Source organism: Gobio gobio, assembly GCF_949357685.1.
Source record: "Gobio gobio genome assembly, chromosome: 7".
In the NCBI taxonomy this organism is placed as follows: Eukaryota; Metazoa; Chordata; class Actinopteri; order Cypriniformes; family Gobionidae; genus Gobio; species Gobio gobio.
In genome coordinates, this window is record NC_137103.1 from 4621661 (window position 1) to 4765839 (window position 144179).

The window sequence follows — 144179 nt, forward strand, 5'->3', positions numbered from 1 at the left end:
TACCTTGAAAGCGATAACAATGTTTCTTTTGATATTTGACGATAATGGCTCTCTGCTCTCGGTTACGTTCTTCATGAAGTAGTAGCGGTGTAGATTCAGTGTAGCTCACAGCACCATCTGCTGGTTAAAATAATCACTACACGATTGCTCCTATAACCTGCAGCTGTTGTATGTTGGGCTTTTTTGCAATGTATATGCGGGTTGTTTTGAACGAGCTGTAAAATGGGGACATTTCCGGGGACAACTCCAGTCGTGGACAGAACACCAAAAACCAGGACTGTCCCCGGAAAACGGCAACGTCTGGTCACTCTACTGTATGATCTTAGGTGGGGATACAAATCCTTACACTATAAAACCATATTTTGATCCATTTGACCCCTGGATTGGCAGAAACACACGCAAGGTCCCAAATGTGTTAAACACAGAGGGGCAAAAGGAGGAAAGACTCAGTGATGAATTAATGAATCTAAAGGTATTTTACACCTTTCCATTTCTGTAGTCTTTTACATTTTGCCATGGATCCATTTTACATTTCTAGTGTTCACAGAAGCAGAAGTCATAAAAGTGGTGTAAACCTTCATAGAAGTGAATGTCAGGTGATAGCAAATATATCTATTTTTGTAATTTTAATAGCAAAAGAAATAAAGTGATTAGTTTCCACTATTTTTTAAAAGACAGAGAAAATATAGACATTGATTTGAAAAAATGACTGTAATAGCAACATTGATAACTGGAAAGGCATGATCACATATGTGAAAATAATAATTGTTAAGATCATTGTAAGACAAAATCACAGGAAACCAATCATGACCATACAGGTTTAAAGTAGTTGTCACCTTCAAATCGTACCTAGAACTAACATACAGTTAAAAGTGGCAATGATAATTGTAATAGTAGAATCAAACATCATTGTGATCTAACAATGGGTTGCAGGTATTTGAAAACTCTGCAAGGCCTGTGGGATAGGCACTCAAGGATCAGAGGAGAGAAGCAAAAGATATACAAGATATTTCAGAAGATTTGGGGAGCATCAGGTACTTGTTGTGCTCTGGGAGTTTATATGTACATTCTCAAAGTTATTGAGTGTCATTTACTAAATAAACTAATCTTTTCAGGAGAATGGGCAGTCATTTTATGCCCGTGTGGTGTGGTTTACAGTGTGAAATGCCTCCTTTGTGCTGATAATCCTAGAGAGTTTTCTGACATCTCATGGAAACACATGCCAAACATCTGTATTTATGATTTTGCCAGAGGTCTGGCCACCCATGCTAACAATTTCTTATTTTTTATATGGCTATGCACATTTCAAGTCTTTTTGCATTTACTGTGTCTTTAGATACAGAGAGCAGGGCTCCTGAAATTACCAGACTACACATGATAAAACCTACTAAAGCGTGCTGGGGCAAGCCACTGACTCAATCACAGCATAAACTGGTAATATAGCAATACAATTGCAACAGTGTACAACTGCAGTCCTCAATTATGATTACATGTTTTTTATTTGTATTTACATTTATATGACACTCTCATCCTAAGCAACTTACAATAGAGAAACACAAGCAATTTGTTACAGTTCATTATGTGCAATGGCAGATCTATTAGAAAGATTAGGACTAAGAATACGTTGCTTGACCTATACTTGGCCAAGACGGAGAGTTCTCTCTAGAAGTAGTGGATCAGACACTTAAGGCACCCACACACTACAAGATAATCATGGCCTAATTCTCCCCTTCCAACAATCCTAGGTAAAGTCCCGATTATCTTGACGATTCTACAGATGTTTCTGTGATTTGAGATGTGTTGAGAAGGATTGAATCTGCTTGGAAGAATGTAGGGACAGCACGGATCTCAAATCGTAAATGTCCAACATGTTGAAGAAATCATGTTGCATGAGGGGAAGCCCGAGAACAAACGTGCACACACACTATTGATAACCCATCGCACTGTTAGAGAGTCATTCACATAGAATTTATACACATAGAATCATCTGAGTTTTAAAATCAAACATTGTTAGGCTTATGGACTTGTTTTGGCCACCAGAGACCCTCATTGTGAAAAAACATACAGAATATTTTGTTCTGGGGGGTATTCCAGAAAGCAGGTTATGTGACATAGCTGGGTGTGTTTAAGAGTAAGTTAGTGGATATCCTCAACTTTCAGTTCCAAAAATTCACTCTCTGGACATAACCTGCTCCAGAGCAGCTCATGATCCAGGGTTAGTTTACTTCAGAGGTGTTCAGATGTGTGTTATATAATTAATATAGTTATTAATATAACCAAATTTGTTTCTTTTATGTAATATACAATATGATATATTCATTTTAAAGAATTAGAATGTAAAAAATAAATTCAAAATAAGTTTAAATGTTAATTCAATTCAAATCAAATATATTCACACATGGATCTGCATTCAAATAATTAGCATCAAACAAACAATATAATCCTTATTCTCAGTGAATAAAGATTACTTATTAAACAAAAACATTGAAATAAAATTATTGCATAACCACCAAATAGGTGGCGATGTGCATTAAGTAGGTTATGTAAATCACCATTAAACAGAAGAAGAAGAGGAAGTAGAACGGTGCAATTTTCTTAGCGTCTGTTTCCATGGTGAATAATCGAAGAATAGTGTGAAAACCGGTTTCCCTGTTATATCTGAATTTATAGACAAAACAGGTTATATATATATATATGTTTTTAAGGGCTTTTATTTTGTAATTCTCCATCAGACAGTCCTGACATTGTGTGAGTGATTTCTACTATCACTGAACTTTCATTCTGAAGTCAAATTGATGTGTGGAAACAGTATTTATTATATCAGCTTCAAGCTCATCTCTTACTCAACCACAGCGGCTCTAACAGAAGCTCAGCTATAGTATTAATGTCATGAAGAGAAAGACTCTAGAACATCTCAGTGTTTATGATTTATCATGAGCTCAAAGCATTATGGGTAGAATCTCTCTACAGTCTATTCTGATTCATCAACACAGTTTAACTGATGATCCAAAACCAACCCCAAACCCAGGATAGAGTGTGTGTGTGAATGTGGTCTGGACTGTGTGTATGAGGCTCATTGTGTCAGAGACGCTGTAGAAGGACAGAGTTCCTGCACTGTGATCCACATACACTCCTATTCTACCACTGATGGGCTTTACAGGGAGTTTAGTCTTTATGTTATTGTGTCTGAATGAGTAACTGGAGGAAGAGCAGCTCAAACTCCAGGACTGATCATTAGATCCAAACACACACTCAAAACCCGATCCCTTCCTGCTGATGCTCTTATATGACACTGATAGATACACATCACCACTGCACTCAATCTCCCAGTAACAGCGTCCACACACACTCTCTCCACACACACTCTCTCCACACACACTCTCTCTACACAACACCTGAAGATAATAATCAAATCTGTCTGGATGATCAGGATACGGCTGAAGCTCTGGGTAAGTGACAGTAATCTCTCTGTTCCTCTCAGACAGACGGAGGCGTTCATTCGCTGTGTTCATATCCAGAGTCAGCGGACGGGAATCTGACGGAGATAAAACAGAATCAGGGATGATGAATCTGTCTGATCTTTTAATGGAGCTGAACTCTTCATGTTCAATATATCAGCAGTGTCTCAGTACAGTTTACCAGAGATCAGGGCTTAAAAACGGAAAAAAATATCAATCGCTCCACTCCGAGCAGAATCGATATTATAGCGTTTCCGTTTTTGCATTCCTCATTAAACATGACTGTTCCGAAAACGGTTTGATTTAAAAAAATACCGGTTAATAACGTTATTTTAATTTAGCCTATACTTTAAACAAATATGTATAAATAAAGACTTATTTTCACTCAATAATAATATAACGCATGATAATTAAACTTGAATATTTATTTCATAAAATTTTTAAAACCACAACAGAAATACATGCATTAATTACAAAGCATAAACAGCGGGACAAATATTGACCTGTTTTAATGGAGCGGAAAGTGGCCTCTATATGCCTAATTCTTTTCAGAAGAGTGATAAAATTCTTTGTACACAACTTTTTTTCAACACGACTTGTTTTAAAAATTGCATGAATAAAGAATAAATAAACTGGATAACCATTGCTCTTTTAATGCACCGTCAACTGGTACTTTCAAAGCAAACACTGCGCAACACGTCCTTGCATCACATAATCAAATTCAGTCAGCTAATAAAGCTTGATCATTTAATGCAATATAACACACCATTTAATACGAAGCATCAACCGTCTATATAGAAAACACTGACCTGTCCTGTATTGGCAATCTGAAAGACTATAGGAAAAATGTTTGATAGATGCTAGTAACCTACTTGGATAGGCTTAAACGAAATCCACAAACTAGCCTAAATCAGACTATTTGAGTTTAAAGTCCGTACTGCTTATTTAAATGTTCGAAAAGAATGTCCTCCAATACCTGCGCTTTCATTGTAGACCTCAGCGGGGAAAGAAATGTACTTGAGGCATGAAAATGCGTGCTCTGCACTGACTTGCGTTACCGGTAGATTCATAGATGACATTTCACTCACGCTTGATCCGTCAACGTCACACGTTGTACTACTCTATTCATGATTGGTCACTGCGAAATTAAAATATTAAAGAGAACGATAAAATAACGTTATTAACCGGTTAATGGTTTCTGTTCAGAACGATTCAAATTGATTTTGATTTCGTTTTTGTTCCTCTTAAAATTTTGTTCGTTTCCGGTTTTCGTTTTCGTTCCTTGAACCGGTTCGGAGCCCTGCCAGAGATCACATGATCAACTCTAAAACTCTTCTGTCATGTTTTCTTTCTCCTTCTCCAGGAAGAACATGAACACACTCAGTGAGTTTTTCTGCTTGTTTTCTCAGTGACTTACATTGTAGGAAGTCGTTCCTGGTCCTGGGAACAGTGACTGTGGAAATCAACAGACATGAAGAGTGTGATTATCATGTCAAGAGAAAATGATCCCTGCATCCGTTCCTAAGACATTTCTAATATGATCTTCTACATGATATGAGATGATGGAGGATGATTTCTGAGAGCAGATGAATCTCCAGGACTTTACCTCTGTCAGAGATCTTCTTCTTCTTCAGCTCCTCTTTGCAGAAATCCTCCAGTTTGTCTCTCAGCTGACGGACAGATTCTCTCACGCCATCAAAAGAGGAGAGAGAACTGAAGGGATTGTCATTGACGTCTGTAGATTCAGGAGGAGCTGAGAGAGACTGGAAACTCTACAGAAAACAGAAATCAAAGCTCATCACCTCCACACTTCAGCCAATAACCTGCACTACTGTCAGATTTGAGCGGCTCTTGTTGATCTTTAGTGACTCTCCTCAATCCAGCACTTTCACAGCATCAGCTTCATTCTTCTCATATTCATTATATCTCATTAGAGCTACAAGTGCTAGCGTTTGACACTTACACTATATGTGACGTTTCTAATCAAACATCTGCCAATAACAGATCAAGGTTGACATTCAGGGCCGTTTCTAGGCACAGGTGAACCAGGCGCTTGTCTAGGGTCCCACCAGCTGGAGGAGACGCCAATGAGCCAACGCCCGTTACCACGGTAACAATCACACCCTTTAGCAAACATTCACACATGCTAAGCACATTTAAGCTCAATATTAGCTTAAGAAATACATGATTTTTATCAGAAATACAGTGATCATAAATCTAAATGTTTAGTGTTTTTAAATTATAAATTAAGAAAAATGACTGCAACAGTGAAATAAAGGAAATTTAAAAAGAAATGTCCAGAAAACATGAAAGGAGGTCAATAATATACCAACATCTATCTCACATAATCATATCATTATCCTGATCAAGTGCCTCAGTCTCCATCTCAGCTGTGTTATATTGAGTAAACTGAACTCTAAAACAGTTCAAAACACTGGGGATGTCATTAAAGTCTTTGTTTTATTCACAGAATTATAGGGCAACGTTTGATCAATTCATATTTGTGTGAGGAAAAGGCATTAATATGTGATATCCCTGTACGTTAATTTAATTTACTATGAATGTGAAGTATATCCAAATTGCCCAGAACCAGTGAATGCACAATGAAATGCATTTCGATTCCGCTTATCGGTTACTGTGTGCACATTTTATTGTAATTTTTAACCATTTTAATGAAAAAAGACACGTGTGTTGTGTTCTGTGCTACACACACACACACGCACACACACACACGTGAATGGACAAATGCACACAAAAATGTCAAAATACTCTCGTAAACACAGTCGGTTATGTCATTGACGGCAGATTTTCATGATGTTAATGATAATGTTAATCAAACAACAAAAGACTTGCTTTTCTAGACAGAAGAACTTTTAACTATATTTGTAATGTGCAGTTTTTATATTTATAACACATGATCAGTGTTGCCACAGTTACTTTGAAAAAGTAACTTAGTTACTTTACAGATTACTTGATTTTAAAAGTAACTAAGTTACTTTACAGATTACTTGATTTTAAAAGTAACTAAGTTAGATTACAAGTTACTTTATTAGTTACATTCATCAGTTGCCGACAACACCTCTGCAGCCTCAACATAAAAATGACAACCGTTTTTGCAAACACTAAACATAAAACATGTTACACTACACTAAACATAAAACACTAAACATAAAACCCTAAACATGTTAATGAAAAGGTACAAATTACTTTGTGTTTTTATTAAATACATTTATGAAAAACAAGTTATATTTAATTTTTAATTTATATTTATATATGAATGTAAATAATTATATGGGCCTACACAAATAATATACAATTACAAGATTTTATTGTAAACGTAATGTGCAGCTCTGTAAAGGGACAACAAATATATGATCGATCCGTGAGAACAATATATTTTTTAATAATCTTTAAGTGCACAAAACTATGAAAATATATGAAACGCTTCAAAACAGAGCGACAACAAAGCGCTTATGCGCATCCCGGGTGCAGAATGATGCGCTTAAAGCAACATGGAATCAGAGTGTGCAGTGCAGCGCGAGTGCACATTGAAAAGTCCACGGCATAAAGAGAAGATGAGCGTCGAGCCCACAAATTCTAGTCTACTATGTAGCCTATATCGGTCCAAACATTCACTGATTATTTGTTTCTTCACAGTTTTTAATTCTGGTTATTGTGCGTGTGATGCTAATTAATAGTCCTTGTGTTGTCACCTGAGTAGCGAGCACAACATCTTTCAGAAACCGCAAGATAAACTCCAGGAAGATAAATTATTTTATCAACATATCAAGTATTATACCGGGAATATATCATATGGAGTGAGCTTTACCGCTGACTGGAACCGAACCTCGCGCAGCTTGAATGCTGAACGGAGAATGATTGAGCTACAGCGGAGGAAAGACATTCAGCTATGGAATGGCTTTAGATGACTTTGTAGGCTACTAGCAAATAATAATATACTAATAATGATTGCTGAAGGATAATGTGACAATATATATTTCTGATGATTATTTAATTATCACGACATGCCTAATCTGAGCAAGTGACTGCCTGTCTTGAGTTTTGTCGACAGACGGAGGCGGCAAGAAATTTGACGGAGTGGCCGCCTCGTAATTCTCTATGCAGGAAAACCCCTGCTGAGACTAAACAAGAAAGCAAAAATATATATTTTTACTAAGGAAAATGACAAAAAAAAGTAACTCACTGTGACTTGGATAAGTTACTTTAATCTGATTACTGGTTTGGAAATAGTAACGCGTTAGATTACTCGTTACTGGAAAAAGTGGTCAAATTAGAGTAACGCGTTACTAAGTAACGCGTTACTGGCATCACTGCACATGATACAGTTAAGCATCATCACTATTTCAGCAGGGAAAATATTTCCAAGATCACATCAGAACCATAACGATAAAACATCTCATAACATTATTTTAATGTGATGTAATTTTTCTGTGTAAATTATTTAATTTGATTGGTAACAGCCCTATAGTGTTTTATTCTAGTTTAATTTATTGATCAAATTTAAGAATATAAAATTAAAGCTGAAGCATAGCCTTTATTAATAAGATTAGGGAAAAAATGATTTTTATAAAAGTTAAAAATATCGCAGATATGCAGATTCTTAGGTACAGTTTCTGTACCTAAATTTTTTTATTTTAATCCTATCCTTGTTCAATTGTATTTATTTGTGCAATTGCTAATTTCTTTATTTGTTCTTTTTTAATTAGTGTTTACTTATCTTTAATAATGCTTGACATTTATATTAGGCTTTTTTTTTTAAACCATAGGCAAAAGTTGCTAGCCTGTTGATTTTTGTTCATGGTATTGTGACAAGTCTCCCGAGCTCCCGTCAGCGTCGCCCTGGCAACAAACAACGATCACCTGCCAGCACTCAGCACGGGCCGGATTGGCACAGCTGCAGGCGATCACCACACCACATAAAGCACCGCACATGGGAACACCAGTCTGAGCACGAACACTCCATGAAGCAGCGCACTAACCTTTCTCTCTCTCTCAGACAGCAGCCTGTGACACTCCGGCCACCCAGACCCTCTGACGTCACCGCGAGTCACCACTGCACCACCGGGAAGAAGGAAGCACCGCGCACCAAAGACTTCACCTCACTGTTTGTTCACCTGCTCACAATAAACCCACCCTCCGGGGGCTTTTCAGCTAGCACTGTGTTGCGTGATTCTTCACCCTGCCACAGTGGTGGAGAATGCGGGCAAGAGCGTGAAGAATCACCAACCATCCCCGGACTTTTACTTTGTTTTTTTTTTCCTGTTTCCCCAGTCACTCACGAAAACCCGGAAGTAGGGCGGCGTTCCTCCCCATCATGGAAGACCTGCTCAAATGCTTAACGGAAGTGAGTGCACGTCAGCAACAGATCGCTGAACACCTGGCAGCCCGTCAAGCATCGATAGAAGAAGAGTTCGCCGCCCTCCGCCTCTCCGCTGCCCAACGCGTTCCGCTTCCTGATCCGCGAGTCCGAGCAACCCAGCTGCTACCAAAACTAACGTCTCAAGATGATGTTGAATTATATCTGCAGATGTTCGAGACCACGGCGGTTCGAGAGAGCTGGGAACGAAGCGAGTGGGCGCGGGTCCTGGGACCCCTATTGTCTGGTAAAGCTCAAAGAGCATACTTTTCTCTTCCCGCTGAGTCGGCTGATAATTATGATGAACTTAAGAAGGAAATCCTCGGATGTCTTGGGCTATCCGCCATCTCCGCAGCCCAGCTGTTCCATGAGTGGGAGTTCAAGCCTCGACGCCCAGCCCGCGCCCAAGCCGCAGAACTGTCGCGGCTCACACGTCACTGGTTGCTCGAGGGACACCCACCGCGGGTCAGGTTGCGGAGCGCGTCACCGTGGACCGGATGCTCCGAGCTCTCCCACCGCCCACCCGGCGGGCGGTGGGAATGACAAATCCGGCAACCATCGCCGAGCTCGTTGAAGCCATTGAGTTGGCGGAGGCGGCGATGCACCGTGAGCCTGGGGAGCGAGCGCCGTCCTTCCCTCGGAGGGTGGTCCAGGAGCGACGCACGCCGGAAGGTACCCCGCGACCAGTACACAGGCCAGCGGCTCCCGGCCCCGTGGACGAACCGATGCCCACGGAGGAACCGGCCCCGCCAGCACGCGCATGGTTGGCTGGTTGCAGCCTGCATCAGGACCCACCCCGCGGGGCTCCACGAGCGGAGGTAAAAGTGAATGGACGGTCGGTCCTGGCCCTCTTGGATTCCGGGAGCTCGGTCAGTCTCGTCCAAGCCACCGTCCTCCCACCGCAGAAGGCCGTCAAAGCACAGCTCCCGATTACCTGCGTTCACGGCGACACTCGTCATGTTCCGGCCCGCCGAGTGACAATGTCAGCGGGCCCTGGCGCCTGGCCAGTGGAGGTTGGCGTGTTGAAAGATCTTCCGGTTCCTGTGCTTCTTGGGCGGGACTGGCCGGGGTTCGAGGAGCTTCTTCGGGCCACCACGCAGCCAGCCAGCCGGGCCGGGAGCCGCCCCCATAGTCGTCGCCGCCGGAAGAGGAGCCACAACACCGCCCTGCTGGCGACAGACAGCGGGAGAGATGGTGAGTCCCCCTCCCCGGTTACTGACGTGTTCTTTGATGTCTTCCAACAGGTCCAGGGAGGGGGCTCGTTCGCGAAGGCCCAGCTGGAAGATGACCGGCTCAAGCATTGCTGGTCGCAGGTCCGGACAGTGGATGGCCACGAGCACCAACCAGCACCCCATCCTCTCCCGCACTTCGTCGTCAGGAACGGCCTGTTGTACTGTGTCGCCCAGCGAAGGGGGGAGGTAAAAGAACTGCTCGTGGTTCCCAAACCAAATGTGGAAATGGTCATGGAGCTAGCCCATAGCCATCCGATGGCCGGCCACCTGGGAACCGCCAACACCATCCAGCGCATCCGGGACCGTTTCCACTGGCCAGGCTTGGATGGAGAAGTGAAGCGGTTCTGCCAAGCCTGTCCCACCTGCCAGAGGACCGCGCCACGAGCACCTCCCCCCAGTCCGCTCATACCGCTGCCCATCATCGGGGTACCTTTCGAGCGAATTGGAATGGACCTGGTGGGGCCGTTGCCGAAGTCTGCCCGTGGACATGAACACATCCTGGTGATTGTCGACTACGCCACCAGGTATCCAGAGGCACTTCCCCTACGGAAAGCCACGGCCAAAAACATCGCCAAGGAACTCTTCCTCCTCTGCACCCGAGTCGGCATCCCAGCGGAGATACTGACGGACCAAGGAACTCCCTTCATGTCCCGGCTAATGGCTGACCTCTGCCGGCTGCTGAAGGTGAAGCAGATCCGGACCACAGTATACCATCCGCAGACAGACGGCTTAGTAGAGCGCTTCAATCAAACCCTCAAGCAGATGCTCCGGCGAGTGGCCGCCGAAGATAAGCGAGACTGGGACCTGATGCTTCCATACGTCCTCTTCGGAGTCCGCGAAGTTCCCCAAGCCTCCTTGGGTTTCACCCCCTTCGAACTACTCTTCGGCCGCCAGCCACGGGGGCTCCTGGATGTGGCCCGGGAAGCCTGGGAACAGCAGCAGCCGGCACCTCTCCGCTCCGCCATCGAACACGTGAGTGAAATGCGTGAGCGGATCGAGAGGGTCATGCCATTAGTCCGGGAACACCTGACGAAGGCCCAGCTGAGCCAATGGCAGCTGTACGACCGGGCGGCTCAACCCCGCGAGTTCCAGCCCGGCGACAGGGTCATGGTGTTGGTCCCCACCTCCGCCTGCAAGTTTCTGGCGACCTGGCAGGGTCCGTTCACGGTCATAGAGCGAGTGGGTCCTGTCAACTACCGGCTGCGCCAGCCAGGCCGGAGGCGTGAAGAGCAGCTATATCATATTAACCTGTTGAAGAGGTGGGTGGGGACCAGAGACCAACTCAGCGCACTGGCCTCTGTCGAGCCCCCGTTCGTGGACGTGGGAACACAGCTGTCGGCCCCCCAGAAGACGGAGCTGGATCATCTGGTCCGTCAGTTCTCTGATGTGTTCTCCACACGTCCCGGGCAGACCAAAGTCATCCAGCACGACATCCGCACACCACCTGGCGTCATTGTGCGGCAGCGGCCCTACCGGGTCCCAGAGACTCGGAGACAGGCCATCGAGGACGAGATCGGTGAGATGCTGAAGTCGGGGGTAATCGAGCCATCACGCAGCGCCTGGTCCAGCCCCATCGTCATGGTCCCGAAGCCGGATGGCACCCTCCGCTTCTGTAATGACTTTCGCCGGCTCAACGAGGTCTCGGAGTTCGATGGCTACCCGATGCCCCGAGTGGACGAGCTGCTGGAGCGCCTGGGGAGGGCTCGGTATATTTCGACGCTCGACCTAACGAAAGGTTACTGGCAAGTTCCCCTCACTGACTCCGCCAAGGAGAAGACGGCGTTCTCATCAACCAGTGGGCACTGGCAATACCGAGTCCTCCCCTTCGGCCTGCACGGGGCCCCCGCTACGTTCCAGAGGATGATGGACATTCTTCTACGTCCCCACCAAGCGTACGCGGCAGCATACCTCGACGACGTAGTCATCCACTCCGAGACCTGGCAGGACCACCTGGAGCGGTTGCGGAGGGTGCTCCTGGAACTCCGGTGGGCTGGGCTAACCGCCAACCCCCGGAAATGCCATCTCGCCCTCGCCGAGGCTCAGTACCTGGGTTTCCGGGTGGGTAGAGGACTGATCCAGCCCCAGCAGAAGAAGATAGACGCCATCCTGTCGACGCCCCGCCCGGAGACCAAAACCCAGGTACGAGCCTTTTTGGGGTTGGCGGGGTACTATCGCTGTTTTATCCCCGACTTCTCCACCCTAGCATCTCCCCTGACAGACCTGACCAGGAAGGGGCAGCCGGAGAAGGTGCAGTGGGACAGCAGCCTGGACAGGACCTTCCGGAGGATCAAGACCGCCCTGACCACGGAGCCGGTCTTGTGGGCGCTCGACTTCAACTGCCCCTTCCTGCTGCAGACGGATGCCTCGGACACGGGCCTGGGGGCGGTCCTTTCCCAGGTCCGCGAAGGTGAAGAGCATCCGGTCACGTACATCAGCCGTAAGCTGACCCCAGCCGAAACCAGGTATGCGGCGGTGGAGAAGGAAGCCCTGGCCATAAAGTGGGCAGTCCTGGAGCTCCGCTACTACCTGCTGGGACGCCACTTCACCCTGATGACCGACCACGCCCCACTGCAGTGGATGGCCCGAGCCAAGGACACCAACGCCAGGGTGACGCGGTGGTTCCTGGCGCTCCAGGACTTCCACTTTACGGTGGTACATCGGGCCGGGACGGCCAACTCCAACGCGGACGGACTCTCCAGGCTGTGGTCAGCTTACGCAGGTCTGTCAGGGCGCACTCCCCGCCCACCCCTATGTTCCCCAATGTGTGTGTCTAACTATCGTTACAGGACCAGAGCAAGCTTAGGGGGGGGGAGTGTGACAAGTCTCCCGAGCTCTCGTCAGCGTCGCCCTGGCAACAAACAACGATCACCTGCCAGCACTCAGCACGGGCCGGATTGGCACAGCTGCAGGCGATCACCACACCACATAAAGCACAGCACATGGGAACACCAGTCTGAGCACGAACACTCCATGAAGCAGCGCACTAACCTTTCTCTCTCTCAGACAGCAGCCTGTGACACTCCGGCCACCCAGACCCTCTGACGTCACCGCGAGTCACCACTGCACCACCGGGAAGAAGGAAGCACCGCGCACCAAAGACTTCACCTCACTGTTTGTTCACCTGCTCACAATAAACCCACCCTCCGGGGGCTTTTCACCTAGCACTGTTGCGTGATTCTTCACCCTGCCACAGTATTCAGCCACAATGAAATGTTTTGCAATAAAAGCCTAATAATAAATCAAGCGCCAGCGTTAGTTCTGGCAGGCCACGTAGTCAAGCTCTGCTATCAGCTGATTGGGAAATTCTAACTCCTCCCCTCTTTCAGCTGATCTGTTTCAGCTGATCCTATGCTCTCAATTGGCTTCTCTCAAACAGGGCGCCTTACTTAAGCATAGCTTCGCTTCAATCTGTCTGCTTAATTCAAGAGGGAGAAGAAAGGAAGATTGTGTTCTTTCAAGACTAAGGTTGGGACATACAGGGCTGAGTTCAACATTGAACATAATAGGGAAGCATCCAACAGGACTTTGTGATTGGTGTGGAGTTAGAGAAACTGTAGAACATGTACTTATTCAGTGTAATAGATATATGGAGGAGAGAAGTTAATCAATGAACTTCAAAAAAATTGTGAGCAGCAAGTAACGTTAAAAGAGATTTTGAATCCAGTAAGAGGTGATAGTCTATTAATACAATTTTTAAATAGAACTCAGTTAATTCATAGAATATAGATTATTATTAAGGTTATTACTATTTATCTGGGCTTAGAGGGACTTCGGCTGTAGATAGAGGAGCTGAACACGCAGCAACATCGAAAGCTTGAGTTCTGATAAGACTGGGTAAAGGGAATTCAAGTCTCTGATTCATTGCTTCAGTAGATGGCGGTAATGCTCAATTTGTGATTGCGAGTCACATAATAGTGTGACTGTAATTACGGATTAATATTTGCACAGGAGTTCATGAAGTGCCCTGTCTTAGAGCTTTTTACTGTGTGTAAAAAAAAACCACTTATGTTCACTGCTGGAAAAAGTTGGCTTAGTTGGTTATTATTGCTCTATATACTTTCAAATGGTTCTAAAGCAGAGAGAAGAGAAACGAAACATTTCTCATTCAAAGCACTGAAAGCAGTGATTTATGTTTTCTTTTTCAGGTTTGAAAATGCCATATCCAATACGCTGTACCATTCAATTTTATTTAATGACATTTATGTCAAAGATACAGGAGAGTGATAATACACACATAGCAGCCAATACAATCTGTTGTTCAATATCTGACTGCTTGTATTGCCTCATGACTGATTAAAAATTTGCCTTGTGTGCAGTAGAATTTTGATAATCGAAATTGTAATCTAATCGAATTGTGAGGGCAGTGCCAATGCACACCCCTATTCTTAGGTACAGTTTCTGTACCTAAAAATGTTTATTTTAATCCTATCCTTGTTCAATTGTATTTATTTGTGCAATTGCTAATTTCTTTATGTAGCAAGTGGCGGATTTGTAATGACTACGCCACCCCGAAAACGGGGAAATTATCAAAAAGAACACGCAAATAAGCTCCACTTGGAAAGGGCAAGAGGCGTGAGTTTCCGTTTAAACAGATATCTTTATTAAAGTTAAAAAGATTTTACAAAATTTAAGATCCTCACAGCATTTAATTGTTGTAGTCAAATGAAAAAGAAAACAAAATCAATCAATGCAAAGGGAGGCTGAGGCTTCCTTTATGAGAAGCGGGCTAGTATGGTACACCCAGTGCACAAAAGAAATCTCACCAATCAAAATCACATCCACAAAGAATCACTGCAAATAATGACCAGAAATAGTGACACAGCAATAAATGACAACCCGTACTAAAGTGAAGCCTGTGTAACGCAACACCAGCCCGCTCCCAAGGAACACTCAGCTCCTGCAAAACACACAAAGAAAAGAATTACATTAAAAAACAAACAAACCAGAATCAAAATACTGAACAAATATAAACAAGACGTACAATACTCAAATTAGAAAAAAAACGTAAAAGTATTAATTAAAGAAGGCAGTGTATACTGTCACAGCAGCAAAGATCAAACTCAGAACTGATCACGGCTTAAGATTGCAATATCACCGAGATCATTGATACCGCATAGCGGTAATCACTTCAATTAATAGTGACCGTTAACAAAACAGTCAAAATCACAAAAGGAACTGAGAGTTGGTGACAGTAATACAAAATAACTCAATACAAATAACAAAACAAATTAAACCAACCAAAATAACGATCACAACAAAAGGAAACAAATATCCAGCCCCTTAGCCACTGGACTAGAAGTGTCTGATGACCCAAAGCAGCAGCGCGGCCCAGAGCGCGGATTGGAGAGAGAGAGGAGGGGAGAGAAGGCGCAATGCCTTAACGAGGACCCTTATAATTAGACGATGGGACACTCACAACCACACACACAGTCATACTGTAGCTCCTTTAGTTGGTGGGTGAACAGCTGGTGCACCGACCTGTCTACTGTGCTGCCCGGACGCGCAGGTGGGCACCCTGTAAACACACCGCGCTAAAACGCATAACTATAGGAAACTCAAACTTCTCACAACACAGAATGTACCACATTAAAACGTACCAGAGGGTAAGCAGTACACCACGCACACACAAAGCTCTGGCGGACCAACATCACACTAAAGTAAAGATCGCATGATATCACTACATAGCATTCAACTCTTAACAACAAAGCTACATTGCTACAAACACATACCTGCGATCCACAACAGTGCAAGGAAAAGGGGCGGGCCTTCGATCAAATGCACTCCAGGGGGCATGAACAACAAACTTATATGCAAAAGCGGAGAGGCACCCAATTGGCCACGTACTTAATGATGGTGACGTTTCAAACACGTCACAAGCATCACTACATTTTACCCCGCATTTTTGTGTCGTCGCCCCGACGATAAATCATACATAATCTACCCTCCAAGGCCGAAACAGATGTACTACCCACTATACTAAAAACTGTACCTGCCCCCAATGATCGTGGGAGGAGATGTACCTTAGAGTGCCGCCCAGCGGTACTCCTACCAGTTCTCCTGACCACAGCAGCATTGGAAGTAAGATTCCTCATGCCACCTGGGAATATGACATGGACAACGACCTCAGCCTAACAAGACTCGTGAAGACTGGTCACTCACTCAATAAAAAACTTCCTCATGCCACCTGGGAATATGACATAGACAACGACCTCAGCCTAACATGACTCGTGAAGACTGGTCACTCACTCAATAAAAGACTTCCTCATGCCACCTGGAAATATGACATGGACAACGACCTCAGCCCAACATGACTCGAAGACTGGTCACTCACTCAATAAAAGACTTCCTCATGCCACTTGGAAATATGACATGGACAACGACCTCAGCCCAACATGACTCGAAGACTGGTCACTCACTCAATAAGACACGTCCTCATGCCACCTGGGAATATGACATGGACAACGACCTCAGCCCAACATGACTCGAAGACTGGTCACTCACTCAATAAAAGACTTCCTCATGCCACCTGGGAATATGACATGGACAACGACCTCAGCCCAACATGACTCGAAGACTGGTCACTCACTCAATAAAAGACTTCCTCATGCCACTTGGAAATATGACATGGACAACGACCTCAGCCCAACATGACTCGAAGACTGGTCACTCACTCAATAAAAGACTTCCTCATGCCACCTGGGAATATGACATGGACAACGACCTCAGCCCAACATGACTCGAAGACTGGTCACTCACTCAATAAGACACGTCCTCATGCCACCTGGGAATATGACATGGACAACGACCTCAGCCCAACATGACTCGAAGACTGGTCACTCACTCAATAAAAGACTTCCTCATGCCACCTGGGAATATGACATGGACAACGACCTCAGCCCAACATGACTCGAAGACTGGTCACTCACTCAATAAGACACGCCCTCATGCCACCTGGGAATATGACATGGACAACGACCTCAGCCCAACATGACTCGAAGACTGGTCACTCACTCAATAAAAGACTTCCTCATGCCACCCTTCGAATATGACATGGACAACGACCTCAGCCTAGCAAGACTCGTGAAGACTGGTCACTCACTCAATAAAAGACGTCCTCATGCCACCTGGGAATATGACATGGACAATGACCTGACGTCCACGCATTTTAACTGCCCCCCCCCGATCAGAGACTGACTGGACCTGTCGAAAAGCTTCGCTCCACACCTCTAACAAAGTGGAATTTGGTTGTCGGCGCACCAGCTGTTTAAGCTCCCGTCTCAAAATACTATTGCCAACGTATTCAACAACTTGATCACGTAACACGATTTCAGTGTTTACCATAGCATTTGAGGACTGTTGCTTAACCTTCTCCAGGAGACTCATCAAGGCGAGGGAAAACTCCAAGAGTGTTTCCCCGTCTTGCTGCCTCCAGAAGAAGAAAGCTTCCTGTAAAGCTACGCATGACAGTGGACATCCATACCACTCACGCAGTGCTCTAATAATTTTCTCAGGATCCCCACGCTCCTCATCTGAACGATATCGTATCTCTTCTCGTGCCTTCCCCTCCAAATGATCGAAAAGGAAGAAGGCTTGATCCGCAGGGGACAAATAACGGGTTCTCATACATGCTTTAGCTTCTTCAACCCATTCATTAATATCCACCCCAGACTTCCCACTAAATTTTGGGCACCTTCTATCTCTAGGTACAAATACGAACTTGTCAGTTACTGGAGTATTAGTACCAGTCAGTGATGGTAATATAGGGGCGGTAGCTGCGGCAGAAGTACTAGGTCCCGCAACACTTTGCGGTTCAGATACCCTCTCCTGTCGCAATCTCTCATTGTCAGCTCTAAGTTGAGCCACAAGCTCTTTAAGTTCCTGTAATTCTCCCTCCATCATCAAAACACGTACCTACTTCATTTTGTAGCACTCAGCCCCACAATGAGCGGCACCTGAAGAAGTCGAACCAGAAACTGCAATCTCCAGAGCACACGCTGCTGCTTTGTTCCTACAAAAAAAGACAAGAACAACAAAACCACAACTTCCTACAAAAATACACAGAAATATACGGTCCCACGCCTCTGCCAGATATTCTGTGGACCCTGCCGACTGCGCCACATGTAGCAAGTGGCCGATTTGTAATGACTACGCCACCCCGAAAACGGGGAAATTATCAAAAAGAACACGCAAATAAGCTCCACTTGGAAAGGGCAAGAGGCGTGATTTTCCGTTTAAACAGATATCTTTATTAAAGTTAAAAAGATTTTACAAAATTTAAGATCCTCACAGCATTTAATTGTTGTAGTCAAATGAAAAAGAAAACAAAATCAATCAATGCAAAGGGAGGCTGAGGCTTCCTTTATGAGAAGCGGGCTAGTATGGTACACCCAGTGCACAAAAGAAATCTCACCAATCAAAATCACATCCACAAAGAATCACTGCAAATAATGACCAGAAATAGTGACACAGCAATAAATGACAACCCGTACTAAAGTGAAGCCTGTGTAACGCAACACCAGCCCGCTCCCAAGGAACACTCAGCTCCTGCAAAACACACAAAGAAAAGAATTACATAAAAAAACAAACAAACCAGAATCAATATACTGAACAAATATAAACAAGACGTACAATACTCGAATTAGAAAAAAAACGTAAAAGTATTAATTAAAGAAGGCAGTGTATACTGTCACAGCAGCAAAGATCAAACTCAGAACTGATCACGGCTCAAGATTGCAATATCACCGAGATCATTGATACCGCATAGCGGTAATCACTTCAGTTAATAGTGACCGTTAACAAAACAGTCAAAATCACAAAAGGAACTGAGAGTTGGTGACAGTAATACAAAATAACTCAATACAAATAACAAAACAAATTAAACCAACCAAAATAACGACCACAACAAAAGGAAACAAATATCCAGCGACTTAGCCACTGGACTAGAAGTGTCTGATGACCCAAAGCAGCAGCGTGGCCCAGAGCGCGGATTGGAGAGAGAGAGGAGGGGAGAGAAGGCGCAATGCCTTAACGAGGACCCTTATAATTAGACGATGGGACACTCACAACCACACACACAGTCATACTGTAGCTCCTTTAGTTGGTGGGTGAACAGCTGGTGCACCGACCTGTCTACTGTGCTGCCCGGACGCGCAGGTGGGCACCCTGTAAACACACCGCGCTAAAACGCATAACTATAGGAAACTCAAACTTCTCACAACACCGAATGTACCACATTAAAACGTACCTGAGGGTAAGCAGTACACCACGCACACACAAAGCTCTGGCGGACCAACATCACACTAAAGTGAAGATCGCATGATATCACTACATAGCATTCAACTCTAACAACAAAGCTACATTGCTACAAACACATACCTGCGATCCACAACAGTGCGAGGAAAAGGGGCGGGCCTTCGATCAAATGCACTCCAGGGGGCATGAACAACAAACTTATATGCAAAAGCGGAGATGCACCCAATTGGCCACGTACTTAATGATGGTGACGTTTCAAACACGTCACAAGCATCACTACATTTATTTGTTCTTTTTTAATTAGTGTTTACTTATCTTTAATAATGCTTGACATTTATATTAGGCTTTTATTTTTAAACCATAGGCAAAAGTTGCTAGCCTGTTGATTTTTGTTCATGGTATTCAGCCACAATGAAATGTTTTGCAATAAAAGCCTAATAATAAATGTTTTTTTTTACCCTATTGCAATCCAAATTAGGAATCGGATTCGATAACATTAAAATGATACCCAACCCTAGTGATCGGGCAGCGAGTCTGACTGCTGATTATATAATAACCCAACACACAGATCAACGGCTCATTCTGCTCTCATGAAATGTTTCTCTGTGAGTCTCTTGTTCTTCTAGATCTCTGTTACCTGCAGGAAATGGACGTGATCCTGTGTTTGTGAAAGCTGCTCCAGCTCAGCGTCTCTCCTCCTCAGATCATTGATCTCCTGCTCCAGTCGCTCCAGTCGTCCTTCAGCTCGACTCACTGCAGTCTTTTCCTGATCTCTGATCCGCTGTGTGGCCTCAGAGCGGCTTCTCTCAATGGAGCGGATGAGCTCAGTGAAGATCCTCTCACTGTCCTCCACTGCTGTCTGTGCAGAGCGCTGTTAGGACACACATCACAATCACACAGTGGCTTCAGTGAGTCCTGACTGACACTTCTCAAACTTCTCTTCTTCTCCAGACTCACCTTATGAGCCTCCACAGCCTCTCTCAGCTGCTGAAGATCTTTCTCTCTCTGCTGGATTCTCTGCTGGAACGACCTCTGCGTCTCCTTCAGCCGCTTCTGCAGCACAAACCAATGAGAGACGCCACTTTATACTGCGCACACTAGAGCATCATGGGAGCTTTTGTTTGGGAACACTTTCTATGAAGCCTGTGTTTATAATCCATTATAAGGATATTCTTAGTGCATTATAACACATGCATAATGCCTTATAAACAACCTTATAATGTGTTGCGTCATCTCATGAATAATCAGAACAACAGTAATAATACCAGTGTTGGGGAGTAGTTAACAACAAGTAGCGACGCTACTAACTTAACTACATTTTTCAGTAGCTCAGTTACTTTTAAAACAATGTAGCTTTTCCAGAAGCTAACTACTTTTTCCAGCAAGTAGCGGTGCAGAGCGACCAAAAGCTACATGTGGTTTTGTGTTTTGACGAGCCTGCAATGCATTGAAGCAGCACAGTGTTCCCTTTCAAGAGAACTGGAGCTGCGTCACCGCTGTGGGAACGGCTCTGCGTGATTGCGTCCTGAAGCACGTGTGTAACCAGTCCAATAGCAAGACCGAATGTCATAGGCGGGTGACGTCATAGACCCGGAAACTATAAGGAGCCCGTGAACACAAACAGAAACTGGCTTCTGTGCCTTCAGAGCACTCTGTGTAAATCGTTGTCCGTCAGTTCTGGTGTTTTTGTCCCTCTGTATTTCAAGGAATTTCCACCTCACACACAAAAAACATTATACTGACAAAGCAGACACATTTAAGTTAAAATGGCGAGAGAACAACCACAAACCTCTCTTTTCACTAAATGTGTTCATCCCTGCCCACACTTCATCACGGGTGGGGATACACATCAGATGTGTGCTGTTTACATGGACAACAATACTCCGATATTAATCTGATTAAGACCATACTCTGATTAAGAAACTACCATGTAAACAAAGATTTCTAATTACCTTAATCCAGTTAAAGTCATACTCGAATTAAACAAAAATCTAATTAAGACATGTACGCCTATTTTAGTCGCATTATCAAAGTGCATTGTAGACATGTACACACCTTAATCTAACTATTATCGTTGTGTAGGAGTTTTCACCGCATTTTGTGACAGGACACACACACACACACACACACACACACACACACACACACACACACACACACACACACACACACACACACACACACACACACACACACACACACACACACTAGGCCAGTGCAGAGGGGAGGGCTTTGGGGTTTGAGCCCCTGCCCTTTTTAAAAATGTATCAAAAGTGCCCCTCTCAACAATCATCGATAATATTGTGGCAAATAAAACAGAATTTTAATTATAATTAATATAACAGCGTGTACAAAACAGTAACAAAGCGCTCAAATGTCCCATTTATCTTTTACATATCTGTCAGTCAGAGATGTCGTTGCCATGACGCGTTGCTATGGGGCGTGTCTTGCTTGACTCATTCTGACACTGCCTCCACTTTATTTTTTCTTTGTGTTGTAATAATTCTGCTCATTGTAAAAGTAAAATACAATATGTTTGTATCTGTAATCCCAGATTCATCATTGTCTGCCTACAACAGCGGTCGGGAACCTCTAGGCTCGCGAGCCAAAAACCCGCCATTCAGTGAACACCTGAGGCTCGACGGCAGGAAAAAACAATCCAAACAATCACAATTTGGAAACCTTTTTCATCATTAATCAAAGCTATTATTCGAAATGTAGGCTGTCAAGAAGGAGGCAAAAGGGGCAGTGTCTTTTAAACAAAAAACTGAAAGAGACAATATATAATATTACAAAAATAAAACAACGTATATATATATATATATATATATATATATATATATATATATATATATATATATATATATATATATATATATATATATATATATATATATATATATATATATATATATATATATATATATATATATGTATATATATATATATGTATATATATATATATGTATATATATATATATGTATATATATATGTATATATATATATATATGTATATATATATATATGTATATATATATATGTATATATATATATATATGTATATATATATATATATGTATATATATATATATGTATATATATATATATGTATATATATATATATATATATATATATATATATATATGTATATATATATATATATATATATATATATATGTATATATATATATATACATATATACATATATGTATATATGTATATATGTATATATATATATATATATATATATATATATATATATATATATATATATATATATATATATATGTATATATATATATATATATATATATATATATATATATATATATATATATATATATATATATATACAGTGTTACTTTATAAAAACGAGTGATTATTGTACTTTTTGATGCAATTTTATATATATATATATATATATATATATATATATATATATATATATATATATATATATATATATATATATATATATATAAAATTGCATTAAAAAGTATAATAATCACTCGTTTTTATAAAGTAACACTGTCCAACAGCGACACCCACAGGTAAAGTTACAGCGGGTTGCCTGAGCCCATTGAATATTAACAGACCCGCCAAAGTTGCGCTATAGAGACAGAGCGACACGCGTCATAATCTGAAGACCATGCCCACCGGGGGGAAAACAATCAAATCATCTCCTTGTCATTTCGGACTTATAACAAAAAACTGAACAATGTATAAAAGCTGATATGTGACAAAGTGTACAGCAAACAAGCTAAACAAAACCCAGAACCAAAAATTCAGAAGTTTTTATAAACCCAAAAAACGAGCGTTTAAGGACAAAAAAGTGGATTCAGGCCATTGAGCGCGACGGGTCATATTACACTGAGATCTACACACACTACAGGGGAACGTAATCATTGACAGGAAAAACTGACATTTGGATATTTGACTTAACAGTGACTAATGTTTACTGCACACATAGACATATTGAGGCATAGGCTACTGAGTGTCAGGATCCCAAAATTTACCCATTCTTCCTGCTGAAGCTTCACTTCGTATTGCCTGTATCCAGTTTTATCTTCTTAAATGCTCGTTTTTTTGGATCGACAGCTTATAAAAACGTATTTCTGTGTTTTTTAGCTTGTTTGCTGTACACCTTGTCACATATCAGCTTTTAGACATTGTTCTGTTTTTTGTTATAAGTCCGAAATGACAAGGAGGCAGCCTCACGCAATGCAAAGTCAATGGAGAGCGTTGGATTGTTCCCCCCCCCGGTGTGGGCGTGGCCTAAATACGCTCTGTCTCTATGATTGGACGTCGTCGGACAGCTTAGTGTGATGACGTGCCATTAATCGATCTATGTTCTATAACATGTAAAAGGGGAACATGAACGGAATATTCTAAAAGCAACTCATGTAAACACCTTAATCTGGATATTGTCTTATTCAGAATAAGGTAAATAATTAGATTGCTGCTGTCCATGTAAACGTAGTCAGTGAGAACGCTGCGCTCCCGCCGGGCACTCTTTGAGGAGGGCGCTTCGGCTTGCGTTCCCCGCGGCTCCGGTCCCGCTGCTGCCGAGGCAGAGCGGCGATCACAATCGGGGGGTTCGCAAATGGATCTGACAGCGTTGTTAGAGACGGGCTCTGCCTTATCGCTGCCCTTACCTGTCAGATCTAGTGCCTCTATTCAGGGTTTGGAAGCCCGCGCTCATGAACGTCCATCTATAAAAAGTAGATTAGATGAACCGCGGTGTTGAGGTCGGGAAAGAACGGTAAGCCCCGACATGGAGGCTGAGCAGAGTGCTCGGGAAGAAAGCATTCATCTAATCTGACGAAGCATCCGATATCGTCCAGAATTTTCAGTCCGCAAACGTCTACATACAGTGATATTATGGGTCTGCGAAAACATGGTTATGGACCGATGCCGAGGGTGGAGGAGACGCTTGCGAGACGCATCAGCGCTGGTGGCGGCAGCGGGTCAGGCTGCGGCATGCTTGCACACAATGACTATAGTGCAAGCATCGTAACCAATAAACAGGCAGCGGCGCTTCAGCAGTTCCTTCCCCGTAAACCCCAGATTCAGGAACAGCAGAAACCGAGTACCAGCTCTTCAAGGGTTAGTTCACCCAAAAATGGAAATTCTGTCATTAATTACTCACCCTCATGTCGTTCGACACCCGTAAGACCTCCGTTCATATTCGGAACACAAATGAAGATATTTTAGTTGAAAGCTGATGGCTGAGAAAGGCTTCAGATAGGCCTCCATTGGCATTCAGTACATTTACACTCCCAAGACCCATAAAAGGCACTTAAAACGTCGTTACAAAGTCCATCTCACCACAGTGACTCTACAATAATTTTATGATGCGACGACTATTTTTTGTGCGCAAAAAAAAATCTAAATAACACCTTTATCAAACTTGTTCTTGTCTTCTGTGTGTGTCTCCACGACGCATGCGCGAGAATATGACGTAGCGCCAGCGTTCGAGAATCCATGAAATGCACACTTTAGCCCGATTTTGAGAACTATGCCGAGACCTAAAGCACGATCAATGTAGAATTCAACAGCTTATATACGCGCGTCTTCCTCTGCTCGTAAACAAATCGCTTCTGGGTCATGTGTCCGAACGCCGGATCTGCGTCATATTCTCGTGCATGCGTCGTGCATTTTCTAGCTTATTAAGCTCAACCAATCAGACCTCCGGTACCGCGCAAAATGATGCATTAACCAATAAAAAAAGAGACAAATACATTTTTTTAAAGTCAGGGTGATCATCGTTCTCATGATCGATGATCGCTGTCACGTTCGAGTACTCGATTACTCGACCACTGTTGTCCATCCCTACTTGGGACTTGGCTATTGTTTTACAGTGCTTGTCTTTGGCCCAGTTTGAGCCAATTGAAGAGGTCCCTGAGAAGTTTCTCACCTTAAAAGCATTATTTTTGCTCGCTATCTCGTCTCTTTGAAGAATTGGAGACAAGCTTTGTTTGTGGCAGCCTCGTGCTTGGAATTTGCGCCCGGCATGGTTAAGGCTTTCTTATTTCCCAGACCGGGTTATATTCCCAAGGTCCCTACTAATGTTGTGGGACCTGTGATACTGCAGGCCTTTTGTCCTCCTCCCTTTCTGACGTCATACCAGGAAACACTCAATCTGCTCTGCTCGGTTCGGGTGTTAGATGCTTATGTCCACAGAGCTGCCCTGTGGAGGAAAACTGATCAACTGTTCGTGTGGTTTGGGCCACCCTCGAGAGAAGTGGGTGGTCGAGGCCATCACACTTGCTTATGAGGCGTCCAGTCAGCCTTCACCTTTGGCTGTACGGGCACTCTACTAGGAGTATGGCGGCTTCTAAAGCATTGTTATCAGGGGCATCCCTGCAAGAAGTTTGTGATGCGGCGGGGTGGTCCTTTGTGAGGTTCTATGAACTTGACCTCAACGCCACCCCTGGAGCTAGGGTGCTTGTTGCGCAGCCAGAATGACGGACGGGCATCTGGCTCGTATGGGGGAATGGGTATTGTTGTTCCCACAGCGGTGACGCAGTTACGTATGTAAGCTTAGTTCCCTGAATAGGGAACGAGACGCTGCGTCACCCTGCCATACTCCCTGCATGCATGTGAGCTCTTACATCAGGCTTTTCAGAAGCTAGTTTCTGTTTGTGTTCACGGGCTCCTTATAGTTTCCGGGTCTATTACGTCACCCGCCTATGACGTTCCGTCTTGCTATTAGACTGGTTACACACGTGCTTCAGGACGCAGTCATTGTTGTGTTTTGTGTGAAGTTTTTTCTTTTGTAAAGGTTTGTTATTTCTGATTTACATATTTAATTAAATGTTTATCTTAACCCAGAGCTACCAATGTTGCAAGTAACACTTTATCAGCCCAAATAGTGTAGTGCCTCTTTAAGAGAGGAGTGTGCTGTGAGCACATGTGACCGGTGTTTACTACGTGAAAAGGAAGCGGAAGATTCATTCAGTTTGTAATCACTTTCAACCCGGTGTGCAGCCACTTGGTAAGCTCTCTTAATCTCAAATGTTTTCTTGTATACTTTAATGATGTATGCTTTATGTTGTCTGCTGTCGCCATGCTATGTTGTTGTGCTGTGTTTATGTCCGTTGCACATGAAAGATAACGCTATTCCGCTATTCTCCGGTAGATCAAAGCAGATTAGTTTACTGATAGAGATAACGCTATGCGCTGTATAAGATATAAATTGACGAGGGGCGAAGCCGTGGGATTAACATTTAGATTCATAACATCACTATATTATACGTGTTCATTTGTATTTATTTTATTTAGTTTAATAATGTTTGATGAAGTAGGAATCGCAGACTTCCTGGTTTGCCGCGGGGCATTTTGGGAGCTGTAGTTTCCTGCTTACTGAAACGATTGCATGCATTTTGCATGGGTTTGTGGTAGGATTTAAGTATGATGCATAATGTTTGAAGTGTGAATTGTGTACGTTTAAATTATGCAATTATTATTATTATTATTATTATTATTATAGTATATTAATATTATTATATATTTGTATTTTTTGATTAATGTTATTTATTGTTATTGGGCTATTGAGGTAAAGAACTGGGGCTGGTTGTAGTATGTATATGGTAATTGAAACGTTGCATTTCTTGTTATTTCAGGTTTATTACCTGGTTACCATTTGTGAAAAAATAAACAAACAAATGTGGAAGACCGAGTAATATCCTTTTTGTACACTGGGTTGCCCTTTCCGTGGGAAGAAAACGGAACAGTCATGCAGAGGCATTCCCACAGCGGTGACGCAGCGTATCATTCCCTATTCAGGGAACTAAGGTTACATACGTAACCGAGACGTTTTCTTCGTATTTGATCCCATACTAAAACCGCACGTTACCGCCATCTATTGTTTCATCATGCATCTCGTGGCTTTACGGTTCACAGAGAAGAGATCGTCTGATGCTTATGTAAAGGATGTATGTATATATATATATATACACTCACCTAAGGATTATTAGGAACACCATACTAATACTATGTCTGACCCCCTTTCGCCTTCAGAACTGCCTTAATTCTACGTGGCATTGATTCAACAAGGAGCTGAAAGCATTCTTTAGAAATGTTGGCCCATATTGATAGGATAGTATCTTGCAGTTGATGGAGATTTGTGGGATGCACATCCAGGGCACGAAGCTCCCGTTCCACCACATCCCAAAGATGCTTAGTACAGTGAACTCATTGTCATGTTCAAGAAACCAATTTGAAATGATTGGAGCTTTGTGACGGTGCATTATCCTGCTGGAAGTAGCCATCAGAGGATGGGTAGATGGTGGTCATAAAGGGATGGACATGGTCAGAAACAATGCTCAGGTAGGCTGTGGCATTTAAACAATTCCCAATTGGCACTAAGGGACCTAAAGTGTGCCAAGAAAACATCCCCCACACCATTACACCACCACCACCAGCCTGCACAGTGGTAACAAGGCATGATGGATCCATGTTCTCATTCTGTTAATGCCAAACTCTGACTCTACCATCTGAATGTCTCAACAGAAATCGAGACTCATCAGACCAGGCAATATTTTTCCAGTCTTCAACTGTCCAATTTTGGTGAGCTTGTGCAAATTGTAGCCTCTTATTCCTATTTGTTGTGGAGATGTAGTGGTACCCGGTGGGGTCTTCTGCTGTTGTAGCTCATCCGCCTCAAGGTTGTGTGTGTTGTGGCTTCACAAATGCTTTGCTGCATACCTCGGTTGTAACGAGTGGTTATTTCAGTCAAAGTTGCTCTTCTATCAGCTTGAATCAGTCGGCCCATTCTCCTCTGACCTCTAGCATCAACAAGGCATTTTCTCCAACAGGACTGCCGCACACTGGATGTTTTTCCCTTTTCACACCATTCTTTGTAAACCCTAGAAATGGTTGTGCATGAAAATCCCAGTAACTGAGCAGATTGTGAAATACTTAGACCGGCCCGTCTGGCACCAAAACCATGTCACGCTCAAAATTGCTTAAATCACCTTTCTTTCCCATTCCGACATTCAGTATGGAGTTCAGGAGATTGTCTTGACCAGGACCACACCCCTAAATGCATTGAAGCAACTGCCATGTGATTGGTTGATAAGATAATTGCATTAATGAGAAATTGAACAGGTGTTCCTAATAATCCTTCAGGTGAGTGTGTGTGATTATATATATATATATGTATATATATATATATATATATATATATATATATATATATATATATATATATATATATATATATATATATATATATATATATACATATAATCTATCCCACCAGTTTTATAAAGAACCTGAAAGATCACTGATGTGGTGTTTACGTCATTGCACTGGCAAAACATCTGTCAATTGAACAGAAAATAATATTGCTTTGGGGAAAACTTAATGAGCGCCGCTGATCGACTGGATCTCACAACTCATCAGATCAAAATTTCAAATAGGCGCTCTCTTTATAAATAAACCATAGATTGGAGCTTTAAACAACTACATTCTCACCTGAAAAAGCCTTAACTACATTTCATGACACAATAACAGTAGTGGGTTTTCTCATCCGCTATTGATGCTTGTTGGTTAGTGTGAGATGCATTCTGGGATATCGGTCTGTCTGAAGCCCACACAAGTCTCTTCTCGATGCATTCTTGATAAAACGGGCGGATCAAGCACACATCCGGGGATTTGAACTGTGCTTGGCTAGATGTGAACTCTGAATTGGAACAGTGACTGATGACGTTTCACAAGTCCATAACGGCTTGTTTCCAGCTCGAGCGCACCTTTAATCGGAAGACCCTGCTGCTGTTTTGTTAATCATAACAACAGAAATAATATTTACATATTTGTGGTTATAACTATTAAGATTATGATAATTTATAACACACATTGAAGATGATTTTATCCACTTAAGTTATAATGGATATTATATCCCATATTTTCAAACTACATCTTATGAGTCTTTTACTGCTTAAAGTGACACAAACAAAGTCTTCTCTTAACATCTGTACGCTCAGCGGTGAAAGTCCACTTCCAGCTCCTGTTGACTTCTGCTGACGTCTGCAGTGTGAATGATGTTTCCTGATCATATGGTGCCAGTATAAATAGTTTCAGCATTATTTGATCAGTGTGTGATTTCATACCTGTTTCTCTGTCCTCTGGGCTGCGGCTGATACAGTGTTGTGGTTTTTATGTTCGTCCATCAAACACAGCACACATATAAACTTCTGGTCAGTGCGGCAGAAAACCTCCAGGAGTTTATCATGTGTTTGGCAGATCATCTCCTGCAGTCGTCCAGTGGCATTGGTCACTTTATGTGGCTTACGGGAGTGAAATTCCTCATGACGGTCAAAATGAGTTTGACAGTAAGACTCCAGACACACCAGACAGGACTTGACGGCTTTGTGTTTTCTTCCAGTACAGACGTCACACTGCACATCTCCAGCTCCAGCGTAAGAGTCAGCAGGAAGTTTAGTCTTCTTCAGTTTCTCCACCAGTTCAGCCATCATGGTGTTTTTAGCTAAAGCAGGTCTTGGACTGAAGGTCTGTCTGCACTGAGGGCAGCTGTAGACTCTCATCTGATCCTCCTGATCCCAGAAGCCTGTAATACAGCTCTTACAGTAACTGTGTCCACACGAGATGGTCACTGGATCCTTCAGGAGATCCAGACACACTGAACACATCAACTCATCCTGAGAAAATCTGGCTTCTGCCATTTTACTGAATGAACACAGAGACACAAACACACACCAGCTCGACTACACTTCAGTTTCTCGTTCCCTGAAGTCATGTGATTTCTGCTTCCTGGTTCTGTGTTTGAGTGACGTGAGCAGGTTTATCTGCAAGTCTATAAAGTGTCATAAAGCCTCATTCCTGCTGAGTTCAGATTCTACAATAGTAAACGGATAACCTTTATTAGTGGATTGAGGTGTGTTCAGTTACAGCTGGAACTAAACTCTGTTGAACAAACCTCATGGCTCTTGCAGAAGCTTCAATGCTGCATCGGTTCATTTATCTTATTTGAGAACTCTTAATTAGGGGTGTTTGATTCCAGGTTTATTGGAGGCGACTCAGATTCCTGACTCCCACTGATGTTACTTTACATCAAAACAGGGTCAGAAATAAGACAAAATTGCAGTTGTTACACACTTATTTTTTTTTTTTAAATATTTACTTTTATTAACAAAGTCTTAAAATCCCCTAATTAAAACCACACGCTTTTATTGTGACCGTCCAAATGAGTGATGACCTGATTAGTGGCTATCAAAGTTTCTACCTAGCCATTGCCGATACCTAATTTTACAGAGGAAAAAGTCACAAAAACTGTGGAGTGATAGCGCTAAACACACATGATCATTGTCTTAAAAGGTGAGTTACAGATACTAAATACTAAAATACATACAATAATGTACACTTATTGAAGTGTTTATTTTTTATGTGAGGCTATGATTATAAACACAAGATTAACCATGGAAAACCAAATCTATATTTATTGCATTAATATACCAATTAAATCATATAATATAATCAATTAAGCTAAAGTTGGCATGGGGTATGTATAAATATAGCTGCAAGCAGCCATTATCGGGGTCAAGCGCAAAGAAGAAGACAAGACATGCCAAAATGGCTGACAGTGTCAGATCAGCTGCAGCAATGAGCAATTAAAGACCTATTACGGTGATTTTAGGCAAAATAGCTGTAAAATGATAAATACAGTCAATAATAATGATTTAATGATTTATCACTTTAAACCAATAGGTGGCACAGTTACGAAATTGATATGGTGTGGTCAGAATAAGGGAACAATGACACATGTTTGGTGTCAATATAGTGTCAATATGTCATTGCAGAGATACAGGGCTCCAGACTGTGACCAAATGGTCGCATTTTGCGACTAAAATTTGAGAGTGTGTGACTGAATTTTACATCCAGTTGCACATGTGCGACCAGTAAATTTGCCATCTGTCGGTACTGGAGAAATTAAGAAAATACACTTACTATTTATAATTGATAGACGTTATATCTGGCAAATTCTATCTTTCCCAGCCGTTTCTATATGAGATAATATTAAACCATTTTTCTGTGATGCATTTTTGCTATTCGTAATCCAGAAGAGAGAGAAAGCGAGCGAGCTACAGCGAACACAACAACTACAGTCAGCTTGAGTGACGATGGCTAAGAGAACTACACACAAGTTTAGTCTGCTTAAAACTTTAGGGATGTGCTGTGATATTAATCAAATTTTATTTTCGATTTCGGCTTCCAAGAATTATAAAAAGATGATAGTAAGGTAAAGTGAGGTAAAATTATTCCTATAGCCGTGTTTGCCATCCTTCCCTTCATTTCTCCCTAAACCTAAACTTAACGTCAGAAGTGATTGTTGTAAACTGCAGTCTCTACTGTTGCTAAACTGCAGGATGTGTTTGATAATAAAGAGCTATTAAATGCACAATAATCCACGCAAGAGACGCTGTTTCCAACTTCAACGCGGCTTATGTGTGTGTGCTGCGAAATGGACGACTTGCACTTTATATTTTAGGCTTCGTGTGCGCGTCTAAACCATCAAATAAACAACAGTTCCCTTTCGAAAGGGAACTCTCGCTGCGTCTAGCTGACGCTATGGGGAACGCCCTCGGCGTGACTGGTGTCTGAAGCTACTATCGAATCACGGCAAAGTCTTTGACCGACGTCAGCCCATGATGTCATCATCGTGCGACCCGGAAGTATAAAAGGGCGCCGTGCCAACACATACACATCTTTTTCGTCTTCAGGGACTGTTTGTTTGAAGCGGTATCTACGGATCTGGTAAGGTAATTACTTTAAGGAAAAAGATGAAACGCACAGAGAAGAAGCAGAGCTTTAGGAAGTGTGCCGACCCGTGTCAGAGGTTTCTGGCACCGGGAGACACACATTCTCTGTGCGTTTATTGCCTGGGCGAAGAGCATGCACAGGCAGTTCTCGAGGGAGCTGCCTGTGCAAACTGTGAGCAGTTCCCCGTGAGAACGCTCCGTTCTCGTCTGGCCCTCTTCTCGAGGGAAGAGGGCACAACATCTGGGGCTGCCGATGTGAGTCCCGCTCTCGCTGAGGCGGAGCGGCGGCGCACGTCGTGGGGCTCCCAGATGGAGCTCGCTGATCGTCTGGAGAGAGGTGTGGTACTCTCGGACGATCTAACGGCTGACGAGAGCGATCTGCAGGTCGACGTGGAGAGCGACCATTCTCCGCCGAGATCTGCAGCGGGTGCTCTTCGGGACGGTCAGGAGATGGCTGAGGAGGATGGTGATAGCGACCAGGACCAGCCTGGACCCCCTCAGCCACCCTGTCCCGCGTACGCCGAGCTGCTGGATGCTATGGGGCGCGCCACGGACAGGCTGAGGCTGCCCTGGCGGCGCGCTGGGGGAGAAGTCGCTCGTGGACGGCTCGACGATCGATTTCTCCCCGGTCATGCACCAGCACCTCAGATGAGCCTTCCATTCCTCCCGGACCTGCATACTGAGGTCCAGGCGGCATGGAAGAACCCGTTCTCTGCCCGCATTCACCGACATCAGCGGGCAAGCTTCGCTGATGTCGAGGGAGTGGGTAAGCACGGGTATGTGTCGATGCCTCCCATAGACGAGACGTTTGCGAACTATCTCGTCTCTGGGCAGGTGTCGACGCTGAGAGCTCCATCTCTGCCATCCAAACCGCTGAAAACTACCTCGCGGTTGAATGGCAGGGCATTCGCGGCAGCAGGTCAGGCTGGTGCGACCCTGCACACGATGGCGGTGTTGCAGGCGTACCAGGCGGACCTGCTGGAGGATCTCGACCAGGGGGCCGGGCTGTCCCCTGAGGCGGTGGCTGAGCTGCGCCGCACCACAGATCTTTCTCTCCGGGCCACCAAGCAGACTGCTTCTGCTATCGGCCGCTCTATGGCGGCTATGGTGGTTACGGAGAGGCATCTGTGGTTGAGCCTGGCTGATATCGGGGAGAAAGAAAAGGGTTTTCTCCTCGATTCACCGGTTTCGCCTACTGAACTTTTCGGCACCTCCGTGGAGGCGGTGGTTGGAAAGTTCAGGGAGGCGAAGGCGCGCTCAGCGGCATTCAAGACATGCATACCGCTGAGATCCGCGCCCCCACCCAGGCAGGCGGGACCTGGTCCTTCACGGTCTGAGGACCGTAGACAGGACCAGAGGGCTAGCGTCTCCTCTCGTGCCCCTCCTCCATGGAGGAGCAAGGCACAGAGGAGACGGGATTCCCGCGGGAAAAAGGATCTGAGGGAGGTGATCCAGGACAAACGTTCTCAACGAAGGCGTTGGTGATGGATCACTTCCCTTGAGGGCGGTTACATCATAGCCCTCTCCTTTTTCCTTTTTAATATCTTTTTATGATTTTTACCCAGGCGCTTCTTACATCAGGCCTGAGGCGGGCCCATGATGAGTTGAACTATGTTCTGATGGCCCGCCCGGACTTGCTCAGTGAGAACGCCCCTTTCAGGCATTCAAGGGCGGTAGAACATGGTGGTGAGAACTGCACTATGAGTCTTCGCTCAACATGCCGCAGGTGAGAGTGGTCATTTTTGTGTATTACACTAAAAATATGTATTTCTTACAGACCCCAGGTTTCCTGTATAGAGTTGGGTAGTCATCAGAGAGAACTGTCTTTCCACTGCTTAGTTAGGCTTAGCACAGCACCAGACTCTGGGCTGTGTAGGGAGCGTGTGTTGGCTTTCCTTGGTTGGTCAAGATGGCGCCAGTTAGGCCACCGCGCATGGTTATCAGAAGATGGGCCTCCTCTCATATTGAGAGTTGTGTTTAGGCCGCCGCTCTTTTCTTTGAAATGTTTGCGGATTACTAGGCGGTAGCACACTTTCTGATAGAATGGAGTGTTTGCTACCGCTTAGGGTTAATATGTGTCTTCGGTTCCCTAAGCCACTGCAGGTTGGATTAGTTTCTCTGTTACGACTGAACGCTGAGGCGTCAGTTGGGATGTGGATGAAGGAGGCGCGTTGCTGAGGCACCGCCACCTTTGGTAATTTGTACCACTTAGATCGGAGGCCTCCTCTCTATGAGAGTCGTTGGTTTAAGTAGCAGTCAGTTTGTTTGTCTGGCAGTTATTTCTCGTCTCTGCAAAACTCGTACAGCTTGTAGGCTTTACAAGCCTCCCTGGAACGGGTCCCCATCGTAATGGGGAGCTATCATGTGTTAGGCCTCAGCAGGCCTCCATGAAGACGAGCCGTAGGGTCTAATATTACTACTTCCCACAATTTGCATTATGTCTGTCCCAGTCAATTGTAGGCCTCAGTAGGCCTCTTGAACAAGGCGTGTTTTCAGTTGGAAGGCCTCAACCAGGCCTCACTGGATGTATGTACCGATGTGCGCATCGGGACAGCTAGCCTGGCGGCTATCAGGTTGTAGGCCTCATCAGGCCTCCCTGAAGGCCCGCTGTTAGTGGTAAGGCCTTATTAGGCCTCCCTGAGGGTGAGCTCTCAGGTTGTGATCACTACCAGAGGCAGGTTGTAGGCCTCATCAGGCCTCCCTGAAGGCCTGCTGTTAACTCTAAGACCTTACTAGGCCTTTCTGAGGGTGAGCTCCCAGATTGTGGTCACTCCCAGAGGCAGGTTGTAGGCCTCATCAGGCCTCCCTGAAGGCCCGCTGTTAGTGGTAAGGCCTTATTAGGCCTCCCTGAGGGTGAGCTCTCAGGTTGTGATCACTACCAGAGGCAGGTTGTAGGCCTCATCAGGCCTCCCTGAAGGCCTGCTGTTCAATTCTAAGGTAGTAGGCCCCATCAGGCCTCCCTAAGGTATTCCTGGGATCCAGTCATCTAAAACAGTTAAGCACGAATTGCAAACCGGTAGCAGGCCTCTCCAGGCCTCCCTAAAGGCTGATTATCAGGTAGTAGGCCTCAATAGGCCTCCCTTGAGAGCGAGTTCCTTAATCAGGATGCTCGGATAGCCTGCGTGGCTTGACTGTCGACTAGTAGGCCTCAATAGGCCTCCCTGAGGGTGAGCTCCCAGGTTGTGGTCACTCGAACGAGGTAGTAGGCCCCATCAGGCCTCCCTAAGGCGTTCCTGGGATCCAGTCATTTGATGCAGTTAGCACGAATTACAAACAGGTAGCAGGCCTCTCCAGGCCTCCCTAAAGGCTGGTTATCAGGTAGTAGGCCTTAATAGGCCTCCCTTGAGTGCGAGTTCCTTAATCAGGTGCTCGACTAGCCTGCGTAGCTGGACTGTCAAGTAGTAGGCCTCCATTAGGCCTCCTTGAGAAAATAAGAGTAACCTCAGCAAGGGACTATGCTCCGCTAAAGGCAGGTAGTAAGCCTCACGAGGCCTCCCTGAGGATGGAGTCCCGGGCCAGGATGCTTGGGTTGCCAGCATGGCTTGCTGTTAGGTAGTAGGCCTCTATAGGCCTCCCTGGAAAACCCGCTATCAAGTAGTAGGCCCACAGGGCCTCCTTGAAGGTGAAGTTCCTGAGCTAGGCACTTCTTGATTACCAGTTCTCTGTGGAGAACTTGTGGTAGTTGGGCCTACAGCTGGAGGTTACCCGCCAGGCAGGTTCAGCTACTCCCCTCAATAAGGGTCGTCTATGAGCACTCAGCCGCCTGAGCCTGGTCAGACGGTCGTAGGCCTCTCATGAGGCCTCCCTGTTAGATCAGTCCTTAGGCCCTTTCGGCCTCCCTACTGCTTTGAAACACAAGCACCTGGTAGATCCTTGATTTGAGCAGGCAGATTCCCCTCGCTAGCAAGGGTTCTAAAGCGCTACGCTGAGTATTGCTCTCTTGGATAACCCGTCTCTGAGTTCCGGGCTAAGTAGGACTGCCATTTGTTTCAGTCCCTTAGTTTGGATGCCCCCTGGGCACCATCCAGAGGCTCTGTTTTTGAACAGACAGGGTTGGCTAAACCGAAGTGTCCATAACACTTAGGGCACCAGGTCAGGCCTCCCTGGTGGCACTCGGGAGAACTGGTTTCCCGAGTAGTGACTGGCTGGGGTTCCTTCGGGTCCCCTAGCCACATTCCCTTAAAGGGACCCCTTCTTTGGAAGTAGTGGTCCCGGGCCTTCGAGCTGTCTAGATGGAACCCCGCGCAGTGCGCTAGGGTTCCGTTTAGTTGCATAGCTTGGGCTATGACCGTAGGGAGTGCTGTCACTGTCAGCCCAGTGTGACCTGAGGGGGAGTCGCTCAGGTTTTTCAGTGGAATTACTTGTGTTGACAGTTGTCACTGCCAAGAGGCAGACACTCCCCTCAGCATGGCGGCGTTGGTATATCGTTCCCCATAGCGTCAGCTAGACGCAGCGAGAGTTCCCTTTCGAAAGGGAACGTCTAAGGTTACGTATGTAACCTCTGTTCCCTGAGAACAGGGAACGAGCGCTGCGTCGCGTTGCCATGCTTCAGGGCCTTTCTGCCATACAGTCCCTTCAGACGAGAAGATGTGTATGTGTTGGCACGGCGCCCTTTTATACTTCCGGGTCGCACGATGATGACGTCATGGGCTGACGTCGGTCAAAGACTTTGCCGTGATTCGATAGTAGCTTCAGACACCAGTCACGCCGAGGGCGTTCCCCATAGCGTCAGCTAGACGCAGCGCTCGTTCCCTGTTCTCAGGGAACAGAGGTTACATACGTAACCTTAGACGATAGCCTGTGTCAAAATGACCGGATTGGAGAGTAGTTATTTTAACAGTTTATATCTTAAATGGGCGTAAATAGTTTGGAGAAATAGGAGAATATGATATTATTAGTTCTGCATTCGGTCTTAAAGGGGCAGCGTCTAATAAACCTGCTGACGATTGAGCCATTCATTCGAATCGAACAAAAGGCAAATAGAAAATATTCACATCTCTTGAATGAATAACTTTAGCTTTTATAAGCATTAATCTATCAATTTATACAGTGAAAACTATGCAGTGTTATTTTACATTTCATTACTTTATTAGATTTCTTTGTAGGTTTGTTCTTTCTAAGTAATATTAATGTTAGCAGACCTTCTGAATGCCTGCACACTGGTCCATTTACAAATAGATGTTTTATATTTTTGTTCAAACATTGCTGTTTCTTTTGCTATAGATACTTTACTTTTCAGATTATAAAGCCATGTTAATTATGTTCTTAATTATGTTTTTTTTTTTCATAAAAAACAAAATATACAGTTATAATAAAAAGAAACGATAAGAATACCGTTAAAGTACCGGATCAATAAGCAGTATTGGTAATAGTAATACTGTTAAAACCTTAACGATACCCATCCCTATACAGTGGAAATTAGTAGATTTGGTTAGCGTGTTGATTTACGGTGTGCGCCCCTGAATTTTCTGGTTGTGCCCCTAAAATTTTCAGTTTGGGGCCACTGTGCTCCTGGTGAAAAAAGTTAGTCTGGCGCCCTGGAGATATAGCCAAGAGGCCAGTAAGTAGCTTAAAGGCATGGTGCTGATGACACATACCAAGTTTCGTAATGATACACCAATTCATTTGTAAAGTATAGCATTTTAAATCATAATACTGCATTGTAGTCAATGGGAATTTCATGTTTTGTTCTATTATAGCGCCACCAAGAGGCAAAATCCTACCATTTTTTTATGTGTCCTCGGAATGAGTCCATACGTGTGTGTCAATTTTGGTGAAAATATATCATTTCGTTTTGGAGTTATAGACATTTATATGAAAAAAAATCTCTTTACATGTATCAATTTTTAAACAATGCCTCAGACACCAATTACTGTATTCGTAACATTTTACAATAAGTATAGCAATAAAGTACTTACAAATAATTTTCAAACTTAGTTTATTAGTGTTGTAGTACTCGAGACCGGTCTTAAGAACATTTTTTGGTCTTGATCTTATCTTGGTCTCAACCCCTCAAAGTCTTGGTTTCCCACTCCGCACAATCTCCAGAGCTCCAGCAAAGCTGCAGAATTCAGATTCCCGCTTGTTAGTCCATGCTAGCAGCTGCTGCTGTCCGGTTTCCATTCTCCGCTGAAGCTCAGCGCAAGCTTTTTTCCTGACTTTCCACAAATGCAAATTGATCCGTCTGTTCGGGCTGGAATGAACAGTAATTGTTGTCTTTTTTTTTTCTTTTTGCCGTCTTGCTCTCCTTAATAATGATTTAATTTAGATAGCTAGTGTAAGACCGCATGAATTCGCTCCAATGATCGGTAGCGAACCGCGGTGAAGGCCTTACGCGTTCAGTGTCTCAGCTGGAAGAATGGATTTGATTATAATATTCTTTATCTGACTCCATTTATCATAGTTGTCGCATTTAGAAGAGAATCCCAACCGGTTGTTTGGTCATCTATATTTGATAGCCAATCATACATTTAATCGTTCCGTTTTAACCCTTTGTTGCAATTATACCGTTCCACATTGGAGATAGTTAATAATTACAGATTAATTCAGAAAGGATCAAAATGTAACAATTTATTAACAATCAAGTAAATGTAAAATGTCAATTACATCATATACATAAATCTCTTCTAAAAGGAAACACAAATACTGGTTATGGTTACACTTAAAATAGTTTCAAATAAATGTAAAACATAAACCCTTAATTATGCTCTGTAGGCCTCTGCCTAGAATGTTACCTGTGAGAGAGAGAGAGAGAGAGAAAGAGAGAGAGAGAGAGAGAGAGAGAGAAAGGGAGAGAGCTAAAGAACAGCTCTCTCCAGAGAAAGCCAGAGAAACCAAAGAGAGCGAGCTACAGATGAAATCCTCTTTTATCCTCTTCCCTGAAGTCACCAAATTCAAACCTGACTCTTGTAAAACTGACCAATCAGACCAAACCGTGAGACATTTGAAAATAACCAATCAGACCAAACCTTCCCCCATTGTATCACTGTTGCGAAAACCTTTTGACCAGCCAGCCTTTTGTTCTTCAAACCCCAACTGGCCCCTCTGATGGCGTTAAGGGGGAGGGGGTTGAGTCAATTTCAATATCTTGATCACGACGATGGCAGTTAACAGCAAAGCAGATGATTTTGTCATATTTCAAATATCTTTGATTATTTTCCACCTTACAGTTCCCCGTTTGGCACCATTGGCCACAACCATTGAGTCCAAAGGTGGCATTGTCCACAAAGATATGCTTTCTGCTGTGTGTAGGTGTTATTCTTCAGACTTTTCGTCCAGACTTGTTGCAAAAGCAGCTGATCAGTTTTCAGTTGTCCTTGTAGCCCTGCATGAGAACTTCATCATTGATATGCAAAAATGTCCATTGAAAACTTCACACCTCAAGAACAGTCGCTCTTTTGAGGCAGGACACAGGAGCGAACTTTTGCTGCAGGTATTCTGTGGTTAAAAGATCATTTAGCACAACAAAGAACAAAAGCATACATGGTATTTTTCAGTGGTCAGAAGTCTGATGTGGTCATAGCAAAATGGTCTCCGGCACTAAGCCCTTAAATCGAAATACTTAATAAAGTGGTCAGGGTTTGAGAATAAAAAGAAGATTCCACAAGCTCGTACATTGTTTCTGGGAACATTGAAATAAAATGCATTATAACAAAACAAATCATTGTTGATTTTAAGTCCCCCTTTTCATGAGGAGTATTAGCAAAATATTCAGTGTAACCAAGACTCGGAAATCAAACTCAAAGTTCATCTAACTTTCCACTATTTTGGTGGAAGTGGAATTTGAGCATTTTGGTCTGAATTTCTCGAAGGAAATGTAGCAAAAGTCAGTGCAATTGATACATTAAAAAAGATGGTACACATCAATAAACCATAAAAGAAAAACAACAAATCAATCACATTTATGAAAACATATATATATATATAATAACCACTGTGTTTGTTCAGGAATCTTCCAATGTAATTAATGAAGATCTAAATATGATCAGTCATACAATAATGGGTATTCCTGGTAACAGTGTGTGTGTGTGTGTGTGTGTGTGTGTGTGTGTGTGTGTGTGTGTGTGTGTGTGTGTGTGTGTGTGTGTGTGTGTGTGTGTGAGAGAGTGTGAGTGTGTGTAGCTATCTGGATCTGTTAGTGTGAAAAGATGAACAATAGATCTTTAGTGAAGTAACACTTTTAGACTCTATGTCATCTTTGTCGTTTATGATGTGTAGTGTTCAGCCTGAATAGATTTGGTCTATTCCAGGTGATGTTGTCGTGAGTGTAGGGTGTGTTCTGTGTTAATGTTTTGGAGATGGGTGGAATCTAATCAATATTAATCTGTGTTGCATAATTTAATTCCAGTTTTTTCACTGGGAGGTCATGTAGACATATTGTGAGGTGTGATTGACCCCATCAAATATATATAAAGATATTCGCACCCATCTCTCACATCTCAAGTTTTGAGATGCAGGGGGAGGGGGCCTTTTGACCGTCCGTCCTCCAAGGAATTGCAATTGTCATCCTGAGATAGAAACAAATTACAAATTTAAAGGGAAACAAATTTAGAGAGAAACACAGTTAATTGCTGCTGTTGTTTCTGTGTATTAACACTTAAGACTGTTCTGGCAGTCGAGCCTTCACAATCTGAGTGAAGGATGAATTGGTTATGAATTGGTTTTCTATTGTCTGTGCCACATTTAACTATGAATTGGTTTTCTATTATCTGTGCCACATTTAACAGCACAATTCCCCTCCTTTTTGGCACTGGGAATTGAATCAATGAAAAGTATTATAACTTGCTCAAATTAGAAATAGCAAAGGTCAGAGTTATTGAGTCCTGTTGCGATGAAGACATTTTCATGGTTAATGCAATTGTAATTCACAATGTAGCCAGATGGCAATTCTATGTTCCTGTTTATGGTTTACTGCAGCTATATGGGAAATAGCAGAGCTTGCATTATAGGAGACAAACAAATTCAACATTGACACATGCAACTTGAAATTGCTGTACAATTCCAGTATTAAAGTTATTCCAATTTACACATGATACATGGCCTAGAATGCGCAGCATCTACGGCCTTTATCCTAAGTGTTTCATCACTTACAGTAAAGCAATCATGTGTTTTAAAGAATAAACTTGACTAGTCTATGTGTATCTTGTAACACAAACAAATATTATGTGTAATCAATGCGCACAATGTGTTATACAATTACAAATTTGAAAATACAAACAGGATCATTGCAATCTGGATGTTTTACTATTAAACTCCTTGCTAAGAGGCTGCTAGCCCGCTCGCAAGTGACGTCAATAGCTGAAGGCCTTGCATGAACACTGCAGTTAGCTCACTGAGAGTTTTACCTGCAAATGAGCGCTGTTCTTTGCCTTTAGAAAGTAATTTCCTATTTTTCTGAAAATATGGCGGAGGTCGCCCGTTACCCAGTGACCAGCATTTTCCCTCGACATGCCCGATTTTCTGACAGGATCTGCAAAACCTGTTCTCTTCGCATTAGTCATAGTTTTAAGCACGGCGACCTTAACAGATTTCTTCGCTGTGTCGTTAGCTTTTGTGCGAGTCTTTATCAGGTTTCGTTGTTTTGGATGTTCAGGCATTAACACAGGAGCTCGGTTACGAGTTTCTCTCTGTGGCCTGTATCCTAACGCAGCATCATTGTCATCATTATCATTTGGCTTTGCTGGTTCAGAAATTTCATCCAGTGCTGCTTGTTTTACTGCGGCCACTGGAAATCCTGCATTATCACAACAATCTTCGAGAGCAGATATGTAATTATTGCCGGTTTGAAGTTTTCCTTGTAACTGATCAATTTTTGTTGCCATATTTTCACGCTGCCTAGCCCACTCAAGTTGCTCGTATGAGACTGATTCGACTTTTGATCTTAACTTTTGTAATTCGTCGGATCGCAATCTTTCAATTTCTTTGATATTTGCTATCGTTCGTTCGTTCTTGACCATTGTCTTGAGATCGTTACGACGAAGCAAATAAACAATTGCAGCGGGGATTTTCTTGTATTTTGATTCAGATTTGAGCTGTGCGCCCTTAGCAGAATACCAGGATATAATTTCGGTGTTACTCCATTTCAGGTTCAATCCTTTATCGCTTAATCGAACGAGGAGATCTTGTAATTGTACGCCTAAAATTGCCATAATTTCCTCATCTACACTGCTGCTGTTATTTCCCTGAAAAGTCATGTTTCACGTCTAATTCTTACACAATATCGGATTTCTACGGTTCCGATCGATAGTGGGCATACCGACCCGTTCTAGAAATGTGTCTATATGTGTGAGTTGCAAATAAAACTTTCCCTCAACAATTCTAAAAGGCAAAGAAGGTTTACTTACTCATTCTGGTCGGAGGGTCCGCTTTAATCCATTCACAAGATCAACAGAACAGCTGAGGAAAGAGAAGCTCAAATCTCTTGTTGATTTTAAATCCAATACTTCGCTGAAAACACGTTGCTCGTCTGCTCGCAACATCACGTATTCGGGGTCACCAACTGTAAGACCGCATGAATTCGCTTCAATGATCGGTAGCGAACCGCGGTGAAGGCCTTACGCGTTCAGTGTCTCAGCTGGAAGAATGGATTTGATTATAATATTCTTTATCTGACTCCATTTATCATAGTTGTCGCATTTAGAAGAGAATCCCAACCGGTTGTTTGGTCATCTATATTTGATAGCCAATCATACATTTAATCGTTCCGTTTTAACCCTTTGTTGCAATTATACCGTTCCACATTGGAGATAGTTAATAATTACAGATTAATTCAGAAAGGATCAAAATGTAACAATTTATTAACAATCAAGTAAATGTAAAATGTCAATTACATCATATACATAAATCTCTTCTAAAAGGAAACACAAATACTGGTTATGGTTACACTTAAAATAGTTTCAAATAAATGTAAAACATAAACCCTTAATTATGCTCTGTAGGCCTCTGCCTAGAATGTTACCTGTGAGAGAGAGAGAGAGAGAGAGAGAGAGAGAGAAAGAGAGAGAGAGAGAGAGAGAGAGAGAAAGGGAGAGAGCTAAAGAACAGCTCTCTCCAGAGAAAGCCAGAGAAACCAAAGAGAGCGAGCTACAGATGAAATTCTCTTTTATCCTCTTTCCTGATGTCACCAAATTCAAACCTGACTCTTGTAAAACTGACCAATCAGACCAAACCGTGAGACATTTGAAAATAACCAATCAGACCAAACCTTCCCCCATTGTATCACAGGTGCGAAAACCTTTTGACCAGCCAGCCTTTTGTTCTTCAAACCCCAACTGGCCCCTCTGATGGCGTTAAGGGGGAGGGGGTTGAGTCAATTTCAATATCTTGATCACGACGATGGCAGTTAACAGCAAAGCAGATGATTTTGTCATATTTCAAATATCTTTGATTATTTTCCACCTTACACTAGGTAGTTGTTAAACTTGTTCTGGACATGATGCAGACCTAACCACGTCGTCCAATTCAAATTCAGCTCTCTGAAAGGCTACAGGCCAAACGCCAGTCAAACATATTGAGCTGCGAGTCTCTTAACTAAATATTTTTAAAGGTCCCATGGCATGGCATTTTTCTATTATTTTATAATGTTTCCTGAGGTGTACTTATATTGTTAGTATGATTTTTACATCATAAAATATCATAATTTAGAAATAAAAGGCATTTTTTCTATACTGTGGTTTGCCCTGTGGCTGAAGGCCCTGTTTCAAGAGGCGTGTCTGCTGTGAGACTTCAGTAAAAACGCCCACTGTTGTGATTGGCTGACATCTTTGCATTTGAAATGAGCGGAGGGGGCGTGGTTTAACGAGGTCTACGACGCACAAGCTGCTGCCAGAGAGACGGATGGACCTGAGTTCACTTCACATCAGTTCTGTCAGTCTCAGTTCAGTGAACTGTTTTACTTACAGCATATACTTCAGGTTATTAGTCTATTTCTAGTCGGAGGGGCTGTCACTCATGTCAGAAAGTTAGTAACTTTAGTAAATTATGGATCAGCGCTGACTGGAGACGCGAACCGTTTAGAACGATTCAGTCCGATTTGGTGAACTGATTCGGTTCACTAAAAAGAACCGGTTCAAAAGAAAGATCGTTCGCGAACCGGACATCACTAATGTACCAGAAACTGAGCTCAGTGATTGCTAACAAAGTTATTTATAGTAACTACTGAGTTATGAGAGCGCTGTCAGTCAGCGCGAGTTTCTTGTGTTTGTATTTGAGAGTTCTGAATAAACACGAGTCCCAGTCACACCGAGTCCGTCTTCATCATTATTACCATCTTTGCATCCAGGAGGTGCTGAAGGAATTTTTATGGCAGCTCTTGCCTAAACCTTAGGAATGAGTTTGGTGGTTAAAGTCAACTTTTATACCAATGAGAGTCCTCTCCTTGGTGGTGGGTGCAGAAGGTCCCCCTTCCTGCCCAGTAAGAGGTGTCTGGCAGTTGTCTTGGCATATTATCTGATGTTGCTGAACATTTGTTTATTATTCAAGTATTTTTATTGAGTTTTCAATTGTAAACACTTATAAAACAATTAACAAGTCCCCATACAGTAACCCCAACATACACAATAGTAAATGACAACAACCAAAATAAAATAGTAAAAAAAAAATAAAAAAAATAATAATAATAATAAAAAATAAAAAATAAATAAATAAAAATGACACGTTACAGAGTTACAGAGCCTGTGAATCAATTATGTTTCAGTGTTTCCAGCAGGAAATTGTAAGTTAAAATAATCCAGAAATGGCTGCCAGACCGTATAAAATCTCTGGGTTGATCCCCTGACCGTGTGTTTCAACTTCTCAAGTTTCAGGTGTGCCATTACATCCTCAACCCAGCGCCTGTGTGTGGGAGGCATATTTGACTTCCAATTGCGCAAAATAAGACGTCTGGCCAATAGAGATGAAAACGCAATGGCGTCTGATTGTGCACCAGATATCGCCATCCCAGCAGGGGTCACACCAAATATTGCGATTTCAGGAGCAGGGCTTATCTCTGTGTCACAAATGTAAGAAAAAGTGTCAGAAATTAAAGACCAAAACTGTATTAGCTTTGGGCAAGCCCAGAACATATGACAGAGGGTAGCCGGAGCCTGACGGCATCGGGAGCAAATCGGGTCGACATCTGGATATATCCTGGCAAGCTTACTTCTAGATAGATGAAGCCTGTGGAGCACCTTAAACTGCAGCAAACCATGTCTGATACAGATCGAAGTTGAATGTATTCTTTTAATTGCGCTTTGCCAGGAAACGTCCGACAGTCCAAATCCTAGTTCCCCCTCCCATCCTGCCCTAATATGACTAAGTGACGGCGAGGAGATCATCTGAATATCCTCATATAATCTGCTCACACCTCCTCTTTGATTTAGATCCCCCTCCAACCACTCCTCTATCCAGTTATTTGACGAGAGTAATGGAAAGGAAGGGAAATGTTTCCGAACAAAGACACGCACCTGCTGATACCTGAAATAATGCGAACTGGGGATATTATACTCATTTACCAGCTGCTCAAATGACATGAACACACCATCCTTAAAAAGATCTTTCACCCGTTTCAGACCACTCCTGAACCATGACTTAAATGCTGTATCCATGAGTGAGGGTGGAAAGAGTGCGTTGGCCGAGATTGGGAGAGAGGACATAGCCTGTCTATGTTTGAAGTGGGTCCTGAATTGGGACCATATTCGAAGCGAGCCGCTAACAATAAGATTATTTGTAAGGCGCTGCTTACTGAGTGGCAATGGCGCACATACTAAAGAAGGTAGGGACACCGGATGAGCAGAATGTTGTTCCATTTCGACCCACACAGGCCCACCCCCCTCGTAAGACGCAGAAACCCAGTATATTAGTTTAAAAATATTAGCTGCCCAGTAATATTGTAAAAAATTTGGTAGTGCTAAGCCTCCCGCCTCTTTCTGTTTCTCTAGATGTGACCTCCTTATTCGTGGGATGGTCTTGTTCCAGATAAAGGTAGATATAGATTTATCTAGCTCTTTGAAAAAAGACTTTGGGATAAAAACAGGTATTGTATGAAACAGAAATAAGAACCTGGGCATAATTATCATCTTGACAGAATTAACCCTGCCGGCAAGCGATATAGGCAGCGCTGACCAACGGGAAAGGTCCTGTTTGGCCCTTTCCAGGGCTGGTTTGAAGTTATACTTAAATAAATCCCTGTATTTGCTGGTTACTGAAACGCCAAGATAAGTAAAAGTGTTGCGGGTTTCTTTTAGTTGATATGCCTCAAAAGACATCTGCCGAGCCTGGTCATTAATAGGGAAGAGCAAACTCTTAGTAAGGTTGATTTTGTAGCCTGAAATCTCTCCAAAATTAGAGATAATTCCTAATGCCTTAGGAATAGAGGTGCAAGGATTGGACAAGTACAGTATCAGGTCGTCCGCATATAGAGACAGTTTATGATTTTGCCCCCCCCCTAACAACACCCGTGAGCTCCTCGGCGCTCCTAAGTGCAACCGCTAGTGGTTCAATGGCGAGGTCAAACAGAAGTGGGCTCAATGGACAGCCCTGTCTTGTCCCCCTACCTATAGGAAAATAGTTGGAGATTATTTTATTAGTACGGACGGAGGCCTGCGGGGTAGCATACAGGATCCTTATCCACAAACAAAAAGCCGGTCCAAAACCAAACCTCCCCAGAGTTGCAAAAAGATACTCGTACTCAATCCGGTCAAATGCTTTGTGAGCATCGAGGGAGAGCAAAACCTCTGCTGTAGCTGGAGTTTCCGTGGAGTAAATAATATTAAAAAGCCTTCGTATGTTGCCAAAAAGCTGCCGCCCAGTAATAAAACCAGTCTGATCTGGATGTATCACTGTATGCATAACAGACTCCAATCTACTAGCCAAAACCTTGGTCAAGATCTTGTAATCGCAACAGAGTAGACTCACAGGCCGAAATGACTCACATTTCAGAGGGTCCTTCCCTTTCTTAAGAAGGACTGAGATAGTGGCCTGGGTCAATGTAGGAGGGAGAGTCTTGCGCTCTAATGCCTCGGTATACACTTTTTTTAAAGGAGGGGTTAGTTTAAATGAGAATTTTTAAAAAAATTCAATAGGGAAGCCATCCGGCCCCGGAGCTTTACCGCTCTTCATTTTTTTAATTGCCCGATCAATTTCGGCTGCTGAAATGTTACTATCAAGATCTGCCCTGTCCTGTCGGCCTACGGTTGGAATCTCGAGACCACCGAAAAACTGAGCTAACTTAGTGCTATCACAATTTTCAGTGGTATAGAGGTCTAAATTGTTTATTTATGCTTTTTTGATCTGTGGTTATCCCTTCTGGAGTGTTAATCTCTGCTATAAATCCAGCCTCTGCGGATTGCCTTAACTGATGGCTTAGTAGTTTGCTGGCTCGTTCCCCATGCTCATAAAATTCTTGACGAGATTTAAGATAAAGCACCTCAGCTACTCCAGATGAGAGAGTATCGAATTCTGTTAGCAAACCTATTCTCTCTTTACAAAAAGCCGCAGATGGAGCTTCAGAATTTTTATGATCAACGTCCTTTATCAATGAAATCAACTCATTAAGGCGGGCTGACCGTCTTCTATTCATGCTTACATTATAAGATATGATCTGACCACGTAAATACGCTTTCATTGCCTCCCACAGGTTCGAATGGCTCGTGTCTGGTGATTGGTTTGTTTCTAGAAAGAAGTCAATTTGGGCGGATAGGAAGTTAACAAAATCTTCATCAGACAAAAGACGTGGGTTAAGTCTCCAGTTGCGTTGTGGAGGCTCGTTATCTGGAAAGCAAAGCACCATTGTTACTGGGCTATGGTCAGAGATAACGATACTATCATATTCGCTAGTCCTCAGCAGGGGGAGGAGTTTCCTGTCCAGCAAAAAATAGTCTATCCTGGAATACGAATTATGGGCTGGAGAAAAAAAAGAATACTGTCTAGAAACCGGATTTCTATATCTCCATGCATCAATCACCCCATACGCTTGGAGAAAAGCATTAATAGTCTCAGCTGATTTACTAAGTGTTCTCGGTACAGCGCTAGAACGGTCCATGGTGGGATCCAGAACACAGTTTAAATCTCCCCCGAGGACCAATTGATGACTGTTTAATTCTGGAAGAAGTGAGAAAAAGTTTGCATTATCCCAGTTTGGAGCATAGACGCAGGCCAGGACTACTGGTAAATTAAATAAATGTTCTTGAACAATAATAAACCGACCATCTTTATCTTGAATCGTTTTTGTCTGTACAAATTGCACTTCCCTGTGGATGAGAATGGCCGCACCACGGCATTTAGCGTTAAATTTGGAGTGAAAAATCTGTGAAAAGCCCCCTCTCTTTAGTCTGGAGTGATCCTTATCCAGCAGGTGTGTCTCGGTTAAGAATGCTATGTCTGTTTGCAGCTTTGATAAATGAGAAAACACCTTACTACGTTTTACTGGGTGGTTAAGCCCTTTAATATTCCAGTTCGTAAATTTAGTGTTTGCCCGCCCCGAACCACTAAATTTAGGGGTCGCCATATTCTAGTATCTGAAATGACCTAACAGCAGCCTGCCTAGAAACAACCTGATCGTAAAGCCTATTCACAAGTGACAGATCTCTGTTTAGACATTGTGCAATTAAAACCAATAAATAAAAATAAAAAAACATGAAAACAACAGAAAAAACAAAAACACAAAATCGAACACATTATTCACAGAACCCCATTGCTGGCCTCTCCCCAAACGAAAGGCTGCATACTCCCCCAGTCGTACATTAACGCACAACATGACAAAGCTTACCTCGTGAGATCGAGTCCCACCGAAACTATATTAATGACAGAATAACCTGTTGCAGCTAATCTTAACTGTAATCAAATTAATACACACTCAGTACATGTCCAATCTAGTACCTTGTTTATATTCCACTTTATATGAATAACCTTAACCAACATAAACAAAATCTCCGAGCCAACCAGTCAGTTAGCAGGGCCCAACAGTTCAAAAACAAAACCAATACCAAATTAAATGTCTACTGATGTATACTGGACGCAATAGAGCACCATAAACTTTCGATGGAATTTCCAAACAGTCCAGTCATGCCAACAAGGCCATTGGCCAAAAATGAACAGTAAAGCTCTAAATTAGGTTTAAGGAAGTGTAACGTTACATGTTAAATCAACCCATTGTGTTATCAAGGCCAAATCAGCCCAAAACAGAAAGTTTGTCGAAAATGTGCACCTTTGCTGACGGTCTTTAGCTGGTGATTGGATATATTAAAATCCCCCTTGCTTAAATAAAGTCTTTATCGAGATGGTAGTCCAGATAACGTTGATCAAACATACCTCTCTATACAGGATGTAAAAAACCACGGAAAGTACGTCACTCTGCGCTGTCACATCTTTAGGTTGCGCGCTTCAGGTTTTCAATTATGAAATCCTTGGCCTGTTTTGGGTCTTTAAAGCTTGTGCGCACACCGTCTGACGTCGTTATCCTCAGCTCCGCTGGGTACCACAGGCCGTAGCGGATTCCCTCACAACTCCTTAACAGGCCCCGTACTTCATTGAACTCTGCCCGCTGCTTTGACACTGCTTGTGTGTAGTCTGGTTGGATGCGGATCTTATCACCGTCCCCCGTAGTCAGTTGTTTCATCTGCCCAGCTTTCCTTAGTATTTCCTCCTTCTCCTGGTAATAATGGCATCTGATAACGAAGCCTCTCGGCGGGTCATTGTTAACAGGTCTCACGCGCAGCGTACGGTGTGCCCGATCCAGTAAAGGAGGCTTATCGAGACCAAGCGTCTCATTCAGGCAATGAGATATAAAGTCTGTCGCGCGCTTCCCGTCCTCCCGTCCTTCCTTTATCCCGGTAATACGCAGGTTGTTGCGACGCGACCGTGCCTCCAAGTCCTCATTTCGTGCTTTCTGGGTCGCGAGCTCCCTCCGCACGTTAGCCATATCCTGCTCCAGAGCAGCAATCAGATCGGAGTGGCTGTCAGCTGCCGACTCGAGGGCGACTACCCGTTTATCTAGGGCTTCACTCTTGGCGTTAGCATTATCATTGGCTAATTTAATTTCTGCTCTTAGCTGGTCAACCTGATTCCGAATTTCAGCGGATTGTGCCTCTGCTTTGGTGAGCAATTCAGTCCTCAGCTCGGCGATTGCTAGGAGGATGGCCTCGTGTCCGGGTCCGCGGTCAAGTGCGGCGTTAGGTAACGTTACACCATCCTGTGCAGCGTTAGCCTCTGGGCTAGCCTTGGAGCTAACCCTTGTATCAGGCGCTTTTCGGGGGTTTTTAGACATTTTCAACGAGCGTTTGTTCAAATTGTCAAGCCTGTTATGACGTATTGGCTTCAATAATGAGCGTGACTAAAGGTTTAAAAATTAAATTGCTGCTTCTGTATTTCTTAATAGTGTTGGCGAGGAGCTCAATAAAAACACGTCCTCACATGGCACCGCTCAGACCGGAAGCCGAACATTTGTTTATGTTCATTCACCAAGGGTCCAATCACAGTGTGGCACATCTTCCTCCACACTGGTAGTTAGAGGGGCCTTGCCATAAACTGGTCTCTGGAATGCCATCGTAACTGATGTTCACCACAGTGATTAATAGGAAATTCATTTTGTTTTAGATGAAAAGCTAAAGTTAGTTTTTGATTGATTTATTTCTGTTGTAAAAACTGATTAGTTATTTAATTTGGTGCCATGTAAACAACACCGTCCTCAACTAAAGCAGAAAACCCCCAATGCATTCCGCACCCCATCCGCACCACAACAGCACCTGGTGGCCGGAGAACCAAACCATGAAATAGGTTTGAAATAGTTTTGAAACTATACCATCATCATCCCCGTGAAAACGGCGACGGCATGTACGCAAGCGCATTTGACTACGCATGTGTGCATGTGTTTTATCTGTACAGAGGAGAAGGAAAGGGAAGGCCTTCACAGGGGAGAGTCTTGTTGACGGTCTCTGCAGACACTTTTTGTCAGTTTTACAGATGCTAGAAACGTGTCTTTCAAATGAGAGATTGGTATCAGAGCTCACCCAGGTTCCTCACTGACCACGAGGACTTGACAGAGCAGCCATCAAGTGTTAGACAGTATTCTAGGTTACTACGTGCAGAGTTTTTTTTTTTTTTTTTTTAGAATTAAGTTACATACAATTTTTTTTATATCAGCTATGCATTCTGTTAATCTTGTGAATTGGTAAATTTCATCAGGGCGTGAAGAAATATAGAGCTGAGTATCGTCAGCATAACAATGAAAACTAACGCCATGTTTTCTAATGATATCTCCCAGTGGTAGCATGTACAGGGTGACATTCTCACATCACTCTAGGCAACAACACCCATTAGTCAAAAGTCTTGTGGACACATCTATTGTGACTTACATTTTTAGTTTTTTCAAAAACCATGTATAAATGTTATTCTCTCAAAAATACAAGCATGTACATACATGTTGCTCAGATATTATGGTAGCCCAGTTTGTGCTGAATACAGTGCAATTACACTTTTGCCATTAATGTGTTTATAAGCAACTGAAAAAAGCACAAAATTTAGAGCATGTCAAAACTTCTAAAGGGCCCCGAAACTGCCTCTGACCCCTAGGGGTTAAGCACAGCAGATTTGGTGTCCTCACCCTCAAAGTCAATTATATTCTGAACCAATAGTATCTTATAGTTCATCTTGATACATCTGTCCTTCTCTGATGTGTTGATGACAAACATATCTATTGACAGTTCCTTAAACTGGGAGACCGCTCCTGTGAATCCCTGTGGAACAGGTGTGCAGCATTTTACATTTTTAAGGGTTTTCCAGTTGTTTTTTTTATCTTTTAAACGTGTTGAATCAAGTTCTGAAATTCTGCATATAACTTGCTGCAGTGGTGAGCTAGGTTTTCTAACCATTCTTTTATTTTTTGTAGTTTTCAAAAGTAAAAACCCTGATATTAAATCTAAGTGTCCATGCACCTTCACATCAACACTGAGATGAGTCAGACCATGTATGTTGTATAGTAAAAACCCTGACCATAGAGTTCCCCAAAGTGCTTAACAAATTATCTAAGTAGTGTGTTTGCAAAGTCATTTAACGGCAAACAACATGTTGGACTTGGCAAGATGTAAATGCTCACAGACAACAACATAACATTTAGGTAAGCCTCAGTGGTCATCCCTCAAAACTACTGGACCAGTGTAAAGTAAGAACTGCCTGAGTTCTGCTCAAGTGCCCTTGGTCTCCTAGCAAATTCTGAGGGTATGAGCAGTTTTCCTGAAATGAAAGACACTTGTCTGGATGAAATACAGTAATTCAACTTGCCTCAAGTTCCTATCCACAAATCAAGCAGACGCCGCACCACACCTAAGCACACTAAATGCATGTAGTCATGATGAAATCCACTAACCATAGGTACAGATGTCTCACAAAATGGGGAATGTTGTACATGGTGGTCTTCATCCTCCGCATTTGAAAAAGATACATCAGTTCTTACTCTAGCATTAAGTTCTGGGAATGTCATGCGATTATTAATGTAAATGCCAGACTGTACACATTTATCACAGCCACTGTATCCATTGTGTGATTTAATACTCTTAATAAAAGCTCTTGCAGGAGCATCACAGATTACTGAGCACAAAGAAGAAGGTCTTTCCATTAACAACAAAACCAGTGCTCAAGGATTTCCACTCACAGACCAGATCCTTCAGATATTCTGACAATGACGGCGGCTTTGAGTTCCCACAGTAAAGAGCAAACAGCACAGGTTTCTACTGTAATCCTGGAGCATTCCTAAAATTGGCCAGAACTATAGTTCGTTGAGTTTAATTATCGACATGTTTAATGTGATAGTTTCATCCTAACATACTACTACATTCAACTACTAAAATACCAGATTCTTCACATCAGTGACTAAATACATATATTTGCGTGTAACGTTCATGTTCAGTGTAACAGTGTCATTCATTATAACGGGACTTTTGGCAAGTGTTCAGATAAACTCTCACTGTTTGATTGACAGCTCTGAACATTATAAAGAGAGTGTTCTCTGATCGCTCTCTGTAGTCTAATCACACTTTAAATAACAGATGTGTTTCATGCTACTAAGAGAAACGATGTGAAGTTTGGTCACAGGCTTGATTCACGGATACATAAACAGTATTAAACGATTTAGGAAGAAAATGAACTTGAATAATTACACATCAGAAATCACTGATCCCAGATCAGGCATTAATGAACACTGTTACTCACTGTTTGTGGCGGTGCTGTCGAATCCATATGGTAAAGTCTGTTTGTAAAGCCTGTGCTGACATTGCGACTGAATTAGCAAATAATCTACAGAGAAATGTAAAAATAAACTGAATCTAGTTTATGCAAAGATGTTTTTCCACAGCCAGGAACGTCTTTGTGGCATCGCGATCTTTTAAAGAACTACTTTAGACCCACTCGCTGCTCATCGACTGAGCGGATGATGTAAAAGTAGGCGTTGTTGACAGTGTTGCCAACTATTTTCAAAGGAAAGTAGCTAAAGCCTTGCCAAAAAGTCGCTAAATGTCGCTAGATGACGTCATGCGTAAATTAGCATATTCGTGACGTCATCACGTCGTACTAGATTGCGTACTTTCTTGCGTTCTGCCTGCCTGCCTAATGTGCTTTCTCAACAAATTTGCGCTAACATAGCCTATTGTACTGTATTTTAATATGATATTGCTGACTGGCCCAATAAAGCTGTTCTCATTTCTCATCTCAATGTAAGTGATAAGCACATGAGAAGAATGGAAATCAAACTAAATTCTTTAAATATAAAGCTAAAGAGAAGCAGATAACCGTTTGGTCCGTGGCAACACTGTGCTCATTTGTAGCTCGCTCATTCATTCACGTCTGTGTTGCCAAGTCAACTCCTCAGTAAGGAAAATAGCTATTGGCTGTCCTCTAAGGCTAAATGACACCATCGCCTCATTTGCATATTGACCATGTGCATTGTGCATGTCCTTTTGATGGACGCTGTAGGAGAGAGAGGAATAAAATCGCTGGAGAGACAAAAGGTGAGTAAAACACACCCTAAATATGTGAAGAACCACAAATTAACTTTCTTCTGTCGATTCTTTTTTTTGTTTTTGTTTTTTTACATCACAAGTCCAACCCTCCTCCTTTATCTGGGCTTGGGACCGGCAAAAGTGACCTAAAAGAGACACTCTGGCGGAGTTACTTTTGTTTATTATTATTATTATTATTATTATTTTGTTTTTAATTTTTTTAGTTTGGGGCTCCCAACCACGTTCCTGGAGGCCCACCAACAGTGCACATTTTGCATGTCTCCTCAATCAAACACACCTGATTCAGGTCATTAGCTCATTAGTAATGACTCCAAAACCTGATGTGGGTGTGTCAGACAAAGGAGACATGCAATATGTGCACTGTTGGTGGGTTTAAACTTATGGTCCATTTAGGAGCCTACAACAAGTCACAGTAAAGCATTACATTTTTAACCATATTTTTTTTTTTTTTTGCGTACAATATTTTTTCTTTTTTTTTCTTAAGTTTAGTTTTTAACCTTATGGTGCACTTAGGAGCCTACAACAAGTCACAGTAAAGCATTACATTTTTAACCATAACATTATAATTTTTTTTATTTTTGTGTACAATATTTTTTTCTTTTTTTCTCCTTAAGTTTAGTTTTTAACCTTATGGTGCACTTAGGAGCCTACAACAAGTCACAGAAAAACATGAACATTTTTAACCATAACATTTAACAAACCATTTTTATATCATCTAGATTAAAAATCCAAATGGACCAAAAAGAGATAATAGAAAAAAAACTGTCAATGGGAATCTGAGAAAATGGTAACTGGCCCTAATTCAGGTTAATTGTATTTTTTTTTTCCAGATCCCCCTTCACATACACACAGGCTGTGCTGGCTCACAGAAATAGTGGGTCATCGTCATTTTGGTCAAGGCTCTCTATAGCAGGTTCAGCAAGTGAGGGAGCTGACTTAAATGAGTAAGCAGCTGATGTGCCAAAAAGCTGCAAAACATTATCAGGCAGCTGGTGCTCATAGCAAGCCTCACCAGACAGCTTCAGTCCATATCGGATGTACAGGATGGAGTTAAGGGTCTGCAAGGACATCCGATTTCTGAGCTTGCTTTTGACCACACTCATCTGGCTGAATACTCTCTCGACTTCAGCATTCGAGTGTGGTAAGGACAACACAGACACAGCAGCCATGGCAAGTTCTTGAAACGGGTTGATATTAGAAACCCAGTGAATTTCTTGTCTCATTCCATTTACTAAGATGGACGGCACGTCATTGCTGGACAATCTTGTCTTTTTCTTCAGGGGAGTAGCCGAGGAGCTTGGCTATTTTTTCTATTTCTCCAGGGCTCTTATTGTGCTTCAAAGTTTCCTCCACATTAAAAACGGACATGTACTGCAATGCTTCAATGTTGTCCGGCAGTCTCACCCTCAACTCATCAGTGAGAGAGATGGCGAAGGCTACACACTGCTTACGGACATTGTTTAAATCCTCAGGCACAACATGGAGCTCAGCTGCCTTTGACTCAAAAAGGTAACCAAGGTATGGTTTGGGACTGATGTATCCATCTATTGGCCCTTTGAGCACATCAACATTTGCCAGTGGATTCACCACCCTGCTGCTCACAGACTTGATCAGGCTAAACAAGCTGTCAAGTAGCTTAAGAGGATCTACTTGCTCTCCCTCAAAAGCCTTGATGGCCAACTGTACCTCACCCAGCGCTGACTTCAAAAAAGTCAGATACAAAATGTTTTGAGGATCACTATACATGGAATATAAAACCTCAGCCATGTAGCAGTGTTCACTGGACTTGGTGACTGAGAAATGCAGCCTAAGCTCCTCCCACTGGTCCAAAATGCGTGAAACTGCAGGTTCAATGGAGAGCCAACGTGTGGCACACACCTTAGTTATCTGTAAAGGTTTTCCCCCACACAGGGTTCCCACTCTTTCATGAACACCAGATTCAAGGACTTTCAAGGACTTTTTAAAGCACCTTTTATTTTAAATCAAGCACAATAAATACGATAAAGGTGGGTGTGTTACTGCCAATATATCAAATACCTACTGTACCTGTGTCTATCATTAATGCAGTAACGCTAAGGCATATACTGACAACTACAATACAAAATCCAATGAGGAAAGAGGCTGGTGTACAAGATGCAGTTTGCAGCTCTCTTATTCCTGCTTTTAACATTTATTTCACAGTAGTTTTAGTTTTCTTTTTTATAAATCATTACTTAATTAAAACGATAGATAATATTGTATACTTGAATTTTCCAGTTAAATGAAAAGATATGGAAAAGTTAATTGTTAGGCATAAAAAATATGCAAAATTATTTATCAAATAACCTGTACATGGTACCTTTTTAAAAATCAATTTGAAAGCTTTTAAGAACTGCACATATATTATATTTAACATATATAATTGCTGCCATAATAACGTCCCAATTCAAATGTTTACGTGCTTTTCTTCTTTTTTATTTTTGAGCGGTGATGAAACATTGCTCTTGTAAATACTTGCCAGCATTTCAGTAATGAAAGTAATGATCTTTAAAATGCATCCAAATTACAGTAAAGCGCAACCGTACGGTGGCCTTCAGTGGTCAAAAAGGATAAAAACAGTGAATATTGAAGTGATATATTCTAGAAAACTCAGAGATGTGGATTCAGACGGCAATTAAATCACCACACAAACTTGGTGTTTAAAAATAGGAGGTAATTCGGCCGGGGATTTTTACACGTGTGGTGGGAGAAAAACACTGACATTCTGGATTCAGGCGGCAATAAAATCACATACTAGCCCCTGACAATGATGAAAATACCTTATGACCCCACCAGAAACAATTACTGTCCGAAAAGGGCTTTTGACAGTAGATGGCGCTTATGGAACAGCAGAAATATATTGAAATAGCTTCCTCCTATAATGCTGTTTTGTTCTGGCTTTGGCAGCGCATGAAGTCCAATTTTTGTAATGGCACATGCTACTCTAACAAAATGTAGTTCATGCTTAATTCAAGCACTTTCAAGGACCTATTTTTATTTTCAAGTACTTTCCAGGCCTTCAATCCATGTGTCTGAAATTCAAGAACTTTCAAGAAGACTGGGAACCCTGCCCAAGAGTTGATGGTCTCATATATGGCCTTGTAGGCCTCCCTGCGCTTTGGAGACACTGAAAACCAGTTATAAGTCTCTCTTACTAAGTCCTCCAGACTAAGGGGGGTGGTGTCATTGGAAGCATGACTTACAGCACAGCGAATAAGAACCAGATCTTTGAGGCCATACACTTCCTTCAGCACTTTATGGACCCCATTGTTAATCCCTGTCATAACAGAGGCATTGTCAGTTCCTATCCCCAGGAGTTTCTCTTTTTTAAGACCACACTTCTCGAGGAAAGCCACAACAGCACAGGCTATAGATCTGGCATCTCCTCCCTCCAATTCAACAAGCCCCAGAAATGTTGAGACATTTGTCTGCTTGGTGTCACTAAAGTACCTTATCACAACCCCCAGGTATTTAGAAACACTTACATCGTGGACTCATCGAGGAGGAGGCTAAAACGCTGGTCACCCACATCTGTGACCAACTTTTTTCAGAAAGTATGGTGCTAGAACACCATTAATCATTTCTGTGCACTTTGTCCTGTGCATTTTGAAATGTGTAGCAGCAGTGGAGTCTGAGAAAGCAGCTCTACATCCGTCTCCAATGCGATCACATGCCAGGAACATAGACATCATCATTCGGACGGGGTATACGGTACATGTCCAATAACATCTTGGGAGAAGGTTTTCACACGGACCGCTGTCATTGCAAGATATAGCAACTCTGTTTGTCCGAGTTAGCAACAGTAACTAAGGGGGGCGGGGCTTACCGATAGGTCAGTTGAAGAGGCTGCACGCTGGGGTTTAAACAGTCACAGTCGGACAATCAACAATCGCTTCTGGTTAAAAATTCCCAAAACAGTTTACATTACTATTAAATGAAATAAATGACATTAAAATTCAAAGTAGTCACCTAAAATACTTTTCGGATGTAACTGTAATTTGATTACCATCTATTTAAGATGAGTGAATATATATTTACATACACTGTAATAAATGATATGATCAATAGGTCATGACCACATATGTTTTACATTGTGCTAATTCATCAAAGTAAGTTAAGAATTGTTCAACTTTAAGTCAGTTTAATATAATTTAAGTTTAAAATGACTTACACAGCCAAGCTGCCTGGAAGCAAGTGAACGTAAGGCTTTTTCCTTTTGTATTTACAGTGTGTCTGTCCACAAACATTAAAGTTTTGTCTTTTAGAAATCATTTCACATTCTTTTATTAGTAGTTCTTAACATTTTCAGCACATCAATGGATGAGGAAATTCACCAAGAACTAAAGTCTGAATTCCTCTGACATCTATTTTACTATTTGTATCTACATTTTTGTGCACTTTTGTGATTTTAGACACAGAGTGAACAGGACTTTTATTTTGCTCTGGCGATGACATCATCAATCTGCGCCGCGCTTCTCTGTTGTGATTCGGCTGAAGAAAGGTTCGTTTTACACATTTAAAGTGTCTAATTCGATACGAACTGTTCTGTGTATTTTATAGTGTTTACAATGACTGTAAAGTTAATAAGCTGTTATTGGATGTAAGATTGTAATGCGTTGTCTATCATTAATCAGCGGTATTTAGTGAGTAAAGCTTGAGTAACAGAAAAGTTGCGTCTCATTTCGCTCCATATGTCGTGAATCAGTTCATCATAAACACGAATTCAGTCTCTCTCTGACAGTAATAATGGGAGAAACGGGTATTTCTGAATCAAACAGTTGAACCGATGCTTCGCCAAATGATTCAGTGTTTGAATCGCTCGATTCATTGATCAATGCAACAGTGACTGTAAGGAGAACACAAACACGAATAATGACAACTTTAACAAACCAAGAACATTATTATATTAATTAATTTGTACAATTAGTTTTGAGTTGTTGTTTTTTGTCTAATCAGGCCATTAACTGTCAATCTGACTGACTCTTTCCAGTTCTCTGACTACTAAAGTTTGGATTATTTTTCTGAATTATTCTCCTCTTAAACATGATTTTGTCCAAACACACAGGATAACTCCTGGAGAAGCCTCTGAGATCCACGTGACACTGTTATAAAGATGGCGTTTATTAAACAGGAGAGTGAAGACATAAAGATTGAAGAAGTGTTCAGTGTGAGACATGAAGAAACTGAGGAGCAAACAGGTTAGTGTCATTCTCAAAGCTCAACTCATGATCCTCACAGCACTAGGGATGAAACGGTATCGAAATTTAACATCACGATTATAGTGACCCAAATTATCACGGTTATCAATATTATCACGGTTTTGTTCAAACAAGATGAAAGTGTTCAAAAAGAACAGATGCACACACTTAAAACATTTCAACAAGTTTTATATTTGAAAATCAACAAATAACTAAAGCAGCTCTATGCACTTTTTTAAGCTAGATTCTGTGGGATTTCCTTCCTTATAATGGCCGTCGTCAATAGCAACACATAAATAATAATAATTTGTCATAAATATAATCTCTAATATTATCTCTGTAAATGGGTCGTTGACGGATAAGACTTTTTAATAGGCCAATTTTAAAATACCAAAAATATGGATATGTTTGGCCATTTTCTAAACATTTGGAATGTAGTGTACACATGCCTTTATAAAGAAAAGTAAAAAAAAATACATTTTAGTGTTTTTACACTTAAGTTAATAATACATAGCCTTAAAAAAGTCATCTGGGGCAATCGTAATTTATCTCAAAATTCACATTTTTATGTATCATTAAGACTAGTTGAACTCATATCAGTAAGTAGATAAACTGATGAAGAAAGATAAACTTTAGTGCCCTTTCATTTTATGAAAACCATTATTTCACAAGTTTATTCTATAATATCAGTCTCCCACATAATCCAGTTACAATACTGATTTTTACTTTAAAAGCAAAAAAACTGAATTAGCATTTATACAGATATTACACATTCAACAATAGCATACCACTGATTAATATTTGAGGCTAAACTGATGGATATTTGGTTATGAATTTATTAATTTATTCATTCATTTGTTGGTTACCCCACATGACATATGGTCGCCCCAAATGATAAGAAAACCACAGGTATAAAAATGTCAGTTAAAATGTACACAAAAGAGTTCAAGACGAAAGAAAATGTAACTCTTTTTATTCAAATAACATTTCAACATTTAAATATAACAAATCAGAAGGACATTAACATTTAAAATTATATAATTTTTATTGCAACACACATTAAATGCTTCAAGAACTTAAGAAGCTGAGTAAAGAATCTCTTTTTTGGAACCTTTTTGGGAACACTACTTGCATCTCAATTAACCTTTCAACATTCAAATATCACAAATAATAAGTTTCTTTTTCTGGACCCATTTAGCCACATAAGGCAGTGATGAACACAACTTGTATTTATCTAAGCTGAGGTATTTCTGAACTTCACCCAATCTTGGAGAGTCAGCTTTGAGAAGCGTGATGTTGCTGGCTCAGGCTCTGAGATCACAGCATGCACATCTTTTCTGTAGTAGAAAATTAAATCTACAGTTTGTGGCCACATGAAGAGGTTTTTGTCACCAGATTGTAGCATACAATTGACCTGCACTTCTTCTCCCACAACCTCAAGCACTTGCCAACATAAGGCTTTTCATCATAAATGACAATAACAAACCTGCCACAAAGATCTAGATTTTCTTGTTCCCTAGGTGGTTGAGGAGGAGAGCTTGGGGGATTCTCAGTGTTGCACACAGTGCGTCTCACTCTCAGGTCTACTATTACGGGCTTGTAACAAGGGCATGGACTCCTCTCTGTTTTCCTACAGAAGCATGACACAGTCCTGTGAGTGATCTGTGAAGGCTGGGTAGACCAAACCTGGTGTATTTTAAAGGTGCCCTTCACAGCCTCCAAGTTGTCAGGAATTAGCTCATCACACTTTTCAATGCTTTCTCTGTTTACCCAATAGTGTGTGATGCTTGAGCCTAATCTTGTGTTCAGCATCTCATAGAGTTGCTGTGGTGTCTGAAGTTCACCACCTCTTTGGACAAAGCGATCTGCTTCTCTTTTTATTGCCCCACCAATCCCATCTGGGGGCCCTTTCCCATGAGACTTTTCTGAATAATTCCAGGTCACCTTAGTGAACCCAGAAAGGAAAGGGACAGTACTGATGAGGTAGAAGTTGTTTTTATTCCGGTACTGTGTAACCGGCCCATCACTCTGAATGTGGAGGGTTGTGATCTGCGGGAAGGTTTCACGAAGCTCTCCTAAGATGGGCTCTAGATGTGCCCACACCGCCCGCTCGTCATGGCGCAGGCTGTCAGAGAGTGTTGCATAGGACTTTGTTCCATGCACAGTGTACAGGACCGCTGTATGGATAGTCGCTTGCTGTCTGCTACCTCCAAAGTGAAATGCCTGAACCTCTGTGTTCAGCTTACATGCATAATTCTCTGAGAAGTCAACATGCAGAACAGCTTCACACCCTGTGATGTTTTGTTTAAGGTAGCGGAACTGCTCTGCCTGGTGCAGCCAGTTAAACTGATGTATCGCCAAGGACTCTAACTTCTGAGAGAAAAGCTCCATCAAGTCCTTGATGGTTCCACTATAGATCTGTTTCACCATGTTGCCAAACATTCTCTCTCCATTTGTGGAAGTTACCCTCTTCCACTGCTCCCAGGTGACTTCTGAGCTGCTCTCTGTCTCAGGGAATTCTACCTCCTCAAAGCAGCACTTGGCACAAACACGGTCCATACAGTCCTTATTTTTTGGATCACACACTATCATAACCAGCAGCTCGGAAATGCTTTTTGTGTTCAACAACCCTCTGCTGTAGAGCTTGTTGGCCAGCAGGTGGACATTTTCGTGGTCCATGCATGCACATGTGTCCCGATCCTTGGCGTTTGGCTCAGTGACATAGAAGGGGCGTCTTCTAGCAAACTGCCTGTAAGATAGGTGGAGGCTCTTCTTCATTTCACTATTGTACAGCCCATGGAGCTCTGTGAGTGGCTTTGTGAGAATTCTTCGCTGTTCTTTTATTTTGTTTTTTGTGATGGTATCTTTTTTCCCTGGTAAAAGTCGACTATTCTCATCTCTAGTCAGAAAACTAACAACAGCCAGCTTTCTCTCTTTTGCCAGTTTCTTCCCCCCTTTTGGCTTGAGCCTCTTACTGTGGCTTAACCGTTCTTTTGCCCTCGTCTCACCTTTTCTGGCCCTTTCCTTTTCTTTTCTCATCTTTGCAAGTTGTCTCCTCAGATTTATGTTTAGCTTTCTTAATTCATGCTTCTCAGCCTGCAGTCGTTTACAACGTTTCTCAGCTTTCTTTTCTCTAGATTAGATTAGATTAGATTCAACTTTATTGTCATTACACAAGTACAAGTACAAGGCAACGAAATGCAGTTTAGGTCTAACCAGAAGTGCAATAGCAGCAAGTGCAGGATATATACAATGGTTGCGTAAGTGCAGGACATAAAAATGTTCTGAATATATATAAATATGTATAAGTAGAGAGATGGTTATTACTATAAGTAGAACTGAATTTACAGATGAATATATACAGTGAATAAATATACAGATGGCTATTACTATAAACAGAATTTACAGGTGAATATGTACTATGAATAAATATACAGATGGCTATTACTATAAACAGAATTTACAGGTGACTATGTACTATGAATAAATATACAGACGGTTATTACTTGAACAGAATTTTACAGTTAGAGGTATACAGTAATATGTTAGGCTAATATGAGGAATATAGCAGTGGATTAAGTTAGTACAATAAATTATGGACAGAGCTATCCGAAAGAAAGTGTAAAAGTGCAGTGGAAAGTGGTTGCATATTCCAGTTAGAAGTACGGTGCAAAATGCAAATGTAAACATTGTTACTGTAAATACAGTCGGCAGTGCAGATGAGCATAATCCAGTTACGGTATGGTGGTGCAGAATGCATAAGTAAACAGTTGTTACTGTAATAAACAGTCAGTAGTGCAAATAACAAAGTGAAGGCAGATGTGAGGTAGGAGAGTTATCAGTTTATGAGGGAAGTGGATCAACGGGGGTTTGAGTTCAGTAAAGAGACAGCTCTGGGGAAAAAACTGTTCTTTAGTCTGCTGGTCCTGGTCCGGAGGATCCTGAAACGCCTGCCGGAGGGCAGGAGAGAAAACAGTCTGTGGGCTGGGTGAGAGGAGTCCTTGAGGATGCTGCGAGCTCGATGCAGGCAGCGTTTCCTCTGGATGTGCTCGATGGCAGGCAGTGGAGTCCCTGTGATGCGCTGGGCAGTTTTCACCACCCGCTGCAGTGCCTTGCGCTCCGCAACAGAGCAGCTCCCATACCACACTGCCACACAGTTGGTCAGGATGCTTTCTATTGCGCAGCGGTAGAAGTTCACCAGGATGGCCGAGGAGAGCTGATTCTTCCTCAGTGTCCTCAGGAAGAAGAGGCGCTGGTGAGCCTTCTTGACCAGGCTGGAGGTGTTGGTCGTCCACGACATGTCCGCCGAGATGTGGATCCCCAGGAACTTGAAACTGGAGACACGCTCAACAGCCATTCCATTGATGTGGATGGTGTCGTGTGTGCCTCTTGACTCCTTCCTGAAGTCCACGATGAGCTCCTTCGTTTTGGTGGTGTTGAGGAGCAGGTTATTATCAGCGCACCATGTGGCCAGGTGCTGGATCTCTTCCCTGTAGGCAGTCTCATCGTTGTTGCTGATGAGACCAATCACCGTAGTGTCGTCCGCAAACTTGACGATGGAATTAGTTCCATACACAGGCTTGCAGTCGGAGGTGAAGAGGGAGTAGAGAAATGGACTTAGCACACAGCCCTCTATCTTTTCTCTCTGGTGTGGAGGACATTTGTGGATGGAAATCCTCACATTTTGAGGTGGAGCATCCACCACCACACCCCCCCCCCCCCTGGACTCTCTTGCTGCCCCTCCACTCCTTCTACACCTGCTGGATCTGGCAGAGTGTTCTCTATGGATTGAGGTGTAAGGTCCAACATTGCCTTCTCCATCTTTCTTCTCTCCCTGTATCCTCTAGATGCAGCCTTCCACTTGTTTCTCAGATTATTCCTCTCCCTCTCTGATAACTCATCTGACTTCACATATGGAATCTTCCCCTCATGCTTTCTTTTTTGGTAGCTGAAACAATAGTGTACAGAGTTGTTCATCAACAACAACATAAACATTCTACACCTGTGCTCTTTCCTCCTTATCCTGAACCTACTCTCTTTAGAGAACAGCTGTTTCGGTGACCAATGTTTAATAGCTCATTGTAGCATACAGTCTAAACTGTTTATTTGATCTACCCTGGTCTCCTACCTTCTGTAGCTCTAGTGACTCTAGCTCACTGCTACAGAAGCTCTTTTTTCTTTACCTCTCTCTTTTCCTTGCAAGATACTCTGCTCTTGCTGCAGGGTCGGAGTTGACTTTCTGTCCATGACGAGCAGTCTTCTCTTTGCTTGTTAATCGTGCCATCTAGGAAATAGGTAAAATAGGTTAACTTGTTTTAAATGACTAATACATGTATAGTCACATAAATAGAATGTCATTGTGTAGTTTAATTTTTTTTGTTTTTTTTTTTTAATACATTTTTCCTGTAGGATTGTACTACAAAAAAAAAAATGTTTATCCCTATAAAAGGAATGGAAAATGGCTGAATTTAAAAAAAAAAAGATAAAATATACAAATAATTATGCTTAAACAATTAACTCTATGTATATAATTGATGTATAGAATATGAAAACTCCAAATATAGGACATATATCTATCATTTAAAACACTCAGCAGTGGTCGCCCCACATGATACTCGGTCGCCCCATATGATGTTTTCAAGTTCACTGAAGTTTAACAGGCTAACAGTTAGCCTCAGAAACCAAACTAGCTTCTTCTAGTGACAAAGCACTATCAAATTTATCATCAAAATATAGATTTGTGGGGAAAAAATTATAATTCACAGTTTTGGGGTGGTCGCCCCACATGATGACCAAAAGTGACTACGACATTACAGCAGTTAAAAAACAGCTTTTTCTTACTATATGAGAGAGACTGATTTACCTTACAGTTGTTTCCAGGGGGTCTTCACTTGTGTCTGGCTGATGCAATATCCCATCCTTGAGATATTTTTCAAAATAAAGGTCCCAAAATTGTGGTTTGTTGATGGTCGCCCCGGATGATATGGATAGAATCAACTTAATTCGGACAACATTCGTTTGTATATCATGATAGAAATATATGTGCAAATGCTTTATAGTTTTGTCAATGGATGTAAAACATGTTTGTAATTATGCCAACTAGGAAAAGGGATATATTTAAGATGATTTAAACTGTTTTTAAACCAGTTGTCCTAACAAAAGTCAAGGCTGGACGGTCGCCCCATATGATGTTTTGTCACCTCGGATAGCAGAAAAATGATGAAAAACTTAAAAATTTGGAGAAGTTAGAGTGGTTTAGTAGGTGAAGAAGGTATAACAAGTAGATGAGAAATTTTTATGTATTTTTTAGTTTTTTCTGCAAAATAAAATTAACCCGGACAGAAAAAGGGGGCGTCACGTCATTGACCCAAATATATTCTCAAGCAATATTCTCATCAGTGTTCAGCTATGACACATTTAAATCACCATATTTTGTGTAAGAGCCCAAACAGTATCCTGGTGAAATAATGCATATCCATATTTCCATATGATTTGACAGTTTATTTGATTAAATATCAAAATGTGTGCATCATACCTGACACCGAAATGATCACTTTACAGTCAGTTTTATGACTGTCATTCTCTTCAAATGCTATTGAAGTTTGAAAAGTGTATAACGTTACCAATGTTGTGTGTAACTTTAGAGACGGTCCCTAAATTCGCCAGCGTTATGCCAGTCATATCAGATGCGCTGTGGCTCTGCTGTGTTTTTTAAACCATTTTCGCTGCTGAAATAGAACAAAAACAGTCAATCTCTGTATGATGAGTGAATCTCCTGCGTACAGCACATGTTTATCTCTGATCTGAGTGCAGATTTCAGCGAGTGAGAGCGGCGAGCGCTCTGAAGAAAACTCCAATAATCTGAACGCCTCTGATTATGAGATATTGCATTCATAAACTCAATATAAACACGTGTGGTTGGTTATAAAGCGCAACGCGATTATAACAGATGGCTTTTGAGAAGACTATAATAAGTTCAACCGCCAGAGTGACTAACGTTAGCCGAAATAACGTTACACCCGCAAATGGCGGTTGTTGTTAATGTCAAGCCCTGATTATTATCCCTTAAATGTCGCCCTAGTCTTGTCTGAACTTGTTCGTTCGCTTCACGTTATTATTTTCCAGACGTAGTTTTGGTATTGAGGTCAAAGTCCACTTGCCTTGCGTTCGTAGTTTTGAAGTGTTTTCCCTATTACAGCAACTTTCTTCTGGCATGTTCTGCAGACAGGGCTACCATCTTCGATTAAGTTTCCCTCAGGACTTTTGTAAAAGCCAAAATATGACCACACCTCAGATTTGGTCCTTTTTAGAAATCTGATAAATCTCCCGGCGCTGTCACTGCCATCTGCCATTTCTTCTCATTCAGAAACAGCGGCGCTGCTCCAGACACTGACGCTGACTGGACAAGATTTACCGCCAGTTTTCACAATCGTGATAATCACACGCGGTTTTAATGATAATTAAATTTTATACGATATTACTAACCGTCACTAAATTTTATCGTGGTTTATCGTGAAACCGGTAATCGTTTCATCCCTACACAGCACACATGAGGGATATTCTCCACTCACACACAATCTGTGGATCATATGTGGTATTGTGCTTCACATAAGACGTGTTTGCAGTGCTACTGATCCACTATTAAACAGAAACTGTGAAACTTTATTATCACAAACTAACTTTAAAGGCCCAATATTCTTCAAACGAAATCGAAGAACGAACTGATGTGATGTAATTTCAAATAAAATCTGGCCAAAACGAACTTAATTTAGTGTTAGCTTTGGGAGTTTGAAACAGCTCGCAAAATACAGTTTTTACCAAAAAAACAAACAAAACCCTTTTAAAGTTGTCCATTTAGGTCTTTAATATACTGTATTAATGTGCTGTAGGTAAAGTTAAGATATTTCATGCTTTCAAAATAACTTTATTTTAACCGTAAGCATTTTGCAGAAAGATGGAGGCATGCCTGAGAAATAAATACAAATTTTGTCCTAACAGCACTTCCTGTTGAATTTATAAGTGCTATAATTAAGAGCTCGCCACGCTTCATTGCTCTGTCACATCCATAACGTTTAAAAGATTAAGATTAAATAATTTAACAATTATAAATACAAATAACTTGAAACTTTATATTCAAAGCTAAATTATGTTTATGCTTATTAGGATCAACATTTCATCTTACTACTTTGCTCTGAACAACCATAATAGTGTGTTACATAAAACACAAAACTGATTGCGACCATCACTGTGGGGGAAACCGTGATTTGAACTCCTATATGATTAAACATTAATATTTGTTTCATATTTGAATTTTAGCAAGCAGTTCTGTTGGAAGGAAAATCATGCTCTCTAAAGTCTTGAACAACGCTTGTCAACATGCAAAATAATCCATAACCATTTGAAATGCAGCAATTTAGTAAAATAAAGTTGATTAATTGTGCAATCTTACCATCCTGGTATCGCAGATTTCAATATTTGGAGGTTGATAACTTGAGGTCTCTGTGAAAGCTTTAAAGCAGTGTTTTAGTGGCGCTCTCAGAACGGTCATGTCCGTAACATTTTTTTTTCCTCATAAATGTGAACACGAAAATTAAAATAAAGTGCATATTTTATGTTCTGTGGAGAGCCAACTCTTCTTCATTCAGTGGGCCACTCAGATCTACAGACGGATCTACTGATTTGCTGGCACTGGAGGAAAATGGAATAGTTAAAGCTACACTGTGTAACTTTTTTAGTTTATTCTTAGCTAAAACACTTAGTTCTTTAAAATATATGTGCTCATTAATGTATATTTACTTCTTTCAAGTAATAAAGTATTCTCGTAAGTTTATAATATGCCATTGAAAATACATACGGGTGAGGGGTTTGAATGCGGGTCGCCATGTTGCCCCTCCATCTTGAAAGTACATTAGCCAAAGAGGGACATACCCGTGAATTCAAGCTTCGCCTTTCGCGTTTTAACACTCGATGGCACCGTGACGAATGTGGACAAGGTCGAACTGGAAGCCATATTAATCTTGGACTAAATCGGCCACCGTAGGAGTTAAAACGAAATCGGAATTGAGAGGAACAGAAACTGATATTCACTGGATGGTCATATACCTTTTCACCACTAGATGGGGGAAAATATCACACAGTGTAGCTTTAATTTAATCATAAAATGACCATGGTTTTGCGTTGTTTTGTTAATAAGTGCAGTTACTAATATTACATGTTTGTTTATTGGAAATTTAACAGTGAAGCGATGAGATTGAATTGATATGCAGATAAAATTAACATTTAGTAACGACAGTAATGTGCAAAAATCTAATATTAAATATTCTGCTCGTATTAAATGTACCATTGCTCTTCTATATCAAGAAGCTGACAGTGATAATAAAAGGAGTACTTGTTACTTTTTTCCTGAATAATTCTGTCACAATTTGAAGAAAAGTTTTAGTTTTTCATGAGACTTTGTGACTTCCTACTTTTTTCCATATATTATGCAGTGGAAATGGCAAAAATAAGTCAGTAAGTGCTCCTCTGCTGCCATATACTGGTTATAGTGGTCATTTCATAAAAGTGCTTGTTTGCCACAAAGTGGCCTACACCTTTTAACCTTTTAGTTTTACAAATCATCATATTAAAAATAACAATATAATTGGATAAGATTTATGAGCTTTGAAGTGCTGGAAAAAGTGTGATGCTCTTGAAAGCCCTTAAAGTGCTTGGATTTTACTCTCAAAAGGTTGTACGAACCCTGAGATGAATAATGGAGAAAAACTATTTCTTCCACAATACTATGGGGTGTTACTACAGTAAATCTATGGTGAATGTTGGTGATTTGTGACTGAAACCACCCTACTTTTGGGTTACGCCATTTAATTCACAGAATTCCTGAAAATCAACTGAGACTTTTGTCTAGTCCATAATGCATGTACGACCTCAAATCAGAAAAAGTTGGGACAGTATGGAAAACGCAAAAAAAAAGAAGTGATTTCTAAATTTACTTTGACTTGTATTTCATTGCAGACAATATGAACACAAAATATTTCATGTTTTGTCTGGTCAACTTCATGTCATTTGTAAATATGCATCCTTTCCTGTCATTCAGACCTGCAACACATTTCAAAAAAAGTTGGGACAGGAGCAGTTTAGGGCTAGTAATGAGGTAAAATGGTTAAATAATGATGTGATTTGAAACAGGTGATGTCAACAGGTGATTGTAATTATGATTTGGTACAAAAGCAGCATCCAAGAAAGGTCTAATCCTTTAGGAGTAAAGATGGGCCGAGGATCGCCAGTTTGCCAACAAATACGTGAGAAAAGTATTGAAATGTTTAAAAACAATGTTCCTCAAAGAAAGATAGGAAGAGATTTGGATATTTCACATTCAACAGTGCATAACATAATTAAAAGATTCAAGGAATCTGGAGGAATTTCAGTGCGTAAAGGACAAGGGCGCAAGCCTAAGCTGAACAACCGTGATCTCCGATCCCTCAGGCGGAACTGCATCAAGAATCGTCATTCATCTATAAGCCATATCACCACATGGGCTCAGGACTACTTTGGCAAACCTTTGTCAAGTACCACAATACGTAGTTACATCCACAAATGCCAGTTAAAACTGTACTGTGCCAAAAGGAAGCCCTATGTTAACAGTGTCCAGAAGCGCCGTCGACTTCTCTGGGCTCGGAGGCATCTGGGATGGACCATCACACAGTGGAAACGTGTACTGTGGTCAGATGAATCAGTATTTGAGGTATTTTTTGGGAGGAATGGACGCCGTGTGCCCCGGACCAAAGAAGAAAAGGATCATCCAGACTGTTACCAGCAACAAGTCCAAAAGCCAGAGTCTGTCATGGTATGGGGTTGTGTCAGTGCCCTTGGTAAAGGTAACTTGCACTTCTGTGAAGGCACCATTAATGCTGAAAAGTACATTGAGATTTTGGAGCATAATATGCTGCCTTCAAGAAGACATCTTTTCCAGGGACGTCCATGCATATTTCAACAAGACAATGCAAAACCACATTCTGCACACATTACAAAGTCCTGGCTGCGGAGGAAGAGGGTACGGGTACTTGACTGGCCACGCAATGCGGTGTGATATGGAGTCGATCAGTCTGTGGCACTGCTCAGGTGTTTTGAGAGCCCAGGTTGCTCTGATATACCCCTTTTCCACCAAAGCAGTGCTAGAGCTAGTTCGGAGCAAGAGCCTAGTTTCAAATCGGTTCTTTGTGTTTCCACACCGAAAGCACCACCTCGGAGCCAGGAAAAGTGGTTCTTAAGTAGCACCAAAACATTGCTGGGCTAGAACAGGGCTAGAAGTAAGAACTGCTTATGTCAGCGGCTGGGGGCGGGGTTACCATGACCAACAAGACGAACACAAACTTGTGACCGCCATTTTTGAATTAGCAGCTAACGCTAAACACAACAATGGACACGCTTAGACAAAAGCAACAGTGGTCCGAGGAGGAAATTAGCTGCTTTTTAGCACTCTGGTCCTCTGCAGAAGTCCAGAGTAAACTAGACGGGGCTTCACGGATGAAACCAGTTTTACAGCAGATCCAGCGGGACATGGCTACAGCGGGGTTCGACAGGAACATCGTCCAGTTAAGTAACAAACTGAAAAAACGAAAAAAAGACTACAGGGACCAAAAAAAAGATCTCGGTAGAAGCGGCAATGGTCGCCCACGCCGAAACCCCCATTTCGACGTCCTCGACTCGGTCCTCTGCGATCGACCGGCATGCCAGGTGACTGGGGCACTGAACTCGGCGACAATAGTGCTCGAGGCCATGGTGGATGATTCGCTGCAGCAAAGTTGCACTGATCCTGGTAAGTTCTGTTTTTACAATCTTTTACTTGTTCCCAGTCAGTTGTGTTTTTAGCTGTTTAGCAAGGTACTAATTTCTCACATCAGTGTTTGCAATGTTGATAGCTAGGATAGTTGTATCTGTGATTTCATTGTTTAAAGTATCAGCAGAACCGTGTATAAAAACAGTGGACAAAAAAGTGTTTTTTATTGATGCACTGTCTTGTTTTTGTTTATAGAATTGTCTGTCGCGTTACCGCCACCGCTGGGCTGCAGCTCTCCCACGCCGTCGTGTAGCAGTTCTGGGGATAACGTTACATCTTCTGAACGGGGTAAGACTTTCTGTGCAAATGGGCACACCATACACTATGCAAACATTGTGTGTGTGTGTGTGTGTGTGTGTGTGTGTGTGTGTGTGTGAATATGTATATGTAAGTATGTATGTGTGTGTGTGTGTGTGATACATACATACATACATATATATATATATATATATATATATATATATATATATATATATATATATATATATATACACATGTGTATGTATGTATGTATGTATGTATGTATCTAAAAGATACGGAAATAATGTTTTTTCCCTTCATTTAACTTAATGAACATCAACACAAAATGCTTTGATATGTAACATTAATTACATTAACTTGCTTTATACAATATTATGCGGAGGAAATATTGTGGGACATGAGCAAAATATGAAGTGATAGTGATGTATAATGCTATATCACAAAATAGTATTTAATCATATAGCAGATGCATACGCATATTTTTTTGCAATGCTATGACAACACATTGATCTGTCATCTGCTATTATTGTTTTACACAGGAAAAAGGAAGAGAAACAGCACTTCAGAACTGGTGCAGTATTTAGAAAGGGCAGATGAGAGGTTTTTGCAGCACAGCAAAGACCTGAACGATGCCTTGCGGTAGGACATGAGAGCGGACACACATTCGCTGCTTGGACTCATGGGGCGCATGGTGGCCGTAATGGAGGCACAAGTGCAAAAATGAGCGCCCAAAAATTGCACAAATGAGCGCCAAAAATTTGCACAAAAAATTGCACAAATGAGCACAAAAGAATTGCACATCACCAGTGTTTTTGGTTTCTTTTTATGTACACATTTTATTTAAATTATTTACAATTTTCATTTACTGCACTTTACATTTTTACATTTTGCAATATTTGATAAATATTTGTGTTAGTTTTTTTTTTGTTTAAATAAACATATTTCTTAATACAAATGTCTGGTTCAGTTTTTTTAATCAATGGAAGAGAATAATACATAATACAATTTATGACAGTCCAGATGTCCTTAAACACAAATGGCGGTGTTACAAAAATATGGAATTGTTGTATTGAAAGAATCACTCGTTCCCTCCGTTAAAATGCATCATTAATGCAGCTCTGACGTCGGCCCCTTCTGCGTTAGCATGCTCAGGTACTGTCTGGACAGGAGGCTGAATGTTTACAGTCCTGTCTGGGTGCTCTTCAGTGAAATTGTCACCATGTTCCTCACAAATGTTATGGAGCACACAGCAGGTCAGTGCCATCCTCTTGCTCAGCTCCAGCTTGCAGTCGTTTCTTTTTAGGAGGCACCTCCATCGTCCTTTTAATCTCCCAAAAGACATCTCCACAACCGATCGTGCACTGCTCAGCCTGTAGTTGTAGGTGTGTTGTTCAGGGGTCAGTCTGCCAGTGTCGGAAAAGGGCTTCATGAGCTGGATCACCTATCAGGTAATGTCCAACATCACAGCCAGAGATGGTCACTTTGTTTTGCCCAAGTAATTCCCCATCACTTAGGACCTCCCACAAATGTGACTGTCGGAGCACTCTGGCGTCATGCACACTCCCTGGATAGCCAACACAAACATCCCAGAAAAGACCTTTGCCATCCACAACTGCTTGCAGAACAATAGAATACCAGCCTTTCCGATTAAAATAGTCTCGTGGATAGTCCTCTGGTGCAATTATTGGAATGTGGCTGCCATCAATTGCACCAACACACTGTGGAACTCTCCAACGATTATTAAAGAAAGTGGCCATTTCTAACAACTTGTCAGCATCAGGAAATTTCATGTGGACAGGAAGCAGCACCGTGATGACTGTGTTGCAGAATTCCTGAACACAATTAAACAGTGCTGAGGCCTACTCCAAAAAGATGGCTGATGGTCCTGTATTCACCACCCGTGGCCAGTTTCCAGATGGCAATGGCAACACGCTTTCGGATTGGGACACACAAACGGTAGTTTGTGTTCCTTCTCCCCATGACATGCTTGACCCGACTGCAGATATCCTCAAATGATGCTGGGGACACACGGAAATTCTGCATGAATTGTAACGGAGTAAAATCCGGAACAATTGTGTCCCACCAGTGGTCAGATCGTGGATATGCCCACATTACAGGTGACCTCCTCCTTGCCTTCAGCTGCAAGATTGCCTGTAAAGATTTTTTTTTTTTTAAAAGAATCTCATTTATGGGCAATAGGGGGACTGTGTATTTTATATATATATATATATATATATATATATATATATATATATATATATATATATATATATATATATATATATATATATATATATATATGTATATATATATGTGTATTATATATATATATATATATATATATATATATATATATATATATATATATATATATATATATATATATATATATATATATATATATATATATATATATATATATATATATATATATATATATATATATAAAAATTGGCAACAGGAGTACAATGCAATATAGGCTAAACATTAAAGCAGCCGTAAGAATAATTAAAAATATTATATAGAATAGAACAACATTGACAATGGACACATTTTTCTGCAGATTAACTACTTTTGGTTTTAATATTGTGAGTGGTTTTTGCTTATAATACAGACATACTTTTACTTAGGTAAATTGCACTTCTAGTAGAGTTTTTACAAAACAGTGTCGTTATACTTCTTACACCAGTGCTTAATACATTTTTATTTAACAACAATGTGATTGATTATAAGTAAAGTCGATGCTAGGATGGTAGCAACATGCTGAGGCTAAAGTTGACATCTTATTGTTAAAAATAAATGTTATGTACATACCGTTACTCTCGCCTGTAATCTCCGTCTGTACAAATTACGGCGAGCCGCACGAACACGTTGGATCCGCCGTGTTTGGATGCCGATGTAAGTCCGCAAAGCCATGAACATAAATTGCAACGCAACGTCCGCCATTGTTGATGGTGTGTTTGTGTTTGGCGCTACCGCGCTTGGCACGCTAGCGTTGCTGGGAAAGATATGATGTATACACAGTGACGTAAGACCTGGCTCTGTTGTGGCTCTCAGCATGTGGAAAAGCAAACGGTTCTTAGAAGGCTCCTCAGTCGAACCAACTAAGAATTGGGACTAGCTCTGGCTCTGAACTAGCTCTAGCACTGCCTTGGTGGAAAAGGGGTAATAGTGGCCTTCAGCTCTTCTGCATTGTTGGATCTGGCAAATCGCATCTTCCTCTTCACAATACCCCATAGATTTTCTATGGGGTTAAGGTCAGGCGAGTTTGCTGGCCAATTAAGAACAGGGATACCATGGTCCTTAAACCAGGTACTGGTTACTTTGGCACTGTGTGCAGGTGCCAATTCCTGTTGGAAAATTAAATCTGCATCTCCATAAAGTTGGTCAGCAGCAGGAAGCATGAAGTGCTCTAAAACTTCCTGGTATACGGCTGCGTTGACCTCAGAAAACACAGCGGACCAACACCAGCAGATGACATGGCACCCCAAACCATCACTGACTGTGGAAACTTTACACTGGACCTCAAGCAACGTGGATTGTGTGCCTCTCCTCTCTTCCTCCAGACTCTGAGACCCTGATTTCCAAAGGAAATGCAAAATGTACTTTCATCAGAGAACATAACTTTGGACCACTCAGCAGCAGTCCAGTCCTTTTTGTCTTTAGCCCAGGCGAGACGCTTCTGACGTTGTCTGTTGTTCAAGAGTGGCTTGACACAAGGAATGCGACAGCTGAAACTCATGTCTTACATACGTCTGTGCGTAGTGGTTCTTGAAGCACTGACTCCAGCTGCAGTCCACTCTTTGTTAATCTCCCCCACATTTTTTAATGGGTTTTGTTTCACAATCCTCTCCAGGGTGTGGTTATCCCTATTGCTTGTACACTTTTTCCTACCACATCTTTTCCTTCCCTTCGCCTCTCTATTAATGTGCTTGGACACAGAGCTCTGTGAACAGCCAGCCTCTTTTGCAATGACCTTTTGTGTCTTGCCCTCCTTGTGCAAGGTGTCAATGGTCGTCTTTTGGACAACTGTCAGGTCAGCAGTCTTCCCCATGATTGTGTCGCCTACAGAACTAGACTGAGAGACCATTTAAAGGCCTTTGCAGGTGTTTTGAGTTAATTAACTGATTAGAGTGTGGCCCCAGGTATCTTCAATATTGAACCTTTTCACAATATTCTAATTTTATGAGATACTGAATTTGGGATTTTCCTTAGTTGTCAGTTATAATCATAGCCTGGATGCCAGCTGAACTTAGCCCCGCCCACAACATTTTTACTCGGGCAGTTCGGTCTGGACTTGATCCATAGAGAAGTAATTATGCCCGAACAGAAACTGTTCGGACCAATGAAATTGTCAGAGCGAGCTTTATACGATGATGGACAGATGATAAACAGTAACGTAATCATCCACATCATCAAAGGCGCTTGGGTTGAATTTTGTTCTAATCCTAAACGGAGAACTTGTTCATATATGCATTCACTTTACTATTTCTCTGAGGTCTTTCCTGGTTCGGTTGAAACACGCCCCATAATCACAGCCCAACGGAGCAGTATCAGACTCAAATTCTGACTAGAATTGAGTATGACGACGTCAGGCTATTATAATCATCAAAATTAAAAGAAAAAAACATTTGAAATATATCAGTCTGTGTGTAATGAATGCATATAATATACAAGTTTCACTTTCTGAATGGAATTAGTGAAATAAATCAACTTTTTGATGATATTCTAATTATATGACCAGCACCTGTAGAGCTTATTTACAGTGGGTACGGAAAGTATTCAGACCCCCTTAAAAGTTTCACTCTTTGTTATATTGCAGCCATTTGCTAAAATCATTTAAGTTCATTTTTTTTCTCATTAATGTACACACAGCACCCCATATTGACAGAAAAACACATAATTGTTGACATTTTTGCAGATTTATTAAAAAAGAAACACTGAAATCTCACATGGTCCTAAGTAAACTGGAGAGTTTAGCTCCATCTTTTATCACACAACTTAATTCTTCTGGATTGTTTGAAATTTACTGATAGGTGTGTTTGGTTAATGATGGGACTAAACTCTGTAGGACAGTGGCCCTCCAGGACTGATGGTGCCCATGCCTTGTTGTTTCTTTGTGCCATTAAACTGGTGTTATTTGTCTTCTTCTGCCTTAGACCTGAAGGCACTGGAAGAAGAGAGTCAAGAACTGAATGAAACAGAAGAAAAACACCAGATTAAGAAACTTCATGATTTCACAACTGAAGAAGAACCTTTCAGATGCTCACAGACTGAAAAGACTAAAGGTCATTTCACATGCCAACAGTGCGGAAAGACTTTCAATCAAAATAGAAACCTTAAAATCCACATGAGAACTCACACTGGAGAGAAGCCATTCACTTGCCAACAGTGTGGAAAGAGTTTCACTCAAAAACCAAGTCTTAAAGCCCACATGAGAACTCACACTGGAGAGAGTCCATTCACCTGCCAACTATGTGGAAAAAAGTTCAATCGAAAAGGAAATCTGACGGTCCACTTGAAAGTTCACACTGGAGAGAGTGCATTCATCTGCCAACAATGTGGAAAAAAGTTCAATCGAAAAGGAAACCTGACGGTCCACTTGAAAGTTCACACTGGAGAGAAGCCTTTCACCTGCCAACAGTGTGGGAAATGTTTCACTCAAAAAGCAAGGCTTAAAGTCCACATGAGAGTTCACACTGGAGAGAACATTTTCACCTGCCAATGGTGTGGAAAGAGTTTCACTCAAAAAGGAAACTTTAATGTCCACATGAGAATTCACACTGGAGAGAAATCTTTCACCTGCCCTCAGTGTGGGAAGAGCTTCTCTCAAAAAGTAAATCTTAGGACTCACATGAGAAGTCACACTGGAGAGAAGCCGTTCACCTGCCCTCAGTGTGGGAAGAGCTTCTTACGAAAAGAAAACCTTGAGATTCACAGGAGAGTTCACACTGGAGAGAAGCCGTTCACCTGCCCTCAGTGTGGAAGGAGTTTTTCTCTCAAAGGAAACCTTGAGGTTCACATTAGGCTTCACACCGGAGCGAAGCCTTACAAGTGTTTTCAGTGTGAAAAGAGTTTCACATATCTTAGAGACCTGAAATTTCATTCGCAAACTCATTTGGGAAAGAAATTGCAAGGTTCTGAGTGTGGAAAGAAGTTAATGATAAAGAGCAATATCAAACCCTCTGGAGGAAGGCGATTTAAATGTGATCAGTGTAATAAAACATTTGTTTTGTTGTCAAACTTACAGATACATGTGAAAATTCATGCAAATGTGAGACCATATGTTTGCTATTTTTGTAGAAAGAGTTTTAAATGGCCCAGTAGTTTCAAATGGCACCTGAAAACCTGTGCAAAATCAAAGATACGTTCACACCGCAGGTGAATGTGGCCAACATTTATCATATTTTTTTTAGGCTTGCCTTTTAAATGTGGCTCATGTTAGATACTCGTCTAAATATTCCTCCATGTTCTTCACAAGTGATTTGTCCAGTTTAGTCAAGGCCGTAACCGTGTCTTGAACATAAGGGGGAGGAGGGGGAGGATAGTTCATATTGGATTATTGGTCTTTTTATTTAAAGGAATTCAATTGGAATAAAGAAAAATAAATAAAGAACAATTTCAGGTCTATTGTGGTCATAAAGTAATCAATTTTAACTCTTTTTGTAAATGCTGTTATTTTAAAATTTGCACACATTCAAAAATAAGACAAACACAAAATGTTTCTTGTCTCGTCACATTCCGTTATGAATTACACAAATCATGTAAATAATATATTTTCACTTGGTGAAATGGTGAAAAAAAGTATTTTGTATCCCTGGATATTACTGCTGGTCATTAAACATTTTTATCGTAAAACCATTGTCTCATATTTACATCCACGTACACCTTACCATGCACTCTTTCACTGCAAAAACTAAAGTGTGGCGTTGAAAGGGGCTTTGGTTGGAATTTACACTCGTCTTCTGTGAATTTAATTGGTCATCCTTGAACAGTTTGACATTGACGACCAGTGTTAGATCGCTTTTAAAACTTTGTCATCTTAACAACAAACAGAGGCCTGTGTGGTCCGATCAAACAGACGAGCTACTGGAGCTCAAATTGCTCAAGAAGTTAATGCTGGTTCTGATAGAAAGGTGTCAGAATACACAGAGCATCTCAGTTTGTTGTGTATGGGGCGGCACAGCCGCTGACCCGTCAGGGTGCCCATGCTGACCCCTGACCCCGCCCAAAGCACCAACAGTGGCACGTGAGCATCAGAACTGGACCACGGAGCAATGGAAGAAGGTGGCCTGGTCTGATGATCACGAGTTCTTTTACATCACGTGGATGGCCGGGTGCGTGTGAGACGCTTACCTGGGGAACACATGGCACCAGGTGCACTATGGGAAGAAGGCAAGCCAGCAGTTCATTGGGCAATGTTCTGCTGGGAAACCTTGAGTCCTGCCATCCATGTGGATGTTACTTTGACACGTACCACCTACCTAACACTGCATGAAAAGTGGGATTTTCGACCCCGTAAACGCCTATAGACTCCCGGAAATCTCCCTAATTTTCGTCAGTTTTCGACAATTTAGAGGCAGCGAACGTTGCGTTCGTCTGTGCCATAAATTGTCGTAAACGAACCATGACGTAGGTGGAGAGCCCCCGGAGGTGCGACGCCTCAAGGAACTTTATACCATCAAGGAATATATGGGAGAATTTGCCCGGACCGTGCCGTTTATTCAAAGAGCTTCATTTATAAACACACAGCTGTTTATTCAAAGAAAGAGCTTTATTGTTCAACACACAACTATGTACAGTGCAGCAGTAATGTCTCTTATGTTGCCCTCCAAAAACGTCAAAAAGAAGTGTATTGTTAAAAAATATATTGTTTCATAGCAGCTTCAGTAACAAGTTCAAAACAAATTCTGCTGTAAACCGGCTCTAACAAGCCAATATAGTGTCAATATTCAGCTCAAGTGACTTCAGTGTTGATTCAGTGCAGTTGATTTCAGTTCAACTGTAAAATTCCTCAGTTGTGCATATTTGTGTGTAGTTAGTTATATGCAAAAACAAAATTTTTGGAAGAGTTAAAATAGTTTTGCACAAAGTGTTGCTTTTGCAAGCGATGTCTGATGTTTTGCATGTTGTGTGTTTTGTGTGTAGAGTTACAAGAAATGGAGCCATATTTTCAGAAATTGTGTGTAAGCAATTAAATAAAACTGTAAATGAATCCTGTTTATTTTAGTTCAGGACTCATAGTCCAGGTGTTAGTAATCTGTGCTTAATCTTTGTTCCAGGCAACAATTTTTTAACTCACGATTAACTAGATTAAGGCCTACTCTTGGCATAATTTAAACCCTGTCCAGGAAACCACCTCTTGAAAATCTGCATTGATAATTCATAAAATGTGGTGTGAGCTCAATTTAAATGACAATTACAGAAAAACACAATCTGACTTAACTATTAACACACAAACTTGTACTTTTCACATTTATGATTAATAGCCATTTAGAAATCATTCACAGTGCAGGGTGGAAAAAATTTAATTAAATTAATAATTTTGGTATGTAAACTGTATGCTTTACTAGATTTATTTGTGTGCTTTGGTTCATTGTCTTGTTGCATCACATAACCTCTCTAAAGGTTGAAGACATGAACTGCTGTCCTGTATTTTTTTTTACATAACATTGGTTATTGCTAATGACATACAGAGTAATTAATCTACACTGTGAGCCCGGACAAGTTGAATCTACTTAAAAAATTGGAGCAAACTGGTTGCCCTAAAAATGTAGTAATGTGAACTAAAACGAGTACATTTAACTTAAAATGTTTTAGTTAAAAAAATTCAGAACCTAGATAAAACTCCTCCTGCTGCTACTCTGATTTGCATTTGTGTACCTAGAATTAAGGGGAGGGGGGGTCATGGGGGGACAACTGCCAAGCAAGGCCCACGTCAATTTCCGACAATTTATGGCAGTTTTCTGTGTTTCCTGCAAATTGCCGTGCACAGTCGTAAACCTGAAGTTCCACGGCAATCTGCAGTGCCACATACTGACGAAAATCCCACTTTTCATGCAGTGTAAGCATTGTTGCAGACCATGTACACCCTTTCATGGAAACACTATTCCCTGGTGGCTGTGGCAAAAATGGTTCAGGAATGGTTTGAGGAGCACAACAACGAGTTTGAGGTGTTGACTTGGCCTCCAAATTCCACAGATCTCAATCCAATCAAGCATCTGTGGGATGTGCTGAACAAAGTTTGTTTGAAGGACGGCTTGGAGTTCTGGTTTAGAGTTCTGGCATGGAAACCAAATGCGTTCAGTGCATTCCTTACTGTGCAAGCTGAAACCTCAGTGTCTGTGGCCATCAAGTCTTGCTGCAGGTCTTTTACCTTTTTAATGTTCCTTTTTCTTCCCTGTCCTGGTAGTGTAACCACTGTTCCTTTAACTTTGAACTTGTGAACTATGCTTCCAACATTGTCTACCGCTGCTATGCATGTCCCCCCAAACGTGGGGACTCTCTCGCAAGGAGGCCTGCTGAGGGCTACCACCTGTCTCTCAAGTCTACTGCTCACAGCCAGCTGGTCTTGATAAGCCCCAAGAACGCAGAGGAGGGGGTGGGCCTTGGCCGGACGACTCAGAGAAAGGCCCGGGGTGATAATGCTATAGCAAAACGCCTCCGTCATCCCTAAAAACTTATGCGGCGCCCTGGTACGGGCCAGCCTGCAAGTATAAATCTACTCGCGGGGGGGCGCTCTCACGATCCAGCGATCCCCGAAGCCCTCTACAGGGAGCATAAAAGTCCAATACAAAATATTAAGTAATATTTTCCCTCTCAAGGGGACTTACCGGCTAGTGATATCCACCCATAAGCTTTATTCATATCATGTATGCTTTGGTGCACCACAACTACAGGCCTGAGGGGGGCGCTCTCACGGACCAAGCCAGGCAGGCCATCAGAATATATATCCGCTCATCACGGGTCCAGCCCGGCCTGATGTAAGAAGTGCCCGGGGAGAAGAGAGTGAGAGGAGAGGACGAGGGCTGATGTCTAGCACGCCCTCAGGGCCGGAGAGCTATCGCGGCATTGTCCGCGACGCTGGTTCCGGGTCACTTCCCCCGCGTCCTTCCTCCTCCTGCCGTGGGTGTCCCGCCTCTTCTGCATCCTACTCTGCCACGGTCTGTCTGTCTCTCTCTCGACGTGCTGCCACGGCAACAGCAGCCTGTGGGTGGCGCGTCCCATAACCTCCAGCAGCTCCCTATATACGGGGCAGGATGGCTGAGAGGATTCGGCCTCAGCCGGACCATCCTTTGCTCGTGCGGAAAAGCCGCAGCTGACGAGGAGGAGGAGAAATCCGACTCCTCCCCCGGCAGCTGCCCCTCGCGAGCCAGCTGATCGTCCAAGAGAACGACACCTCTCTCGAGACGATCAAGCTCAATCTGGGAGCCCCAGGAGAACCGGCGCTAGCCTCAGCATGAGCAGGACCGCTCCCAGATGCTGGGTCCTCTTCCCTCGAGAAGAGAGCCAGACGAAAGCGGAGCGTTCTAACCGGAAAACGCTCACAGTTCGCACAGGAAGCTCCCTCGAGAACCTCCCGTGTGTGCTCTTTCCCCAAGCAGAAGACACAGAGTGTGAGTGTGTGTGTCCTCAGGGGTCAAAAACCTGGGACACGGATCAGCGCACTTGCGCTTTTTCTCTGTGCATTTCATGTTTGACGCTTCCTACTAGTCGACTCAGACAAACAGTCCCTGAAGACGAAAAGGATGGTGTCATGTTTGCACGGCGCCCTTATATACTTCCTCATCGCACGTCGATGACGTCATAGGCTGTCGCCGGTCAATAGGATTGACGTGATTCGATAGTGATTCAGACACCTGTCACGCTGGAGGCATTCCTCATATGCGCTCTAGGATGCAGTGCTAGTTCCCTTTCGAAAGGGAACTGTATCAATCCTTGAAAGCAGACAGAGATAGGCATAAGCAGGTAAACCAACCAAGTATATTGATAATCAGAAAAATGAACACTTATCCGAGGGTCCTTGATCAAATAGTCCAAGTGGGAGAAGCATTGTCCATATGCGCGAGTCCATAGTCCTTGAGCCCCAAAAAATCAATCAAAATGTTCAGAAAAATTGGTAATAATCCACCAGACGTGATGAAAGCAGCAAAAATACCTTGGCCATTGAAATGTAGCATTCTGAGGGAGACGGTGAGAATGGGTTAGGGTTACGAATGCAGTATATCTCCCCTACAATTCAGAATGAGCTCACTGAATGCAGAGGAAATCAGAGGGACCCTCAGGTACTTCACTGTATTAGCTGATGAGTACATGGATATAAGGGGGACTGAACAGATGTCCATATGTGTCTGTTACGTCAATGAGTTTCTGTCCCTTGCCCAAAAAAGATGCAGCAAAATTATCTTCAGCCATTCTCAATTAGCTAACAAAGTGGGGTGTTCAAACAACCTTCCTGTGGGGTCAGGGCCATGATGGGATCTCTACAATGAGTGGCAAAGAGAGTCAAGTAACTGTACCTCAGGTGTATACCCATTGTCGGAGCCATGCACTTCATTTGGTTGTGGTGCATGGTTGTTCTGATCTTTCTTTAGTGAGAAACACAATGTCCATCGTAGAAAAAATTACAGTGTTGTTCTCAGCCAAAGGGGTCAGAAAAGAGAAGGGCAACCAAGAACAGCAGGGATCCCACTGATGTCAGACACTAGATGGGGCAGCAGAGCAAACACACTTGTGCTTTTGTGGAGAAAGTGCAATAAAGTGCTTTTGTGCTATACGTTCTAGATTACATGAAGGCAGAAGGAACTACCATCTCTGGAAAGGCCAGTACTCTCTGGAATAGTATATTGGAACATTTAAGACCATCATTACAGCTGTAATGGCCAACAAAGTGCTGGGTTATATGCAACATCTAAACAAACATCTGCAAGCTACCAAATTAGAGATCATCACGACAAATGAGGAGGCAAGAAATATACGGCAAGTCATAGCCAACCAAATAAATGAGCAAAGGCACAGCATTGGCCAACTCAGTTGATGTGGTCCCAGCAAAGTGTAGAATACCAGTAAAACAGAATTACAGGCCAAACATATCCAAAAAGTCAGTGGAAGACCACTATTCTCGTGTCTCACGGAGGAGCGACGACAGTGAAGGATGAGAGAGAACCAGACCTGGACTAAATTACATAAATGTAAATGACTACGATATGTATTTCCAATTGTAAGAAATGAGAAGACCCGTGCCTCCATCCCTCACAGTCTGGCGGAGGGTGTGAGAGAAAGAGAAGTTATTAGAAAGAGCAGCAGGTGTTGCTGAGTCTTCTGGGCGGACCCAAGTCTCAGTCAAGGCCAAGATATTGAGAGCGGATTGAGTGGCAAAGGCTGGAATGAAGTCAGCTTTATTGACAACTGACTGACCATTCCATAGCCCCACAGAAAAAGAGGGAGGAGCATTAGCGGAGGAGGATTAAGCTGCCGTCTGTGTGTATTAGTGTGGCGGGGTTGAGAGACAAGGGTAATGAACTGAAAGCACATGGTTAGAGAGAGGAAAGGAAGGTGAAGGAGGACTGAGAAGGAGATTAACTCTGTGCCTTACCAGAGTCCTCACAGTGGAAGAGTCGATAAATGATCATACAATGAATGTCTGCTGTCTTAGGAGGCTGTGTACTAGAACCAAAAGAAGTACAGAGTAAATGTCTTAACTGTAAATACAGAAAAAACTGAGATCTAGATATACCATACTGCTGATGTAAATGTTCAAATGACTTCAGATTACCATTTTCATAAAGGTCACTTAATATAATAACACCTTTCTTAATCCATTCCCTCCATAGAAAGGGGGCTTTATTAATACACAGTTTGGGGTTTACAAGCATTCAGGTAAGGGTCAGAGCTACACAGCCGGGAAATCTTTAACCAAACTGTATGCAAATGTGAAATAAATGAAGATATTTCTGACGCAATCTGAGAGCTCTCTGACCCCTCCATAGACAGCAGTTTAATGAACACTTCCAAGGCCCAGAAAGGTGGTAAAGACATGGTTAAAATAGTCCATGTGACTCCAGTGGTTCTGCCTTAATTTAATGAGGCGATGAGAATACTTTTTGTGTGCAAAAACAACAAATTCTAGCCTGTGTCAGACTCTTACGCTGTCGATGCATTGTAAACAGTGCTGGCACAACAAATGAACAATGATACTAACGTCAGCGTTTCAGGTAGGACAGCAGATATATCAGCAAATGTCGTTCTCAAAGAGATTATTTTTGGAGTAAAGCATGGGTAAAGCATTAAGTGTATCTCAGGTAAATGGTCAATCTCTTCACAGGAAGATTACAAACGACGAACGCCAATGATTACACACAACAACTCTGTTATTTTGGTGGTTTGCTTGTCGAGGAGTTCAGGATTCTTTTAATTTAATGGTAGACATTTTTTTATTTGCCTAAAACATATGGAGCTATTCCTATGTTTTGTCTCCCGTTTCCTCATTCTCTCGCCGTCTGAGCTGACACTAACAGACGGTTTTCTTGACAGTCAGTACGTTTACATGGACAACAATACTCCGATATTAATCTGATTAAGACCATACTCTGATTAAGAAACTACCATGTAAACAGCGATTTCTAATTACCTTAATCCGGTTAAAGCCATACTCGAATTAAACAAAAATCGAATTAAGACATGTGGAGTATGCCTGTTTTAGTCGCATTATCTAAGTGCATTGTAGACATGTACACACCTTAATCTAACTATTAACGTCGTGAAGGAGTTTCCGCCGCGTTTTGTGACAGGTCACACACACACACACACACACACACACACACCAGGCAAGTGCAGAGGGGAGGGCTTTGGGTGCTCGTATCAAAAGTATATAAAGTGCCCCTCTAAACAATCATCAATAATATTGTGACAAATAAAACAGAATTTGAATTATAATTAATATAACCGCACGTACAAAACAATGCGCTTAAATTCCCGTTTATCTTTTACGTATCTTTCAGTATGAAATGTCGTTGCCATGACGTGTTGCTATGGTGCGTGACTGCGTGTCTTGCTCATAGACCGTAAAAACTCTGCTCACTCGGACACGGCCTCCTCTATATTTTTTTTCTTTGTGTTGCAATAATGCTCATTTTAAAAGTAAAATACGATCATTTTGTATCTGTAATCCCAGATTCATAATTGTCTGCTTACAACAGCGGTCGGGAACCTCTAGGCTTGCGAGCCATATGCCATTCAGTGAACGCCTGTGGCTCGATGGCAGAAAAAAAACAATCCAAACAATCACGATTTTGAAACCTTTTCATCACATTTTCATCATTTATCAAAACTATTATTCGAAATGTAGGCTGTCAAGAAGGAGGCAAGATGGGCAGTGTCTCTTAAAAAAACCTGAAAGACAATATTTAATATTACAAAAAATAAAACTATATATATATATATATATAATATCATAATATCATAAAAAAAAAGTATAAAAATCACTCGTTTTTATAAAGTCACACTGTCCAACAGCGACACCCGCAGGTAAAGTTACAGTGGGTTGCCTGAGCCCATTGATTTGAACACACCCACGAAAGTCGCGCTATGATTGGACCCCGGACAGCGTAGCGTGGCATGGGGACGTAATGACGTACCATTAATCAAACTATGTTCTGTAACATGTAAAACGGGAACATGAACGTAATATTCTAAAAGCAACTCATGTAAACACCTTAATCAGATTATTGCCTTATTCAGAGTAAGGTCAATAATTAGATTACTGCTGTCCATGTAAACGTAGTCAGTGACGTAGTTTTGGGCGGCACAAGTTTGTGTTAATTTACACTGAAACAAAACCATTTCAGAGTCACGTTTGATACTTGAGGCTGAGGTGGTCCGACCCGGCGTATTTTAATTCTGCTTTTATTCGGCATTGTGTCTTTACACAGGATTTTGAGCCGCTTTAGAGCAGCTTTAACTCGGCTGTGTAAAGATGCCTTTGGTTTCCTTATTTTACAATTACTACTTGTTTAGTAGGGCAAAAGTCAACTAGTGAAGTGAATTAATCACAACATGGTTCTGAGCGTTTTGTGCATTTTTAAACCTTTCATTGTAAATATGTTCACATTATTCTTCCTAGTGACCTCCTGCCCTTCCAAGGACCCGGAGTGTGTACCGTCTCACTTCACAACTCTCACACCCAGACAGCCCTAACCAAAAATGAATAAAATTGTAACCAAAAATAAAAACATGGTTAAATTAAATCAGCTGACGTAGTTCCTTGTTCTTTCTTTCTTTCCGTTTTATTGTCTCCCTTAGGAGAAATGTATCTTAGGCAATCGAGAGACCAGATCAAGCATACAAACAAAAACCCCACACAGTTAGAAAATACACATGTACATCACCCACACACAACACTAGATATTACACTAAACATTGCACGTTGCCCATCGCTATAGTATTAATGTAATGAAGAGAAAGACTGTAACATCTCAGTGTTTGTGATAAAATGATTTAGTTCTTCATGAGTCATACATTAACTCATGATTATCTGTGCATTAGTTAAGCATGAATTAATGTATATTAGTGCACACGTATTGTAAAGTTTTACCAAAAAATAAAATTCGAAACTATGTAAAATTCCACATAATATTCAATTTAGTTAAATTACACTTGTCTATAATTGTAATTCTAATAGTATTGTCATATAGACGATTTTGTGGAAACGAGCGTGAATACCTGAGGTCATTTTATGCTACACTGTTTGCTAGCCTGGCATAAGGATCTCATCTCCATTAATACTTCTCATCATTTATTCACAGGGTTTGACTGATTGTTTTCCATATATCCATTTCCTTTAAAGTCTCCTTGAAAAGAGGGTTTGACTTGTCAAACTGGTGGATTTTTCTGGACCTCAGCGATTAATTTCTCCTCAATGTCGTCTGTCAGTTTAAATGTGCGAGCCCTTAAATGTGAATGGATTCTGATTGGCTGACAGTGTTTTATCGTTCAACAGCTGGAAAAAAATGTGTGTGTGATCCCAGCGATATCGTTTCTCTATCTTTAGAACTATATCATTATCGTTATCTTTATGACTTGAACACGTGTGATTTTCTCCCACCTCTAATTTCTATCATTGTACTTTCATCCTGAAGTGAAACTGATTCCGGCTCTTTTGACTCACAAACGGCTCTTTAAAAATAAATGTTTTAACGATGACTTTGACTATGATAGGTGTGAAAACTATTCTAATTAAATTATTAAATGATATCATACTCACAATTTCTTAAAAAATGCATTGATTTGTTATGAAAAAAATAATACTATTAAACATTTGCATTTAAATTGCAACATTTTAATGTATAGAAACAACATTTAAAAAATTATAATTTGAATCTGAACAACATAATAGAACATATTAAAGAAAAATGAATAAATGAAAGGATTAAACTGGTCCCTCTTTTTCTCTCTTCTTTACTGCAATAAATAACTAGCATGAACACACACACACACACACACACACACACACACACACACACACACACGCACACACACACAATGCTGACCATATTTATTTTATGAGAGATTGTGTGTGTGTGAGTTGGCCTATATAATATTTTTTCTTGTTGTTCTTGGAATTAATCAGAGGTGTCAAAAGTATTCGCATTCATTACTCAGGTAGAAGTATAGATACTGGGGTTTAAAAAGACTTCTGTAGAAGTTGAAGTATCAACTCAAGCTTTTTACTCAAGTAAAAGTGTAAAAGTAACTGGTTTCAAAACTACTTAAAGTATAAAAGTAAAAGTAATGTAAGGGGAAAAAATGGCATTAAAGGGGTAGCTCACCCAAAAATGAAAATTCTGTCATCATTTACTCAAATTGTTCCAAACCTGTATGAGTTTCTTTGTTCTGAAGATTGAAGAATGTTTGTAACCCAGCAGATTATATGCAACCATTGACTGCCATAGCATTTTCCCCCTACTATGGCAGTCAATGGTTGCTCTATCTGCTTGGTTACAAACATTCTTCAAAATATCTTCAGAACAAAAACTCATACAGGTTTGGAACAACTTGAGGGTGAGTAAATGATGACAGAATTTTCATTTTTGGGTGAATTATCCCTTTAAGGACAAAAGATTAGGCCACGCCACAGTGCATACCCCACCTCCTCAAAAAAACATTTTTCTGAAGGCCATAATGACTATAATGTTATATTAAAAAGTTAATGTTGAACATTTTTATAGATGCACTTGGCTACGCGTTTCAGCCGCATATATTCCCATTGAAAATGAACGCATTTTAGGACAATGCAAATACATTAAAGAACCATATTGTGTACTACTGAGCATTAACGTGTTTCATGGAGTGGAAGATTTGATGACTAGTTGCCTATAAATATTGTAAAGGTGCAAAAAGTCAAAATTCAGAGGCATGTTATCAATAACCATTTTTTGAATGTGTGATCAGTGTGGCCAGATTGGGTCGACGATTTCCAGCCCAAAAACCTCACCAAATGTACATTTATATTTTTTAAAGAAAATGGTTATTGATAACATGCCTGGTTATTGATTTTGATATTTTGATATTGATTATTGAATTTTGCACCTCTAACAATACTTATAGGCAACTAGTCACTCCAAGAAAAAAAAAAAAAAACTTTAACTGCCAAAATAATTTGATATTATTTTATTGACATACAGTGGCGGATCTAGAAAATTTTACATGGGGGGGCAAAGGGGTGGCAAGAGGTCTTGGCAGGGTGGCAGGGGTAGATGGTACATGGAAATCACTATATGTGATTGCTTTAACAAAACAAACACAAAACCACTTTTAAACTACAGTACTTATTGTTAATCATGCCCTTACACACTTCAAAGGTTTTTAATTCACAACAGGAATAAGCCCAGTGTTCAAACAAAACAAAACAGTATAAAAAGCAAAATGAAAATATAAAAAAGTACAATAATTAAAAACTTATAATTACAGTCCACAAATGAGAAATGACCCATGATCACCCATCTTTTTTAGGAAAGCTTAAGGCGACTGTTGTCGTGCTTTGCAGCAAAATGTTTCACAAACAGCGTTATGTGTTTCTAAACATGTTACATTGTTTACATGGTACACTTTCTGGTAAGCTACGCTTTTTTGTTATTTCAATTCAATTAAATGATTGTGATTTGATTTAATATTGACTCATTTGGATAAATATTAGGCACACAACATGAACCTAATCTCAAGAAAAAACAACTCACCTAATGCTGTAAACACAGAGAGCCCTATCAGCTGGCAGTGTTATTTAAGGTTAAAAATAACTCAAATTACATATAATGTGTTTTTTTTATTATAATTACTTTATTTAATGATATAAATAAAAATATAATAAATATGTAATATGGTACACTACACATATTTATCAAAATACTCTCTTGCTCTTTTTTTCTAACTAATGTGCTATAGCCTATTGGTCATTAAATGGCTCTCCTGAGGTAAATGTTATGTGACATGATTGTTCTCCAGATGTTTTATTGACCCCTTTGTCAGACTGATTGGTCAATATTATGTATGAGGAATATACATTTAGGTAAGTTGTAGGCTACTGTTTCTTTCAACATTGTCCATTCGTGTTTATACTATTAGCTAGAGATGATCGGTCCACGTGCAGCTAGGGATCTGTCACGTAACATTTACAAGCGCCAATACGGCATTTATTGTTTGAATTTCGTAATAAAAGTGACAGAATCTGAGAGCTGAGATTTTTTATATATATATGATAAGTAACCTGCTCTGTCCAGTCTGTCGGTCTCCGTGTCCTCTTTGCTTTTCTGTGCGTGAGAAAATGTATGTGTGTCGTGAGAGTGTGAAAAGTGTCAATTGCGCGTGTCTCACGGTGAATGCGTGAGATTTGGCAGTTATGGATACAATATTTTTTTTTTTTTTTTTAAGCTGTTCTTGTCTTTACTCAAATCAAAATTAGGCTAATCAAAGGGAAGAGTGCTCTTACGAATCTGATTTTGGCTAACGTAATAGACTCGCTGTTTTTGCTGATGCTGAATCGTCTTTAGCATACAATACATTCATTACAAATGTAATTTCAAGTTAAACGTGTGTTTAAACTACACCTGAGGAAACTCATTTCACCTTCAGGGGCTCTGGGGCAGCTCAGTCTCTCCAGTCGGTTTGTAGCAGACTCGCTGTGTGTGAGCCAGACTGACCGACCGCCGCTCTGCACGTTTGAATCAGGGACGTAGCTAATAGGGGTGTAACGATTCATCTACTACATCGATGTATCGATTTATTTTCTTATGATCTAACTACATCGATCTGTGCTCGGCAAGTTGGCCTTCCGGATGACATATATCGATCTAACATCGTTTTAAAAGGTAATCAATCGATTGTATCGATCATAGAAAATAACGCATTGGATTTAAGCACGTCAGACTTTATATGGATGTTTTTTCTTAGCACTTTTAATGATAAAGGCGTTAAACGTTACTCGATTCAGTCTGCCTATCTGTGACATCATCGCAACGCACCAGCAGCAGCGCTCATTGAAATGAATGGGATTGTGTCGCTTTGTCGCTGCGTGTCGCTGGCGGTGTGAACGGGGCTTGAGAAAACAAAACATAGCATGGCACATGGCAGAGGAGAAGCCAACGAGCGAGATATTATCAAGCCACCAGGAGAAAGAGCTACCTGTACTTTCAACCCTTGCTAAATGTTACCTGTGCATTCCTGACACCAGTGTGCCAGCAGAGCGAGTTTTAGTACAGCTGGCGACATAGTGAACGCACAGAGAAGTGTTCTGCGGTCAGATCATGTTGATATTGTTGAAAAAGAAATCTGTAGAGTCATTGAAGAGTAGTTGGTTACATTTTATCTTTTGTTAAATATTGTTTGTTTATTAAACTGAGAGTAGTAGCAGGTTCAGCCAGTTTATTCAACCTGAAGAAATGTTGGTTGCACTTTATTTTTGATATTAATATTGTATTTGTATTATTTTAATGTTGAAAAACAACAGCAAAAGTAGCAGGTAAACTTACTATTAATTAAACCTGAAGAGAAGTTAGTTACACTTTATTTTTGATATTAATATTGTAATATTATTATGTTGGATAACAAAAGCAGAAGTAGCAGGTTAACCTACTGTTGAAATGTTGGTTGCACTTACTGTGCTTTTATTGAAAATGTATTGAATATTGAAAATGAGAGCAGAAAAGGTTAACTTCCTGTTAATTCAACCTAAACTGTTGGTTGCACTTTATTCAAATAAAATTTGAATGCATTTGCCATTAATTGTTGTTTACTTGTTTGTTTATATCCATAATTAATTGATATACCGGATTCCCTTACAAGAAACAACAGGAATCTTGGAAACTTCACCTGCACTGACCAGTATCCAGATATTTATTTCAGTCACACAATTTTTGGCTAAAAAGTTACTGAATCGATTTCAAGTCACTGAATCGTTTCGGATCGTATCGTTCTAAATGAACCAATATCGTCCTTGAATCGTATCGACAACCTCTAATCGTGATATGAATCGTATCGTTGTTAAAAACGAATCGTTACACCCCTAGTAGCTAAGCATTTGAGGGGCGGGGGAGGGGTATTTTATGTATTTTAATTTTAATACATTTAAAATAAAAAATGAAATGGTTTACTTTTGGTAAATGTATTGGACATACTGGCGGGTTGTTTTTACAAGTACAGTTTTTGGATCATCAAAGTTAGGGGGGCAGCTGGGGGGGGGCAAGGCTCTAGAGTGGGGGGGGGGGCACCTGCCCCCCCTTGCCCCCCTGTAGATCCGCCCATGTTGACATACCAATCAATGTTGATAAGTAAGTTACCATTTTATCTCCTTAAAGCATAACATTGATGATTAAAAAAAAAAAAATTCCCAGTAAAACGGTTCAAATATGACTATATGTCAGGTAGAAACTGTCAAAACAGCAATTAGAAAAACACAAGATTTTCAATGTCAACAGTAAGAAGCCAATTTACGTGCAAAAAGTGCCCAATATAGAGATTGGAAAAAGCTATGTAATTAACAGGCATTTCACACGTTAATGCTCACACCAATGTCAAAATGCGTAATTCATTTATACTGTACAATAATCCGTCAACAAAAAATAAAAACAATGCGCTTACCCTTGTGTTGCACTTTGCTTTGACAAAACTACAGTATGTCTTTCGTGAAGTACATGGCACATGCACTTAGCACAGTCAAAGCAGATTAATCGTTGATTTAAACCTCTTTCAGCAGCTGTCGGGGTTGCTAGTTGCAGATGTCCTAAGTGTGTATATGATGATGGACAGGAGTCACGGTTATATTTAAAGAGTCTTCGTGTCACAGGTGTAATTCACGTTTGAGAGTTGAGTCACTCTCCCACTCTTTACTGTAGATACAACTTACTGTGTATTTATGCCACTGGCATAGCGATCACTGGAATATACAGCTACGAGTTATCGCGCTAAAAACCCGGCTGAAGTCATGAATGAGGCTGAGCACGTCTGCCTGCTGATTGCTGATTGGCTGAAAGTGCGGGCTCTCGTCGACGAGAACCCGCCCTATCTGGCCACATGGTGTGTGATTTGTGCAGGTGCAGGCGTGATTGATTGCCTACAACCCAATAGGGTGTCGGAATGGTTTATGTTTATCCTTCTCATCCAACCACAATCAAATTCACTCTGTCCGGATGGCGCGATTTATCTGGATAGTTTATTTTTATTTTTATGACAAGCCGGAATGAAAACATGCCGAAATGGAATAGAAGTAACGAGGCTTTTTATAAAATGTAAGGAGTAGAAAGTACAGATAATTGCTTGAAAATGTAAGGAGTAGAAAGTACAGATAATTGCTTGAAAATGTAAGGAGTAGAAGTAAAAAGTAGGCTGAAAAATAATTACTCCAGTAAAGTATAGATACTCAAAATCTCTACTTAAGTAAGGTAACGAAGTATTTGTACTTCGTTACTTGACACCTCTGGAATTAATCTATTATTTTAAATAAAATTTAAATCATTCATTATTTCATAATTATTTAATTTCTATAGGCTATATTTTTTAAATAGAGTCGGCTCTTCAGATAAGCTCCAGACGGTCGGCTCTTAGAGAACGACCCATCACTAGAAACTGATGTGTGGAAACAGAGGAGTTTCCCTTTATATAACTTTTTATTTTGTTTTTCATGAACAAAAGAGCAAAGAAATAGACACACATTCTCTAATATATCCATATACACACACACACACACACACACACACACACACACACACACACACACACACACACACACACACACACACACACACACACACACACACACACACACACACACACACACACACACACACACACACCAGAGATAATGAGACAGAACAATATAGTTATTGAGTTTAGTGAGTATATTATATCAGCTTCAAGCTCATCTCTTACTCAACCACAGCGGCTCTAACAGAAGCTCAGCTATAGTATTAATGTCATGAAGAGAAAGACTCTAGAACATCTCAGTGTTTATGATTTATCATGAGCTCAAAGCACTATGGGTAGAATCTCTCTACAGTCTATTCTGATTCATCAACACAGTTTCACTGATGATCCAGACCAAACCCCAAACCCAGGATAGAGTGTGTGTGTGAATGTGGTCTGGACTGTGTGTATGAGGCTCATTGTGTCAGAGACGCTGTAGAAGGACAGAGTTCCTGCACTGTGATCCACATACACTCCTATTCTACCACTGATGGACTTTACAGGGAGTTCAGTCTGTATGTTATTGTGTCTGAATGAGTAACTGGAGGAAGAGCAGCACAAACTCCAGGACTGATCATTAGATCCAAACACACACTCTTTACCCCGTCCCTTCCTGCTGATGCTCTTATATGACACTGATATACACACAACACCACTCCACTCAATCTCCCAGTAACAGCGTCCACACACACTCTCTCCACACACACTCTCTCCACACACACTCTCTCCACACACACTCTCTCCACACACACACTCTCCACACACACTCTCTCCACACACACTCTCTCCACACAACACCTGAAGATAATAATCAAATCTGTCTGGATGATCAGGATACGGCTGAAGCTCTGGGTAAGTGTTAGTAATCTCTCTGTTCCTCTCAGACAGACGGAGGTGTTTATTCGCTGTGTTCATATCCAGAGTCAGCGGACGGGAATCTGACGGAGATAAAACAGAATCAGGGATGATGAATCTGTCTGATCTTTTAATGGAGCTGAACTCTTCATGTTCAATATATCAGCAGTGTCTCAGTACAGTTTACCAGAGATCACATGATGAACTCTTCTGTCATGTTTTCTTTCTCCTTCTCCAGGAAGAACATGAACACACTCAGTGAGATTTTCTGCTTGTTTTCTCAGTGACTTACATTGTAGGAAGTCGTTCCTGGTCCTGGGAACAATGACTGTGGAAATCAACAGACATGAAGAGTGTGATTATCATGTCAAGAGAAAATGATCCCTGCATCCGTTCCTAAGACATTTCTAATATGATCTTCTACATGATATGAGATGATGGAGGATGATTTCTGAGAGCAGATGAATCTCCAGGACTTTACCTCTGTCAGAGATCTTCTTCTTCTTCAGCTCCTCTTTGCAGAAATCCTCCAGTTTGTGTCTCAGCTGACGGACAGATTCTCTCACGCCATCAAAAGAGGAGAGAGAACTGAAGGGATTGTCATTGACGTCTGTAGATTCAGGAGGAGCTGAGAGAGACTGGAAACTCTACCGAAAACAGAAATCAAAGCTCATCACCTCCACACTTCAGCCAATAACCTGCACTACTGTCAGATTTGAGCGGCTCTTGTTGATCTTTAGTGACTCTCCTCAATCCAGCACTTTCACAGCATCAGCTTCATTCTTCTCATATTCATTATATCACATTAGAGCTACAAGTGCTAGCGTTTGACACTTACACTATATGTAACGTTTCTAATCAAACATCTGCCAATAACAGATCAAGGTTGACATTCAGGGCCGTTTCTAGGCACAGGTGAACCAGGCGCTTGTCTCGGGTTCCACCAGCTGGAGGAGACGCCAATGAGCCAACGCCCGTTACCACGGTAACAATCACACCCTTTAGCAAACATTCACCACATGCTAAGCACATTTAAGCTCAATATTAGCTTAAGAAATACATGATTTTTTTCAGAAATACAGTGATCATAAATCTAAATGTTTAGTGTTTTTAAATTATAAATTAAGAAAAATGACTGCAACAGTGAAATAAAGCAAATTTAAAAAGAAATGTCCAGAAAACATGAAAGGAGGTCAATAATATACCAACATCTATCTCACATAATCATATCATTATCCTGATCAAGTGCCTCAGTCTCCATCTCAGCTGTGTTATATTGAGTAAACTGAACTCTAATACAGTTTAAAACACTGGGGATGTCATTAAAGTCTTTGTATTATTCACAGAATTATAGGGCAACGTTTGATCAATTCATATTTGTGTGAGGAAAAGGCATTAATATGTGATATTGTTGTACGTTAATTTAATTTACTATGAATGTGAAGTATATCCAAATTGCCCAGAACCAGTGAATGCACAATGAAATGCATTTCGATTTTGCTTATCGGTTACTGTGTGCACATTTTATATTAATTTTTAACCATTTTAATGAAAAAAGACACGTGTGTTGTGTTCTGTGCTACACACACACACTCACACACACACACACACACACACACACACACACACACGCTTGAATGGACAAATGCACACAAAAATGTCAAAATACTCTCGTAAACACAGTCGGTTATGTCGTTGACGGCAGATTTTCATGATGTTAATGATAATGTTAATCAAACAACAAAAGACTTGCTTTTCTAGACAGAATAACTTTTAACTATATTTGTAATGTGCAGTTTTTATATTTATAACACATGATACAGTTAAGCATCATCACTATTTCAGCAGGGAAAATATTTCCAAGATCACATCAGAACCATAACGACAAAACAATCTCATAACATTATTTAATGCAGTTGTAATTTTTTGGTGCGGTGATTTTAATGCTCACAGTACTCTTTGGGGAGGGGAAAGGACGGATAGGAATGGTTTGATAGTGGAGGATTTGATGGATACATTAGGACTGGTGTGTTTAAATGATGGGAGTTTTACAAGGGTTAATTGTAGTACAGGGAGTGAGTCATGTTTAGACTTGACATTAGTGTCGCAGTCCTTGGCAGGTATTTGTGTGTGGGAGGTTATAAAACAATCAACTGTAGGAAGTGATCATTACCCCATTTTATGTAGAGTAGGTAATGAAAGTAAGGTGGTATTAGAAGAGGCATCAGAAAGGTGGATATTTGGTAAAGCGGAGTGGGATAATTTTAAAGAAATAAGTGAAACAAGTTTTAAAAATATAAATAAAAAGCAGGATATAGAAATATTTTATGAAAATGTGAGGGAGGCAATAATTGGGGCTGCTAATCAGACAATTTTAAGAAAAGATGTTATGAAAAGGCGGAAGTTAGTTCCGTGGTGGAACGATGAGTGTAGTAAAGTAATAAGGAAACGCAATAAGGCTTTTAAGGTATTAAAAAATACCCATAATTTCCAACATTTTATAGAATACAAAAGAATGCAAGCAGTGGTTAGAAAGACTATTAAAGAAAATAAAAGGAAGTATTGGAGAACATTTTGTGATCAATAGGGAGAAGCACGCCAATTGAGAAAGTCTGGACAATGATAAAGAAAATGAGTGGAGTAAGACGGGAGTGGGGGTACCCAGTATTGGAAAATGGGGGGGTGGTGGCTAGTAAAGATATAGAGAAAGCAGATATGTTAGTTAAAGCATTGGTTGAGGTGCATAGTTCTAGTAATATGTTAGAAGAGGGGATAATAGGAAGGGAAAAAACTAGTAAAGATAATAAAGAATTGCTGGAAAGAGAAGAAGAGAGGGATAATGCTATTAATTCTCATTTTACATTAGAGGAATTGAAACGGTCTATCTTTAAATCAGGATTAACTGCTCCGGGAAAAGATCAGATCTGCTATATCACGTTGAAACATTTGTCAGATGTAGGGTTAGAGGTCATTTTGCATTTATATAATACAATTTGGAAGGAAGGGGTATTACCAGGATGTTGGAAACAAGCAGTTATAATACCCATCAGGAAACCAGGGAAAGATCCAACGAATCCATCTAACTATAGACCAATAGCATATGTGTAAAATAATGGAACGTATGATCACAGACAGATTAACATATTATTTGGAAGCAAGGAATATAAGATCAATATTTCAAAGTGGATTTAGAAAAGGTAGGGGAACAATGGATCCGATAGTATGTCTAGAATCAGAGGTGAGGAAGGCACAAGTGAATAAAGAGGTAGAGGTAGTGGTAGCAGTGTTTTTTGATGTGGAAAAAGCGTATGATTTATAATGGAAAGAGGGATTATTGATTAAAATGAAAAGATTAGGAATATCAGGAAACATTTTTAGATGGGTGAAGGAATTTTTATATGAACGCTCAATAGAGGTGAGAGTGGGAAAAACCTTGTCAGCAAGCTTTTTGGTGGATAATGGAACGCCACAAGGAAGTGTTATAAGTCCATTATTGTTTTCAATAATGATAGATGATGTGTATAATAATATTGGGCAAGGTATAGGGAGATCTCTGTTTGCAGATGATGGGGCACTGTGGAAAAGAGGTAGGAATGTTGAATATGTTGTGAAACAGATGCAGGAAACAATTAAAAGAGTGGAGCAATGGTCCTGGGAATGGGGATTTAAATTTTCGGTGGAAAAAACAAAAACACTTTTCTTTACAAGGAAGAAAATTGGAGTAGAGGTCCAACTGTATTTATATGGCAAGAAGCTGGAAAGGATAGAATCATTCAAATTTTTAGGTGTGTGGTTTGATGCTAGGCTCACATGGAATGTACATATTAACAGTATTGTAAATAAGTGTAAAAAGGTATTGAATGTGATGAGATGTTTAGTGGGAACAGAGTGGGGAGCCGATAGATCTGCTTTGAAAACTATATATATAGGTTTAATAAGATCTGTTCTGGATTATGGATGTGTGGTGTATGGGTCAGCAACTAAAACCTTGTTGAAAAAATTGGATGTAATTCAAGCACAAGCATTAAGGATATGTAGTGGGGCTTTTAAAACAACATCTGTGGCTGCATTACAGGTTGAAATGGGGGAAATGCCATTGGAGTTAAGGAGACAGCAAATCATGACAACATACTGGGTTAATTTACAAGGACATAATAACCATCCTTCAATAAGTGCAATTGAGCCGTGCTGGGAACATGAAAAAAGGCAAACAAAGAGCTTTGGTTGGGTTATTAGAAAGAAGGCAGGTGAAAACATTTTTAATGCATACATCAGAAGAAATTACTATGGGTATTTACAAATCTATACAGATGGTTCTAAAGACCCTACGACAGGTAGAACAGCAGCAGCAGTAATAATCCCTGATTTTAACGTGGTATGTGGAAAGAGACTCTCAAATGATATATCTGTCTTTGCATGTGAAATGATTGCCATTGTTATTGCATTGCAATGGGTAGAGGAGGTCAGGCCAGAGAGAGTGGTCATTGCATCAGATTCATGTGCAGTATTAATGAGTTTAACATTTTGCAACTCCAGAAGTAGAGAGGATTTATTGTATGAAATACTACAATCATTATTTAGAATTCGACAAATGCACTTGTATGTTAGTTTTGTGTGGGTCCCTGCACATGTGGGGGTTGATGGGAATGAAAAGGCAGATAAAGTAGCAAAATGTGCATTAAAGAATGGGGATAAAAACATAAATGTAAATATTAGTAAGTCAGAAGCTAAAGTGCTGATTAAAGGACAAATAAAAAACATGTGGCAAAATCAATGGAACAAAGAAAGTAAAGGAAGATATCTGTTCAAAAATAATCCTTTAGTTGGGAGTACAGGGTATGGAGGACGAAATAGAAAAGAGGAGAGGGTTATTACAAGAATAAGGAATGGGCATACTGGGCTAAACAGTTCTCTCTACGTGATTGGAAAACATATTGATGGGAAGTGTGAATATTGTGGTGAGCAAGAAACAGTAGATCATGTTTTATTACATTGTCTGAAGTATGAATCAGAGAGAGAAGTTTTAAAGCATGCATTAAGAGAAAATGGAGAGGAAAATATCAGTAATATTCTTAAAACATCAGCAGGTGATAATGGTTGGAAACTTCTTCTAGAGTATTTAGGATCAACAAGATTAATGAATAGAATTTGAGTTATAATTTTATTTATATTTATATAGGTTTGTTTATTTATTATTTTATTTATCAGTTTTTGTTTGTTTGTTTTTAATCTAATTTAAAATGATTCTCTTTGTCCTTATAATTTGGGTGTTTATATAGATCTTTAGTCCATACTCCAGATCAGTGGGTGGCGGTAATGCACCTGAAAGTTGTTTGCCAACCGCCAATAAAAATTAAGGAAGAAGAAGAAGAAGAATCTGCCTGCTTGGACGCTTCTGCTGCACGCTGCTTTGCAATCAGGATAAGAATTTACGGTTTTCCTATGCTTTATCATCTATGCATTTTGTGTAGTCTGCTTTATCAAATCATCAAACTAGGGATGTGGAAATGAAGCCTCATGAAGCAGTGAGGCTTTAAGGCCAATTTATACTTCTGCGTCGAGTGCACGCAGAGGGTACGGCGTACCCTACGCATAGACGCGTTGGATACACCGTACCCTGACGCGCACCTCTCCAAAAATGTAACAACGCGTCAATTCTACGCGGACCGCAAGCGCTGTGATTGGTCTGCCAGAACCCTTCCCTCAGGTCAATAAATAAATAAAAAATCTGCGATAGGAGTGTGTGTGTGTGTCCAGAAATTGGATGATAGTTCCTTACGTCTGCTATAACACACTATTTTGCAGTCCAGCGATTCTTTATGGTAGTAAATAAATACATAGATCCGCTGAATATAGTTTATTTATTTTCTCATTAAAACCAAAGATGTTAATCAGTAATTGTATATCAAGAACAGGGACACATTAGGGTATATTTCGTGAATGAAGTCTCCGCAACAACAATCGCTTGCTGAGCCACCGCTGCTGAAAACAGCGGCCACGAGCTCCGCATGATTTCACAAACACATTCCAGCGCCAGATCGCCTTATTTAACTTTACTAATCAACTAGAGATGCTTAATTTGTATTAGATACAACAACTCAAGCTGCAAGAAAAGCCGCTCTCTCACTGCTGCTGATATTCCGACATGAATGTACAGATTCTACACATCAAGCTGCTTCTTCTTCGGCTGTTGTCTTGATTACACCAACATGCCTGAGGACACTGCCTCCTAGTGTCTGCATGTGGAATTGCACATTGACGCAGACAACAGCGCAGAAGTATAAATGCTCACGACGGCGTCGGCTACGCGCGTAGCCTACGGCGTACACTCGACGCAGAAGTATAAATGGGCCTTTACCCTGACTGTTTCGGGAAAAGATTCAAAGCTTCGAGAGTGTCAAGAACAGCGCCATCTGGTGCTTATTTAAAATAAAGCAGGCAGAAGTCTGTGGAAGAAGCTCTGTCAGATGAAGCAACCACAGCACACTCCATCGTTTCAATGCTATGTGTACAAATAAAAGCTTTATATGTTTGTGTTTAATGTGTCCAGTAAATAAATTAATTTACCCATTAAAGTGTGTCAATAAAATGTAATATGAGCTTATATGATTCAATAAGATGTAACGTAGGCCTACTCTCTCTCTCCACACACACACACACAAAATAAGGACATTGTGTGATAGGATCATCTGTAATTAAATGTGCTTATGACACATGGCAGTGATGCTTGTGTAACAGTAGGAATGACAGTAAGGCAAATATTTTACCAAAATACAAAGACACAACTCCAACAAACAAAAAATAATAAATAGTGACAAATAAATGTTTATCTAAATGTAATATATTATTTAACTTTCAAAGTACAGCACTCTCCTCACAAAACCATCAACCAGACTGAGGCAACAAGGACTTGTTAAGTAAGATCTGGGGGTTCGAAGCTTCTGACACGCAAAGTGAAACGCGCACGTGATTGGACACAAAGTGAGGCTTCATTTGTCATCGATCACGTGACTCTAGGAAACCAATACACACCCCGATACGGAGCTTCACTACAAAATGTGTCGCATGCGCGATACGCGCATCGACGCTTCAGTGTCATACGTAACATCACTACATCAAACCATACACAAGACTTTTTAAAGTGCAATTTTAAAGTGCCTTTCACTTTGTACTCATGTATCAAACGGAGCTACAGCAATTATACGTTCGTTTTGAGTGAGATAAGTAGGCTATGTGTTGGCTAATGATTCAATCACGCAATGTGAGCATTATTTTGGCAAATATGTATTCCATATTTACACTTACGTAGGATGAACGTGAGCTGCAGCTGCATTTTCAGCAGAATTATACCAGGACATGTACTATTTCATAACTATGGGAGCAGTAACAATTATGACCATGTGTTGGATACTTTCGTCAGCTTATTACTAGACTAACTGCTGTCTCGTAAGAATGATTTATTTATTTTTCCCAGCTTACCCGAGTATGGCGGTTCAAGTCTAACGTTACAAGCTATTTCCTCAACGAAAGCAACCCCACTTGCTGAGCCTGTTATTTTATCATTTGGCAAATGTTTCACTGGCTTTTGTGGCTCGGGCTCTGGGATATGTGTTCCATTGCAGCGTGTTTAGCAGCGATGGGCGGCAGCCGATCGTCATGAACGTGATCCTGAGAGGCGGCCGTCAGAGAGGTATTTATTAGTTAAAATCACTCACTGCTCAACTGCATGTTTTGCTTTAAAACAAGATTTGTCTGGAGCTAATTAAAGGAGGAATTCAGCAAGCAAAACAGAATCATATCACATGGAATTGTGCAGTGCGAAATATAGCGAGAGCAATTCGCCCCCACACGGTTCACCTCACATTCATTCAGGTTGTAAACGTGAACTCGCGTTTTCGTCGCATGGTTCACAAACTGTCTAATTTGGAGTTTGCATCACTGCATTATTTTCATGGACTCTCTGAAGGTATACTAATGTTATGTGACTGACTCAAGAACAATTTCAGAGAAATCTGCACTCCACAAATTAAGTATATCAAGCCTATGTCTCAGCTGGCAATTTCACACTCATTCATCTGTCTTCACGAAGCTAAGTTTATTTTTAACTCTGTTAAAACTATCAGGTCATTGGCAAGGTCATTGGCAAGGTCATTGGCAACGTAATTGACAATGGTATCTGCATTGCTTAAGCTTAGTCGTTTTCAGTAAATGCTAGGCTTATGGATATTGTTCTTGTCTCTATAGTTGGTATTTGTAAATTGTAACTCATTTTAAGCTAAAGTTGCTATGGGAAATATTGTCTTAAGCTATAGTTGAGATTGGGAACGCATTTGTCTTAAAGCTATAATTAATATCGGAAGTGTTTGTTCCTAAAGCTATAGCTAATATTGGAAGCACTCGTCTTAATGCTATACTATATTGGAAATGCTTGTTATTAAAGCTATAATTAATATTGGAAGTGCTTGTCTTAAAGCTATAGCTAATATCGGAAGCGCTTGTCTTAAAGCTATAATATTGAAAGTGCTCATTCTTAAAGCTAAAGTTGCTATTAGAAATATTGTCTTAAGCTATAGTTGAAATCGGGAACGCACTCGTTCTTAAAGCTATAATATTTGAAGTGCTCATTCTTAAAGCTATAGTTAATATTGGAAATGCTTGTTCTTAAAGCTATAATTAATGTTGGATATGCTGTTATTAAAGCTATAATTAATATCAGAAGTGCTTGTTCTCAAAGCTATAATTAAAGGTAGGGTAGGTAGGATTTGGGTAACTTTTTTTCCAAATTTGTTTAAACTTTCTTTATATATCAATACATAATTAAAATATAAGTACTCTGAAAAAGAAAGTATGAAAATTGAGTGTCTGTAGACCTCTCACGACTGTTTTAAAGACAGCTCATTATTTCCATTCACTCCACCTTCTCCCTTCTGGGCTCTTTCCAAAGCCACGCCCCCAAAACACATGAACGTGCTACGCCGACCGCGATCAGCTCAGCTGAAAGACGCATTATTTACCTGAGACAAGCGGAGAAGGAGCGGAGTGCATGTAGTGACATCATGTCAGAATCACATGTAATAAAAAAATCTAACTTTATCATTATGAATATAAACAAATAAGATGTCTTTTAGTACTCACTCTCAAGCTAGAATAACGATACTGGTAAAGTTCAAAATACACACACAACACAGTGTCTACGACACACACAGATACAAGATAAAAACATATGTAGAGAATATAAAAACAAACCAAGGGCCGAAATAAACGTGCAGGTAAAGTTCCCGGTGAACATGGTAGAAGAGTTTAGACAGAGGGTAGTAGCTAAAGCTAACTTAGTTCTAAAAAAAGTTCCTGGATGCGGTGTACTAGCTTTTACACATGCATTTTGTTATCTAAAGTTACATTTTGCGAAATTCAACACGACAGCGATCAACTTGAGCTAAGCATATTGAGTATTTATTATCTCAACTAATGGCTCGCTAGGTGTATAACATTGTAACTTTATGCTAAGTAATGTTATGTTAGCTATATTAGGCAGCTACGTGTGCTAGTGAGACATGCTTCATGAAAACATAAACCAAAAAAATTTATAATCAAAATGAAAGATTACCTGTCCAGCAGAAATATTATTATATCAGGGAAAACAGCTAGTGTGTGAGTTCTGTTTACATTTTCCTCATTTGATCTGTAGTTCAGCTGTTCTTTAGAACGCTGTCTGTTTGCTGTAGTTGGCTGTTTGTTGTAGTCTGGTTTGTTATTGTTTGACCTCGTGCGAACTAACGCGTTTCACTGGCCGTGGCCATAAGCCAGCGTGCTATATAGAGCGTTCATTGTTTACTTTGAGTCAGAGAGAAGCATCGAACATCAGGGAAAACAGCTAGTGTGTGAGTTCTGTTTACATTTTCCTCATTTGATCTGTAGTTCAGCTGTTCTTTAGAACGCTGTCTGTTTGCTGTAGTTGGCTGTTTGTTGTAGTCTGGTTTGTTATTGTTTGATCTCGTGCAAACTAACGCGTTTGACTGGGAGTAACCAGCTGTATTCAATAACGACATTTAATGCGAGTATAAATTGAGTAGTACGCAGCGGCAGCGGAAGCGGCAGCCCTCGTGTGAAGCCCTCCTCGTGTGAAGACCGAAGAGTGTAAAGACCATTCGACTCTACTCTGCGCGACTCCACTCGAGCAAGGACACCGACAAGGCACTTGAGTATAGCTATATATATATACTTTGTCCACTTTTGTGTTTTTGCTTGTTTTCATCTGCTAATTTCTCTGACCCGTATTCACAATGTGCTTCCAAATCTCTACTATTATCACACACACCCGTAAATCACGCTCTGTACATTCTAGACGCCGTAATCCTACTAATCTGCGTAGTGTACCCATTTCCTCTGCTACATTAATGTCCATTCCAATTGGTCTCTGGAATTGCCAGTCTGCTGTAAACAAAGCAGACTTTATTTCATCTATTTCCACTCATTCACATCTCAGTCTCATGGCTCTAACTGAAACCTGGATCAAACCAGCAGACACTGCCACTCCTGCGGCCCTCTCAAATAATTTCGCTTTTTCACACACCTCTCGCCAGATTGGGAGGGGCGGAGGTACTGGTCTGCTCATCTCAAAGGATTTGAAATTTGAGCCCATCCCTTCTCTATCTGGCAACTGCTCATTTGAATCGCACTCAATCACTGTCACTCACCCTGCTAAAATCCATGTTGTAGTTATTTATCGTCCTCCAGGTCAACTGGGTAACTTCCTGGAGGAATTGGATATGTTACTCTCTCACTTCCCTGAGGATGGCACTCCTCTGGTACTGCTCGGTGACTTCAACATTCACCTTGATAAACCCCAGGCTGCAGACTTCACCACTCTTCTGACCTCATTTGATCTTAAGCGAGTATCTACTACAGCTACTCATAAATCAGGTAACCATCTTGATCTTATCTACACACGCTACTGCTCCACAGACGTCACTTTAGTTACTCCTTTACACACCTCAGATCACTTTCTCATCACTCTTAACCTCCTACTAACTCCTAACACAACACACACTCCTCCGCTGATTACCTTTCGGCGTAATCTACGCTCACTCTCTCCCTCCCGTCTATCCACTATGGTTTCCTCCTCACTCCCTCCACCTGCTCAGTTCTCAGCACTGGACACTAACAGTGCTACTGACACTCTTTGCTCCACTCTAACATCTTGCTTAGACAACTTCTGTCCCGTTTCATCCAGGCCAGCCCGCACCACTCCCTCTGCCCCCTGGCTGTCTGATGTTCTCCGCGAACATCGCTCTGGGCTCCGGGCGGCAGAGAGGAAGTGGCGCAAAACTAAAAACACTACTGACCTGACCCTGTATCAGTCTCTTCTCGCTTCTTTCTCTAGTAACGTCTCCACTACTAAAACTACATACTATCACAACAAAATACACAACTGCTCTGACTCTCGTGCACTCTTCAGAACGTTCTCTTCGCTCCTCTGTCCCCCCCCCCCCCTCCTTCATCAACTCTTACAGCTGATGACTTTGCATCATTTTTCACACAAAAAACCTCCTCCATCAGCAGCCAATTCTCCGCACCACAAACCGACACGCACATCTCAACAACCATAACACATACACTCCCCTCTTTTTCTCTGCTCTCTGAAGCTGAAGTCTCCAAACTCATCCTTTCCAACCACCCCACTACCTGTCCGCTTGACCCTATCCCCACTCACCTCCTTCAGCCCATTTCTTCTTCTGTTACTCCTGCACTCACTCACATTGTCAACACCTCTCTTCACACCGGGACCTTCCCCACAGCATTTAAGCAGGCTCGGTGTGGCGGGGTGGGCGTGGTCCCGCGAGGTCTGTAGCGGGAGAGAGAGGGCGGAGCCGAACGGTCGGTAAGTAGGTCAAGTGCAAATGACGAACACCTGTCTCTGATTGCAGTAATTGGCGTGGAGAGACCGCATATAAGCGGCTGCTGGGAGAGAGATGAGAGAGAGAGTTCGACTGGGACTTGCCATCTGAGCTGCCAAAGCAGAGGAGAGTGACTGTGCTGAACCAGAGAGATCAACTAAAAGATAGAAGAGTGAACCATTGACGATTGATGCGCCCTCGTGCGTTGTTTATGTTTGTTTATGAGAAAGACTGCTTAATAAAGTTGCAAGTCCCAGTCACGCCGACCCCGCCTTCTTCCTTCCTGTTCAAGAATACTCCGAACCGCTTTACACTGGTGCCAAAACCCGGGAAGGAAGAAGAGAGCCGCCGCCATGCAGACCCCGCCAAAGACGCCGCTTGCGGACCTGGTATCATCGCTCGCTGGTCTTCACCAACAGACCCACGACGATCTGCTGGCCGTGAGGGCCGAACAGGACAAGCGTTTTGAGGCCCTCATTCGTGCCCAGCATGAAGACCGCTAGCTGTTCCGGAGCTGGATGGCCCGGGGATTCCGGCCACCCCCCCGTCTACAACCGACTCGGCCGCCACCATCCACCTCTCGAAGATGGGCTCCGAGGATGATCCGGAGGCATTCATCGACCTCTTCGAGAGGTCCGCCGAGTCCCGGGGGTGGCCCCGGTCGGACTGGCCAATGCGGCTCCTGCCGCTGTTGTCAGGAGAAGCGCAGGTAGCCGCACACCAACTGCCAGTCCAGAATCTCCTGGACTACGAAGACCTGAAGCGTGCCATCCTGCAGCGGGTCGGCCGGAGCCCAGAGCAACAGCGGCAGCGCTTTCGGAGCCTGACCCTCGGCGAATCCGGCCGACCCTTCACCTTCGCGCACCAGCTCCGGGACTCGTGCCGCAAGTGGCTGATGGCCGGCGGAGGCGACGTCGAGGGAATCATCGACCGTGTGGTGCTGGAGCAGTTCATCGCGCGGCTTCCCCAGAAGACCGCGCAGTGGGTCCAGTGCCACCGCCCGACGTCGCTGTCCCAGGCCATCCAGTTGGCGGAGGACCACATGGTGGCGTGCCACGGGGTCGGCGAGCCCCTTCCTTCGGCTTCTCTCTCTCTCTCTCTCTCTTCTCCTCCCCCCCCTCTTCTCTCCAAGCCTGTCCCTCTTCCCAGGTCGCGCAGCGGGTTCCTGTCCAGGCCAGCACCGAGGTGGAGGACAGGGCTGCCCGCGGAGATTCCGGCAGCCCCACGACCAGCAGCTAGAGGAGGGGGAGCGACCAGCGACCCGTTCCCCACCACATCCGCGTCGGCGCTCTCTCCGCGCCAATTTGGGGAACCGCTGCCAGCCACTAGAGTGGCGGGGAAGTCTGGGCCGGCTTGTTGGCGTTGTGGGGATCCCGGACATTTTATCGATCGGTGTCCGGTGATGGAGGTGGGGACATTGATCCGGGTCCCCGACGCGCCGCAAGCTGCCCCCGATCAAGCTGGCCTGTACCAGATACCCGTGAGTATCAAGGGGGGTACTTATCAAGCTCTGGTGGATTCAGGGTGTAACCAGACCTCCATCCATCAAAGCTTGATTCAACCTAAGGCGTTGGTTAACGGCCGCATGGTTAAGGTACGGTGTGTGCACGGGGAAGTGGTGAACTATCCGTTGTTGCCCGTGGATATTCAATTTCGGGGTAAAACGCATAGTGTTGAGGTTGCAGTTAACCCGCACCTCCGGCATCCACTAATTTTGGGTACCAATTGGCCAGCATTTAATAAACTATTGGGGCACTTGTGTGTGGATTCCTCTTGGGGAAAGTGTAAAAAAAGGAAAGAGACGGTTGCTCAGTTGGGAGAGGTGGATTCGGGACCTCTGGGTGCTCTTCCAGGGGAACAGAGCGGTCTCGAGCTACCCACCCTCACAGACCGCGATGATTTTCCCCTGGAGCAGTCCCAGGATGAGACGCTTAAACATGCGTTTAGTCAGGTCCGTTCCATCGACGGCCATCTCCTCCATCCTGACCAGCCGCTCTCTTATCCTTATTTTTCTGTTTTAAAAGATAGGTTGTATCGAGTGACCCAAGACGCTCAGACAAAACAAGATACAACCCAGTTGTTAGTGCCTAAAAGCCGTCGGGAAATGCTTTTCCAGGCGGCTCACGCGAATCCCATGGCCGGGCATTTAGGAACAGCGGCGACACTTAACCGTCTAATGGCCCGATTTTTCTGGCCGGGCATTCACGAGAATGTACGCAGGTGGTGTGCGTCTTGTCGTGAATGTCAGTTGGTGAATCCACCGGCCACCCCAAAAGCACCATTGTGCCCGCTCCCGTTGATGCAGGTCCCCTTCGAACGAATTGGCATGGACCTCATCGGGCCATTAGAACGGTCAGCATGTGGGCATCGCTTTGCATTGGTTCTGGTGGACTATGCAACACGATACCCGGAGGCAGTTCCGCTCCGCACTATTTCGGCGAAAAGTGTGGCGAGCGCACTGTTTTCCTTAATCTCCCGGGTGGGAATCCCGAAAGAGATTCTCACCGATCAGGGCACGGCGTTCATGTCACGAACGATTCGCGAACTGTATGAATTATTGGGCATTAAATCGGTTCGCACCAGCGTCTATCACCCACAAACAGATGGTCTGGTGGAACGATTTAATCGCACGTTGAAATCCATGATTCGTAAGTTCGTTCAGGAGGACGCTAAAAATTGGGATAGGTGGCTAGAGCCTCTGTTGTTCGCTGTTCGCGAGGTCCCGCAAGCCTCCACGGGGTTTTCCCCCTTCGAGCTTCTCTATGGACGCCAGCCTCGGGGGGTGCTGGATGTCCTTAGGGAGGCTTGGGAGGACAGACCTTCAGCGAGCAAAAATGAAATTCAGTATGTCCTGGACCTGAGAACAAAACTCCACACTTTGGGGCGGCTGTCAATGGAGAATTTGTTGCAGGCTCAGGACAGACAACGACAGCTCTACAACAGAGGCACTAGACTGCGTCAATTTTCACCGGGAGATAAAGTCCTTGTATTAATCCCTACGTCGAGTTCTAAATTACTCGCGAAGTGGCAAGGGCCCTTTGAGGTCACACGGCGAGTTGGCGAGCTCAACTATGAGGTCGTGCGGTCAGATAGGGACGGGGCACGTCAAATCTACCACCTCAACCTCCTCAAAAAATGGTCTGAGGCGGAGTCAGTGATGCTTGCGACGGTAGTGAGTGGAGAGGAGGATCTCGGGCCGGTGGCGGTCCAAAAGCCTCAATCTATCGCTCTGGCCTCGGGAGGAGACCACCTCTCACCTTCGCAGCTCACTGACGTAAGTCGTTTACAAGCAGAATTTGCTGACGTGTTCTCGCCCCTACCCGGCCGGACCGACCTCATTCAGCACCACGTTGAGACGGAGCCGGGCGTGGTTGTTCGCAGCCGGCCTTATCGCTTACCTGAACACAAGAAAAAAGTCGTTCAGGCAGAATTAGAAGCTATGCTAGACATTGGGGTAATAGAAGAGTCCAACAGTGACTGGGCGAGCCCGATTGTTTTAGTCCCTAAACCTGACGGCTCGGTCCGGTTCTGCGTGGACTACCGTAAGGTAAACGCGGTGTCAAAATTCGATGCTTATCCAATGCCAAGGGTTGACGAATTGCTTGATCGGCTAGGTACTGCTCGTTTTTATTCGACGCTAGACTTAACAAAGGGATATTGGCAGATCCCCTTGTCTCCTCTATCCAAAGAAAAAACAGCTTTCACCACGCCGTTTGGATTACACCAATTTATCACCCTTCCTTTCGGCTTGTTCGGGGCTCCTGCGACCTTCCAGCGTCTGATGGACAGAATTCTCTGGCCGCATGCTGCATATGCCGCTGCCTATCTAGATGATATCATCATCTATAGTGCGCACTGGCAGCGTCATATGCAGCACTTGCGAGCTGTCCTGAAGACGTTGAGAAGGGCGGGGCTCACAGCCAACCCAAAGAAGTGTGCGATTGGGCGGGTGGAAGTAAGATATCTGGGCTTCCACTTGGGTCATGGGCAGGTGCGTCCCCAAATTGATAAGACCGCAGCTGTTGCAACCTGTCCGAGACCCAAGACCAAAAAGGAGGTTAGACAGTTCCTGGGGCTGGCGGGGTATTACAGGAGGTTTGTGCCTAATTATTCGGAGCTCGCCAGCCCGCTGACTGATCTAACTAAAAAGGAGGTGCCAGATACAGTTCAGTGGACGGAGCGGTGCCAGCAGGCTTTTACCCAGATAAAGGCTGCTCTATGTGGTGGACCGCTCCTACAAGCTCCTAACTTTTCTCTCCCTTTTTCCCTACAGACTGACGCCTCGGACAGGGGGTTGGGCGCAGTCCTGTCCCAGGAGGTGGAGGGTGAAGAGCGGCCGGTGCTGTACATCAGTCGCAAGCTCTCTAAGAGAGAGACGATGTACAGCACCATAGAGAAGGAGTGTTTGGCCATCAGGTGGGCCGTTCTCACCCTTCGCTATTACCTCCTCGGGCGGGAGTTCACCCTCTGTTCGGATCACGCCCCCTTGCAGTGGCTCCACCGCATGAAAGATACCAACGCGTGGATCACCCGTTGGTATCTGGCGTTACAACCCTTTAAGTTCAAGGTGGTCCACAGGCCGGGTGCTCAGATGGCTGTGGCTGACTTCCTCTCCAGGAGGGGGGGGGCTCCCCGGCCTGAGACGGGCGGTGGGGGTATGTGGCGGGGTGGGCGTGGTCCCGCGAGGTCTGTAGCGGGAGAGAGAGGGCGGAGCCGAGCGGTCGGTAAGTAGGTCAAGTGCAAATCACGAACACCTGTCTCTGATTGCAGTAATTGGCGTGGAGAGACCGCATATAAGCGGCTGCTGGGAGAGAGATGAGAGAGAGAGTTCGACTGGGACTTGCCATCTGAGCTGCCAAAGCAGAGGAGAGTGACTGTGCTGAACCAGAGAGATCAACTAAAAGAGAGAAGAGTGAACCATTGACGATTGATGCGCCCTCGTGCGTTGTTTATGTTTGTTTATGAGAAAGACTGCTTAATAAAGTTGCAAGTCCCAGTCACGCCGACCCCGCCTTCTTCCTTCCTGTTCAAGAGTACTCCGAACCGCTTTACACTCGGGTAACCCCACTGCTTAAGAAACACTCTATGAACCCAGCACTTTTAGAAAACTACAGACCGGTATCCCTTCTGCCTTTCATTGCAAAGACACTCGAGCGAGTTGTTTTTAACCAGCTCTCTACGTTTCTTGAACAGAACAACCTCCTGGATATCAACCAATCAGGCTTCAAAAGCGGCCACTCAACTGAGACTGCCCTGCTCTCGGTTACGGAGGCACTGAGGCAGGCAAGAGCGGCTTCCAGATCCACAGTACTTATCTTACTGGATTTGTCTGCTGCTTTTGACACAGTTAACCACCAGATCCTCCTGTCAACTCTCATGAAGATGGGCATCTCAGGAACTGCTCTCCAGTGGCTCAAGTCTTACCTCTCAGGTAGGTCCTTCAGGGTGTCATGGAGAGGTGAAGTGTCTAAGTCACATCATCTAGCCACTGGAGTTCCACAGGGCTCAGTGCTTGGACCACTTCTCTTCTCCATCTACATGTCATCACTGGGATCGGTCATTCAGAAACATGGTTTTTCCTATCACTGCTATGCAGACGACACTCAACTCTACTTCTCATTTCAACCAGATGATCCCACGGTTGGTGTTCGTATTGCTGCCTGCCTAACAGACATTTCTGCCTGGATGAAGGAGCATCACCTGCAACTCAACCTTGCAAAGACTGAACTGCTTGTGGTCTCAGCCAACCCAGCACTTCATCACAATCTCTCCATTCAGCTAGGATCATCAACCATAACTCCGTCCAGGACAGCCAGGAATCTTGGAGTTGTGATCGATGATCAGCTAAAATTCACTGACCACATTACTGCAACAACCCGGCCCTGCAGATTTGCATTATACAACATTAGGAAGATTAGACCCTTCCTATCTGAGCTGACCACACAACTCTTGGTCCAAGCTCTTGTTCTCTCCAGACTGGACTACTGTAATGCTCTTCTAGCAGGCCTTCCGGCATGCACTATCAAACCCTTGCAACTGATCCAGAATGCAGCGGCGAGGGTGATCTTTAACGAGCCGAAGAGAGCGCACGTCACGCCTCTCTTCATTAGACTCCACTGGCTACCAATAGCCGCTCGCATCAAATTCAAGGCACTGGTACTCGCCTTCAAAGCAACCTCTGGCTCTGCACCAATTTACCTTAACTCGCTTGTTCAGACATACACACCCTCCAGGAGTTTGCGTTCTACCAGTGAACGACGCTTTGAAAAAGTGTTGAAGTAGCCCTTGGCAACACTGGGGTGCATGTGGGCAGATCCTGGAGCAAAAGCGGCAGTAGCCATGGTAGCGAGAGAGAGTGACAGTCACCCAAGCCAATCACTTGTTTCGGCCCGAACGAAAATAATGAGCAGTGTTTATTACAGATTAAAAAGTCTAGAGTCACTCGATTTTTATACTCTCTTTTTCAGAGTACTTAAATTTTAATTATGTATTGACATATAAAGACAGTTTAAACAAATTTGGACAAAAGTGTTTTAGATCAGACTTACCTACCCCACCTTTAATATTGGAAGTGCTCATTTGTAAAGCTATAATTCATATCGGGAGTGCTTGTCCTTAAAGCTATAATTAATATTGGAAGTGCTAGTTATTAAGGCTATAATTAATATCGGAAGTGCTCATTCTTAAAAGCTATAATTAATATTGGAAAAGCTTGTTCTTAAAGCTATAGTTAATATCAGGAGTGCTTGTTATTAAAGCTATAATTTATATTGGAAATAGTTGTTCTTAAAGCTATAGTTAATATAAGGAAATATGCGTGTTCTTAAAGCTGTAATATTGGAAGTGCTTGTTGTTATAGCTACTGTATAGTGATATTGGGAACATGCTTGTTTAAAGCTATAAGTATATTGGAAATTGCTTGTTGTTAAAGCTATAGTGTCGGAAACATGCTTGTCTTAAAGCGATATAGCTACTGGAAAACTACGTTTTCTCAAGCTATAGATGTTGAAAATGGGCTTGTCTTAAAGTGATATTGTAAGCTATAGTAGAGTTTGGAAACATGCTCGTTTTAAAACTGTAGGTGCTATTGGGAACACACTTGTTCTTAAAGTTATAACTAACTTTAGAGTAGAACTTTGGAGGTACTTTTCAGATTTGATTAAGATTACCACAACACTATTTTTCCGGTGTATCAACTTTTATCAACGCACCGATTACTCTTTCACCCTTAGACTCACCCTAAATAATATGCTTTTCCTCAAAGCTAAAGGCACTATGGGAATTTGATATTATTAAAGCGGTAGTTTAAACCTGATATATTGCTAATATGTTTTACTCGCGGTCACCTCACATCTTATGTATCAATTTATTCCTAGCACTTCAGCATAATCCTAAGCACACTAAACTGATAGGATAAGGGGATGAACGGCGTTTTATCTCTGAATCTGACTCTGCTTTGTCATCTATCTTAGCCTACCTGAGGAGCCATCCACAAGCTGTTCAACAGGATCCATTATTTGCCTTGGAGGAGGGAAAGCTTGTGTCCAGAGCCTGGTTTGCTTCCTGTCTCCGCCTGCTATGCCTACCGCAAGCTTCCCTCAGAGCGTTTTACAGCTCATTCTCTGTGCATAGAGGCTGCTACAACGGCAGCTTCCTCCACTCTTGTCTCTACATTGAAGGCCATGAGGCGATTTGTCGTCAGCCGCTTATGATCGTTATATTTGTCCCGATGCGCGAGCCATCCATTAGAAACCTATGAGTGCTGCTCCATATATAAATATAAATTACTTATATTATTAGCTGGTTACATTCATCATGCTAGCTTCACGTAGATCGATTAGATCTTACAATTAAAATCAGTTAGACGGCCTTGCCTTTTTTTTTTTTGGATCCTCCGTGGCTCTTCGATTAGAAGGAAGAGCCAGGGAGGATTGCCCGGTATGGTCTGTCGGGGGGATTTGCGCTACTCTCCAGTCTATTAAATAGGAGGATTGCCCCTAGAAGCTGCTGCTGTTCCCTGTTTTTGATTTCATGGAGCTCACCATGATAACGAAGGGGAATTAAGAACAGAGCCATATCGCCTATTTACTATTTATTTACTCGTATCATTAACGGTAGCTACATTCCTCGTGCTAGCTTCACATAGATGAAATTTTCTCATCTTCGTATCCTCTGCTGTCTCTTCAATCAGCTGGAAGAGCCAGGGAGGATTGCCTGGTATGGTCTGTTGGGGGATTTGCTCTGCCCTCCCAGTTAAATGGGAGGTTGTCCCCAGAATCTGCTGCTGTTCCCTGTCTTGGCTTTTCATGGAGCTCATGAAAGGATGGGGAATTTAGAACAGAGCCATACCGCCAAATCTAAATCTTTGCAAAATATGCAATTAAAATGTTACTAAATATTTGTCTATTTTGTTTTTTTTACCCTATTGCAATCCAAATTAGGAATCGGATTCGATAACAGTAAAACGATACCCAACCCTAGTGATCGGGCAGTGAGTCTGACTGCTGATTATATAATAACCCAACACACAGATCAACGGCTCATTCTGCTCTCATGAAATGTTTCTCTGTGAGTCTCTTGTTCTTCTAGATCTCTGTTACCTGCAGGAAATGGACGTGATCCTGTGTGTGTGAAAGCTGCTCCAGCTCAGCGTCTCTCCTCCTCAGATCATTGATCTCCTGCTCCAGTCGCTCCAGTCGTCCTTCAGCTCGACTCACTGCAGTCTTTTCCTGATCTCTGATCCGCTGTGTGGCCTCAGAGCGGCTTCTCTCAATGGAGCGGATGAGCTCAGTGAAGATCCTCTCACTGTCCTCCACTGCTGTCTGTGCAGAGCGCTGTTAGGACACACATCACAATCACACAGTGGCTTCAGTGAGTCCTGACTGACACTTCTCAAACTTCTCTTCTTCTCCAGACTCACCTTATGAGCCTCCACAGCCTCTCTCAGCTGCTGAAGATCTTTCTCTCTCTGCTGGATTCTCTGCTGGAACGACCTCTGCGTCTCCTTCAGCCGCTTCTGCAGCACAAACCAATGACAGAGACGCCACTTTATACTGCGCACACTTGAGCATCATGGGAGCTTTTGTTTGGCCTGTGTTTATAATCCATTATAAGGATATTCTTAGTGCATGATAACACATGTATAATGCCTTATAAACAACTTTATGATGTGTTGTGTCATCTCATGAATAATCAGAACAACAGTAATAATACTTACCTATGTGTGGTTATAACTATAAACCAATGCCTTATAAATGATAGGTTGTGTGTTGTCATCTCATGAGTAATTGTAACAACAGTAATAATAGTTACCTATACCCTAACTATTAAGATTATGATGATTTATAACACACAATAAATATACATGAACATAATTGTATCCACTTAAGTTATAATAGATTATATATCCCATAGTTTCATATATTTTCCTTTTCCCCAAAGTTTTCTTCAGATCTGCACAGTCTCAAACTACATCTTAAGAGTATTTTACTGCTTAAAGTGACACAAAGCCTTCTTTTAAACGTCTAAAGCACTTAATAATGTGCTCATAATATTTATAAGTGGTCTTTGTCTGTGTTTATGTTTATTGTGCATTTTCTCCATATTTCCTGTTATATTCAGTGCGGAGCTCCGAAAGTCCACTTTCTGCCCTACAAAGGCAAAAGGCAGTAACTTCATTTTTGGTCGAAAATTAGTTATTGATATTTTTGGGATATTCAAGACCTCCTTTATCGTGTGGATAAGTATCTTAAGTCAATTCCGTTGTTTTATCGAGAAAATAATGGGTTGTCTTAACTGTAACTTCCAAAAGCCCAGGAGAAACGAAGGCAGAACACCGTAACACCAGTTACTGCTCTTCGCCTCTGTTTCAGAAAGCTCAAGTTGAGTTTGGATACTCTGCTATTGTTTAGCCGTAGTTTAGAAGTTACTGTGTCGGCCTGGAGTTATGCTATTCTGCCTTTGTTTTACTGTCCATTAAAGTTTGCTGTGTTTAAATTACAGTGTAGCCCATGTCATACATCTGTCACTGAAGCACTTCTGACACACACCAAACCTGAATAAAAGTGGAGGTAAAACAAATAGTTGAGTGGTTGTTTTTACTAATAGCGTTTAGGGATGGTTGAGATAGCTTTGACACGCAGGCATCAAGGTCAAGGTAAGAAATTGTGTAACACAAAAGATGCATTTTAGACTAACAAATTAGATAGATCTCAATCTACTTCGTTTAGCTAGCTAGCAGGCTATAACATCATTAGGCTAGTCAGCTATCCAATAAATAGGCTACCAAACTGCTCCATATGAAAAGCAATTGAAAATCATCCAAAATAAATGTCATGGTCACTAGATTGTATACAGGTGTTACTATAATGATTTTGTAAATGTGATCAGCAACCAAATATTGATCATGTGGAGTTACTGCCATTTGCCTTGGTCTGACTTCTCACTTTTTGCAGACAATACAAAGGCAGAGTACAGTAACTTCAAAATAGGGCTCAAGAGTCAAGTTTGAGCTCAAGATTTTTTTTTTATGTCGATCATTTTCATTACTAAAACATCTAATTTCCCTATAATTAATTTGGCTGGACAACTAAAAATCTTTTAGTTCCACACTCTCGCAAGTTAAGGTCTTTTGCCTTTGTAGGGCAGAGCTCCTGCTGACGTCTGCAGTGTGAATGATGTTTCCTGATCATATGGTGCCAGTATAAATAGTGTCAGCATTATTTGATCAGTGTGTGATTTCATACCTGATTCTCTGTCCTCTGTGCTGCGGCTGATACAGTGTCGTGGTTTTTATGTTCGTCCATCAAACACAGCAGACATATAAACTTCTGGTCAGTGCGGCAGAAAACCTCCAGGAGTTTATCATGAGTTTGGCAGATCATCTCCTGCAGTCGTCCAGTGGCATCGGTCAGATTGTGTCTCTTTCCTTTAAAGAAACTCTCATGTTGTTGAAGGTGATTCTGACAGTAAGAGTTCAGACACACCAGACAGGACTTGACGGCTTTGTGTTTTCTTCCAGTACAGACGTCACACTGCACATCTCCAGCTCCAGCGTAACAGTCAGCAGGAAGTTTAGTCTTCTTCAGTTTCTCCACCACTTCAGCCATCATGGTGTTTTTAGCTAAAGCAGGTCTTGGACTGAAGGTCTGTCTGCACTGAGGGCAGCTGTAGACTCTCATCTGATCCTCCTGATCCCAGCAGCCTGTAATACAGCTCTTACAGTAACTGTGTCCACACGAGATGGTCACTGGATCCTTCAGGAGATCCAGACACACTGAACACATCAACTCATCCTGAGCAAATCTGGCTTCTGCCATTTTACTGAATGAACACAGAGACACAAACACACACCAGCTCGACTACACTTCAGTCTCTCTTTCCCTGAAGTCATGTGATTTCTGCTTCCTGCTTCTGTATTTCAGTGACGTGTGCAGAACCGGTTTATCTGCAAGTCTATAAAGCCTCATTCCTGCTAAGTTCAGAGTCTACAAGCTTCAATGCTGCATCGGTTGGGTCAATATATAATTGTGGGAGATTTTGAGTTTGAATAATTCTGGGAAAAAATATATTTTTTAAAAAAATATTATTATCTTCCCTGATAAATCATCCCTGAAATATTTAGTTTTTAGTCATTGCCAAGCTCAGGCATAATTGATTTCAGATATTTAGTTTTAAAAACAAGAAGTTTACTCATTATTTGGTCAACTATGTTACGGACAAAACCTATAAGTTTTAACTTTAAGTAAATGGCAGACATTTAAAAAAATCATTACTCTTGGAAGAATATGTGTCTATTTACCTACCTTTTCAATTAAATACCCAATTAATTAAGAAAATACACATTTTGTTCAATTGAAATCCCAAATTTCAAGTACTGAAGTAACCGATCAGTATATTTTGTTTCCAAACTGCTTGATTCATGATCATTTTCTTGATGAAATTATGCTGAGGTATATATTTGACAGCTACTCAGTTTCTAAATATTTACTTGGAGATTAGGGAACCATTGAAATACATATATTTTAAAAAAAAACATAATGGTAACTTAATTGACAGCCCAGTATCATAGTTGACAAAAGTAACATAGTTGACTGGACATGACAAAGTAGGATGATGTATTTAACAAAAACAATCCTAAACTATATCAATTATTATATGTTAGCTAATCTTTTATTGCATTTAATCAAGACCTGTTGAATATTTTATGACATAAAGGAGAAATACAGACGCACATCAGTTTACAAGGATCAATCACAACTTTATTAACAAGCACATATATCATAAGCAAGAGATCCTAACATAGAAAACAACAACAACAAAAGTATCAAAAACAGAACTTACACAAAAAATTCCACCAAACATTAAAAACATTTTTAAAAACTTGTTTGTGGAATGAAATACAGTCGTGCATTGTATTGAACAAAAAATAATAGTGCACTGCAATAAGTAACAATAACCAAATAGTGTTTTATTCTGTTGGTTAACAGAATAAGTGTGCTGCATTGGATCAAAATTTTCATAGTGCAAACAGTTGTATCTCAAAAATATTCATATGTCAGAACCCAAGTCAAACATTGGCATACCCTCCAACTTCCAGGCACCCATGAAACCGGCAGAGACAGAACACACTCCCCATTTTCTAACCCAAGAACATGGCCAATTATGGTTTGTTTTTCAATGACTTTGTCAAGCTCAATCAAGTCATCTGTGTGTGTGTGTGTGTGTGTGTGTGTGTGTGTGTGTGTGTGTGTGTGTGTGTGTGTGTGTGTGTGTGTGTGTGTGTGTGTGTGTGTGTGTGTGTGTTTGTTTGTGTGCATGTGTGTGCGTGTGTGTGTGTGTGTGTGTGTGTGTGTGTGTGTGTGTGTATCAGAGGTGTTTAGTCCAGGTGCCAGAAAGTAGAAATCCTGTCCAGCAGCTGTTCCAACCATCACTAAACCAGCTTCTCTACCAGGTAGATGAGCTCATTAGTGAAAACACCTGTTCTAGATATAGAGGCAGATCCAAAAAACATGGCAGGATTTTTACTTTCTGGCACCTGGACTATACACGTCTGGTGTCTATTTTGTATGTGCTTGACCGTGTGCTTGTGCCACGTGTTTGTTAGCGTGTGTGTGTGTGTGTGTGTGTGTGCGCATGTCCTTAGCCATGAAGATATGATTTGGCAATATCTTCCCACACATCTCTTTTTATTTCAACATGATGTGCTGTCATGTGCTGTGGGGCAGGAATCAACCTGAGCACATCCTCAAATGGAGACCAGAGCGCATCCTCTCGCATTGGCCAGTAGTAACGATTGTGTCCCACTCTGTGCATGCACTTAACATGAACATGTGTCTCACTCACTTCAACAATGGTTCCAGGTTAAACCACATCGTCATATATGATGACACACCACTGACCAACAATGTCATCTCTATCCCACTGTACTTCAAGGTCTGGTTGTTCTTGGTGCAATGCAGGAACAGCAGAGTTGACTTTGAAGTCGAAGGCCTGAGCTTGGTAACACTGACATTGCAGAATCTGCCTTGTTGAACACAGGCAGCTCACATCACTGTATGTCAGTTTCCCTGGTGCTTGCGTGATGACCTGGTGAATCCGCATAGTGCATGGTACAGCGGGGAGTCGTGGTGGCATCTGCTGTATAGCCTTTTCCACTGTAGCTTCTTCAATGTAGAAGATCTTGACAGCTGTATTGGTGTTTTCCAATGCATTGAAAAGATGTTTAGCAGTGGAAATGTCTTCACCTTGGCTCACCAATCTGTCAGCTGTTCTCTTCAGAAGGCCTCCTATCCCATCGGGGGCACCCTTTCCGTGGCTGGCCTCAAAAAAATTCCAAGTGCCCGCAGTGAAGCCCTGGTTGTACAATTCAGTTGTCAACATGTAAAAGTTGCCCTTCTGCCTGTATTGTGAGCAGGGACCATCACTGAAAAAGTGGATAATTGACACTGTTGGGCATGTTTCTTTGAGATGGTTAAGTACTGGGGAGAGGTGTGCCCATATGGCAGGTGGACCCTTTTCTTTGCATGGCGAAAAGACACATTGTTCACAATTACCTCAACTTAATGTAAATAATATAATTAAAACTGTTTTTGAATAAGTTTTTTAAATGTTTTTTTAGGTAATGAGATTGTGGTTGTAATTCATTTCGGACGGTTATTTAGTTGACATTTTAGGGATATCTAGTAAATTTTTATACATAAATGATTATTTCCATAATAATTAACTATGGAATTTGTAAAGACAAGATCATGAAGAACACTGAAGACTTTTAAAAGGTTATTTTAATAAGCATGTTTGCGAGATAAATCTCATGGACATGAAAACTCCCTCAATTATATATTGACTCGGTTCATTCCCTGGCTCTGTCTGGTTTGCTTCGTTGAGGACACTTAATATTCAGCATTATTATTGATGTGACTGTACTGACACTATTTTCTTTTTTAGAGCAGTTTTAAATCATTATTTTCCTGTGTAAAGCTGTGTTGAATTGTTGAATCTGTATTGTATAGAGCAGTGGTTCTCAAACTTTTTATACCAAGTATGTCATGAGTGTAGGCCAATAACTATTCTTATTAGGTACAACACATTTTAATTGAATCATGATTTAATTATTTGATTTACCTGTATGTAAGCACAGTGCAGTGTTAATGTTCAAACTGTGTATTTTCAATGTTAAAGTGTCTGACAACAATAACTATGCTTATTAGGGATAAACTGGCTTGTTTTTGAGCTGTGCAGAGCTGTAGCTGAATAGTTAGCTCTACTGCGCTGCTGTATTTTAATGTTGCTCATTATGGTGGAACTTGGAGAGACAAATATTTTCTGAGGTGGTATAAAAAGTTTGAGAACCACTGCTCTATGTGATAAGGTGAGTAAAAAGTCAGTTTGTGCTTTGACCCCATCATTTTATTTTATTATTATGTGAAAAGAAAAGACATCAGTTATCATCATGTTAATTAGCCTGAAAACATGAATCCAAAAATGGTCTCTTATTGTTCCCTTTCGAAAGGGAACTCGCGCTGCGTCAGCTTGACGCTACGGGGAACGCCTCCAGCGTGACAGGTGTCTGAAGCTACTATCGAATTACATCAATCCTATTGACCAGCGACAGCCCATGACATCATCAATATGCGACCCGGAAGTATATAAGGGCGCCGTGCCAACACATACACATCTTTCTCGTCTTCAGGGACTGTCTGTTTGAAGTGCTATACGAGTTAAGGTAATACAAATTCATTACTTAATACACACAAGTGTGTATTTACTGCCTGGGGTCAAGAGCATGCACAGTCAGTTCATTTGAAGTTGAATTTGTGTGTAAGTGTGAGCGGTTTTCAATCTGAGATCGCTCCACTCTAGTCTGGCTTTCTTCTTGAGGGAAGAGAGTTTGGCATCTGGGGCTGGATGATGCTGTCCCGCTCACGCTGAGGCTGAGCGCTGGCATGCATCATGGGTTCTCAGATGCAGCTCGCCGATCGTCGCGAGAGGTTATATTCCTCTCGGGCGATCTGGCGGCTAGCGAGACTAATCAGCAAGTGCTCTTAGGGATGGCTGGTGAAAGTGTATGATTCCTCTCAGCCACCCTGACCGTGTATGCTGAGCTGGTGAATGTTATGGAACACGCTGCAGGCAGGCTGCGGCTGCCATGTTGGCGCTTTAAGAGGAGAGATCGCTCGTGATAGATTGCACGATCAATTTCTCCTTGGCCATAAACCATCAGCTCAGATGAGCCTTCCATTCCTTCCTGATCTTCTTACAGAGATCGAGGGGGCATGGAAGAATCCATATTCAACCCGATGTTCATCGACATCAGCGTTTTAACTTCGCTGATGTCGAGGGGATAGGGGAATATGGATATGTGTTGATGCTACCGACTGGCGAGGAAAGTTTGCGAACTTTTCTCGCATTTTGTGGGCATCAACACTGAGAGCTCAAACTTTGCCATCCACCTTTCTAAATCACGTTGTGCTTTAATGGCAGGGCATACACGGCAGCAGGTCAGGCTGGTGCTGCTTTTCACACCATGGCGGTGTTTCAGGCGTACCAGGCAGATCTCGATCAGGGGGTTAACCCCTGATGCGGTAGTCGAACTGCGCCGCTAGCTCTCCGCGCCACCGAGCAAAGCAGCTGCCGCGATCGGCTGATCGTGGGCGGCGATGGTGGCCTCGGAGAGACATCTGTGGTTGAACTCGGCGGATAACGTGGAGAAAGGAAAGAGCTTTCTCCACGATTCGCCGGTTTTGCCTTGCAAATTTTTCAATAAAAGTTTGGAGAGGCGAAGGTGCGTTCGGCAGCGTTTAACCTGCGTACCGCTGAGATCCGGATCCGCGCCCAGGCAGGCGGGAGGGCCCGTCATGGCCCGAGGGCTGGAGACAGGGCCAGAGTACCAGTATTGCTTTTTCGTGCGCCCTCTCATAGGAGTAGGTCGCAGAAGAGGCCGGTCTCCCGTAGGAAGAGGGATCCCTCATAGTGTTTCTTCATAGAGCGTTTCTCCAGGCGCTTCTTACATCAGGCCTGGGCCGCCTGGGCTTGATCAGTGAGAGCGCCCCTTTCAGGCATGCAAGGGCGGTAGAACACCGCGGTCATATGAGAACTGTGTGGTGAGTCTTCGCTCTACACGCCGCAGGTGAGAGTGGTCTATTTTGTGTGATAACACTAAAATATGTATTTCTTACAGACCTTTGTTCCCTGTATAGAGTGTGGGTTTACGCAACCATTAGGAAGGAGGAGTTAACTGAAGTTCCCCCCTGTAGGTGGCTTATTGCAGCACCAGGAGATGGGCTGTGGAGGTGAGCGTGTGTTGGCTTTCCCTTGGTGGTCAAGATATCGCGAGGCAGGCCACCGCTCATGGTATCATATGTATGTAATTAGGGCCTCTTCTCAGGGTGAGAGTGGTGTTTAGGCCGCCGCTCTTCTCTTTGAAATGTTTGCGGAATACTAAGCGGTAGCACACCCTTCCGGGAGAATGGAGTGTTTCTTTCTACCGCTTAGGGTTTTTTACTATATGCCTTTGATAAGCCACCGCAGGTTAGAGTAGTTTGTCTCTTTCAGAGTGTTCGTTAGAGACTGATGCTGGAGCTTCAGTTGGGCATGTGGCCTAGGCTATGTGGATGAGGGAGCTGCGTTGCTCAAGCACTGTCACCTCTGGCCGTTCACTTCGTGATTCCGAGCCTTTTGTACCATCCCTGTGGCAGCCTCCTCTCACTTGAGAGTCGTTTGGTCAAAGTAGTTATTAGTCAGCCAGTGGTCTAACTGTCAAGGGTTTCATAGCAGTCAGTTAACTTGCTACCAGGTGGTAGGCCTCACCAGGCCTCCTTGGAGGCGAGTTCCTGAGTGGGATACTCGGGGAGCTAGCATGGCTTGCTATCAGGTAGTAGGCCTCTTCAGGCCTCCTTGAGGGCGAGGGCTGATGTGTGATATTGATATGGCTAGCCTGACGGCTATCAAGTGGTAGGCCTCATCAGGCCTCCGTGGAGACGAGCCCCTAGGGTCTTTGTTACTCTCACATTGTGCAAAATGTTTGTTATCAGTTGGCAGGCCTTTGAAGCTAGGCCTCGCTGGAGGAGTGCTCTGAGTCTCAGTCACTTGACGGCTAGCACGGCTGAGTTAGTGCTAGCAGGTGGTAGGCCTCAATAGGCCTCCCTAGTAGGCTTGCGATCAGATAGAAGGCCTCATCAGGCTTCTTTTTGAGGGTGAGCTTCTGGAGTAGGTTTCCCGGGCAGCTAGCATGACTTGCTATCAGGGTAGGCCTCACCAGGCCTCCTGGGAGTGCAAGTATCGATGCAGGGCATCGTGAAAAAATAGCCCGGTTGGCTATCAGGGTATAGGCCACAAACTAAGCCTCCCTGACGGTCGGCTGTTAGGTGGAAGGCCTCAGTCAGGCCTCCCGGGAGGCGAGTACCGATGTGTGGGCATCGGGAGTATTCTAGCTTGGCAGGCTATTCAGGTGGTAGGCCTTATCAGGTCTCCCTGAAGGCAGGTACCGATGTTCTGGCATCGAGGTAGAGCCAGCCTAGCTGGCTATCAGGTTGTAAAGAGCCATTACGCTCCCCTGAGGGTCGGCTGTCAAGTAGGCCTCAATAGGCCTCTTGATCAAGGCACATTATCAGTTGGAAGGCCTCGACCTGGCCTCACTGGAGGAAGTACCGATGATCACATCGGGACAACTGGCCTGCCGGCTAGCAGGTTGCAGGCCTCATCAGGCCTCCCTGAAGGTCTGTTGTAGTTGGAAGGCCTTAACCAGGTCTTTCCAAAGGCGAGCACCGGCGCACGGCGTCCGGGTCTACGGCCTAGCAGGCTAAACAGGTGGAAGGCTTTACAAAAGCCTCCCTGAAGGTGAGTTCCCAGGTTGTGGTCACTAGATCAGTAGCATAAATTGCTATCTGACAGTAGGCCCGCACCGGGTTTACCCAGAGGACAGGTAGTAGGCCTCATTAGGCCTCCCTAAGGCGTTCCTGGGGCCCACTCACTTGAGAAACAGTTAGGAACGAGGCACAAACAGGTAGCAGGCCTCTCCAGGCCTCCCTAAAGGCTGGCTATCAGGTAGTAGGCCTCAATAGGCCTCCCTTGAGGGCGAGTTCCTGAGTCAGGATGCTCGGCTAGCCTGCGTAGCTTGACTGTCAGGTAGTAGGCCTTCATTAGGCCTCCTTGAGAAAACAAGTTCAGTTTTCCAGCCTTGACAGACAGCTTCAACTGTTATCAGGTGGCCCACGGGACCTCCCTAGACGTAACCTCAGCAGTTAGCATGTTTCGCTGGCAGGTGGTAGGCCTCTCTAGGCCTCCCTGAAGGTGAGCTTGAACGCTCTGTAAGTTGGCATATATTGCTGTCAGGTAGTATGCCTCACTAGGCCTCTCTGAGGGTGGATTCCCGAGCCAGGATGCTCGGGTTGCCAGCATGGCGTGCTGTTAGGTAGTAGGCCTTTATAGGCCTCCCTGGGGGACAAACCCATTATCAGGTATTAGGCCCACGGGGCCTCCTTGAAGGCGAAGTTCCCAAGTTAGGCACTTCTTGGTTACCAGTTCTCTGTGTTAGAACTGGTCATAGTTGGGCCTACAGCTGGAGGTTACCCGCCAGGCAGGCTCAGCTGCTCCCCTCACTGAGGGTCGTCTATGAGCACACAGCCACCTGAGCCTGGTCAGACGGTCGTAGGCCTCTCGTGAGGCCTCCCTGTTAGATCAGTCCGTAGGCCTCTCCGGCCTCCTTACTGCTTTGAAACACAAGCACTTGATAGATCCTTGATTTGAGCAGGCAGACTCCCCTCGCTAGCAAGGGTTGTAAAGCGCTAAGCTGAGTATTGCTCTCTTGGATAACCCGTCTCTGAGTTCCGGGCTAAGCAGGACTGCCAGTTTTTCAGTCCCTTAAGTTTGGATGCCTCCTGGGCACCATCCAGAGGCTCTGTTTCTGAACAGACAGGGTTGGCTAAACCGAAGTGTCCATAACACTTAGGGCACCAGGTCAGGCCTCCCTGGTGGCACTTGGGAGAACTTGTTTCCCGAGCAGTGACTGGCCGGGGTTCCTTCGGGTCCCCTAGCCACATTCCCTTAAAGGGACCCCTTCTGTTGAAGCAGTGGTCTCGGGCCTTTGAGCAGTCTAGATAAGAACCTCACGCAGTGGCGTTAAGGTTCCGTTTAGATGTATAGCTTGGGCTATGACCGTAGGGAATGCTGTCGCTGACAGCCCAGTGTGACCTGAGGGGGAGTTGCTCGGGTTTTTCAGTTGAATTTACTTGTGTTGACAGTTGTCACTGCCAATAGGCAGACACTCCCCTCAGCATGGCGGCGTTGGTATATCGTTCCCCGTAGCGTCAAGCTGACACAGCGCGAGTTCCCTTTCGAAAGGGAACGTCTCTGGTTACGTATGTAACCTCTGTTCTCTGAGAACAGGGAACGAGACGCTGCGTCGCTTTGCCATGCCTCAGGGCCTATCTGCCATACAGTCCCTTCAGACGAGAAAGGTGTGTATGTGTTGGCACGGCGCCCTTATATACTTCCGGGTCGCATATTGATGACGTCATGGGCTGTCGCCGGTCAATAGGATTGATGTAATTCGATAGTAGCTTCAGACACCTGTCACGCTGGAGGCGTTCCCCGTAGCGTCAAGCTGACGCAGCGTCTCGTTCCCTGTTCTCAGGGAACAGAGGTTACATATGTAACCAGAGACGTTCTAATTGTGTAAAAGTCCAATAGAAAAAGTAACTAATTGTTTACTGAACTGTTCAAGGAAAGATGTATTAAAGTCAATATTAGAGTATATCAGTCTTGTAATCAGCTGCGGCCCAATCACAGCCGTACTGATATTCAGATCAACTGCACTCTTACTCATGTGACATGGATTACATACTGGAAACAATAAAGGGATAGTTCACCCAAAATTGTAAATTCTGTCATCATTGAAGAATAACAACCATAGTAGGGAAAAAATACTATGGTAGTCAATGGTTGCTATGGTATCTGCTTGGTTACAAATATTCTTTAAAATATCTTCTTTTGTGTTCAAAAGCCTTGCAATTAAAATTATATTTATCACAATTAAATTATTTATAATTATCATTCTATGTGACTACATATGATGTCTATTGATACTTCATAAATCGCGGTCGTCCTGTAGTTATGAAATGTATATACCCAAATAAAAATTCTTGTCGACATGCATCTGCTCGCATACTTTGTATGTAATTAAGGTGAATACATCATTTGCATTTAAAGTCATGATAATGTTCACATAGGTTTGCAAACGCAGTGTTAATAACCGCAGCATCTGCTAGTGTTTTATTGCTGTTGATATTTCCTAACATAGCAATCTGAACTTGTCACACATGCTACTGCTGCATAAAAATACTAGGAAGTGCGGTAAAATTTACAATACGGGTGCACTAATATGCATTAATTCATGCCTAACTAATGCACAGATGATCATGAGTTAATGTATGACCCATGAAGAACTAAACCATTTATTAATGATTACAGCATCAGCAACTAATGAACATTATATATGATTAAGCCGAGACACTACAGGTGAATAGGGATTTTTTTTAAATTACAAGATATCACTGTGAAACTTCTCCAGTTTATTACTGGCATAAACATAAGAAAAAAATGTATTACAAGTTTTGTGTAAATTAATTTTGTAATATGCAAATGAGGTCTTATATACTTAAATCAAACAGGTTCTCCCCTCTCAGTGAAGCACCCACTGAGTATCCTGTTGAAAGTGCCCTAGTCATTGGCGATTCTATTACACGGAACGTGAAGATAGAGACACCAGCCACCATAGTCACTTGTTTACCGGGAGCCAGAGCACCTGACATCAAAGCAAATTTAAAAGTGCTGGCTAAAGCTAATCGTAAATTCTCTAAGATTATTATTCACGTCGGCACTAATGATGTTCTACTTCGCCAGTCGGAGATCACCAAAATTAACATTAAAGAGGTGTGTGAACTCGCTAGTACGATGTCAGAGGCTGTTTTTTTGTTCTGGACCGCTCCCTGTAAAAAGGAGTGATGAGATAGTTAGCAGACTATCATCACTCAATGGCGCAGCTGGAAGAAAAATGGAGCGCAGCTGGAAGAAAACAAAATTAGAGGTATTTCGTAATTCGTGGAAAGAACACATGATCACATACAGAAAGGCCGTAAAAACTGCTAGATCTGCTTATTTCTCAACTCTCTTGGAAGACAACAAACACAACCCACAAAAGGTATTTATGGTGGCTAAATTAACTAAAAATAAAGCTTCAACTTCTGATGATTGTAAACAGCACAGCAGTAATGACTTTATGAACTTCTTCACATGTAAGATTGATAATATTAGGAAAAAATGTTTAACCATGCAGCCGTCTAGTACAGTATCACATCAGACAGAGCATTGTAGTGTCACTGAGGAAAAATTACACTCATTCACTGCTATAGGAGAAGAAGAATTGGCTAAACTCGTTAAATCATCAAAATCAACAACATGTATGCTTGACCCTGTACCGACTAGGCTATTAAAAGAGATGCTACCAGAGGTCATAGATCCTCTTCTTAATATAATTAATTCATCTTTGTCATTAGGATATGTACCGAAAACTTTTAAGTTGGCTATTATTAAACCACTTATTAAAAAAACGCAACTTGATCCTACAGAATTAGTCAATTATAGACCAATCTCAAATCTACCCTTTCTGTCAAAAATACTTGAAAAGGCAGTGTCTTCACAATTATGTTCCTTTTTAGAAAGAAATGGTATCTGTGAGGATTTCCAGTCATGATTTAGACCATATCATAGCACTGAGACTGCTCTCATCAGAGTTACAAATGATTTACTCTTATCATCCGATCGTGGCTGTATCTCTCTATTAGTGTTACTCGTTCTTAGTGCTGCATTTGATACTATCGACCACAACATTCTTTTGAATAGACTCGAAAATTATGTAGGTATTAGTGGAATTGCTTTATCATGGTTTAAATCATACCTATGCGACCGTTATCAGTTTGTAGCAGTAAATGAAGAGATGTCACACCGATCGCAAGTTCAGTATGGAGTACCACAAGGCTCAGTGCTAGGACTGCTACTCTTCACCCTGTACATGCTACCACTGGGAGATATCATTAGGAAGCATGGCGTTAGTTTTCATTGTTATGCTGACGATACTCAGCTCTATATTTCTTCACGCCCTGAAGAAACTTACCAATTCGCAAGATTAACGTAATGCATAGCTGATATAAAACATTGGATGACCGGTAATTTCCTGCAACTCAATTCAGAAAAAAATTAATTTTTAATTATTGGACAAAAAAGCTCCACAAGTAGTAACCTAGAATACTGTCTAACACTTGATGGCTGCTCTGTCAAGTCCTCGTCGTCAGTGAGGAACCTGGGTGTGCTCTTTGATACCAATCTTTCATTTGAAAGGCACGTTTCTAGCATCTGTAAAACTGCATTCTACCATCTTAAAAATATATCTAAATTACGGCACATGCTCTCAATGCAAAATGCTGAACAGTTAGTTGATGCGTTCATGACCTCAAGGCTAGATTATTGTAATGCTCTACTGGGTGGTTGCCCTGCTCGGGAACCGGGAACACTTCCCATAACACCTGATGTACTCATTACATCATCAGAAGAATGACATCTACGCTAATGATAGTCTCTCTGTTTTATCCCAAGGTTTACTGCAGTCAGCCGGATCCGGGCCGGATCCAGTTCAGATGGTGGACCTGCGCCCAGAGAAGACCAACACAGGCCCCCGAAGTGTCTGAGAGACCGTGTTTAGACTCCCCCTGCAACTGCCTCATCGACACGGCATCTCAATAAACCCGTCTCCGCGTGTTGACTCAGATTGTTCAAATATTACAATTAAATAATACTTAAATCGATATGTCATCCTCAATAAACCCGTCTCCAGCGTGTTGCCTCCGATCATTCGAATATTGCACTTTAATAATTATTTAATCAACATCATCCTCAATAAACCCGTCTCCAGCATGTTGCCCCCGGTCCCTCGAATATTCTGATCTATTATGACCTCTGAGCTGTAAAGCTGCCAGAATAATAATGATAATAATAATACGCTGTTTGTTAATTGGCCAGAGGAGAACTGGCACCCCGACTGAGCCTGGTTTCTCCCAAGGTCACCTAATGGGGTTTTGGTTTCCTTGCCACTGTTGCCTCTGGCTTGGCGTGCTCAGTTGGGGACAGTACATTTTTCAACTAAACATCGAAATAAATCTAATTAATAAACTAAATTAACCATTTAAACTAAATTACTGATCTAATTATTGATCCAAAGCCCACACTGTCACTGTATGAAAATTGAAATGAACTGATGACATCAGTGTTTTTTCCAGAATGGCTATACAGCTGAATAAAATTATGCTGCATTATTTTCCTGTTTAACACTGTAAAGCTGCTTTGAAACAATCTACATTGTTAAAAGCGCTATATAAATAAAGTTGACTTGACTTGACTTGACTTGACTAAATATACGCTCATTTGCATACATTTCCAAAAACAAAATCTGGAAATTGGAAAGGACCATGTTTAAAATTCTTGGTTCTATTTGTTGACATATTAGAAGAGAAGGCTTTTAAGGAGGGGATTCTGGATATCTTATTTTGTGCTTTAGTAAATTAGAGAATACTGACAATAGCCTTAAAAAAATTATTTTCGCCATGTTTTTTGGAGTAAAAGGACCTATAACTCAGGATAGGAATGACATATCAACAAATCCTTCTGTAAAAGCCTTCAGAATATAGTTCAGTATAAGACTGCAAAAGTTGGTGCTACTGAAGTGGATATATCTGACTCTGAGTGCGAGGAAAAACTCATTTTGAGAAAACGGCCTTTAAAGTTTTATATTGTATAATTTCATACATTTCTATTGATACCCCCAACCTACAAACAAAATATACATTCAATTCATTAATATCAGCAGTATATAATATTTAAAACACATGGAAATTGACAAATGAACAAATTATTAACAGCAATAGCCTTAAGCTGAAGAGAACTACCTTAACAAATACACAAAAACAGTCACAAAAACTGCAGACGAATTGTGTCTGTTTGTTGTATGTCCATCTATAACTAAATTAATTTAATAAACAGCTCCCTGTCTATTTACAGCCTAAATGTCCATGCCTGCACCATATGTAGGCCCCTCTTCGATCTCCTGTCGGTGTCTTTTCACCTTTTTGGCTGTGCTTACGCTTTGGCGCCTGTTTCACACGGGTGGACTGAAAAATGTTCGCTTTTGAAAGTCTAACCATGTCAGTGTAACTGCATGTATTTACAGTGATAACTGTACACTGAAGCCACAACTTATCCATGACAGCCAGCATGGCAGAGGCACCTTCATTAAAAGTGGAAATAGCCATACTGGCTGCAGCCTCAACCCTGCCTTTACCCACAAATACTGTTTTTGGACTTTAGCTTTAGCAGACTGTCACTGGACATTCGGTGGTACACAGGGATAAGCTTCTTTCCCACTTCACGTGACCGAAAGTTTTTAGTGTGATGCTTGTGGGACTCTGGTGTTTCTCCATTCTCCTCTGCTCTCCTATACCAACACCACGATGGACTGCACCTTGTATGTAATGGATTGTCATCACTAGACATGTTGTGAAGGAGACCTGCCCAGATTTCAGCTTTCATTTTATCCACGGATCCCTGGTTGTTAATAATAGCACCCCTGTAAAAATTTTGCAAGGCTTTACATTTAGGGGCAGTCAGCTTGCCCAGACCCTTGCCCCCTAATTTACCTAATTTACTTAGTTTCCTAAGTGCTGTACCCATGCGCTTATTACCCATGCACTCCAATTTCAGAATTTCATGTTCAGGGTATGGGTTAAGGGCAACCACCTCCTTAAATGCAGCACTATCTCCATCTGACAGCATCTCAGTATATCGCACCTGGTAACGACTGACTGACCTGGCCCACATCCTCTTAGCTGCCTCCTGCTCCATTGCTTTACTTGAGCCTGCAAAATTTTTAGCACAGTCAGTGTGTGTCTCCCTCCAGTTCTCAAATTCCTGGCCTGTTATTTTTCCTTCTCGCTTGGCACTTTTCTTTAAGGCACATGCGTGACAGTAGGAGGACAAGACCTCAAAGTCTATTACTAAACCTGTAAGGACGTCAATGCACACACCGATGCCATAATTTGATGTGAAACCTCTTTTATGTCAGGTTCCATCAAAAGACACACTGATGTTTATAACTGCATCTTCATCCTCCATCAGTAACTTTGCTGCATCTGCATCAACCTCAGCATAAGCCTGCCTGATCTGCTCCCTGGCCTTGTGCAGTGACCCCAAGCCTCTCTCAATTTCTGCAACTACAATGACATTTTTTTAAAATCATGTTTTATTCATAGTGCACATATAACTTAACTTACTTTGTAAAAGACAGTGGATTCTTATATGATTGTATTGTCCATGTTATGTGTATGTGTGCGTGAAAGTAAATATGTCCAATAAAATATCCTGAATATCATAAAATGTATTTGTTAATATTTTATTTATAAATATGTTTATATTTTTATGATATAATGTACATTATGAGGGGAAATGTAAATGTAATGTCACTATATCCACCAGACGAAATCATTTAGGCTGCGTTCACACTGCAGGGCTTAATGCTCAATTCCGATTTTTTGAAAAAATTAGATTTTTTTGCAAGGCCGTTCACATTTCCAATTAAATGCGACCTGTGTGAACGTGAAATGACCCAGAAGTGACCCGCATGCGCAGAAGAGTAATCAACGGTCAACGACGTCACTTGTTTCGCCATTTCGCTGGAAATGTTTTCAAAAACCGCCCGGTTCCGATAAGAGCCCTCGAGTTTGGCCTGAATAGAGCTGTCCCCCCAAATATTAATTAACTCCGAAATCTCGCTTCCCTTCCACTGACTGGTCTCAGCATCGTCCGCCCTAGTTGTTTATCTTCTCATTCCCGCCTACTTCAACGTACAATGATGACGTTTGTCGCGTATCAACGACGTGCGGGTCGGATACATGTGACCTGGCAGTTCAGACTGAAGACGCATTTCAAAAGATCGGATATGTATCGGATTTGGACCACTTACCCAAGTGGCCTGGGTCGCATTTGAAAAGATCGGATCTGTGTCGTTCATACTGTCATGAAAAGATCAGATACAGGTCGCATAAGGGCAAAAAAATCGGAATTGGGTCGTTTCAGCCTGCAGTGTGAACGCAGCCTTAGACACTATACTGCGTGGTTTTCTGGCTCAACCTTTTTCATACCTGTCACTTTTCTGTTGTGTCTCTGATAAGTCTTAAGGTGAAGGGAAGGTATCCCCAACACCTTGCTGATTTTTTTGAGAGCTGCATACCCCATTCCTAATTCATGTGCTAAGAGCACCATCCGCACATTCACATCAAATGCAACGTCGTTCCTGGACTCGTCTTGCAGACGCGTAGATGTGTAAACACTTCTGCAGTACCTATCTCTCTCACACAGACTACACTCCAGCAACACTGCTACAGAACCCATGATTCTGTGGATCGATGTCAATTTTCAGCCCTGATCCAGCACATTTAGGACAACACAAATCACTGACAAATGCATTCAATCGTGCAACGTGAATTATGAGCCATTCCTGTGTGGCAGGGCTGTCATTTTCTCCAACAGACTCTCTCTTTCCCTTTCCAAAGGATATCTTTCGCGATGAGGCACTCATCGGGGTTTCATCGCCTAATCTGTTGTTTACTTTCTTTGTACTATCTCTTGCAAGTGACAGCTGTTTCCGTCTTTTCTGTGAACGTTTATTAGCTGATTTAGGTGTTGTCGGCATTTTCTCTGAGGCGCAGAATAAACAAAGAAGCGTAACGCGTGAGAACCAATCATGTAGTCGGAAATTCACATTGACCAATCAGATGTGGGTTTCGGCTATAGATTCCCCGGCAAACTTTCGCGGTTGGTTAGTTCTACAAAGGAAATGGCCATATTTGGATAAGATAGTGCTGTCTATGAGACTGAGAGCTTTACAATGATACCAGGCATGGCGTATTTCTGTGAATGGAGACGGCACGGGAGCTCGCGTTAGAACCCTATGGTTAGAACACTAACTTTTTGGTGATTTCCGGTAGAAATCTAAAGGCGCAAGTTGACAAAATATAATGAAATAACCCCCTTAATGTGTAATGTTGACATTTATTTTATTTTGACATGAAAGCTTACATGTTAAGGGAGCAAACTGGCCCAAAATCTCAAAATTGACCACTGCATGAAAAAACGATGTTTTCACCTGCCGTGTCTCGCCTTAATAGATTAAGTAATCATTAAATTATTAATAGTTAAATGTGTCAATGTATTAATTCCCTAATAACATATCATATTAAATAATAGTGTAAATTCATGTGTTAATTACCACAATGGGTCAAAGCCATGCATTTCAACTTCCAGTTGTCTGCTTTAATTAATCATTAACTAACGATTCATGTTATTACTTAACTTGTTGAGGCACATGACTATTAACTAATTCAAAAGCCATAACCACAATGACATATTACTTAACATTTAGTTAATAGTCATGTGCCTCAACAAGTAAAGTCATTTGAAGGTTGAGCACTTCTCCAGAGAGGAATCCTGTTATTTTTAATATTTGGTCACGACCGGCTCAAAGCTGTGACAGATGAAATGGAGGACATAGTCAGGTTGATAGGGTTGCAACAAAAGATTTATTAACGTAAATGAAAAGATATATAAAAGGAGAAATCAACACAAACAAACACCATTTCTGTCAGACACCTGATAAGTCAAGACATCAGACAGAAGCAAGTTTAAATTAATAACAGAAGCGAACTAAACAAACCAGGGCCAAAGCCAGGAGCAAAGAAACCAAAAGCAAGCAACAAAGCCCAAGCTTTATAGAGGGAAGAACAGGTGCACATAGTTCACTTGATCCACTGGCCGGCCGCATCAGATAGTACAGGAGACTCGTCACAATTTAAAAATGTTTGTGGGCTGCTGTGCGTCCCTGTGTGTGTAATAAGAGTGTACGTGCGTTTTGCACCCGCTATGGGCTCATATTACTAACACACCCTTTAAATAGCCAATAGTCATTGGCGCAGTCGCTTTCAGTTCCTCACAATAGCAATGCTCCAACAATCCTGAACACACCTGGTGTTCAGACCAGACGCCCATGGGTGAACAGATGCGCCAGTGCATTTGATATTCAAACAACGTGGAGCTGGACATGAACATGAGAACTGCGTCCGGCTGAAACTAGCAGAACACACTTGCGCCGTGCCTGGCGTCACATTGCGCCGGGTGTATGATAGTGTCAGGGTTGTTGTAGGGATGAGGCGAGGACTCAGAGGTGCAGAGGAATATGGGCTTTTTAATGATAATTATAAAATAAAACAAGACAAAACAAACTACCCCGAAGGGGAAAAACAGACTTGACTTGACTTGACAGGAGCAGGAAAACCTAAGGTACATTTGACAACGATTCCGCGCAGGACTGCAAACACAAGGATATTAAATAGGGAACAAACAAAAGAGGGTAACGAGGGAAGACAGGTGGGGCAAATGAACCAATAATCAGGAAACAAGGTGGGCGGGGTTAGACAATAGACATGAGCACATGGCACAAAGAAACACTTGACAAGAAAACTCAGCTGCATGTTCATACAAAACATGACAACATGAAAGCATGCAGCCAGTGAAAAACACCAAACACGTGCTACACAACATAAGACAAAACATAACATGGAAGCATGCGGCCGATGTAAACACGAACCGCGTGCTACACAGAACACAACACACATGGACAGAAGAGCGCACGCTCACACGACAAGACAGAGCGCACGAGAACGAGCGAATGCACTCGTGACAGAAAACAAACACGCGAAGCATGAATGTCCGAATCCCAACACAAAACCGAAACCCAAACTAGACCGAAGTGCTGGGATCCGAACACCACGCCCCACACACAAAACTCACAAGGACAGAAGAGCACGCAGCTCGAGCATGCTCAAAGCTGCGCGCTCACACAAGACAAGACAAACAATACAGGAGTGTCAGGGCTGTCACAAAACCAAAAGTAAACTAGACCGAAGTGACAGAACCCTGACAGATAGGGCCTTTTGTAAGGACGAAAGCAGGTCAATCCAGAACTACAGCTGTAATGTTTAATGACTATTTAACGGTAGGATCCTCAGAGAGCAATAAGTATAAAAAAATGGAAAGAGTGTATCAGTGAATGTAGTTGTGAATGTGTGTAGATGTGTGTTAGTTACAGGATCAGAGAATGACACCATTCCTCTTTCATAGTCCAAATCAACTCTCACACGCTCAAGATCCTGTTCAACACAGAAACCAGCCCATTCATCCAGTCCGTACGTCACACTCCAGACACCAGTTTTAAAGGAAACAATTCCTTTCCTCTTGATTGATGCTGTAGTTACACCAAGACTCCACCAGTCACTCTCTTTAACCTCCACATCCCAGCTGTGTGTTCCTGAGTTAAAACCCTCTGAACCCAGAACACAGATACACACGTCGAATCTCTCTGGATTATCAGGAAGCTGTTGTTCGTTCCCACTGAACCTCATACTGGTCAGATCAGCGGACAGGATGAGACATGGACTTACGGTGTTTGGATCCAGAATCACAGGAGCTGATGAGACACAATCAACAGCTGCTTTTATGCTGATGTTCATACAGTGATCAAGGGGCAACAGATCTGCAGTCAGACTCACTGTTGTGGACGATGTCCTGCATCTTCTTCCAGACTCTGAACGGCAGGTTGCCCAAGTACCGTGGCACATGAATCAACGCTCCAGAAGCCATCTGTGGATCCGGCTGTGAGATCTGGACTCTGGAAGAACATTCAGGAGTCAGAACTCCAGTGGCTTGGGATCAGAACCAGAGAGACCAGAGACAGGAGCAGATCACTCACCTTTCCTTTGAGACTGGAAACTCCTGCAGAACAAACACACCATTGATCATCAAGAACTCAATCAATCAACCAGTGATCAACCAATCAGACCTTCAGAAAGTAGACGTCACTGGCTCTCATCATCTCCTCCATGTCTTTGATTGTGTGTGAAAGAGCTGAGATGTGTGTGTTCATCTCCTCCAGCTTCTCCTTCATCATCTGCTTCTTCTGCTCCTCTTCCTCCCTCAGGGCAGTGATCGTAGCTTCTTCTTCATCTCTGAGAAACTGATGAAGCCTCTCAAACTCTTCTTTGATCTGACGCTCTGTGTGCTCAGCTTGAGACTGAAATCACATCACATTCACATCATCTCAAAGACGCAACTGATTCTGGAGCAGCATGAAGAGCGAGTGAGTAAATGTGGGTTAGTTAACCACAGCTTTAATCTCTGGAGTACTAGTACTGTAGTGGTGGACGTTCTGTGTCTGTAGGGTGAAAATGCTCATTATCAATCACATCCTTAGATGCATAATATCAGCAGTTCAGGGCTCATGAAGATTAATCACTTTGTCTGTGTTCCCCAAAATGAAAACACGGAAGGTGAGTGCTAGCCAATGGGATTAGACACATTATTCCCGCCAGTGTTGGGAAGGTTACTTTAGAAATGTAATAGGTTACAGATAGGGATGGAACGATTACCGGTTTCACGATAAAATGTACTGACCAGGGCCGTGCAGAGAGTTCGTCAGGGGCAGGGGCTCAAATGTAAAAAAGGGGCAATATGTAAATATATATATATATATATATATATATATATATATATATATATATATATATATATATATATATATATATATATATATGTAAATATATATATAAATATGTAATAAATATGTAAATATTTAATCAAAAATACAGAAAAAAAAACAGTAGCCTAATATTGTGAAATATTATTACATTGTGTTCTTTTTAACTTTTTATTAATCAAAGAATCTTGAAAAGAGTATCACAGTTTCCACCATTGACATTAAATCCTCATATTAGAAGGATTTCTGAATGATCATGTGACACTGAAGAGTGGAGCAATGATGCTGAAAATCCCGCTGTGATCACAGGAATAAATTATATTTTAAATTATTTTAAAATAGAAAACCATTATTTTAATATATTTCGCAATATTGCAGTTTTTTATCAAATAAATGCAGGCTTGATGAACATAAGAGACTTATTTCATAATGCTGCATAATATTCAAAAATAGTATAATAAAGTCCTTTCACGTAACCATTTCGCCAGTCTACACTTCACATAGCCTAATAGGCCTGTAGGTGCCGGTGGCACTTGGGTTTTGTTAACTTTGATAGTTTCATGAAATAGTAAATTATGTATCAATATAGGCTACATAAATACAAGTGAAATTAACACTACTTACCATTAATGCGACTTTTGATGCTGTGGTTTTGTGCAGGAATTTGTTTGTTGTCTGTTAAAATCCATTTTGTCAGTGATGCAATTTATAAAATGAGCCAAACCGCAGGAAATTGTTCCACAAACGTTAGTTTGTCTGTCCATGTAATTTTCAACCGATTTATGAATAAGAACAGAAAATTACCGCTTCACATCGCCCAATGGAATTTGAACTTGCTTTGCCAGATCACGATTGGTTGGCGTAAAGCCTATACATGACAAATGGGCATTGGTGAATTGTGTAATACTTTAAAATATATAGCTAATATATAGCTTTGTAATTAAATCAACACATTAGCTCTGATTAAAAAATATTGGTTTACTTTTTTCCCGTGAGGCCACACACTCTCTGAAAGGACCATATTTGGCTCGAGAGCCGTTTCCGAACAGTGGAAAATCAGCTGTCAATCAAAACGCACGCGACCCATAGCAACGCGTTACGGCAACGCCTCAACAGAAATTGTCCGACTTTTGAGCCGTCCGTTACTATTGTATGCATTTTCATGTTATAATAATCACATTTATTTAGTTTTATTGACCACGATATTATCATTGATATTTGTCTGAGAGGGGCACTTTTGATTCATTTTGAAAAAGGGCAGGGGCTCGAGCACCCAAAGCCCCCCCCCCTCTGCACGTGCCTGGTACTGACGGTTAGTAATATTGTTTAAAAATTGATTATCATTAATACCGCGCGTGATTATCACGATTTTGAAAACGCGTGGTAAATCCTGTCCAGTCAGCGTCAGTCTGGTGCAGGCGCAGCTGTTTTTTGAATGAGAAGAAATGGCATAAGGCAGTGACAGCACTCGGGGGATTGTTCAGTCTTCTCTAAAAGGACCAAATCTGAGGTGTGGTCATATTTTGGCTTTTACAAAAGCCCTGAGGGAAACTTAATTGAAGATGGTAGCCCTGTCTGCAGAACATGCCAGAAGAAAGTCACTGTAATAGGGGGAACACTTCAAAACTACGAACGCAAGGCAAGTGGACTTTGACCTCAATACCAAAACTACGTCTGGTATTACTACCACTCACACTAGCCACTTTGGCGGTTGAACTTATAATAGTTTTCTCAAAAGCCATCTGTTATGATCGCGTTGCGCATTATAACCAACCACATGTGTTTCTAATAATCAGAGGCATTCAGATTAGCCAGAGTTTTGTTCAGAGCGGCTCTCACTCACTGAAATCTGCACTCAAAACTTGCGATGTACGCAGGAGATTCATTCATCATACAGTGTTTGACTGTTTTTGTTCTATTTCAGCACCGAAAATAGTTTCAAACAAACACAGCGCTGATATCTGATATGACTGGCATAAAGTTGGCTTTACGTTTGAGATTCGTGAATTCAGGGACCGTCTCTAAAGTTACATACAAGATTTACACGTTTCTAACTTCAATAGCATTTGAAGAGAATGACTTACAGTCATAAAACCAGCTGTAAAGTGTTCATCTAGGTGTCAGGTATTTTTGATATTTAATAAAATAAACTCAAATCATTTGAAAATATGGATATGCATTATTTCACTAGGATACTGTTTGGGCTTGTACACAAAATATGCTAGATTTAAATGTGTCATAGCTGATAGAACACTGATGAGAATATTGCTTGAGAATATATTTACAGAGATAATATTATATTAGATATTATATAGATAATATATTATAGAGATAATATAGATATTATATTTACACCAAATTATTATTATTTGCGTTATGCGTTGCTATTGACGATGGCCATTATAAGGAAGGAAATCCCACAGAATAGACTCTAGCTTAAAAAAGTGCACAGAGCTGCTTGATTTATTTGTTGTTTGTTAATTTTCAAGTATAAAACTTGTTGAAATGTTTTAAAGTATGTGCATCTGTTCTTTGTGGACACTTTCATATCATTTGAAGAAAACTATAAAACATAACATTATAATCGTGATATGAAATTTCCATACCGTTTCATCCCTAGTTACAGATTACAAGTCATCCTATTTAAAATGTAATAAGAAGTGTAACTATTTCGATTACCTTATTACCGTTTTTGGTAACACTTTATTTTAAGGGTCCAGAATAATGCATTAGTTAAGCATTAATTAAGGGTTAACTTGTTCACAACTAAGCATTAGTTAAGCACGAACACACTAGTAATTAATGATTAACTTTACATTTTAAGGGTCCGTAATTATGCATTAGTTAAACTAGTAATTAATGATTTGCTTGTTCACAATTATGCATTAGTTAAGCATGGACACAATAGTTATTAATGATTAACTTAACATTACAGTAAGGGCATATTAGACATTATTTACAACTTAATAAGCCATATATTATTTTTCTGTAGCTATGTAATTATATGTCTGTATTTTCTGTTAAGTTAACTGAACAATAAGCTAGTAATTATTAATGATGATGAAACTTTCACTTTAGAATAGGGGGTCAAATTGCCTTTATTAGTACTGTATTAATGGTAGTTAGGCTTAATTATTCGCTTATTCTGGTTAATAAACTTAAATATCATTCAATAAGTGCCATAATTAATGAGAATAAAACTTTCACTTCAGAATAGGGGCTCAAATTGTCTTTATTACACTATTTTAGCAATTTATAACGGCAAAATCAGCAGTAATTAAACATAATTACTAGCTTATTGTTCAGTTAACTTAACAGAAAATACAGACATATAATTACACAGCTACAGAAAAATCATATATGGCTTATTAAGTTGTAAATAATGTCTAATATGCCCTTACTGTAATGTTAAGTTAATCATTAATAACTTTTGTGTCCATGCTTAACTAATGCATAATTGTGAACAAGCAAATCATTAAAGCTACACTATGTAACTTTTCCGTCCACTAGAGGTCGCCTGTTCAAAACAAAGGCGTAGTTTGATGACGCCACGTTTGAGCGCAGAATCTTGGGACATGTGGTCTTCACCTCACAGCCGGTGGGAAACAGTCAGGATAGGACTCGGGCAGAAATCATGTTCATGGATGCGATTATTAACATTACTGTAGTCTGAAGCAGAGCAGGACCGAGTGTTGTGGAGCGGAGCAAGGCCGCAGGAGCGATTGAAGAGCGGGACTGTTATTATGGCATAGTCGCCGGCGGGACTTTTATTATGACACGGTTGCCGGCGCCACTTCCTCTTTTCCAGTCATGAGTCTGAGGTAACGCAACTCTGTTTATCGTATTAGATATATCTGAGTGTGTTGAAAAGGGAGTTATGATGTTCGCTCGGCGGCTGCTATGACACTTGTTCACACTGCAGTGAGAGTAAAGTGTTTCACTGAATAAAACCGGAAACCGAGGGTGACGCAGATAGGACGCAATCGACAGGCGACTCCCTCACACGCATAGCTCACACGTCCCGGTTCCTTGGTTAAAATAGCAATTTCTCACGATTTACAAATAGTTGGAAACATTTGGGATATTCTAAGTACTCAACTGAACAAAATATATAACACTGGCCTAGTGGTTTCTGGATATTTTACTGCAAAAATCCTACATAGTTCACCTTTAATTACTAGTTTAACTAATGCATAATTACGGACCCTTAAAATGTAAAGTTAATCATTAATTACTAGTGTGTTCATGCTTAACTAATGCTTAGTTGTGAACAAGTTAACCCTTAATTAATGCTTGACTAATGCATTATTCTGGAGCCTTAAAATAAAGTGTTACCAGGTTTGGTAAACTGATTACATTTGATTACTTTTCTAAATTTCTAAGGAAACTTTTCAGCTGTTTGTTTTCATTTTCAAACATTTAAGCCAGGAAGGGTTAACCTTATAGTAGTAGCCAACTCAACACTGATTACTGTCAGACTTAGTTTAGTAGTCTAATTAGTACTTAATTAGTTTTTAAGCACAGCCACCACACTATCAGACTTTAGCCCCTCTTTTTACTTTGAGGTTGTTCTGAGGTTAAATATAGATACATAACAAGAAATAGTCTATAGCATTTTAATAGTTGGCAAATATATTTTGACGGAACTGTTATATTTGCGCCCTTTTCTGATTTCTGGATGAAATTTCTGGAACACATTCTTAACACTCATGGTGGCAACTCTGAGACCGGTTGTAGCCTAAAGCTTTCAGCGGCGATGTGGATTAATGTCATTTGCAGACGTGTTGAACTGCACATTCAAACAAGAGAACTAATCAAAAGCATCAGAATAGCATCGCTTTACTAAACGGCCTTTAAGTGGCTGGAGGCATCGAGCACATCAAAAACAGGCAAAGCAATAAATTCAACTAGTGCTGTCTATAGATTAGAAAAATGAATTAACATTTTTATGTAATTAATCATGATTAATCGCACTTGACATTAAAGTTTTTAGTATATTTTTATATTGTAAATCAGAAATATCTTCATTTGTGTTCTGAAGATGAATGAAGGTCTTAAGGCTTTGGAACAACATGAGGGTGAGGAATTAATGACAGAATCTACATTTTTGGGTGAACTAACCCCTTTAAATAATAGATTAATTCTTCTTAAAGCTACAGTTCAGTCAAGAGCAGTGAGTGATTTTCTCTTGGTCTTTTGTTCTTTGATTAACATAAATGTTTATTAGGCTGCACATGACACGGATCTGACACATATCTTACACCGCGTCCTAACTACACGCGATGCGATAAGATTACAGCGACAAGCAATTTGTCTGTCCACACCAGACGCAATGCGACTACGAGATGCGACAAATCAATCAAAAACCACAGCCAATCAGAAGAGCATGTGGGCGGGCTCTCGCAGCAAGTGTACGGCACCAGAGATAAGTACATAATCAAATTCACAAATATTACACCATTTAAACATTACTAAAAATACAGACTGAGTTACTAAAACAATCTTTGTCATAGAATATACTTGTTTGTTCACAGTTTGAACTTTAATTTCAAGATATGAGGTAATTTATCTATTGTTGTTTTTAGTACGACTGAGCACTAAATGATATTCAAAGTCACATTACACGCTTTTAACATTAAATAAAGCACATAAACACTTCCTGATATTATGTTTTGTGTTGTTATTCCAGCCGCGACGTCGCAGAAATAGAAACCGTTTCTAAAATAGATTTATTGCGTGTCGCTGTCATGGCTGGTTAGGACAAAAACTCTAATTAACATGGAAAAGATGCCTTTTAACGTCACGCTTAGTTAGGACACTGTGTTATGTCCTCACAACTCTTTACGGTAATTTAAGACTTACGTATTTAAGACTCTGCTTATGAGGATACGCGACAAAGCGGGCATTTTGGCATACTTGTGTGTGTTTTTGTCAGTTCAGGCATGAAAGAGAACTCAATGTGGCCGTGTGCTGTGTGTGTGTGTGTGTCACACAGACAGCAGATTCACATACACTCGCCAGAACAGATTTAAGTTCTTATTTTTCAATCAAATCTTTCCATGCTTCTTATAGCCCTTGAATGAATGATAGCGTGATCATATACTGTAACATATCCTAGCTTTTTACAGAAATTCAGATGTAACCCCTTTGTAATCGTTAACACTTTCATAAGTACTGTAACTGTAATTTAACTAAACATTTTTTTTCTCAGTAACTGTAACGAATTACAGTTACATTTATTTTGTAATTAAAATACATAAAACCATTACATGTAACTAGTTGCTCCCCAACACTGATTTCCGCCCACTGCTGTATAACCAGCTGACAGAGGTGGACACACTTGATCACTGATATACGTAAACAACTGTACATTTGTGTGATTATATCATACAAATCAATTCAGCTCTTCTAAACAAACGTTTGAATATGTCGAAAGACTCAATCCTCACCTTGATGTGTTGAGCTGTTTTCTCAAACTCTCCTTTAATGTTTTCATTGTGCTGAAGTTTCTCTTGTAAGAACTTTAGTGCTGAATTGAGCTCCTCCTAGAATTTAAAGTGACAATCTAGAGATTTCTATAACATATGTGTAATAAGTGTTTATCCGTC

At 41.8% G+C, this 144179-nt stretch overlaps 4 protein-coding genes across 6 annotated transcripts in view; 1 reads left to right on the forward strand and 3 right to left on the reverse strand.

Annotated features, from left to right (window-relative positions):
* Nucleotides 1–1482: 1482 nt before the first annotated feature.
* Nucleotides 1483–30086, reverse strand: LOC307128951 (tripartite motif-containing protein 16-like). The gene is made up of 6 exons (XM_079821041.1): nucleotides 29438–30086; nucleotides 20277–20372; nucleotides 19957–20190; nucleotides 5065–5230; nucleotides 4876–4911; nucleotides 1483–3535 (listed from the first exon to the last, which is right to left on the reverse strand). Exons 1-6 carry the CDS (start codon nucleotides 30008–30010, stop codon nucleotides 2985–2987), a joined length of 1656 nt encoding a protein of 551 aa, XP_079677167.1. The 5' UTR covers nucleotides 30011–30086; the 3' UTR covers nucleotides 1483–2984.
* Nucleotides 30087–58552: 28466 nt separating this feature from the next.
* LOC307128956 (uncharacterized protein) lies at nucleotides 58553–78257 on the forward strand. The gene is made up of 3 exons (XM_079821046.1): nucleotides 58553–58609; nucleotides 59174–59306; nucleotides 76563–78257. Exons 2-3 carry the CDS (start codon nucleotides 59222–59224, stop codon nucleotides 77786–77788), a joined length of 1311 nt encoding a protein of 436 aa, XP_079677172.1. The 5' UTR covers nucleotides 58553–58609; nucleotides 59174–59221; the 3' UTR covers nucleotides 77789–78257.
* Nucleotides 78258–87113: 8856 nt separating this feature from the next.
* Nucleotides 87114–118002, reverse strand: LOC307128950 (tripartite motif-containing protein 16-like). Of its 3 annotated transcripts, none has more exons than XR_013816834.1 (7): nucleotides 117131–118002; nucleotides 115306–115401; nucleotides 114986–115219; nucleotides 94970–95135; nucleotides 94781–94816; nucleotides 93366–94571; nucleotides 87114–88015 (listed from the first exon to the last, which is right to left on the reverse strand). XR_013816834.1 is itself a non-coding variant. In XM_079821040.1 (7 exons), coding segments are annotated over exons 1-7 (1293 nt in total). In that variant the 5' UTR covers nucleotides 117704–118002; the 3' UTR covers nucleotides 87558–94339. The 3 variants fall into 3 exon arrangements, 2 of the variants coding, with proteins under 2 accessions (XP_079677166.1, XP_079677165.1); XM_079821040.1 differs by having other exon boundaries at nucleotides 87558–94341; nucleotides 94386–94571; XM_079821039.1 differs by having other exon boundaries at nucleotides 87558–94571.
* Nucleotides 118003–134018: 16016 nt separating this feature from the next.
* LOC307128955 (zinc-binding protein A33-like) overlaps nucleotides 134019–144179 on the reverse strand; it is a 10819-nt gene continuing 658 nt past the window's right edge. The window contains exons 2-7 of the mRNA XM_079821045.1: nucleotides 144021–144116; nucleotides 136879–137109; nucleotides 136789–136811; nucleotides 136589–136707; nucleotides 134455–136506; nucleotides 134019–134353 (exon numbers count right to left, since the gene is read on the reverse strand). Of these exons, the coding sequence (XP_079677171.1) occupies nucleotides 136019–136506; nucleotides 136589–136707; nucleotides 136789–136811; nucleotides 136879–137109; nucleotides 144021–144116 (957 nt within the window). The 3' untranslated portion in view covers nucleotides 134019–134353; nucleotides 134455–136018. The remainder of the gene's footprint in view (nucleotides 134354–134454; nucleotides 136507–136588; nucleotides 136708–136788; nucleotides 136812–136878; nucleotides 137110–144020; nucleotides 144117–144179) is intronic.

What these genes read in the sequence shown, in the direction of transcription:
- LOC307128951 (XM_079821041.1), bottom strand. Translation starts at nt 30,010, where the DNA reads ATGGCAGAAGCCAGATTTTCTCAGGATGAGTTGATGTGTTCAGTGTGT. An exon ending in AGGCTGTGGAGGCTCATAAG is followed by an intron (nt 20,191 to 20,276) that starts GTGAGTCTGGAG and finishes GTGTCCTAACAG; the next exon opens with CGCTCTGCACAGACAGCAGT. An exon ending in CAGGAACGACTTCCTACAAT is followed by an intron (nt 3,536 to 4,875) that starts GTAAGTCACTGA and finishes TATCTCCGTCAG; the next exon opens with ATTCCCGTCCGCTGACTCTG.
- LOC307128956 (XM_079821046.1), top strand. Translation starts at nt 59,222, where the DNA reads ATGGCGTTTATTAAACAGGAGAGTGAAGACATAAAGATTGAAGAAGTG. An exon ending in AGAAACTGAGGAGCAAACAG is followed by an intron (nt 59,307 to 76,562) that starts GTTAGTGTCATT and finishes CTTCTGCCTTAG; the next exon opens with ACCTGAAGGCACTGGAAGAA.
- LOC307128950 (XM_079821039.1), bottom strand. Translation starts at nt 117,703, where the DNA reads ATGGCAGAAGCCAGATTTGCTCAGGATGAGTTGATGTGTTCAGTGTGT. An exon ending in CACAGAGGACAGAGAATCAG is followed by an intron (nt 115,402 to 117,130) that starts GTATGAAATCAC and finishes TTTGTGCTGCAG; the next exon opens with AAGCGGCTGAAGGAGACGCA. An exon ending in GAAGAAGATCTCTGACAGAG is followed by an intron (nt 94,817 to 94,969) that starts GTAAAGTCCTGG and finishes TGATTTCCACAG; the next exon opens with TCATTGTTCCCAGGACCAGG.